Source organism: Spinacia oleracea, chromosome 1 (assembly GCF_020520425.1).
Source record: "Spinacia oleracea cultivar Varoflay chromosome 1, BTI_SOV_V1, whole genome shotgun sequence".
Classification (NCBI taxonomy): domain Eukaryota; kingdom Viridiplantae; phylum Streptophyta; class Magnoliopsida; order Caryophyllales; family Amaranthaceae; genus Spinacia; species Spinacia oleracea.
The window spans coordinates 8,446,008-8,590,186 of NC_079487.1; the positions used below are offsets into that span (position 1 = coordinate 8,446,008).

Sequence of the window (144,179 nt, forward strand, 5' to 3'; positions counted from 1 at the left end):
ATTACATTAATAAGAACTGTACAACAATATTTGCAAGAGCATATGTCTCTCACTTATCTCTCTGGTAGAACCCTTGTTTCTACCCCTCATATTTTGTGGGAGCTCTCTTGTGGCTCCTCTCTCAACTCATGCACATACAACATATTTATAGTGGTTGTATCCTAGTTTCTAGATATCTCTACACTTGTCTATTACATATTTCCACATCACATGTCTAAGATATTTCAAGATACATAATACTTGATTTTTCATTACACATCTAGATTTTTCTATACACTTTACTACTAGATTTTTGTATAGTACATTCTAGCTTTAGATTTTTCTAGATTAACATTTTAACAGTTTGTTCTTGCATTCACTATAAGGCGATTTCCAACAGAGAATTTCTAACAAGCATATCCCAAAGGAATATATGTCAACCGCAGTAGTATATTTCCTTGCACAACTTCTGGTGCGATGAACTACAATAAATCACACATCTGTCCATCAGTCTCCTGTTCAATAATCATCTTTAGACCGAAATCTCCCAGTTTAACACCTCATGTTTTTCCATTGATATGGATGTTTGCGCACTTAACATCACCATGAATAATCGGAAGACTTCGATTGTGAAGATAATCAAGCGATTTCAGAATTTGTCTGCACCAATCTTTGATTGGTGTGATATCTTTAACGACATGTTTCTCAAAAAACTCGATCAAATTACCAGAAGAACATTCAATAATCAAGTTCATGCTTTGTTCTTCATGATTAATCCAAGAATGGTAATTTCGCACAATGTTATCATGCTTCAATAACTTCAACGCACCAGCTTCTCTACGCCAACTCTCAATGTAATCCTGGTTCTTCAACATATCCATTGGTAATAGACACTTAATCCAAGAAACTTCCAATCCATTAACCCTATCAACCCCTTGTAAAATATTTTTGTGTCGCTTTCCCGTATTATCTTATTGAATCGTAAATATTGCCGCTATTATTTCTCTCATATATTTTTTGAGGAGTGACATTCCGTGCATCAGAAGATGAAGCGCCCATAATTAACTAAAAGAAAGAACTCACAGAAGCATAAAAAGATTACAAGTGGTGTGTATTTGATGGAATGCAACAATAGGAAGGGAATTTTCCTTTGTATTTATAATAACTAGTCTTATATGAACGCGATGCGTGCGAGATAATATCAGAAATTTAAATTGTTTTATTGCAACTAATCACCAAAAATAATAATAGATTATCTATTTATGTTTAACAATCTCATTATGTATAGCATATATTATGTATATATGATATCTATGTATAGGATATCAATCAAGAATAATCAGCCATGATTGGCGCATAATTAGCGATACTATTGCTGTAAATTAGCAACATGATTGCTGATTATCATGGCAGAATATTGCCTTAATTTTACATTGTATATTTATACTCCTAATCTATGAATGCAAAGATACAGAGTTATCATATCTTACAAATAGTATGCCACAAAATTTGTGGCTTCACTTCTTGCACCGCAGTATTGAATGCTAGATGGTCTCCATAACTGGATGTGACTTCACTTCTTAGAACGCAACTCATTTTACTTTTAGCTTATGTTTGAGTAAGAAGTAGATCTGAATTTCTTGACTCCTCTCTTTGGTCGAACGTATTCAATGGTGTAAGCGAGTGGTGCTGACGTATAGCAATGATTTACTACTACTACTGGAACCGTCTTTACCACCTTTTGATTCCATTAGAACATTCACTCTTCACTAAAGAATGAAACCAGAAATCATATGTCAGCAAATATTGCAAAAATATGATATATTTAGGAGTACTTCGAATAAAAACATCAATCACGCTAAATCATACGTCACCTTGCAAACTCGAAAACAGGAATTTATGAACATCAATCGCATGCCCGTTGATGAGGGAGTTCAAGAAGCCCAACTGCACAGGGCCCAAAAATTTAAAAGGTGTAAGGTTTAAAAAAAGGGCCCAAAAAAATTTACTGCATCTATTATACCTTACATTGGGAAGCTGCATTCTCTTTTATCTTCCTAATGAGGAAAGCCAGCTTCCTCATTGTTTCTCACGCCATCATCATCAATCTTCCATCTTCTTTGATCTTCCATTTTCTCCAACAATTCTACTTCAAATTACTAAAATAAAGTATTCCAATTCCCATTAATCTCCCAATTGTCAACGGAAAAATACATATTTTTCTTAATGGCTATGAACATCTAAAAATCAATTCCCATTAAATGTTTCTCATCAAACGTTCTGATTTTTTCCAGTAATGTATAATCTTTTTTCCTACTCCTATATTTAATAGAATAACAGTACTCTAATTATACAAAAATGATGTACACATATAACTGGTGTATTTGAAGAGAACTCAAAAGTTGGAGCAGAGCCTTGGAGGAAGTTCTGAAAATAAATCACTTTGTTACTATATATGGCACTTCAATATTGTTAAATTGTTTAAATTTTATTGTGATTTCTAAATTATGAGCTAATTGATACTTAGAGAATGGCCCAATTTTAATTTTAGAACAGGCCCCTAGAATCTTTAAGAAGGCCCTGATCAATCGAAAACAGAAATCCAATCGAATTATAATATAAAACATCAATATCAAAGCCGATTTTATAGGGAAAGAGTAAACTGAAGACGGGCTTAACTTGTGAAATTAAAACTCAAATTCACAAAATAAAAACTGAGTTTCACATATATTTATTCAAATTACAACGGGCTTTCATAAAGTAGATCAAGGAAGACATTGTAAAAATTATAGCCTAATTTCACTAATAATTCAAATTCTTTGGCAGACCTAGTCGAATTGATTAGGTAACCAAAGAAAATAGCCCAAATATTAAACAAAAACACCACATTAAATTACTTGTCGTTAAAAATAATATAATTAATTTTCTCAAAACATACCTAATTCACTAGTAGAAAAAACCCCTGTTGCAACCCCCTTGTTGCAGCGTATATGTAATAATACGCTTCAACAACCAGTAGGTCAACGCGGGTCAAACTTTATAAAGGGTTGTTGCAGCGTACAAATTAATTGCCCGCAGCAAGAGAGTTTTTTGCAGCGTACAAAGTAAAAGCCCCCTGCAATAGCCCATTTATTTTGCAGCGTACAGATAAAAGCCCCCTGCAATAAAAAAAAATTCGCTGCAAAGCTAATTAAGAAAAACATTTCATCTCAAACCTAAGGACCAAATTCGAGAACCATATCCACGCTCAGTACTCCCTCTTCTTCCCTCAGCTTTCCCTGCGTGAAGCCATTTCTAACACTGCGTACTCTCTCACCTCCTCATTCTTCTTCTTCTTCATCTGCTCTCTTTCTCTCTCCTAAATCCCTTCTTTCTCCGCCATATTCCCCCAATTCTGAGGTCCTTTTCGTGAATTCTCCCCCGTTTTCTCGCCGCGGTTTCTTCCCCAGGTAACTCCCATTTCGACGCTTTTTTCTGAATCCCCCCTTTTTTGTTCTAAATTTTCTCTAATTCGTGGTTTTTTTGGGTTTTTTGCAAGTAATTGTTGAAATTGGGTGACAATTCGTCTTGGTTTTTGTGAAAATTTGCTCGACTCCTTCTCTCCAAGCATCTGGCCTTCGACCTCAGCCTTCGAACTCAGCCGCCGTCGAACTCAGCCGTCGAACTCAGGCGTTGCTCGGCCCTGCGTCGCTGTCTTCGCCGATGGGTCTGTGTTCTCGCCTCATCTCCCCCATCGCGTTCTGTTCTCGCCGTCTCAGTCCCAAGTATTTCGATCCCTTACTCTCTCCTGCGCGAATCTGTTTGAGGAGGTATAGTTTTCTAACTTTTTGTATTTGTTTTTCCCTAATTTCGTATTTTTAGGGTTTGATTATATAAATTATTCTTATTTTTTGTGTTAATTGATACATTTTTTCCGATTTTGATTGTTAGGGTTTGATTTTTTTCCGATTTTGATTGTTAATTTAACTTGGGGACATTTATATGACGGTTTATTAATATAATGGGGAATGCCTTCATTATTGCATTTTAGACTTCAGAGATTCATATTTTGGTAAATGTATCAGTTTACTTGACTCAAGCTTGGTATGAAATGTGTGTGGATTATGATTGTATTGGACCATTGGTGTTTAATGTTTATGCTTCATGGTAATACATTGGGTTATAATGGTTTATGTTATTCAAGATTATATTCATTGACTGAAATAGGTGTTGTTGTTTAGCCTTGTTTTTCATTAAGAGATAAGCATGCTCTGATTCGCTTTTCTGTTGTTGCTGCAAATTTCCCTACCTTTTTTCTTTAATAATCGACATGTGTTGGTTATGAAGCCTATTACAGATCTTAATTACTGTTTTATTTATTTATTTTTGTGCAATTTTGGCTAATTCTTTCAATTGGGTTGCTCTGGATTGATCTGCAGCAACACCTTGACTTCAATGTTGATCTGGATTGATCTGCAGCAACACCTGAACTTCAATGTTGTTTATGGTAGAGTGAGCAGGCGCAAGGTCCCAATCTCAAAGTTGTGGCAGCTAAGCTGGCTACTGATCTGCACGTACTAATCTGCACATCAGTTACTTGCATTTTCCATAATGAGATACAACTAGGATAGCCAACAATTTGGGCTGCTGTCTGACCGGTTTTCCTCCTCACGCGAACATCGAATACTGGTGAGCATGTCCATCAGTCTCTAAATATTTTCTCAGAGTATTACACTTATTACATGTTTAATATGAATAGTTTTAACTTTCTAACACTCATTCCAATCTACTTATGCAAATTTAAGGCTTGTTTGGTCGTTATAGGTCATATTAGGCTAAAATGAGGCTTTTTTGCTCCCAAATATGAAATAAAGAACCTAATGACTCATTTTAAACATATTAAATGTTTTATATGATTAGTTTTAACTTTACAAGACTTAATCCAATCTATTTATGCACATTCATGACTTCTTTGGCCGTTATAGGTCATATTTAGGCTAAAATGACATTTTCGCTCCCAACTTTGATCTAACGAACTTAAAAACTAATTTCAAACTTATTACATGATTCATATGATTATTTTTAACTTTTCAAGACTCAATCCTATCTATTATGCACATTTGAGACTTGTTTGGTCGTTATAGGTCATATTTAGGCTAAAATGAGACATTTTCGCTCCTAACCTTGAACTAAAGAACCTAAAGACTCATTTTAAACCCTTTACATGATTAATATGCTTAGTTTTAACTTTCTAAGACTCATTTCAATCTATTTATTCACATTTAAGGCTTATTGGGTCGTTATAGGTCATATTAAGGCTAAAATGAAGCATTTTCCCTCCCAACTTTGAACTAAAGAACCTAAGGACTCATTTTATACTTATTACATGTTTAATATGAATAGTTTTAACTTTCTAACACTCATTCCAATCTACTTATGCAAATTTAAGGCTTGTTTGGTCGTTATAGGTCATATTAGGCTAAAATGAGGCTTTTTTGCTCCCAAATATGAAATAAAGAACCTTAGGACTCATTTTAAACATATTAAATGATTTATATGATTAGTTTTAACTTTACAAGACTTAATCCAATCTATTTATGCACATTCATGACTTCTTTGGCCGTTATAGGTCATATTTAGGCTAAAATGACATTTTCGCTCCCAACTTTGATCTAACGAACTTAAAAACTAATTTCAAACTTATTACATGATTCATATGATTATTTTTAACTTTCTAGGACTCATTCCAATCCATTTATGCACATTTAAGGCTCATTGTGTCGTTATAGGTCATATTTAGGCTAAAATGACATTTTCGCTCCCAACTTTGAACTTAAGAACCTAATGACTCATTTTAAACTTATTATATGATAAATATGCTTAATTTTAAGTTTCTAAGACTTATTCTAATCTATTTATGCACATGTAATGCTTGTTTTATCGTTATAGGTCATATTTAGGATAAAATAAGGCATTTTCGATCCCAACTTTAAAATAAAGAACCTAAGGACTTATTTTAAACTTATTACATGTTTAATATGCTTAGTTTTAAGTTTCTAAGACTTATTCTAACTACTTATACACATTTAAGGCTTGTTTGGTCGTTATAGGACATATTTAGGCTAAAATGACATTTTCGCTCCCAACTATGAACCAAAGAACCTAAGGACTCATTTTAAACTTACTAAATGTTTTTTTTTTTTTAACGCAAACCGACGAAATATATATATATTAATTAATTAGGGATAAAAACCCTAATACTAACAAAAGCAAGCATGATCCAGAAAAAAATCAGATCAGCTGAGCAAATCATCCTTGTCCTGCTAACTATCTTCCTTAAGCCCGCAAAAGATAGGACTATCAAAATGAGGATGAAAATCGTTATCTATCCTAATACCATAATCGATATTACGAAAATACTTATGCTTTAAAACTAGGATTATATACATCCAAAAAGACGCCATATATAACCTTGTGAAGCCTGCGTCGCACCAAAAGAAAGGTCCAAATTAGTTGTTGGTGACAGAATTGATCTCCTCATCGTCTTCAACTTCAACAATTTCTATATCCTTTGGAATTGTTGAACTACCAACAACAAATGGAACAAAAGCCTTTCCTTTACCCTTATCAGTATTGCTTCCAACCTTTCCTGAATCTTTATCCTGCATCACCTGTTTGATAGTAGAGACTATGGAACCGAAGACAATTTCTGTAGCTGAAGAAGTCTGAGCTATATTGTTGTTTTTTGCTGCATTTTCTTTTCTTGCATTGCACATTGCCCGAACTTGATCCCGGGCATTTCTTCTCATCTCCTCTGCATATGCTGGATTTGCTTTTTCAAAATCCCCTTCATATTCCTCTTTTGCACAAGATGGAATGATGTAGTGAAGCTTATGTTGCACCACCATAATCAAAGAGTGAGCTGCCAAAGCATGAGCAACTCTATTATAGGTCTTTGGAATGTGAGAGAAACTAATGATCCAGTTTTCTCCCAAAAGCTGAGTAACCTCTCGAAGAACCGGACCCAATTCATGATGAGTATGATCTTTCACTTTATCAAGAAGGAGCTTAAGATTCAAAGCATCTGTTTCAACTTCTAACTTATCAATTAAGAAGTTCTTTGCAATTTTTAGGCCCTCTCTCAAAGCATAGAGTTCAGAAGCCAAAGGAGAATGAACCCTAAATTTAGTAGAGAACCCAACAAACCAGGAGCCAGTGTGCCTTCTGAATACACCTCCTCCTCCTGCCACATTTCCTGATTTCCAAGCACCATCAATATTTAGTTTCATATATCCTTCCAAAGGTGGCATCCACTGCTTCCTAATAGGGGGAAGATTCGTTTTGATATCTGTACTTTTACCCTGCAAAGCCAAGTTAGTAGAGTTCCAGTCTATAAAGAAAGAGTTATAAAGAGAGAAAGCACTTTTCATTTTGAGATCAAAAACAGCTTTGTTTCTAGAGATCCAAATATGCCAAATAGCAACAATAAAAATAACTTTCCAAGAAGCAGAATTATGGAGATTGAAATGAATCCAATCCTTCCAACTTGAATTATAAAAAGCACAGAACTGGAAATGTTCAGTGTTCCAAACCCTCTGAAAAATGAAGGACCACAGAACACTAGATTGGGGGCAATCCCTAAAAAGATGTAAGTGATCCTCTTTTTGCTGTTGGCACCTAGAGCAGATAGGGCTAATATTTGGAATTCTTTGATTTAAAATAGCAGCTACTGGTAATATTTCATGACAGCAATTCCAAAGAAGCATTTTGTATTTGTAAGGACATTTTATTTTCCAGATAGTTTTCCAAGGAAAGCTAGAAAAAGAAGTAGGAGAAGGATCATGCAATTGAATATGATAAGCAGATTTAATATCAAAATCACCATTTTTTGAGTATTTCCATCTTATAAAATCCTCTTCATCCATATTATTTGAAAGGAGGTAAGCTAGAATAAGATCCTTAATATGAGTAGGAAGAAGATGTTGAATCTCATCAAGATACCACTTTCCATTTCTAATGATTCTATTGACAAACCAATGGGCTTTCAACTCTGGAATTTTAATATCCTCAAGGGTATAAAGAGGTGCTTCCCCTACCCAATGATGATACCAAATAGAAGTGTTCCTACCATTACCAATTCCTATGATTAAACCCTTTTGAAGAATATGATTGCCCCTAAGGATATCTCTCCATAAGAGAGATTGATTGTAGTTAGGCATAGAGTTTAAAAGGTTTGAATTCTTTAGATACTTCTCCTTTAAAATTCTTACCCACAATTTATCTGGTTTATCAAGAATAGTCCATCCTAGTTTTGCCATAAACGCCAGATTCCAATCCTTCAATCTTCTAATTCCCAACCCTCCAACATTAGTAGGAAGAGTAACTTTATCCCAAGCTAATCTTGCCATATAATTACTTCTATCCACCTTGTTCCAAAGAAATTTTCTACAACATTTTTCAATAGCATAGGTAATGTTGGAAGGAATTAGAGAAGTTTGCATGGCATAAAGAGGAAAAGAGCTAAGAACTGATCTAATTAAAGTACAACGTCCAGCCATATTCAAAAGCTTAGCTTGCCAACCTCTTATTCTATCCATCGTTTTATCCAACAGACCTTTGTAATTATTAATTCTTAGCTTATGAGGTCTAATATCCACCCCCAAATATTTACCAAAAGAGGAAGAAATCTTAATGCCATAATTACCAGCTATGTCTCTTCTTATATTATGATTGAGGGATTTGGGAAAAATAAGAGTTGATTTGGTGAGACTTAATTTTAACCCTGACATATTCCCAAATTGTTCCAATAAAGACATTACTACATTCATATTATCCACCGAAGCATTACTAAAAAGAAAAACGTCATCCGCATAAAAAACATGAGAAATTTTAATATTTTTGGTCAAAGCTATAGGTTTCCAATGACCCTGATTAACCAAATCCTCAATCATAGTAGAAAGTCTATCCAAACAAAGGACAAAAATATAAGAAGAAAGAGGATCCCCTTGCCTAATTCCCCTGGAAGGAGTGAAAGGATCACAAATTTCTCCATTCCAAAGAACAGAAATAGAAGACGAGGTAATACAAGACATGATCAGATTAATGAGAAGGTTTGGGAAATCAAAAAAAAATAAAGTTTCTCTTATGAAATCCCATTCTAAGCTATCATAAGCTTTCGTAATATCCAATTTTAACGCCATAATTTTATTCCTCTTTTTTGCTTTATGAAAATGATGAGCCATTTCTTTGACCAAAATAACATTATCCTCTATTCCTCGTCCCTTGATAAAACTAGATTGCAACGGATTAATAATCCGATTTAAAATAGACTTGATTCTAGAAGAAATTATTTTTGTGATTAATTTATAAATAGTGTTACAAAGCCCTATGGGCCTAAATTCCGTAATAAGGGATGGATTAGCAATTTTCGGAATTAGGGCTATATAGGACTTATTGATCTCCTTAGGAACTGAACCACTCCTAAAACAGGAAACACAAAAATCATAAATGGTTGTTCCCAGATTGTTCCAGTGTTTTTGGAAGAAAATTGGTTGGATACCATCCGGGCCAGGGGTTTTAATAGGGTCCATAGAAAAGAGATTATGTCTAACTTCCTCTATTGAAATCATGATGGATAGATCTCTGATTTCCTCCTCAGTAAGTTTTAGATTGCTTTTGTTATTGAAAATAAAATTGCCCTGAATATGCTGAGAAGTAAAAAGACACTGAAAATAAGAAGAAGCCATATTTTTTAAAAGTAATTGATCAGAGACCCATTCATTTTGATCATTTTTTAGGGTTAAAATCTTTCCTTTTGATTTTTTAATTTTTGCTATAGTATGAAAATATTTCGTATTATAGTCAGCATATTTACGCCAATTAATACCCGCCTTTTGTGCCCAAATAATTCTCTCCTTTTTATAGATATCATTAAGATTAGTCAAAAGATCAGCTTCTAAATTAACAAGAAACCGAGAGTACTTTTTACTAAGAGCAATTTGTATTCCTTCAATTCTAGCCATAATGGATCTTTTTTGTTTATTAAGGTTCCCAAAGATATTATGATTCCAGTTACGAATAGTATTTAAAAAGCTATTCCTACCATTTAAAAAGTCATTGTTAGGAGGTTTCCAATTTTGAACAAAATAATCAGAAAATTTTGGATGAGATAACCACACCTCTTTGCATCTAAAAGGGAACGGGCCATTCACAGCACAATTATCCAAAGAAACTAAAATTGGAGAATGATCAGAATGAATTCGAGGGAGATGATGAACCTTAGTATGAGGAAAACTGTCCAGCCATGGAGAATTGGCTAAAGCTCGGTCCAGTCGCTCCTGAATTAGCTCCATTCCATCTCTAGCATTAGTCCAAGTGTACTTACAACCATTATAGCCAATATCCACCAGCCCCGCATCATCCATAAAGTTGATCAGATTACGGCCTTGCGTTCCTCGAACTGGTCTCCCTCCCATCTTTTCAGATTGAGAAATAACTTCATTCATATCCCCTACAACCAACCATGGGGAATTAGGGGGGGGCAAATCAGAGCGTAATTGATCCCAAAATTGGCCCCTTTTAGCTGGATTACTAGGTGCATGCATTGCAGTGACTAGGCCCTCCTTACCCAAATTCTTGAAATGGAATAATGCATGAAAATGATGGTATTCCGCGTCAAAGAGAACCAAATCAACTGTATTTCTCCAGAAAACCCAAATACCCCCCTTGTATTCACTGGACGCACAACCCTGTAGTCATGAAAATTTAACTCCATCATCACCTCTCTAGCCCTACTCCCATCTGCTTTAGTTTCCAGAAAGATAAAAATCTGCGGATGTTGATTTGCAATAATATCCTTTGCATTATCCATAAACACATTTTTATTTGCTCCACGAACATTCCAAATACACAATTTCATTTGGGGATTGGGTTTGGGAAGAGCTGTATTGATCAGAATCGGATGATTAGGATTCCAAGACTGGCGAATCAAGTAAATCTCCCAATCCTTCCAAAACTGCTGGACTCCCGTCCGATGAATTTCCTCCAATCTCACCGGAGTCATATAAGTGAATATCTGTCTTTGTTCTAGCGGTGGATTCCAATATTTTGCTTTCACTTGCAGCCCCACCACCTCCTCCGTCGTCTCGTACATGGCTATAAGGCGATCTTGATGCCCCATGTCTTGACCTCGTGTTTCTGAATGCAAGGGTGTGATGAGAACCCCTCTTGGTAGCTGCTGTAGTGTTTGTCTGCGAGTAATCTGAGTTCGATTTGGAGGGTTGAATTCCCAACTCTTTCGATTTGCATGGAGTCTTGGTCCCACCGAAATTGGAGAGTGAGGGTCCACTGAGATGCTGAGGTTGAGGGTCGTTGATGATTCTCCCTGATACTTCAGCGAATTGAGAGTTGTGATGCTGTTCCTCAGCTCCTCCCAGGTTGATTTCTGACCCTTGGTTATCTTGCATGCAGTGTCTGGATAAGCTGGAAAAAGATTGAGAGTTCGTGGTGGATTCATTTCCCACGGATCGTCCGGCAATTTCGGTGGGGTAGTGACCGGTGTTTGACCATAATCTTTCCTCTTCCGTTGATCGGTCGGCCGTCTCTGATAGGTGGTTATTGGTAGTTGGTTTAATTCCATGCATGTCGATTTGGGGGTTTGGTTTGGATCCATTGGGAGAACAGTAACTAGAAGGTGAAGGTGAAGAAGCAGAAGGGAAGGGAGGAATGGAAGAAGAAGACGAATTAAAAGATGGAAAAGGAGGAGAGAGATTGGAATTTCCTTGCCCACTTAGAACTGTATTTAATAGAGCAGCAGCTGAGGGAGTTGAAGGGTTTAAAATGTCGTCCTCCAATGGAGATGCTTCCATTTGCTTTGAGAATTGATCCACGTGTTGATTAATATCTTTACTCTGTTCAGCTACTTTCCTTGGGGAGGTGGGTAAAATATTTTGTTCATTATTATTAAGATGCTGTTGTTCTTCTGAATATTGAGTGGATTTTTTTGATTGGGCAGAAGGAACCAAGAGATTATCTTTCCCATGTTGGTGAACATTACCCGAAAAGTTTTTCGAGCCATTAAAATCACAGATTTATTTTTTCCATAGTCATTTATTCTAGTGTTATTAAAGGCTGCTCCTGGGTTTCTTCCTCTGGAATTATCCAGTTTATGCTTACTATGATAATTACTCCGTTTATTCGTAACTATTGTCCATGGGCCATAATCTTGATTATCCCCAAAATCCTCCCCCTTATTATTTATGGTTTCTATATTTGGATTAGCATTAGAATTTGGCTGAACCGTATTTTCCTTAATATGACTATTATTGTCGGTCTCATTATTCTTATCTGGAAAGCAAGTACTTCCGAGATTACAAAATTGCTTAACGTGACCTATTTTCCCGCATAAAAAACACAGCGTATCAATATTCTCGTAAGAAATTTTTTGCCAATCTCCTCCCACCCAAACTTTTGTAATTAATGGTTTTTCCAAGTGTATTTCAACGCACACCCTAGCATATTTGGCCCTAGTTAATTTATCCGTAGCATAGTCGACCCTTATAGGATTACCCACTAATTTAGCAATACTAAATAAAGCATCCTTATCATAATATTCTATGGGTAGTTCTGGAAATCTAGCCCAGATCATAATTTTATCAAAATTGTTAACAGATGAACGAAAATTAGGTTTCCACTTAGTTAACATTAAGTAATGGTCCAAAATAAACCATGGTCCTCCAAATAATGCTCTTTCATAGTCTTCTTCCAAGGTGAATCTGAAAAAGAAAACTCCCTTTCCTACATCAATGGTTTCCATAGATCCTTTGATTCTCCACATGGATCTAACCCTAGAATCCATGTAGGCCAATTTAACATTAATTCCTAAACATTTGCCCATCAAGGTTAATTTCCATGGTGATCTCAATTTGTCTAAAGTATTTCTATCAAAACTCACCACAAGATTACTATCTGGTGGTATGTTTTCCTCCTCATCGTTCCAATCCTTAGAAGATTGAATGATATTTTTAGCCTGATCAAACCATTGAGATGATTTTGATACTGCATCACGAAAGGAAATACGACTTACCTTGGTTGATAACGATTGCATAGGAAGCATGTGGATCTCCTGCTGTTTATTCGTATTGTCCATATGATTGGAATTCAAATCCTGCATGCATTCATCTTGAGGTGAGGAAGGAGACGGCGTCTCCTCCTCCATGGATTCTAGGTTTTTGTTGATAAAGGGTAATGGTCAAGGTTACTAAATGTTTTATATGCTTATTTTTAACTTTCTAGGACTCATTCCAATCCATTTATGCACATTTAAGGCTCATTGTGTCGTTATAGGTCATATTTAGGCTAAAATGACATTTTCGCTCCCAACTTTGAACTTAAGAACCTAATGACTCATTTTAAACTTATTATATCATAAATATGCTTATTTTTAAGTTTCTAAGACTTATTCTAATCTATTTATGCACATTTAATGCTTGTTTTATCGTTATAGGTCATATTTAGGATAAAATAAGGCATTTTCGATCCCAACTTTAAAATAAAGAACCTAAGGACTTATTTTAAACTTATTACATGTTTAATATGCTTAGTTTTAAGTTTCTAAGACTTATTCTAACTACTTATACACATTTAAGGCTTGTTTGGTCGTTATAGGACATATTTAGGCTAAAATGACATTTTCGCTCCCAACTATGAACCAAAGAACCTAAGGACTCATTTTAAACTTACTAAATGTTTTATATGCTTATTTTTAACTTTCTATGACTCATTCCAATCCATTTATGCACATTTAAGGCTCATTGTGTCGTTTTAGGTCATATTTAGGCTAAAATGACATTTTCGCTCCCAACTTTGAACTTAAGAACCTAAGGACTCATTTTTAAATTATTATATGATTAATAAGCTTAGTTTTGAGTTTCTAGGACTTATTCTAATCTACTTATACCCATTTAATGCTTGTTTGATCGTTATAGGTCATATCTAGGCTAAAATAAGGCATTTTCGATCCCAACTTTAAAATAAAGAACCTAAGGACTTATTTTAAACTTATTACATGTTTAATATGCTTAGTTTTAAGTTTCTAAGACTTATTCTAACTACTTATACACATTTAAGGCTTGTTTGGTCGTTATAGGACATATTTAGGCTAAAATGACATTTTCGCTCCCAACTATGAACCAAAAAACCTAAGGACTCATTTTAAACTTACTAAATGTTTTATATGCTTATTTTTAACTTTCTAGGACTCATTCCAATCCATTTATGCACATTTAAGGCTCATTGTGTCGTTTTAGGTCATATTTAGGCTAAAATGACATTTTCGCTCCCAACTTTGAACTTAAGAACCTAAGGACTCATTTTTAAATTATTATATGATTAATAAGCTTAGTTTTGAGTTTCTAGGACTTATTCTAATCTACTTATACCCATTTAATGCTTGTTTGATCGTTATAGGTCATATCTAGGCTAAAATAAGGCATTTTCGCTCCCAACTTTAAAATAAAGAACCTAAGGACTCATTTAAAACTTATTACATGTTTAATATGCATAATTTTAACGATCTAAGACTCGTTCCAATCTATTTATGCACCTATAGGCTCATTGGGTCGTTATAGGTCATATTTAGGCTAAAATGACATTTTCGCTCCCAAATTTGAACTAAAGAACCTAAGGACTCATTTTAGACTATTAGGACATTGTCATTAGTTTCTTGAATGTTAAAATGTGATATTTAATTTGTATTTAATCTAATGTTTAATTTAAATTTCTGTTTTTGTAAAGGTCTACACTCCGAGGATTGCGCCTTATGCGAGGAATTTGATGTGGTTCGTGAGCAATGGGCTAAGTTTTTTACCAGCAAGTATTTATTATTGGCTTTAGCGCGCTTGATCGAGTTGGTTTAGTTGTTATAGAATAAATTTTATATTAAAATGTATGTTTATGTTGAAATTGGAACATATATTTAAATGTAATATGTGCACTTTGGTTTTGGGATATATAGTATACAAAACTCCAGTTGTTGTTTTTATATTTGTTATACAGGTTGCGTTATTCTATTATTGTTTTGACAGGTTTCTATATTTGGTGCAAGGCACTCTAGGTAACCCTAAACAAAATTAGAATTTTCCCGCCAAAAGTGCTTTGTTGCAGCGTACATATATATTGTACGCTGCAACAAGGGAAAAAAATTTCGCAAAATTTCAGACTTGTTGCAGCGTACAAATAAATGTACGCTGCAAAAAGTTGAGTCTTTTGCAGCGTACATATATATGTACGCTGCAACAAGTCCGAATTTTTGCCAATTTTTTGGCACTTGTTGCAGCGTACATACATATGTACGCTGCAAAAAACCCCTTTTAGCAGCGAACATTGTACGCTGCAACAAGTTCAGACTTGTTGCAGGCCCCCCAGTTGCAGCATACGATGTACGCTGCAACAGGGGTCTAAAAGCCCGCTGCAATAAGGGTTTTTTCTACTAGTGATTGAAAAACGTAAACACAGTATTGACAATGTTTCAACAATTTCACAGATTCCGACTGCAATTAATAACAAAAAACTTAAATGGAACAAAAACAACAAAAGAAATCAGATCTATAGAATTAAAACTCAAACAACAGAAAATTACAGCCAAAATTATCAAATACATAAACAGATTGCATGCATAAAATCCTAGATGAAATATCCCTAAACAATTTGCATGATATCGAAAATACACAAACTCTAGATCCAAATCAAACAAAAACTATAAATAACAACGATTGAAACGGAACAGTTAAAATCAAATCTAAGATCGGAAACATAAAATAAATAGGATCGAAGAAACTTACAGATAAATGGAAAATCAAGGAATGAACCAAAACCAATATCTCCAACCAACAACTCAATCTTCCAGAAAAACAAAGACCCCAGAATAATTACGAAATAATTGAAATGCAAATCATAGGAGAGAGAAAATTGAGGCAAAAGATTGGAGGATATGATAGAGAAAATTGCGTGAGATTGTTGGTGGTGACGGTCAGGAGCAAGGAGGGCCGACCAGACTGATGGTGGCGATGGCGTTGATCGGCGACGGCTGAGCAGGAGGAGAGAAAGTATGAGAGAGAAAAGTATGTACGCTTAAATAGAGGAAATTCTCGGGTTTTGAATGAAAGGCTGGGGGGTTTAATTAGGGGTGGGGGTAATTTCGTCAATTTACAGGGGGACACGAAAAGTGGTTTTACCCTTATACCCTCAGCTGTTCCTTTATATAATAGAGATAGTTGGGATTGAGTCGGTAATCAAGAAACAGAATTACAATTACTTGATTTTCTCTTTAAAAAAAAGAACCTGTTAAATCTGTTACAGACTAACCACTCGGCTTATTGATAAGCTAAATTTAAAAATTTAATACAATTTTCGTTCAACGCGTCTCCTGTTTGACCAGTCACACCATCAACTTGATGGTGTGACGCGCGCGTGGAACTCTCTCGCTCGCTACTACTATGAAGAAGGTTATTGATCGTGTTACTTGACTTTCTATGTTGGTGTTACTTATACATTGTATTCGCAGCTACTTTTCTTGTTTTATTGAAGTTTCTTGAACTTCATGTTAGAGGTTCCTTGTATAGATTGGTGTTACCTGACTTTCTAGGCTAGTGTTACTTTAATTGTTTTATTGTAGTTTCTTCAATTTCATGTTAGATGTTCCTTGTATACCCTGGTATTACTTGACTTTATATGCTGGTGTTACTTATACATTGTATCCGCTATTACTTTTATTGTTTTATTGCAGTTTCTTGAATTTCATGTCAGAGGTTCTTTGTATAGACGAATGTTACTTGACTTTCTATGCCGATGTTATGTATACATTGTATTCACAATTACTTTTCTTGTTTTAATGCAGTTTTTTCAATTTCATGTTAGAGGTTCCTTTTATAGACTGATGTAACTTGACTTTCTATGTTGGTGTTACTTATAAAGGGTATTCGCTGTTACTTTTCTTGTTCTATTGCAGTTTCTTGAATTTAATGTTAGAGTTCCTTGTATAGATTGATGTTACTTGATTTTCTATGCTGGTGTTACTTATACATTGTATTCGTTGTTACTTTTATTGTTTTGTTGCAGTTTCTTCAGTTTCATGTTAGAGGTTAATTCCTTGTATAGACTGATCTTACTTGATTTTCTATGCTGGTGTTACTTATACATTGTATTCGTTGTTAATTTTCTTGTTTTATTGAAGTTTCTTGAATTTCATTAGAGGTTCCTTGTATAGCCCGATGTTACTTATTTTCCATGCTAGTGTTAGTTTTAGGTTTCATTAACCAACGCGTTGGGCTTATTTATAAGTGTGAACGCGCGTACACCATCAAGTACGTAGATGGTGTGGCTGGTCACATATAAGACTTTAGGATTTTCGTTTTGTCCACTACATTGTCAAGCAAATCAACAATAAATTAATAATCTCCTTCTCATTTTCAGAAGCAATTAAGTTCCAAATTATCTTTCAGTATATTAATAAAAGGAACTCAATTTTATTTTATTTGATTAAAAATAATTTAGTTCATTACTTGTATGAAATAATCAATAATTACACGTAGATTTGTACATATAGGTTTGTTATACTGAGGAGGAAGAAATATTCAGATAAGAATCCTTTAATTTTATCTTTATTATATGTTTGGAATTTGAATTTTAGCCTTTTAGGCCCTGCTCTATTCCCCTTATTTTCACTTATTTTAGAAAAAATAAAAGTACTATAAGTACAATTTATAATTAATATATCTTCTAAAACATTCAGTTAAGTTCAATAAATTTTGTTTGGAAAAATAAGTGAAATTCAGGTGAATAGAACACATCCTTACTCGTTTATTTAAATAGGTCAACACATTTAACCTTTTTAGTTAAATATATATTGTGATACAATTATGTTTTCAAACACAAATATACCACGTTCTAAATTTCTAATTTTCTTAACTTAATTTGTACTTAGTATATATATTCTAAATGTTTTAGGAAGATGGAGTTGGCAATTTTCTAACTTAATAACCCTGAAAAACGTTTAAAGTCAACTCTTAAGCACTTTGATGTACATGTAAAATATCAATAATAGTCTTACTAAAATTTCAATTGAAATGTTAAAATACATTTGTAGAGTGTTATAACTTTATATAAAATCCGATTTTCAAAATTACGCGTACATTGTGTGCACCGAATACTAGTGTGCAAAATAGCAACTTGCCTCCTATTAGATGGTGTATCTGATAAAATATATTGGTTATCGTACTTTTTTTTTGATGAGGTTATCGTACTTAACTTTTAACCAACTTCAAACTTATTTGTTGGGTAACTCATATGCCATTTGACGAATCATAGCGATTAGGCTATTTTTAGAAGAAAAAAAAACATTGCAACAAAATAATCAAGGTTTGGATAGACTTATTGTTATGTCTACTAGTTGGCTAAAATAAAACATTGCCACAAAATAATCAAGGTTTGGGTAGACTTATTATGTCTACTAGAGTACTAGTTGGCTAAATGCATGGTCTACTATTTATGTTAATACTGTAATGTATTAATCTAGTGGTTAAGATAGAAGGTTTGTGATTCAAACTTATTTTTATGGGTAACTTTATACAAAGTACGTAGATGCATGGTTTACCAATTAGGTTAGTAGATCGGGCCTATCTAGTTATGAAATGGCCCAACATATTAATGCACGACTACCTCCAACCCATAAGTCCACTTGCCAACTTACCAACTGCACAATCGGGTTACTCTTGAATTTAGAGGCCCAAATAATCACATGTATCATGTATGCATTAATGCATGACATAACATATGCCACATAAGAGACACACTCGCTCAATGTACGATACACAAATACGTAGGACCAAAGGAAGGTAATAAATTCAAGGAAAGTTTTGCTTCTTCCAAGAAAATCCATATTTTTAAAAAGTTGATTTTCTTGGAAAAAGTGAAATTCTTCCTTTAACTTATTACTCCGGCCGTTTTTTTGGTTTGTTGCATATTTCTTTTACGGTGTTTCACAATGTTTGTTACATGGAAAATCTTTCCTTTTTAAAAATTATTATACTCTTATTTTTTGTGCAAACTTTTAATTTTAATTGGTTCATTTTTTTCAATTCATTAAATTTTTTACAATTTCCCAAGTATGTTAAGTTAGCAATCTGTGTGTTTTTCCATTATTGGTTCATTTTGATAAATAAAACAATCTTATTAGTTGTTGTAATGATTAGTGGATTGAGGTTTTACTTGAGCTTATTTTTTTTAATAAAAAAAAGAATATTTATTATACGTTAATAAACGTGCAAAAGTCCAAACGTAACAAATAAAACGGGGGGAGTATTTGCCATAACAAATACATACATGTGATTACAAAGAGACGATGATGCTTTTACTTAATTATGCAGAATACACTACAAGAATTTGTATCTTTAACGACAACCTAATTACGACGGGTTAAAAATCCCGTCATAAAAGCCTTTTGTGACAGGGCTAACAACCAAACAACGACGGGAACAACCGTCGCAAATGTCTTTTACGACGGATTAACGACGAGATTTTCTATTAACGACGCCCCCCTTTTATGACGGGAAATCCCGTCATTAATCAATGATTATTGGCCTTTCGCGACGGGATTTCCCGTCGTAAATGGTACAATTTCTTATAGTGATATCTTTATATTTTATAAATTAAGTCAAAAAATGTTGAAAAGAATACTCCGTATAACCTAGCACCATCTCCTGGGTACAGTCCTATTTTTTAATTTTATTTTATTTTTAAGGCAAATTTGCCAAAATGGACCTTTTATAACTCAAAGTTTGCGAGAAAGGACCTTATATAATTTTTTTTTTGAAAACACACCTTAAAGTATTTTTTTGCGAGAAAGGACCTAAGGGAAGTTTCCGGCATTGACTGAGCTTTTCCGGCCATTAACTTGCACGTGAGCAGCACATGTGGCTTACGTTGGCTAAAGACACTGATTTTCCCGACTCTTGAATTTTCAAACTTGATTTTATTTCGGGTTTTTTTTTTCAACTTTAGGTTTAAAAGCTTAGAATTTTGGAGGAAAATTGGGTGTGATTAGCAAAATAAAGCCACACGTGCTTCTCACGTGTAAGTCAATAGCCAAAAAAACTCAGTCAATGCCGGAAATTTACTTTTGGTTGTCTTTCGCAAAAAGAAATTATATTAATGTGTGATTTGACAAAAAAAAAATTATATAAGGTCCTTTCTCGCAAAAATTTTTACATTAAGGTGTTTTTTGACAAAAAAAGTTATATAAGGTCCTTTCTCGCAAAATTTGAATTATAAAAGGTCCTTTTTAATAAATTTGCCTATTTTTAATAATGCTTTTACAATGTTAGTGCTACAATTTTAATAAAGAATATCAACTTTGATATGTCAAAATGTATGATAAGCTAAAGTTTTTATAGTCGCGTGTAAAATATATATCTCACGAATAACTTTGTTCCCTTGTTTAAAAGGAATCAACATGCACTACAAGGGCTAACAACCAAACAATGACGGGAATAACCGTTGCAAATGTCTTTTACGACGGGATTTCTATTAACGACGGCCCCCTTTTATGACGGGTTCGCGACAGGAAATCCCGTCGTTAATCAACGATTATTGGCCTTTCGCGACGGGATTTCCCGTCGTTAATAGTACAATTTCTTGTAGTGATGTAACAAATTCTATGTAAAAAAAAAACACAAATTCTTATTTACAAGTGGTGTACAATAAATATTGTACACCGGAATAAAAGTTGACTCAAAATGCTAAAAAGTTACTTTTATATACGTAAAAGTTATCTATTTTTAGTGACAATTATTTTTATTTTAATAACAATTATTTCTTCAATATCACTAGCTAATAATGTGTAAAACTAATCACTTAATCTTTTAAAATGTTTATCTATCAACTTTTTATTTTTATAATATAAAGTTACAAAAAATTAGGTTAAAATTATAACAAACTGCATAAAAGTTAATTTAATGTACAATAAATTTATTGTACACCTTATGCGCGCAAGACCTTTTTAAAAAAAAAACATGTAACAAATTTAAACAAAAAAACCAACATATATGAGTCACTTGTCAACTTTACGTTAATTGTGAGAATATACCAACTTTTTAAAGTCAAACAAGTTCCTTGTAATATGCTTGGTCTCTTGGATAAGCTCATCAGGCCAATTTAGTTTATGGGATTCTAAGAGTGAATTATGAAGCTTATGAGAAGTAGCAACATCATACAGAAACCGTTAGATTGTGTGACTCCGTGAATTAAAGTGATTCCGTTGATCAAATATATATAGCTGGTTATAATATTAGTCCTAATTGTATTAGGAAGTCTAATGCGACTAGAAGTTTATTGTACATCAAATATCCTAAGAGATTCTATCTCTATCACAACCCCGCAATCCTAGCGGGAGGAGGTTGTACGCTAAGACTGGATCTGAAATCCAAGAACAATTGTCGTGGAAGACCCTTTGTGAAAATGTCCGCAAACTGATACCTCAAACGAACATGCGAAACACGTACTTGGCGCAACGCAACCTTTTCCCGATCGAAGTGTATGTCCATCTCGACATGTTTGGTGCGTTGATGTTGTACCGGATTGTTGGAAAGATAAATAACACTCACATTATCACAATAAACAATGGTGGCCTGTCGAAGTGCGCAATATAACTCTAGAAGTAGATTACGAAGCCAACATGCTTCAAAATGACATTCGCGACATCTCGATATTCCGCCTCTGCACTTGACCTTGAAAGTGTAGGTTGACGCTTGGAAGACCAAGAAATAAGGTTCTCCCCTAAAAAACAACAATATCCCGAAGTCGAACGGCGAGTGTCAGGACTCCCACCCCAATCTGCATCAGTATAAGTGATCAAGCGCGTGGTGGTAGTAGGATATAAATGTAACCCATGATCAATGGTACCCTAAACATAACGCAGGATGCGTTTTAATGCATTGAAGAGAGGCTCCAATGGATCATGCATAAAAAGACACACCCGCTGGACCGCATAAGCAATATAGGGCGAGTGAAAGTGAGGTACTGAAGAGCACATGCGAAAATGCGGTTATGAGTAGGATCCTCTACTGAAGGACCCGAATCTGCACTAAGCTTGGAGTTAGTATCTACAGGAGTAACTGCAGGCTTACAAGTCCCCTGATGAATCACATTTGTATAGGGTATTTTAGGCGCATTTAGGTTGCATTTCTAGGCATTCGTCACGTTTTATTTGCATTTAAGGTCGTTTTTGCATAATTTGTCGCTATTGTACTCTATTACGCGTCGTTTGTGTTTTCCTTAATATTTCAGGTGATTCTATGGTCATTTGGTTGCATTCGAGTGTTTAGGGTTGGTTTGAACGATAAAAGAACGATATGTTGACTCGAAGATCATTACATGCCTCTTGGGATAAATTTCGAGTCAACAACGAAGCTAAACGCTACTTTTCTAAGCATCAAAACTGACAAGCGTTCACTCTTTTGATAATATATCAAGTTCTACTGATCGGAACAAGACGATTTTGATTGGGTTAGAAAGTAGACTGAAAGAGATTTCCAACGATGGGTCACACGGCCTTAGAGGACCTCTGGATCAAGAGTTATGGCGAAAACAAGTGTGACGATGCTGCTGCGGCAACGCTACGCCCACCATCTTCACGAGCACAACAGTTCCCAGCGAGGGATGGCTCGACACCAGCGAGGGATGGCTCGACGCCAGCGAGGGATGGTGCGCGAGATCCCTCGCTGCCTCATTGCTTCGTTGCTTTGCTTTGCTATACACTTCACCAGGCCAACGAGGGATGGTGCGCGAGATCCCTCGCTGCCTCTGCCTTGCTTATGCTTTTACATGCTTCATCGGGCCAGCGAGGGATGGCTCGCCAAGATCCCTCGCTGCCATATTTCGCCCCATATTATCCTCTTGTCCGTCCAACTTGGTCGTACTCGGGTTTTGTCGCCACGTCATCGTTCCATCGACCAATCATTGACGACTTCTTTTATTTATTTTTTATTTATTTATTTATTTATTTTAGAAAAGAGAAACTATAAATACTTAAGGGAATTTATTTATTTCCCTCATGCTTTTATTTTCCTAAGGTTTTAATTCTCCTAGAACTCCTCTTTCACGTTCTTTTTTCTCTCTTTTCTTTTTCGTGAACCATAGTTTTTCTACAAACTCCATTAATGTAATTCTTTGAGGTATTATTGATTTTCCTTTTTATTTTATTTATTGCTTTTAATTATGTTTTCATTCTTAGATTTGATTTTCATTGTTCGTTTCATGATTGAGTAGTTTCCTGTCTAGGGTTTGGGAATCCATGTTTATATTATGAATCCTTATTATTATTGTTGATGGTTTGATTATTCATTGATATTTCTAGTTGATTAGGTTTATATTGTTAATCTTTGCAATCTGATCAATTGTTTGATTAAATCATGCTAATAGAATTTAGAATCGAAAGATCGAATTTTAGAGGCTTACCTACAACTAGCAATTCTGATTATGTTAGCGATCGTACTGCATATGTTGAATTGAGAGTGTTAAGACCCGACTGTAGGATTAACTTGTGCTCTAGATAATTTGAATATTTGAGTTGTTGATGATGTTTTGATTGATTCTGGACTATGAACATGGTGAACCGTTGCCCTAGATCTTTTAGTTTATTTTTCTATTTATTTTAGTTTAAACATTCAATCCTAAATTTCGTGACATTGTTAGTTTCGCCATACCTTGAAAGCTAGATTTAAATAGCCATCTCTCTGTGGATTCGACCCTGCTTACCCTACTGCATTGTTAGGAGGTTTCGCTAGGATTTTATTTTTGACGGGTGTACGACAGCCTATCAAATTTTGGCGCCGTTGCCGGGGAGACGGTTTTATTTTTCTTTTTAGATTTTATTTTTGGTGAGACTACATTGTATATATTTTTTCGTTTGTGTATAAAATTTCCCTTTTTTTATAATATAAAATGGCATCTATTTGTTTTCCTCAATTTGAGAATGAAGTGTTTTGGAGATATTATTATAGGCTTGGAGATTTTCTTGGTCCAAATCATATTTTTGAACAATGGGAACTATGTATGGTGATTTATGAGGGATTGAATGAAGATACAAGATTGGTGTTGGATTTCATGAGTAGTTATGTATTTGTGGAGAAGACTCCAGAAGAGTGTTGGGACTTGATCGAGCAATTAGCTAGAGATACATATGAGTGGGAGATGACAATGTTTGTTGAACCTACTCTGCAAAAAATTTCTTTTCCTATTCCTCAAACTCACACCCCTCCTCCGTATTATTGTTCTTATTGTCATTGTCATGACCATGATACTTCTCTTTGTCCCTATAACGAGTCATATGTTAGTACTGTCAACCCTTTCCTTCGATTTGATATGCAAAGTTTCCAACTCGAACCATCTTATTGTGACATGAAAATCCTTTATAATGATGATGATGATGATGGTGAATTTGTTGAGAATGTTATTTCGTTGGAGGAAGGTTATCATTTGACTTTTGGCACTGATGAGGAAAACTTGGATATAACGGAGACTTTGGAGGATGAGGAATCACTAATGGTTGTAGAATCGATGGTTGAGAAACCGTTGGTTGCGAAACTTTTGGTTGACGATTTTAGTGATGAGTTTGTTCACGGGGGTGGAATTATAGGTAAAAGCATTAATGTTGAGCCTATATCTCCTCTCGCATATGTCCTGTTCTCGCGGAGGCTTGATCTTTTTCCTACATCCCCCATGTTAAGTCTTTCGCACTTTATCAATAGGTCTCCATTCCATGATACATTTGACCTTGCCGACCTTGATGCTCATTCTAAAACGTTTACATTGCCTGAGGAGCAATTAGAGGGAACTTGTATATATTCTCCTTTTTCTTTTTCTTTTTCTTTTTCTTCTTCTTCTGATTCTTTTTCTTTTGAGTTTGGTTTTTCTGCTTATTTAGCTAATACCCTATTTGAGAGGATGAATGTGGTTTTACTCAAGCCATATGTAGTGCTCAATGATATGTTTGCAGGGGCATTTGATAAACTACTCAAGGCGTTGGATTCTTCTGATTAACAATTTGAGTAGGGTCGTGCGGGACCTTAAAAATCAGCGCTTACCGGGAGGCAACCTGGTTTACTGTTTTAATTCCTTTTATTATGACTAACCACCTAATGTGTGCTTAAGTGATGAAATATCTCTCTAGGTACAAGCATTGTTAGGTTTCTTGGCTAGTTTCATTACCACATCGTGGCAGTGGTGTCAAAAGCCTTTGGTGCTAAGCTCCTTATTTGTGAGTTGTATTTCTCCCCTATTCTCATGTTGTTTTTTGCATCCTCTTTGTTCACATTGAGGACAATGTGTTGTTTAGCTTGGGGGAGGATATTTGTCATCATCAGTTTGCGCATGTTAGTTGCACTTTAGTCTAGTTTTATTGTTTAATAGGTGTTGTGCGCTTTGTACCACTCACTAGGGGTGGGAGTTTACGTACAACGAAAAAAATGTATTGCTTTCTTAATATTAATGTTTCATTCTAGTTGCATTTCATTTTCATTCGTGCGCCTTTGTATCCTGCATTCGACTTTCAAACCGTGTTCGGGCTTTATTTGACTCTCTTGAGCTTCTTTTGAACTTAGATATGATTTCGAAATTCAGTCGGTTGTGCTATACATTGATAACTGCTTAGCATTGTGTGAAACAATTGAATGGTACGCGGTAAGATGTTGGTCTCGCGTCAAGAATAGCTAGCCAATTACCTTGTAGGTCACCTTACTATGTGTTTGTGTGATTGATGTGACTTTTTATCGTATGATTTTGGCTTGAGATTCATTAGTAGTTTAGTTGCAACTCATGCAAGCCGCGTATGACAGAGGCCATTCTCTTAGGAAGCCTTCAGACGAATTTAGAAACATCAGTTCCTGCCTTTCATACCCATGTTGTAGCCTTGTCCTTTTATTCTTTTAACTCCACATAATTGAGCCCTATTAGCCCCGTTGGTTACTTGTCCCGAGTCTAGCTTGGGGGAGCTTCGGTGTTCGTAATGGTTTCATTGATGTTGATTGATTGGCATACTAAGCCAATAGTTCGTGGTTCGAGGCTATGGTTGGATATGTGGTTTGGAGATGGTGCATATTATTTTTGGCACCAAAGCTTGTAACAGTTATGTACTTTCGATTTCATTACTAAGTTTCATTTTTCATTAAAAAAAAATAGAAAAAAAAATAGAAAAAAAAAAGTAGAAAAAAAATAGAAAAAAAAAATAGAAAAAAAAAGAAGAGAAAAATCAAAGAAAAATAATAAAAAAAATATGTTTTTCGTTTTTGTATGTAGTTTGAAAGCAGGGAAAGGGAATGAAGAAAGATCATTGACATTATATTATGTTTTTCCCTTGGTTATAACTTGGTTGATTGTTCGGGTTTCATGGTTTGATGGAGTTGGATTTTCGGCATTATCACACCGACGCATATTGTTCACATTTGCTCCCCCAGTTGGACCTTACTCTCACTTTTTCCCAAATTATACCCTACCCTTTCTTTTTACCTAGCCCCATTACAAGCTTATTTTAAAGACCTCTTGATCGGCATGTTTGTTTTGTGATTGAATGAAAATCGTTTCTTGCTATTCTTATCTTACCCCATGTTGCATCATATATTCATATTCTACAAGGTATGCGGCGACGACTAGCTTGATTGAGAATAGTTTGTGGCTAAGATTGGTTGTTTCAATTGTGGATCATGATGCTTTGTGGTTCTATTTGTATCCGAGCTAGATTTCTGTCTCAATAACTTTGTTTGATTGTTTGCTCGAGAGTTGAATCGGTCTTGCCATGGTTTAATGAAAGTCACGTGCGTCTCATTTCTTTGTCTTTAGTTCAGTGTTGCTTGGGGACAAGCAACAGTCTAGCTTGGGGGAAATTTGTTGAGAATGTTATTTCGTTGGAGGAAGGTTATCATTTGGGATATTTGTCATCATCAGTTTGCGCATGTTAGTTGCACTTTAGTCTAGTTTTATTGTTTAATAGGTGTTATGCGCTTTGTACCACTCACTAGGGGTGGGAGTTTACGTACAACGAAAAAAATGTATTGCTTTCTTAATATTAATGTTTCATTCTAGTTGCATTTCATTTTCATTCGTGCGCCTTTGTGTCCTGCATTCGACTTTCAAACCGTGTTCGGGCTTTATTTGACTCTCTTGAGCTTCTTTTGAACTTAGATATGATTTCGAAATTCAGTCGGTTGTGCTATACATTGATAACTGCTTAGCATTGTGTGAAACAATTGAATGGTACGCGGTAAGATGTTGGTCTCGCGTCAAGAATAGCTAGCCAATTACCTTGTAGGTCACCTTACTATGTGTTTATGTGATTGATGTGACTTTTTATCGTATGATTTTGGCTTGAGATTCATTAGTAGTTTAGTTGCAACTCATGCAAGCCGCGTATGACAGAGGCCATTCTCTTAGGAAGCCTTCAGACGAATTTAGAAACATCAGTTCCTGCCTTTCATACCCATGTTGTAGCCTTGTCCTTTTATTCTTTTAACTCCACATAATTGAGCCCTATTAGCCCCGTTGGTTACTTGTCCCGAGTCTAGCTTGGGGGAGCTTCGGTGTTCGTAATGGTTTCATTGATGTTGATTGATTGGCATACTAAGCCAATAGTTCGTGGTTCGAGGCTATGGTTGGATATGTGGTTTGGAGATGGTGCATATTATTTTTGGCACCAAAGCTTGTAACAGTTATGTACTTTCGATTTCATTACTAAGTTTCATTTTTCATTAAAAAAAAATAGAAAAAAAAATAGAAAAAAAAAGTAGAAAAAAAAATAGAAAAAAAAATAGAAAAAAAAAGAAGAGAAAAATCAAAGAAAAATAATAAAAAAATATGTTTTTCGTTTTTGTATGTAGTTTGAAAGCAGGGAAAGGGAATGAAGAAAGATCATTGACATTATATTATGTTTTTCCCTTGGTTATAACTTGGTTGATTGTTCGGGTTTCATGGTTTGATGGAGTTGGATTTTCGGCATTATCACACCGACGCATATTGTTCACATTTGCTCCCCCAGTTGGACCTTACTCTCACTTTTTCCCAAATTATACCCTACCCTTTCTTTTTACCTAGCCCCATTACAAGCTTATTTTAAAGACCTCTTGATCGGCATGTTTGTTTTGTGATTGAATGAAAATCGTTTCTTGCTATTCTTATCTTACCCCATGTTGCATCATATATTCATATTCTACAAGGTATGCGGCGACGACTAGCTTGATTGAGAATAGTTTGTGGCTAAGATTGGTTGTTTCAATTGTGGATCATGATGCTTTGTGGTTCTATTTGTATCCGAGCTAGATTTCTGTCTCAATAACTTTGTTTGATTGTTTGCTCGAGAGTTGAATCGGTCTTGCCATGGTTTAATGAAAGTCACGTGCGTCTCATTTCTTTGTCTTTAGTTCAGTGTTGCTTGGGGACAAGCAACAGTCTAGCTTGGGGGAAATTGATGAATCACATTTGTATAGGGTATTTTAGGCGCATTTAGGTTGCATTTCTAGGCATTCGTCACGTTTTATTTGCATTTAAGGTCGTTTTTGCATAATTTGTCGCTATTGTACTCTATTACGCGTCGTTTGTGTTTTCCTTAATATTTCAGGTGATTCTATGGTCATTTGGTTGCATTCGAGTGTTTAGGGTTGGTTTGAACGATAAAAGAACGATATGTTGACTCGAAGATCATTACATGCCTCTTGGGATAAATTTCGAGTCAACAACGAAGCTAAACGCTACTTTTCTAAGCATCAAAACTGACAAGCGTTCACTCTTTTGATAATATATCAAGTTCTACTGATCGGAACAAGACGATTTTGATTGGCTTAGAAAGTAGACTGAAAGAGATTTCCAACGATGGGTCACACGGCCTTAGAGGACCTCTGGATCAAGAGTTATGGCGAAAACAAGTGTGACGATGCTGCTGCGGCAACGCTACGCCCACCATCTTCACGAGCACAACAGTTCCCAGCGAGGGATGGCTCGACACCAACGAGGGATGGCTCGACGCCAGCGAGGGATGGTGCGCGAGATCCCTCGCTGCCTCATTGCTTCGTTGCTTTGCTTTGCTATACACTTCACCAGGCCAACGAGGGATGGTGCGCGAGATCCCTCGCTGCCTCTGCCTTGCTTATGCTTTTACATGCTTCATCGGGCCAGCGAGGGATGGCTCGCCAAGATCCCTCGCTGCCATATTTCGCCCCATATTATCCTCTTGTCCGTCCAACTTGGTCGTACTCGGGTTTTGTCGCCACGTCATCGTTCCATCGACCAATCATTGACGACTTCTTTTATTTATTTTTTATTTATTTATTTATTTATTTTAGAAAAGAGAAACTATAAATACTTAAGGGAATTTATTTATTTCCCTCATGCTTTTATTTTCCTAAGGTTTTAATTCTCCTAGAACTCCTCTTTCACGTTCTTTTTTCTCTCTTTTCTTTTTCGTGAACCATAGTTTTTCTACAAACTCCATTAATGTAATTCTTTGAGGTATTATTGATTTTCCTTTTTATTTTATTTATTGCTTTTAATTATGTTTTCATTCTTAGATTTGATTTTCATTGTTCGTTTCATGATTGAGTAGTTTCCTGTCTAGGGTTTGGGAATCCATGTTTATATTATGAATCCTTATTATTATTGTTGATGGTTTGATTATTCATTGATATTTCTAGTTGATTAGGTTTATATTGTTAATCTTTGCAATCTGATCAATTGTTTGATTAAATCATGCTAATAGAATTTAGAATCGAAAGATCGAATTTTAGAGGCTTACCTACAACTAGCAATTCTGATTATGTTAGCGATCGTACTGCATATGTTGAATTGAGAGTGTTAAGACCCGACTGTAGGATTAACTTGTGCTCTAGATAATTTGAATATTTGAGTTGTTGATGATGTTTTGATTGATTCTGGACTATGAACATGGTGAACCGTTGCCCTAGATCTTTTAGTTTATTTTTCTATTTATTTTAGTTTAAACATTCAATCCTAAATTTCGTGACATTGTTAGTTTCGCCATACCTTGAAAGCTAGATTTAAATAGCCATCTCTCTGTGGATTCGACCCTGCTTACCCTACTGCATTGTTAGGAGGTTTCGCTAGGATTTTATTTTTGACGGGTGTACGACAGCCTATCATCCCCATGCATGCACGCTCTAGAATTTCCTGTGCATATTTCCGTTGAGATAAAAGCATAAAGGAAAACGACCTTTTATAACAAGGGTGGAAAACAAACACCAAATTTAGAATCTTATACGTTGTGAGATAAGACTTCTTTATCCCATTTTTCGATTGTTGACAAAATTTTCAATAATATTTTGGTCAAATCAACAATTTGTATATCAAATATTTTGGTCAAATTAGCGTATCAAGTATATAAAAGATGTAATACATAGTAGGACGAGGGTTTTCAGTGAAGGAAACACTTAAAGGGGTGTACTCTGTTGACGAGGTAAGTAATGTGACAGTGTATTCTATTAAGAAAACATATAAGAAATAAATTCAGTTGCAATGGCCAAAATTCCGATGGAGCAACCTTACTGTTCCGTAACGTAGATTTTTTTTATATAGTTGGCTTTTCAACAGAAACTTCCTATGGAAGAAAATTTGGTGAATATTGGTGTATGCACATATGATAAGTGCACACTATGTGATAATGATACATATGCTCATTTGAACCTGATTTTCAAATGTTGGTATAGTATGAGATGCCTTGATGTCGTAAAGATTTGGTGTGGAATCAGGTCAAATGGTCAGAATCTTTAGAGTGTTCTAAGGTGGATCGAAAGGAAAAGCCATGGCTCCAAATTCATAATTGATCAGTCTGGATTCTGTGTCTGACTTCGTTAACTGCATTTGTAGGACAAGGAGCGATGCTTTTTGGTCCCGTAAAGTACACACGGTTGAGCATATTGTAAAGCAAATACAGAGCATAGTGAAAGATAGAGTGAGAGAGTCTATAGCTTTTTTTTCCCCTAAGAAGGTAAGTATAAAAGATAGTGATTGGTTTAGAAATATGTAAATACTTGGGTTTTTTTCCCTTGAGTTGCTAGGCAGTGTAGTTGTATCCTTTCTTCTAATGGAGGAGTCCATCCTAGATGGTTTGCTCCCTAAAACTTGGGCTTAATTTGTATAGTTTTTTTATCAGTGTTTCAATATATCTTACTTATATAAAAAAAAATGCTAGCTGAACATTTGAGAGTAGGGGTAAATGCAAGGGAATTCCCACACTCAACAATCCAATGAAGCTTATCTATACTACATCTGCCAAAATCAAAAGTCAATTTGGTTCACCAGTCACGATATTGGGACTCATAACCTACTATTATTTTTAATTCACGTTTACAAGAACAAGTGAATCAAACTTCCGGTTAAACTATATATATAGAAGCACAATTTGATAAAAATATTTAGACTTCAATGACATCAATCAATACCTAAATAGCTTATCTCGGAAATAACTTATCTTTATCATAGTATTTTCCTTTGATCTAAGAACCGACTGTAGAATAAAATCGGAGGGGCTTTCTGAACACACTTTATCGCCTTTTTTAGGTCATGTTCTTCAATATATCAGCTACGTAATAAATTAAAATCATAATCATACACGGATACGACTTTTTGAGATCAAAGAAGCAAGAAATCATATCATACACAAATATGGGAGAAAATCAAAACATACTCCATTCCTATTACTACTAGGTATTTTTCTTTAAACTATTTATTTATTTTATTTTTGGCAAAATAGGTAGAAAGTGCACTAACAATTAAGAAGAGGGGTCCTTTTGCCGAGCTCACAATAGTTTTGTTCCTTCGCCACCAACAAAACCTTTTGTTTTTGCGGTCCTCAATCACACCACCACCTCCAACACCAACAACATAACCAAAACTTTGCTTACTTTCGCCCAATCTTCCCGTCTTCCAGCTGCGCGCTTTGATCTGGTACTGAAATTTAATTCTACCTTTTTCCTCCTTTTTCCTGTTTATCAATTGGGTTCGTTCAATTTTCTTGTTTTTTGATTGTTTTGATGTTTTTGTGTGGGGTTTTTAATCTGCAATCTTTGTGATTCCCCTTTTCTGTTCTTCTTTAATGTTAATTCGCTAATTAGCTCTTTAATAAGTGTGTTTTGAAATTTGAGCATCGCCAATCAGTTTGATTTTCCGGGGGAAAGATAAAGTTTGATTCTTGGTAATTATTTTGTTGAAATGTTATTAGACGATCGCCTAATTTAATCTGTTTGTTAGTGATTACTAATGGGTTGTTTGATCGATGATGTTTGATGATTGGAATTGAACTGATTCTATCATGGGTTGATTTTTTATTTTATTTTTTGGGAGAAAAATTAAATTGGTTGTGCAGTAATTAATTATGTAATTGTTTATTCAAGTGGGATTGTTGGATAAAGTTTATCAGTGTGAAATTGATTGTTAGGGATTGTTTTGGACCATTTGGGGATAAAAACTGTAAAATCTGATGAAATGTACTTGTGTGTGGTGTTTGGTTGTTGTGATATTGGACAGTTGAATGATGGCATCAATGGTAGCGAAAGCGAGTACTAGTCAATTATCACCTTTGTCTGTTCAAGATAAAGGAAGTAGGAATAAGCGGAAGTTTCGAGCTGATCCACCTACAACTGATCCTAAGGTGTTACCTTCAACCTTAACTGATGGTCCGAGTTATGAATTCTCAGCGGAGAAATTTGAGATGGTACCTAGTCATGCTCACCCGCATAGCCCTTGTGATGTCTGTGGCGTGTATCAGGACAATTCGGACAGTTTAAAACTTGACCTTGGATTGTCGAGTGCTTCTGTGGGGGGTTCATCTGAGGTGGGTTCTAGTCATCCTAGAGAAGAATTGGAAAATGACGAGTTTCAGGATGCGGATTGGAGTGATCTTACTGAAAGTCAGTTGGAGGAGCTTGTTTTAAGCAATCTTGATACCATATTTAAGAGTGCAATTAAGAAAATTGTTGCTTGTGGATACACAGAAGACGTTGCCACCAGGGCTGTATTGAGGTCTGGTCTTTGTTACGGGTCTAAGGATACTGTATCGAATATTGTGGATAATGCTTTGATATTTCTTAGGAATGGGCAAGATATGAATCCTTTAAGGGATCATTGTTTCGAGGATCTGCAGCAGCTACAAAAGTATGTTTTGGCAGAGTTAGTATGTGTACTCCGAGAAGTTAGGCCTTTCTTCAGCACTGGAGATGCAATGTGGTGTTTGCTGATTTGTGACATGAATGTGTCACATGCCTGTGCCATGGATAGTGACCCCTTTAGTACCTTGATTGGCGAAGGTTCTCCAAATGGAAGTTCATCTGTTCCCCCTCAGTCCCAACATAAAGCTGAGTCCAAAAGTACAGAGTTGAGCCTCCCTAGTCCAACTAAAGCAGTTCCATGCAAAGTAAATCAGAGTAACATGGATATGGTTGCTGGAGCTCCTAATCTCACCAAACCAAAGAATACCCTCGTCCCGAAAGGGTCAACTTCGGAGAAACAGGGCTCAGCAACCTCACCATCTAATTCCGTAGACAAGCCTTTCGGTGCAGTAGGTATATCACAAACTCTCTCCCCGGAAGAAAAGTTTGTGTCAAGCAGGAAGACGCATTCTAGCAATTCAAAGAGAGAATCTACTCTAAGGCAGAAGTCTCTTCATCTCGAAAAAAGCTACAGGTCATATGGGGCAAAAGGGTCTTTCAGAACGGCGAAGTTCAGTGGTTACATCGTGGATAAAAGAATCAGACCCACGTCTGATTCAGCTGGTCTTAACTTGAAGAATGCCTCCGTGAAGATAAGCAAAGCAATGGCAATGGGATTAGAACTGGCGCATGAAAATGGAAGCCTCAGTTTCTCTGCCTGCTCTACACTTTCTTCCTCATCACCTTCATTTAGTCTAGATGCCCGAAGCACCGTTTCCCCATCACCCAAGATGGAACATACTTCAGCGACACCAGTGGCCAAAACCAAGCCAGTAGTGTCAGCTGCTGATACTGAACTTTCTCTATCACTGCCAAAAAAAAGTAACCCTCCTCAAGTAAATCCAAGCTGTAACAATGATGCTTCTATTCCTAGCGCTGCTGGGATACCCTATGATAAGTCTCTGGCTCAGTGGGTGCCACAGGATAAAAAAAATGAGGTGATTATGAAGCTATTGCCTAGGATTCGAGACTTAGAACATCAACTTCAGGAATGGACAGAGTGGGCAAACCAAAAGGTAATGCAGGCTGCCCGGAGGCTGAGTAAGGACAAAGGTGAACTCAAGAATTTGAGGCAAGAGAAAGAGGAAGTGGAACGGCTTAAAAAGGAGAAGCAAAGTTTAGAAGAGAACACCATGAAGAAGCTTTCTGAGATGGAAAATGCACTAGGTAAGGCTAGTGGACAAGTTGACCGAGCCAATGCTGCCGTTCGAAGGCTCGAGGTAGAGAATACAGCGCTCAGGCAGGAGATGGAAGCTGCTAAATTACGTGCAGCAGAGTCTGCTGCAAGCTGTCAGGAGGTTTCAAAGCGAGAGAAGAAGACAATGACAAAGTTTCAGTCATGGGAGAAGCAGAAGAGCATTTTCCAGGAGGAGCTTGCAGCCGAGAAACGAAAGTTGTCCCAGCTACAGCAGGAACTTGAACAAGCTAAAGATCTCTATAATCAGCTCAAGGTATGTTCATTTACAGCTTAAGGTATGTTCATTTATAGATTCGATTTCTGCTTTTTGTTTTTCTTCTCTTTTGTAGTTGGTGTAAGCTATAGTGTGTGTGTGTTTGTGTTCAGTGCTTTAAATATAACTGTAAAAATAGTCAGAATGAGAGTATGTTGGTGGATTCTGGTTGTTCATGCTGATGCCACTCAATACAGAATCTATTACATGTTTAAATATACTTGCATAAATTTGGAAGGTTGACGTATTTGGACATCCTGGGTATCTGCTTGTTTTCTACACCTTGAAGGAGTTTGTCAATTTATATGCCCTGTTTTGTCTCTAAATTTCTTTACTTATTACCATTTCTAACTTGAGAGCCATACTGTTAAAATCATCAAGGGAAATCAAAAAAAGAAATAAAGCAAAATTTTGAAGCTGAAGTAAATCATCCTTCAGTATGATTAACAGTGGATAATCTGGAATTCTGGACATTTGGGTTGTGAAAGGCCAATTTTCCGAGCATCTCATGGTTGGATATGCTACCCTGAGTTGCCAAGGCTTTGAAAGTCCTCTGCCTTTATGACGCTTTCCTTATAAAGCCGTCCCTTAATACTCCCCCCTTTTCTATAAATGACATACTTTTACTAATAGTATCTCATTTTATCTCACTTAGTCAAGGACCCACTTATATTCCTACTTTCTAAAAATTAAAAAATCCACTCCTCACTCATCCCTCAATAAAGTTTGACACATTTCCCACTAACTATGTTAAAAAATACTCCACTATCAACTACCACCTAATAAATAAATAAGTAAATTAAATTGCCTAAAACTCTATGCTGGTCAAACCGGGGCGAGTATTAAGGGACGGAGGGAGTAAGTCATATAACATCTTTCCTTAATCCATTGCTCATCTGTCTTTTTCTGACGCAATGATCTTCTCCGTGAACAACATCCCTCAATAAAGTTTGACACATTTCCCACTAACTATATTAAAAAAAGGAAAAATTGATAAAGGCAGTCCCAACTATGGACGTTCATCTTTAAAAGGTCCCAAGTACGGATTATTACTGGCTGGTCCCAACTAAGAGGGGTGTTGACTTTGCGTGGGCCTTTTTACTGGTCACCGGTTGTGTAAGTCAAAGTTTTTCCTTTTTTTTAATTTATCTTTTTTTTTTCCCAAATTATTTCTCCAACTCACCCACCTTCTTTACCTACCTTCATTACTCACCCATCCAACCCTTCAGTTAATATAAGAGAGAAAAGAAAAAATTAAAAAAATTAAAAAAAAAAATTAAAAAGGAGAAAGGAAAATAAAAGAAAGATAAAATAAAAATAATTAACAAATAATAAAACGCCCTTCTCTTTGTCCTCCTTCGACCGTCTTCACTTTAATTCACCATGGGAGCAACTCCTGTGCTTCGAAGCTTCTCGTGCACATCCTCTCGTCTTCGGCTGCTCTCCTACTTCACATCCTTTAGTCTTCTGCTTCTCCTCTGCTTCGCCAATTCGCAGCCCACCAATGTTGCTCTCCTACTTCGTAGCTTCGCCCCTCATCATCAATTCATCATCATCAACAACAAATCAAACGAACCCAACAAATCAAAATTAAACGAACCCAACAAATCAAACGAACACAGCAAATCAAACAAATCAAACGAACCCAACAAATCAAACAAATCAAACGAACCCAACAAATCAAACGAACCCAACAAATCAAATAAATCAAACGAACCCAACAAATCAACAAATCAAAATTACAGACATAAAGTGAGTGAAAAGACGGAAAAAAATTAGAGAAAGGAAAGAACAGAGCAGCAGCAACAATGGTCGAAAATGAGTGAAAAGACGAAAAGAATTTAGAGAAGCTGGGGAAAAAGAAGAAAGAAAGAACAGAGCAGTTGGCAGCAGCAACAAGTCGAATTTGGAAGAAGAAGAAGAAGAAGTGGGGGTCTGGGTTCTAATTTGAAGGGTTGGGTGGGTATTTTAAGAGGGTGGATTTTATTAAATGGGCGGGTTTTTATTAAACGGGTCGATTTTTTAAGTGGCACCTGATTTTTTTAACAACCTGACACGTCATCATTATTTACTTACCAAACCGGTCATTTTTGGAAAAGGTCCACGCAAAGTCAATACCCCTCTTAGTTGGGACCAGCTAGTAATAATCCGTACTTGGGACCTTTTAAAAATGAACGTACATAGTTGAGACTGCCTTTATCAATTTTTCCTTAAAAAAATACTCTACTATTCACTACCACCTAATAAATAAATAAGTAAATTAAATTGCCTAAAACTTTATGCTGGTCAAACCGGTGCGATATAACATCTTTCCTTAATCCACTGCTCATCTGTCTTTTTCTGACGCAATGATCTTCTCTGTGAACAAAAATTTAGTTAAGACAAAACAACTTCTCCAATATCCAACAATAGCAACACCTCCATTTTGTGTGCTTTATTGTCCTTGCTTACTATATCAAAATACTAATGGGAACACATATCCATTCGGACGATCAATTTGCATTGCATTGCTCTCCTCTTGGTGATCAAAAAGATAAGTTTTGATACATTTAAGGCTCATTCTTGGATGACTTGATATGCGTGGGCTTAACCTGCTTTCTAGTTGCCCTCGCACTGGCTTAATCCACTGGGTCCACGATAGTTTTGTTGATATCCTAGGGTGCTTCATAGTGCTGTCTGTCTAGTAATACTCGATCAAGTCTCTGCCAGAATGAAAAAACTCCATAAATCACTGTTTCCCCATCTAAATAGATACGGAATATAAATTTTGATAGGATGAGTTACTCAAACTCTTCATTTCACCTCAAGTGCCTGACATGGGCTACGCTTCTTTTCTGACCAAAATCATGGAAATATTTCATAACATAGCCGAATTTGGACATGTACCAGTGCTCGAGTAAGTGAGTAGCATAGCTTTAAGTGGGTCTCTGAAGCACGCTGAACGTCATGGTCAGTTTGCCCCATAAAGATTAGAAAAAACTACATGCATGAATCAGCACAGTAAAAATCAGTTTTATATCCATGGCATTTTAAAGCATCCGTTCATTTTGAAAGCAATCTAGCCATTTGAAAATCATCCTTCCCGATTATAGAGCAGTATTTCATCTTAAAGACTTGTTATGAAGTAACCTTTAATTGGGCAGGCCTTTAATGTAAAATATTTTGAAACAGCAGTGTAAAACTATTCACTAGTCCTAATGTGTTTCTCGTGTAACTAGGTCCACCTCGTTTTGTCTTGGTTGGTTTTGCAATTCCTTCTTCCTTACCATGGCGTGACATATATCCCAATCTCCAGTATAAGACGGTGTAATTTATGCTCTCTAAATGCTTTCTTCGTATATATTTCATTCCTCAAATTCAATTATCAAACCCAAATGATCAAGAATGCTGTCTGAAAAGAAAGTTAGTGTTGTGGTAAGATAATCTAGATGAAATTTATAAATGACAATAGTGCCTGTGTTGTCTTTCTTCTTTCAATACAAGTTTCTATAGTGTCTTTTACTCTTTTGTCATCTATTAGTCGGCAGTGCACCTAAGAGATAGAAGGTGTCACTAACACTGAAGATTGCTGTAATGCCAGGTATATTACTGATATGTGATAGAATTTTATCCCAATGGCATAAAGTTTGTTTCTTTTCTTTCATCCTCCTCTTTCAAACAAAGAAAGACTAATGTATTCTGATAGGCTATTCACAGCAGCTCTCTGATTAGTATCTTGAATAAAGCCAAAAAAATTGTCAATAGAAAAACAGTTAACAGTTATCCTCAGTACAATGGTTGAACGGCTATAGATGGGATGTTCTCCCAATGTTGTTGTCTGAAGTGATTCTCCCAATGATTTGATCCATGTTTTATTGGTGAAAATAAGCCGTGTAAATTGGCAAATTACTAGGTATGCGCTTCTCTTAAATGGACTAACGAAAGGAATCCTTGAGTACTTTTCATCTCTATATTGTTGATAAGCCAATAATTACTGTATTCATCTATATGCTCTCTTTCATCTCTTGGTGTTTTTTCACCTATTGCGTTCTGAATTCTGATAGCCTAGGTGAAAAAACTCTACAGGCACGATGGAAGCAGGAGGCAAAGACCAAGGAAGAACTAGTTGCTCAAGCAAACTCATTAAGAAAAGAAAGAGAACAGCTCGAGGCATCTGCAAAATCAAAGGAAGATGCCATAAAGCTGAAATCAGAAGCTAATTTTCAAAAGTATAAAGCCGATATCAAAAAACTCGAGAAAGAAATATCTCAGTTGAGACTGAAGACTGACTCATCAAAGATAGCAGCTTTAAAGAGAGGCGTTGATGGAAGTTTTGCAAGTAGCAGGATCTCAGATACCCAAAGTCCACCTACTGCTAAAGAATTATCAAGAACAGCAAATGGGTTTCAAGAAATATCTGGTGGTGGTGGAGGGGTAAAACGGGAAAGGGAGTGCGTGATGTGCCTCTCAGAAGAGATGTCGGTAGTTTTTCTTCCGTGTGCACATCAGGTGGTTTGCAAAATGTGCAATGAGCTACATGAGAAGCAAGGCATGAACGATTGCCCTTCATGTAGGAGCCCTATATTTAGGCGTATCTGCGTACGTTTTGCTCATCCTTGATCTTAATACTATACTGCTCACTGAACATAGAGCTTCTTGAGTGTTGTCAATAACGGAGACGAAAATGTTTTGAAATAAATATACCAACATTTTGAACCATCGAGTTCAAAAAGTTTATAGCAGTATTCCATACAGCCTTTGAACTATGAAATGAAAAGAGTCCATTGATCATAAGGTTATACCGTGTTCATAACTGGTTTCGTTCTATATTGATGCTTGCTTCCTTTGGTTGAAGTAGCTTGTTTTTTCTACACTTGGATCACTTCATTTATTTATTATACAGGGTTTGTACTTTGAAGGCAATCATGCTCCATAATTTATTTAATTTTTGATTAGGAAAGAAAATCAGGCGGACAACATTTGATTTGCTGGTTTGCTTTGTGACAAATCAGTCTTTTATTGTCCACTTGAATCATCCTTTCAGATGGTGTACAATTAGGCTCTATTTGATTTGACGAAAATGTTTCGATGAGAAATGATTTTTTTTTTCCCATAAAAAATACAATTCCAAACTAGTTTTATTTTGTTTGCTTCGTTACCCAAAAAAAAAAAGTTAAAGCTGAAAAGAAGAATAGGAGTGGAGGGGTAAGGTGATGATTGATATATCATATATGAGGAGAGGAGAGAGGGAAAGAAGGTATGGAGAAGGGAGGAAGATGTTTTCCACCATTGAGAAAACTGTAACGGAAAAATAATTTTGTGTCCAACCAAACACCTCCCTTAGTGCATGCATACAACGGAGTATAGTTCAAAAGCTAAATTGATTCACATAAGCGAGTTTTGAGCAATAGTTTGTATGAAATTAGTTTATTGTAGAGAATTTAAAAGCTATTGGGAAGGAAAAAAAGAAATACATGGGAAAAAAAGTTACAGTTAAGATTATGATATACTACGTACGTAATACTACGTGGAATAACAGTAATTATCCATTTCACACAAACTAGCTTTAACTTCAAATAATTCCGTAGACATAAGAACAAAGGTACGTACGTGATTGGCATTATCAAGGTAGTACATTCTTATTAACAATGGCACATTGTAATAACGACGAGGTCACTAGCGTGCAACAACCAATATCATATGCTTAATTGGCTTAATCTACGTACGTACCTCATACGACACATATATTGCAAGAGGTCAACATATAAGTCCAACATATATGATGCATTTCTTATCATGCTTGCACCTACCTCGATCACATGCTTAAATTGCCATCTTTGTGATATTATTTAGGATTTTTTGGATAAAATCACCTTTTAAAGTTGACACTGCACTTTTGAAATAACCACCTTATAAGTTTTTTTTTAAAATAACCACCTTAAATTTACTCCGTTAAGGAAATCACCACCTAATTTGAACTTCCGTCAAAAATTTCGTTTTGTGGGACCCACATCCAACGACCAAATCAGATTTCCCTCCTCTTTTTCTTTCTTCTTCCTCATTATAATCTCTTTCTCCATTAACGCACCTTGATCGAAAAAAAATTCTCAAAAATCTGCAAATTAAATTCATTTCTCTTCCAATTTTTCAAGTACATTTCATCACCAAACAATTTTCGTCAATTTCCCCCAATTATCAGCATGGTGCAAGTAGTTAAACAAGTAATTTGTAAAATTCTGAAATTAGGGTTCTTCGTATGTGAATTTTGGGGGGTTTTTTAATTTGGGGTTTTTAACTCAATTGATTGTTGCAGGTTGATAGACCACGTGACTATTAATTATTGTGGAGCTCTTGGCAGTTTATCATTCCCCTTTATTTGCGTTAATGTTATGCAATGCTGACAAGGGGAAGAGCTTGCATGATACTTCTTAATAGTCCCAATTCAAGGGGAAGAGTTGTTTGTTGACCGTGGTTCATCAACCCTTAACAATTAATTGAGTTATAAACCCCAAATTTTACAGACGAAGAACCGTAATTTCAGAATTTCACAAATAATCCGCTTCACAACGTGCACCATGCTGATAAATGGAGGAAATTGTCGAATTTTGTTAGCTAATTAAAATTAGCTAGAAAATTCAAAGAGAAATTGCTTAAAATGGGGAAATTTGAGGAAAAAAAAATTGAGCAAGCTTGCTAATGGAAGACTGTGTTAATTGGAGGAAGAAGGAAGGAAAAAAGGAGGGAAAGTTCAAAGAATAGCTGGGAGTGGTCCCCACAAAACGGAATTTTTGACGGAAGTCCAAATTAGGTGGCGATTTTCTTAACGGAGCAAATTTAAGGTGGTTATTTAAAATAAAAAAAAAAACTTATAAGGTGGTTATTTCAAAAGTGGCAACTTTAAAAGGTGGTTTTATCCAAAAAATCCTATTATTTATGGAGCATATACTTATAGCATGTGATAACGACTTCCACTCCTTTGAAGCAGCATCCCTTGCCTAATTTAAGTACGTTTAGCAATATAAAAATATAATGACCGACGTATGTTTGGAAACAAGTGATAGAAATAGTTACTTGGAACACAATTAAGTACGTTTAGCAATATAAGTATGTAACGATCAACTAAGTTTTTTCTGTATATCTTTGACAAGCTCTTGAGCCGGAAATCTAATAAGTGAAGAAACATGCACTATCTGCCTTTGTTTTAGTTGTCACGTACTCACATTGTTAGTTTAAAATATATTTTATAAAAGTCTATTTTCTTAATTTTATTCTTATTGCTTATTAAATTATATCAAATAAATAAATAAATAATATTCATAGAAAACATTCAAAAAAGACTAAATCAGATCATACCGGATTAGATCAGACCAAACCATATAAAAAGAACAAAGGCTACGTGAACATGATATGATAGTGTTGCTAAAGTCTCCTGAATATTATTTGAGTTACTAATCTGTTGGTCTTCTAATGTTGCTCCCCTTTTTGTCTGCTTAGAAAAGCTAGAAATGGAAAAAGAAACATAAGTACGTGGACTAAGCCCAAGCCCACATGTACCACGCCCATCCCAACCTTTATCACACAATTCAGTCATCAAAAAGATTACAAAATGCAAACACTGTCTATATACAACAACAAAGTATGTATATGTACCAATTGAGGTTGGCATTAGTGGTTAAGGGCCTCTTGCTCCTTAACCAAGGTCTCGGGTTCGAGCATTGGGAATGGAAAAAATCTCAACTGAGAGGGATGCTGCCCATCGAGGTACCCATGCAAACTCCCACGGGAGATTACCTCGCCGAAGGCGGTGAGAACTCCTCGTAGTAGAACCAAAAAAAAAAACAAAGTATGTATATGTCCCAATATAATTTGGGATTGACCAACATGAAACGTTATAAGACATATTCGCAAAAACTGAACTAAGAAAACTGAGTGCAAACACAACCAAAACAATGAGAGGAATTAAATTTATTTACTTAAACCCATTAAGTACAAAAATCTAAACATTAATTGCAAGAAATTAAACAACATTAATTAATTTCCAAACTATATAAAACATTTTTCACATCATCTTGCATTCAACAGGAACACCACGAGGAAACCTTTGTGCATCAGCACAATAATTATAGATCATGAAATACTTTTGAACCCATCTTAGTCTCCTTCTACTCCATGCATTCAACTCTTGGTTTTGCCACTTTGAATCGGTGAACGCCGCCGTTGCAGCCGCGTGGTTAGGGTTTACGTTAAAGTTCCGGTAGTAAGCCGTGAACGGAGCCTTAGCCCAATCCGTCTTAACTCGACCTCCTTGAGTAGCCCATTGGTCCGCATTCCACAAGCTCGAGTATATCCTCATGGGTTGGGTCTTTGGGAACCCCACCCCTCTAGCTTCATGGTTCTTGAATACCCTAATTGGTGTATTATCAACCAAGAATCTGCATTTATTCATTTATTTAATTAATTAATCAATCGCGCTAATATTCAATTAATTTGCAAATTTTAGTTAATTTCTTACTCCGTATTTTATAACACATAAATTTACCAATTTGCCATTCATGAAACCAAAATGAACCACTTACATGATTATACAATTAATTTCTTATTCTGTATTTTATAACACGTAAATTTACCATTTTGCCATTAACGGAACCACTTACATGATCATACAATATAATTAATTTATTATTCCGAATCTATAACGTGCAAGTTTACGAATTTGCCAAATTGTACTACTTACTTGATCAATTGATCATACAGTTAATTTCTTATTCTGTATTTTATAACGTATAAAAAATTACCAAATTGCCATTAATAGAGCCAAAATGTAGTGCTTACATGATCATACGGGGCGTCCACGCAACAGAATAGGTGTGGAATTTTAAGGTTGGGTCGAACCAAAGATGGAATTGTTGCTCCCTATCACCTTTCCCTTTGGTAAACACATTAGTGTGAAGTGTGTAAGGCTGCCCACTTACGTTACCTAAGAACTCGAAATCTATCTCGTCATGTGTCTTCCCTTCTGAAGATAACTGCATATACAACGTAACACAAAATGTCACAATTATTTTCAGGATATCTTAAAATGGAATGAGTGCTTTATTATGCTTTGGGTTTATTCTTTTAAAAAAGAATGCTTAATTTACTATGTAGAATAAAAAATAGTGATATGAGTTGACAAAAAAAGCAATTATTATTTATTGGTACTACTACTACTACTAATAAATAAGTCCAAAACCAAAGTAGATAACATATTCTATTTCTCGTGCAATTGTGCTAAAGTTATAAGCCTAACCACCACCCTTCAATTCGTAAAAGAAAAAATAAGAGATGATTCCAGACATAAATTTCACATGGTCGATCCATCATCACTCCACTTCGGTGATCCGACCACTATATATCACTCTCTAATTCCTTTGTATTACAACACTTTTGCACTATTTATATATTTATCTTTAATCAAATTTTATTACAAATATATCAAAATTAAATATTATCGTGTAAATTTGTTGTTCAATTCGTCTGTTAAATTTTTCAAATATCATTTTTTTTGGTTTTTATTAATATATTTTTGCATATAATTCTAGTCAAACTAATATTTTAACAAGTATAATACTAAATATTTAGAAACAAAGAAAGTAAATGTAAACTAATACTACTTGTAATACGAGTATGGGACAAATTTTTAAGAACGGATAATATTCGACGTGGACTACAGGACTAGTATGCTAGATTTTGTAATTAATTTACTCCGTAAGTCCGTATATATGATCTACATTATTTAAAGTCATTACTTTGACATGGAGTTGATGTTTGTTTAGTCTAGTCCTTTTAAAAAAAATAGTATTATTTGGATAAAAGGTGGTCATTTATTTTATATAATGAAGAATATAAATTATAAAGCCATATTTTAAAGAAAAGAATAAAAAACATTATGTTTAAAACAAAATTACTACTTGTTTGAAAAAATAATCTTTTCTCAGAATATACAAGAGATGTTTAATAATTCATATAGTTTTTGGCACTCCTCATAAAATTCCATCTTTTTTTATTTTTATTGCACAAGTTCAAATTACCCCACTAACACGACTATATAGAACAGAGGAATTGAAGTGTCTCTTAAACTACGAAGTAGTCCAATCCAATTAAACTTAGTTGTTATAGTGAGTTAGTGACATTAGTAAAAAAATAAAGGTTAATGCTCGAAAAGAAGGGGCTTACATAATAAGCAGTGACAGTGCCAGCAGAATTACCCGCAACGAGTTTAAGTTGCATATCAATCCTTCCAAACAAATACTCCCTCTTAGACCGAAAACCCGAACCCGAAACCTTATCAAGAGAAAGGGTTAGAAGTTGTCCTCTCCAAAACTTTTTAACCCTACCATCACCAAATGTAACCTCAAAATCTTGTTCAAAATTACCACCACCATTAACACTAGTAATGGTGCTCAATGCTAGTGCAACCACCATTACTATGATCACTAAAACCCCATTTGAAGAAACACCCATTTTTTTATATTTTAATTTCCTTTTTCAAAATTATTTGTTATTTTTATAAATTTATTTTTTGAATTGTTATGATAAATTTGAGTTGTAATGGGGGGTATATAAAGGGTAAAGGAATCCTTGGAAGAGCGTGTAAGGTATGGTGTAATGAAGTGGGGAGCTTAAGGGCACCAGCTGTAGCCATTTCTGGTGCCAGCTATGGTGAGTAAATATACTACAATACCCTTTTAAATGGGGTATTATTTATTTATTTTTTATTTTTATTTATTCATTTTGAGTGAGTTTGTGTTGTTTAGTAGAGTGGAGTGGAGTGTAATGAAGTGGTACATGAATCTATTTTTAGTAATTTTGTTTGTTTTAGGTGTGGTGATGGATTGATGATGGGTACTATATTTGCATCAAGACTATTGGTTCCTTGAATCATTATAAATTCAAATTTAGGGGTGCCCTACTTATTTATGTTGTGATCTTTGTAACACCTTAAATATCGATGTTATTAGGTATGAATTATATACTTATTTGTTTGTATGATAGTGTTTAGGAAGGATTTCCGAAATTTTAACCAGTTATGTGAAAAAGGTTTTGTTCGTGTATGCCTGAAACCTATATAAATTCACTTCAGATAATTCATATCAGGTTGTTTGCGGAAGATTATTATATATTATTCGGAGACGATTATTATATCTTGATGTCGTAGTAATCATCTAATACTAGATATTAAGATAAGTGTGTTGCAAATAATACCAAGGTGGAATGAAATTGAACAAAGAGTCACTTTCTATATAATTTGATTGTCAATTAGAGTAAGAAAGACTGGATGAGTAAGATTAATCAAAGAAGTAAAATAAAATGCTCTTTTATACATCTAATTGACAAGTTTTAAATGTATGAAAATAAAATAGATTTTGTACAGAGAAAAATGGGCGGCACATAGAGAATACACAAAATTGTCCAACCCTTAGAACAAAAAAACATCTAGTAGACTCAATTGATATTTTAGCTTGTACTCATTAATTATATAATTGACTCATCTATATAATAAATTACTCCACCTAATTCATTATGTAATTGTTTTTTTAGACCAAAAATGGATCCAATTAGAGCTGGGGTGGGGCCATTTTTAACCAAAAAAAACTTAGATAGCACCAACTTTCATGGGTAATGGGGCCCATAAACCAAAAGCCCAAACCCCCAAAAACAAAGTCTCAGAAGATGATGTTTTGAGTATTATCACTTCTGCATTTTTCATTGGATTTTGGATGAGGTGAGTGAGCCCTTGCCTCTTGAATGGGGTGGTGCTTAGTTGGATGCCAGAACAAATTTTAATTATTTAGTTAATTTATTACAGTAATTTCAGAACATGCTTGATTTAATTGGTTCATACTAAACCCATCAGAGGTGTATTTTATACTTAAATCCTTTAATCTATGCCGCGTGTTATTTATTTTATCCATAGTTGGGCGTAGAGCTGTCAAAATAAGTCAATGGGTCAGGTTCGGATCTGGTCATTTCGGGTCTCAGGTCATCATCAGGTTGGGTCGTATCGGGTTACTTTAGTCACTCGGGTGCAGGTCGTGTTCGGTCGGGTTGGTTTTCGGTCGGGTCATGTCAGGTTTTATCCCATTTCGGGGACAAGTCAGGTTAGGGTCGAGTCATGTTCGGATCGGGCTCAATTTCAGGTTTGGATCTTATATAGTCGGGTTTGAATCGGTTAATCGGGTTTGGGGTCAAGTTTGGATCGGATATAATTTTTGGGTCGGTTAAAATTCAGGCCGAATTCACTCTCGGACACGGGTTAAGATAGAGTCAATATCTGATTTCGTCATCTTAAAATATTCAAGCGTTCAGGTCAGATTTTCAGATCGGGTCAGTTTTTGACAGCTCTAGTCGGGTGTATGCCACGAAATGTGTTTGGAAGGGGTAGGTAAAATCGTGATGTATAAGATTCTTCTTTTACTACAAATGAGGCTCATGCACGACAGGTGATGCTTGCTAATTTTATTATCTTTTGTTAATTGATAAAAATAAATGTGTCCTCATATGAGATGATCCATTAGACTCTAAATTGATGCTGCTTCGACTTATCGACATACCTCTTACTTTCTCTGTTCATATATATTTGCAATTTTTGATATTTTTACACTTTTCACATATTCTACTTTGACTGTTGTTGGTGATTTATATGTCAAATAAAACATAGTCATGTGGGATCTTGTTAGATTAGTTTCAATAAGTATTTTCAAAATATTAATTTTTTATAATTTTTAGTTGGAGAGAATTTAAGATATTAACGATCTAAATTGTTCATTGACATGCATAAAAGTGACAAACGTTGCGTATATTTAAGAACGGAGGAAGTGTAATTTACATGACCAATTTTATGTCCGGCTCGGATAACTTGCGCTAGCCCCGCCATGTCAAGTTCTAAGCTTATCCATCTTATTGTTGCCCATGCTGTCTTTATTGTACGGTCAAATAGCTCAAATTATGTGTAATGGCATTTTTCTATAAAGTCAAAATCTTCATTCTTATCTACTCACCTGTTAGGCTGTTACTACTCACTCTCCGGTCTCATGGATTCACACCTAAGCTTATGTTTTAGTTACACTTATTTTATCTGATTTTATTTCTTATTAAAAAGTTTTTGAAGTTATTTTATTTATACTTATTTTTTATCCTTCTAAACTTATTTTGTTTGTATTCAGGTAAAGTTTAGATAAGACGGGTTCAAAAAAAGTAAAATAAAGGGACATGAAATTTAATTTACAACTAAATAAAATTTGATAAATTAATTCATTGAAAATAAATCATGACAAGGTTGTTTGCACACGCAACAAAACGAAGGATACAAATAGCTCAACTTTTGAATATAGTTTCATTGACATTATATAAGGGTGAGTTTATCCCTAGTCTTGAAGGGAGTTTTAAGGTGAGTCTTTAGTCTAAGTCTTGCGATAATGTGGTAAAAGACTACACCAAGTATTGAAGTGAGTTTGAAAATCCAAGACTAACTCAACACTCACTTAAGACTCCACTTTTTTCTCCCCCCAATCAAATCATGCCAAATCATCAAACTTAATTTATCTTATTTCACCCAAAGATAAAAACTAATTATATTTTTATTAACTTTTGCTTCAAACTTAATTTATCTTATTTACCCAAAAAAAAACTAATTATATTTTTATTCAAAAAAAAAAAATATACATAAAGTATTATTTTAGGAGTTAGGTGAATCTGAGGTGAGTCTAGGGATAATGTGTAAAATAGGGAGAGTCTTATGTGAGTCTAAATAATAAAAAAGTTAGTGAAAAGCTGATATGGCAGAGTCTGAAAATTAAAAGTGAGTTTGAGGATAAACTCACCCTAAGTTGTTTAGTCGATTGTTATTATGGCTTTTCAACTTTTAAACCACACCTTATATTTCATGTACATTTTAGTTTCTCTTCACTTCATTTAAACCCTTTTTAGTTGGATTAAAAATTCCATTTTCTCGCTAATATGTTAGATGAGAAATACTTCTCCATGTTGACTGCGTTAAACATTTGACTCGACTCAGACATAAAATATATGGGGTAAATTTTTAAATGGACATAAATCACACTAAATTTATTGTAAGTTATACCTAAAACAAGGTCAATAACTTGTTTCAAATTTATTTTGGCATTTTTATTACGATTATTATGAAAAAAATATATCAAATTGTTGTTGTTGATACATGTTGTGCTTGAATAATGTCATTTCAAGTGACAATTCACTTTTAAAACAGGGTTATTATGATTCAAAAATGATTATTATATCTAAGAAACTTGGTGTATAGTCACTATATGAACAATAAATCTGCCTATGTACGTAAAAAGAGTCAGAGAAAATTAATGGTTTCAGATCCACACAAGAATAATCCTATATGCGGATGTATGTATATATATATATATATATATATATATATATATATATATATATATATATATATATATATATATATATATATATATTTTGAAATACTTTGATAAGAATATCTTTTTTAACTTTTCCTAATAAAGAATTGTTGATCCAACTTTTGACCTAAATCTAATAATGGAAGAATAGTATGCTTACATCAAACCGTTTGGTCTTATTATTAGTAAATACTTCTAGGCCTCACATTGGCCCTACTACAATTGTGGGCCCGACCCGAGTAAAGGGCCCACTTCACGGATAACCAGTGACATGATTATATGGAAACATTCTTAGCCATTACCAACTCAAAAGGGGAATTTACAGCTGCAAATCATATTTTTATGAGGAGTTTGCACTTTGGAAAGAGAACCTGTGAAGATGCCAAAAGATGTAAATTCAAACAAGAAAGAGCACAAATTTGATGATATATCCAATATCCCTTGACCAAAAGTGAATCAAATGGTATGTATATTATGCTAAAGTAGAAACTATCCGTGACACCTTTTGTGTAAAGGGCGACCTGGGAATTTAGTCACATGTTACCGAAATTCATGAATTATCGAAGTATTTCGAAATCTGGTCACCTGCTATAGAGTTCGTTCATTCTACCAGTTATCTGAAATACGGGTACTTGAGGTAAAACAAAAAGTCTAAATAACATAGTGCATGACTACAGTTACAAGATCTATTTTTCGGCAAAATGTTGGTTATAAAGCTAGATCTGAGTAGAGCATAAAATACCCTTGAAACAGTTTTTAGAGCATCAGATAACATCGTCACAAAGACCAAAGAGAAGAGAATGTTTTAAGCTAAGTCCAGGATAATCACAGTTTGTTTAATCACTACTTAGCTGAAGATGGACGATCCTCTGAGGGATCAGTTGATACATCAAAACCAGGTGGTATGAAAACGACATCGTCCCATTTCCCTGAGGAATCATCCTGCAATATTATTCTCTCATGTTAATTTTGGCATTACAATAATAATGTTCCATGCCAAAGAAAGCAGATACTACACTAGGTCATCTTGGGATGAGCTTAGGACCCTGAGATAAGGACCGGGTCTTATCGGGTTTTTTTAACCCTTTTTCTAAAGCCATAAAACGCAGAATTAGATACAGTATACAAAGCTTTCACAGCAATGTATAATGGCTCCATTTTATATTTTTTTACGTGTCCGAAAAGTTGTGCTGAACATAAGGTTCATGAATCTCTTGAAAAATGCAGTGGTCTCAAGTACAAATCTAAACATTTATGACTCTCATGTATGGAGAAATTATAACGGTGAAGACTTCACATACCTTCATTCCCTTAATTATGTCTTCAAGAACAGCTACCTGTGAAATTTAAGAGGTGATGAAAAATATTATGAGTATCAAATACAGCTAGACAGACTGCAAAGTTGTGGTCCAGGAATAACACATACTTCAATATCCCCTTTTCTATAAGCAGGATTCAACCTTCCTTGCTGCGTAGAAGCTCTATGTAATGATGTTTCCAAGTCCTCCTATGAAGACAAAGATCAAATAAAAGGAATGCGAGTTAGAGCTTGAAATACAAAGATGTACGAGATTTACAAGAATGCTTTACAACCCACTGAATCTATCTTCTACTAATGGACATAGTCAGGTAGCAAACCTTTCTGAAGAAAACAGGACGGTATTTCCTCTTGTCGCTGCTCAAAATCAAACTCCGAGACTGACATGTAAAAGAGAAAAGGCATTACACGGATGATTCATGATGAACTAGCAAGCCGTATGGACCAAAGAAAACCTAAAAGGTACAAATAACTGAATAAGCATCCTGTCCAACTGCAACCAATGTTTAGATGCAGATTAAATATTTATAATATATTATCTGACGGATACTAGTGAAACTAACAGAAACCTGTCGAACTCAATTTTAGATTACCGAGTTGCCAGAAGTAACTAAGTTCTTTAGCTGGAAAATTTTAAACTGGACACACTGATTTAAAGTCTAAAGTCTCTAAACTGTGGACTGCAATAAAAATAGATGGGAATTGAGAGTGAACTCAAACAATCTAATGTACTCCATACATGAACTTGGTCAATAATTACATCAGAAAGAAACCTGAGTTAACTGTGGTGGATGAAATCTAAGAATCATAGTGATCCTTAACAATTTACTACGGAGTATTAGTTAACAAAATATTATATATCCACAAGGATAAGCAATCCCTGTTCCCAACTATTCCATGTAAGCAATCCCTGTTGCCAACTATTCCATGTACCAGTACTAAAAGTATGTCGCAAAGAAAAGGAAAATTCGGTAGCATTTGGGATCATTGCAAACTGAATCAATAAAAGCATAGGAACGTAAATAACACTAATGGAATAGCTCAAAAAATAACACTAACAGAAACTAGCAGATTGTGGGGCATCATAATTCAAAGAAATAACCAAGATACTCCTTTCCCAGTTTTCGCTCACTGTCGCTCAAACCGTATATTCTGGAATGAAAAGGCAGCCTATCTACATTCATACAGTTAATCTCCAAAAATGTGTTGCGATGTGGAGATCTTCATGAATGCTAGAATGATTAGATACCTCAGGATGTGCCTTGGAGTGAACTCGTCTCATTTCGTCACCAAAATAAAGAGAAGACAGGATATCAATTCCTCTTCCATCCCCATATGAAGTACTGAAAGCTTCAATATATTCACATATGTTGCAGTTTCATTAAGACTACTGATCCAATTCGCCCACATCAAATAAAACTACTGTGGTGCTACGACTTCCTACATAAAATGTGTGCTTGCTGACAATCGTAACCTCAAAGTAACAGCACATATAGATTTGACCCACACAGTTCACATAAATAACTCACCAGATTATCCCACAAAGTGATTAAACGAACTTAGTAACAGACTGAGTCAAAAGAGCGGGAATATGCAAAGGAAAATTCAGATTTTCATTCACGTTGACAACTTTTGAAGCCAAAATTTTACAAAATCTAACTAGAGAGAAGGGGGAAAAAAAGACAACTAAAGAGAAGAGGTCAGATCCACAAATCCTGGAATAAGACAATATAAATAGACAAAATCTATGGATAGAACTTTGAACAGAAGTTTGTTTGCACGTCAGGTCCCCAGAGAGTAGCATGGCTGGAGTAGCTATTTAAATGAGACAAAACGAAGGTAGTAGTACCTCACTGTCCTACTGATTGCTGCATTTCCTAAACAGTGAATAAAGCAACTTCACCCAGAAAAAAAGTAAAGAGATTCATCGTGATGAAGGGCCAAAAATCTCAAACCCCCTAAACTAACAGCTTCATGACCTGTAGGGTATCAGGGTATGGTATAGTTTTCACTTAATTATCCTCTGTGACTCTACCAGAAAATAAGATGCCTCTTGCAGAAATCCCTTGTACAACGAGACTTTAGAAGTTTAGATGTCCCTAAATCCACAAATACTGTTTCATGGCATTTAGTACATGTATAAATGTACAATATACTATAAAGTATGTCCACTAAGCCAAAGATTCTTTTGTTCTTTTGGCTGTGAGATGTAATGGACTAGATCAAAATGGCTCTCAATATCTCTTCGCTTCCTTTCCATGAAGTAGAAGATGGTCGTCCCATTATCGCTTTTGGGTCAATTGGAAACAACCTCTCTGAAATTGCAGGGATAAGGTTGCATACGTCCGACCCCCCCTTACCCTGCTTCTTGCGGGAGCCTCTTTGAGGCAATGGGGTAATGATAATGAAAACAATATAATATAAATTTTTACAAAGACATTCAATTTCATTTTGACACATGAACTCACAGGCAAGTCTTCCAAGCATTTTAAGAATAAAGCCACTCAGGGTAAAATCAACATTTAGTCAAAACACCCCAATCCCTTTATCTCCAAACCCTACCCAGTGAACAAAATTATAGAGAAGTAAGTAGAACAAAAAAAGTCATTTACTGGTACTACCGAACTAAATAGAAGAAAACCTGAAAAACAGGAACTCCTGAGAAATTTTTCTCTGACTGTCCAGCGTTTTCCGTTTCCTGCAAATTACAACAAGGAAAGACTAAGCTGGAAATATAGAAATCACGCAGAAAACTAACATGCAACAAACGTTTAGTGTTCTTGTATGGCTGCATCCACACGTAAAATTATCAGATTTCCAAAATGTTGTACGTAGTACATATGACCACGTATTTAGGGTTGAAAAGATAATGTACCTTGATGTTTGAATTTCATCAAATACCAGTACATTGAAGCAGTATGTTACAAATTAAACGACTAACACAGTAACACGACAATGAAGCACATGTCACTCACAACTAATCGCACTTAAATTTAACTAGGTTGGTACACTGAATCCAATATGGCATAGACGCATAGCCTACGAATATCAAAAACTAATTGCTACTTAGAAAGTGGACAAGTTCAGCCTGCTATCAAAATTCTTAAGTAAAATGAACATGAATCTTAAACCACCAGCAATTTTCAATCATTCATCAACTTTTGAATTCCCATACCACTCACATGGTGTCACATCCAATCCCACTTCTCACATTGAAAATCACAATTAGCAATGACACAAACATAAATGACATTGTAGCTTAGTTACTCTCTGGCAAATCTTCTCTTTATTGATGATGTGTTGAATAGAGATATCATTTGAATACAGTCGCACTGACAAGTGACAACAAAGTTAAAAAAAAAAAAACAGAAAGCAAAGTTCCAATTATTAGCCAATATATTTCCTCCGGTTTTTTTTTCACTTACACCATTTTCCTTTTCTGGAAGTTGCATATTACTTGTACCGTTTCTTTTTATGGTATGCATTCACATGCTTTTTAGTGTGCTCACACACCAAGTACCCATTTTACTCTTACACATATTTTATATTTACTATTAATACTCAACAATTTTCTACCTAATTTGTTTATTATCACATGGGCATTCTTGATATTTACTTCCTTTCTTAATATTTGTGCCCAACCCAAATGGTGCAATAAAAAAAAAAGGAGGAAGTATACTGTTTGTACAGGAATTCTATTTCATGAACCAGGCATTGAAATTGAAGATCCAATATCAGATTTAAATATTTAATATTATACGTTTTTCTCCTAATAATTATTCTTGTCTTTCAAAAATCCGATAATTAAAATTAAATGATTCCTTAACCATCGTCATAAATCTTGTAGCAGCTTTAGCACAAACAAGTAAAATTGGTGATCCGAAAGGATACAAAACCATTCATATTAGCAATAGACGAAGCAGCTGAAGATACAATATGCCATTGAGGTGCATGAAAAATAAAGTGCTAATGTTCCCAACACAAATACTCGAGCCAACATCAAACCACAAGACTGATAAGTGAAAACAAACAAAGCATTGCCGCTGTGGCTATTTTAACAACAACCAATTTAACTATTACCACCATGCTTCATCGACACTAAACACTTACCTTCAATGCATTTTTAACCTGTGATGCCTCCGGAATCAATCTGAAAGCAACTCCATTCACCTTAAGCTGGAAAACCTGCCAGTTCACATCACAGTTTACTCACCATAAGTTACAAGTAACATTGTCATTAAAACCCGTAATATAAGTAGCTCATACTCACCAATCTACATCCAAATGATCAATCCTTAACAAAGCAATCAAATAAAGACACCGACAAACTTATTAACCATCAGTCAACTGCAACGAGAATCCACTATACTAGTCAAAAAACAGCTGACGTATCAGTATCATATGATTATTACAATCCCTCAAATGTTTCATTATCCTCCTTAGAACCTTCAACCTTGTCCAACTTAACAATACTACCTTTAATTTCGGACATTTTGCACCAACCCAACTCATATATCCAAAGTACTCACATCCCATGTTCTCATCAACTAATTGCACCAAAGTGGATGAATTAAATATATGATTGTTGCAATTGCGATGATTAGTCACTTCACTAGTAAACAATTGTTGAGAATGATTACAAACAAGACGAATATTATTCCCGCTGCAAAATTATTTGTAATCTTTCCCAAATAGAAGATTCATTGGTAAGCCTATTAGGGATTATTAAATTGACGTCATCCAACTATTACATGTAGAAGTCTCGAATGGAGGATATCCTTTATTGCACGGACTTGTATAAGCCCATCGAGGAAGAAACTAAACTAGAAAATAAAACCGAAGATGCATGGAAATTGGAGAATCGTAAGGAGGTCTAGTTGATAACACAATATATTGATCAAAGCATTTTTCAACATGTTGCTAATGACATCGATGCGTACAAGATTTGGAAAAAGCTTGAGTCAATGTATGAAAGGAAAACCGCTTATAATAAAACTACATTGGTGAGAAGGCGGGTTCGTCTTTTAAACAAAGAAGGTATAAATATGGCAAAACATATGAATGAATTTCAAGGCATCTTTAATACGTTAACAAATGCTAGCATGGAAATTGAAGATGAAGTCCAAGCCTTATTTCTCAGGAAACCCTTGTTATCTCGTTAAGCAATTCTTCTCCAAGTGGTAAACTCATCTTTGATATGGTGAAAGACAGCGTATTCAATGAAGAAGCGAGAAGGAAAGAATTTGCCTTGACAAATTAGACCGAAGCACGCATTGCTGAAAACCGGGGGGGGGGGGGGGGGCAATATTGAGGTTCAGGGGTTCACAAAGTCAAGAAAAATCAAGAGGCACATCAAAATCCAAAATGAGGTTCACTTGCTATTATTGTCAAAAGTCAGGATATAAGCAAAGTGAATGTAGAATATGGAAGCGGGCATGAGGTTTAAGAAAGACGGTAGTGATAATGAAGATAAGAAAAATGTGACGGCTACTACAATAGGTGATGATATTTATTTTGTAGCCGATGACGCGGGTTATAACCTAACAAGTGAAGATTGTAGTTGGGTAATTGATACAAGTACTTCGTATCATCTAACTGCAGATAGAAATTATTTCACAACTTACACTAGCAACGATCTTGGTTTTTTAAGGATGGGAAATAAGGGATCCTCCAAAATTATTGGTATTGGACTTGGAAACCAATATAGGGTGCAAGCTATCACTAGACACTAGACAGACACGTTCTACACTTGATGATAAAAGGTATGCAAATCACTTTTAAAATGAAACTTAAAGGCTCAATGATGGTTGCTCATGGAAAGAAGCAACAAACCCTTTATATGTCAGAAATGGGAAGCTCGGCTCACGCCTAAATGTAGCTGAATAATGTTTGACCGAGCTATGGCATAAGCGACTCGGGCATATGAATGAGACTAGATTACAAATCCTCATTCGAAAGAAGCTCCTTCCTTTGAAGGATGCTAATTTGAAATTATGTGTTGATTGTTTGGCGGGACATAGAGTTTCATTTCAAAGAAGATCTCAAGTTCTAGATGTGGTTCATACAGACATTTGTTCTATGACACATAAATCTCTTGGTGGTGCATCATATTTTGTCACATTTATTGATGATCATTCCAGGAAAGTGTGGGTCTTTCTTTTATAAGGTAAAGACAAAGTTCTTGACGCGTTCAAGCAGTTTCATGCAAAAGTAGAAGGAGAAATTGGCATTATATTAAAATGTGTGATCCGATAATGGTGGTGAGTATAGAGGTCCATTTGAAGAATATTGTAAAAAGTATGGGATAAAACTCGAGAAAACTGTACCAATAAAACGGGTATATCATTTCTCTCACTCACCACCAAGAATATTGTAGAATATTGTAGTATTCTCAAGCTTTATCCCATATTTACTATAATATTCTTCAAATTGACCTCTATACTCACCACCATTATCGGATCGCACACATTTTAATTTCATGCCAAATTTTCATTCTACTTTTGCATGAAACTTCTTAAACGCGTCAAGAACTTGGTCTTTACTTATTAAAAGAAAGACCCACACTTTTCTGGAATGGTTATCAATAAATGTAACAAAATATGATGCACCACCAAGAGATTTCTCAATAAACGTCTCTATGAACCAAATCTAGAAACCAAGATCTTCTAGATGGTGGATTTCTTCGAAATAAAACTCTGCGTTGTTTACCTGCCAAACAATCCACACATGATTTCAATTAACATCCTACCAAGGAAGGACTTGCTTTCGAGTAAGGCTTCGTAATCCCTTCTAACCCATATGTCTGAATTGCTTATGCCATAGCTTGGTCGTTGCATTTAGTTGTGAGCTGAGCTTCTCATTTGTGACATAAAGGGTTTGTTGCTCTTATCCGTGAGCATCAATTATCGAGCCTTTAGACAATTTCTATTTTTGAAAAGTGATCTGCAAGCCCTTCATCATCAAGTTTACCGGCTGAGATCAAATTCAGTCGAATATTTGGAACATGTCTTGACATCGTAAAGTGTTAGCTTACACCATGCTGGTTTCCAAGCAAACAGCTCCATTACCAATAATTTTGTGGGATCCATTATTTCCCATTCTTACAAAATCAAGATCTCCGCTAGTGTAACATGTGAAATAATTTCTATTTGCAGTTAGATGATACGAAACACCTATATCAATTGCCCAACTACAATTTTCACTAGTTAGGTTATAACAGCGTATAAAAAAGCGCAAAGCGCACTAAAACGACATGAGTCCTAGAGGCTAAGCGCAAGCGCAAGGCGCACGCTTCATCAAAGTGAAGCGCAATGTTTAAGAATTAAAGGGTTTTTTTTCGCTATTATACATACATATCTTACTAAAATAATCACAAAAATATATAAACATCAGATTTGCTTCCAAAAATATAATACTCTTTGTTTTAACAAAAATAAAGAATATAACATAGTGTTTATAAAAAAAGCTTTCAACGTAAAGTAATAAAAAATAAAAAATAAAGTAAGATTTTCAATGAAGCGCCAAAAAGCGCGCTTCGTGGGCTTCATGCACTTAAGCGCACTTTGGCTCGCTTAATCCCAAACGCTTCGCTCATACCTAATTAAGCGTTTTGCCCTAGAGCTTCGCGATTCAGCGCCTAAACGCGCTTTTTTAAACAATGGGTTATAACACGCATAATCAGCTACAAAATAATTATCATCACCTACTGTTGTAGCCGTGACATTTTTCTTATATTCATTATCACTACTCCTGTCATTCTTAGATCTAACGTCCCGCTTTTTCCATATTCTATATTCACTTTGTTTATGTCTTCTCTTTTGTCAATAAAATCAAGTGAACCGCATTTTGGACTTTAATCTGCCTCTAGATTTTCTTGACACATCTAAACATTGGTCTCCCTCGGTTTTTAACAATGTGTGCTTCACTCTGATTTGTCGAGGGAAATTCGTTCCTTCTCGCTTCTTCATTGAATAAGTTGTCTTTCACCATATCAAGGGTGAGTTTACCACTCGGAGCCGAATTGCTCAACAAGACAACAAGAGTTTCCCGAATAATAAGGTTTGGACTTCATCTTCAATTTCCATGTTGACATTTGTTAACTGATTAACGATTCTTTCCAGTTCATTATATGTTATGCCATATTTTTATTTTCTTTATATAGAGGACGAACCAACCTTCTAAGCAATGTAGCTTTATTTAAAAAGTTGTTTTCCCCTCATACATTGACTAAAAACTTTTCCAAAGTTTGTAGGCATCAGTGTCATTGGCAACACGTTGAAAAATGTTTTGATCAATATGTTGTCGTATCAACACGACCGCCATACGATTTTGCATCTACGACTTTATTTTCCGGTTTAGTTCCTTCCTTGATGGGCTTATACAAATCATTACAATAAAAGATATCCTTCATTCGAGACTTCTAGAGTTCTAGATGGAATAGTTGGATGACGTCAACTTAATCATTCCTGGTAGCTTACTATCTAATCTTCCAATTTGTTATATACGATGACGCGCCTAACTAACTCTCATACTCAGGTCGACCCGCGCGACAAGGATCCCGGTATGGAATCCGCACCAGATCCTTATACGTTCAATCGGACACATCAGGCTAAAAGGAAAAGAGATCGCGAAGACGGAGAAGCAATTTAATTTATTTTTTTCAAATTTCAAACCTTAGATCTGTTAATTGGGGTTGATAATTACATGATTTCTTGTTGAAGTAGTGTGGCTTTTGTTAGAATGGTCGTCTAATGTATTTGTATATAGTTGTGATACCATACTCTGGCTGTTAGGGAAATATTGCAAATAATCTTGCAGCGGAAATAATATTCGTTTTCCCTTCGTGCATAACCAAATTTGTTAACAATTATATCTATATAATATAGTAAAATAACTCACAAAGTGTTTATGAAATATAAATTAATATTAGATGGTATACTCTCAAAAATGTACTCCGTAATGTGTTTCTCTATATATCTTAATTATGTTACACTGTTACAATTTATGAATAGTATTAACTATCAATCTGATAACATATTCATAATCAACCTATTATTAAGAAACTGATGATGCAAATAAATGCTGAATATTTTGCCAAAATTATTTCTTACTTTCTTATTTCTCTCCTTAGTGAAAATGTAAATACTCCAATCTCATCAGCCAATTGCACCAAGGTGGGGGAAATGAATATATGAACCATCCCATGTTGGTAGGTAAAGGATTCATTCATACCTTGCCAATTTCACCAATTAAAATAACCACAAACTAAGTTTTGTGTGTGTAATCAATAGAACTAATCACATGAACATTGCAAACAAGCAATAAAATAAGACTGCATAATCTATTTAACATGATGAATCAACATATAACATAAACCCAAAACTTTCAGAAATAAAAATTCAAACCTTATTCAAAGCAACAGGGACAACACTAGAGCCACGGCGCATGCCAGGATCCATCGATCTCAACTGCTCAAGAAGAATATCAGCATCTTCTTCTTTAAAACAAAACAACGCAAGTGAATTCTTCGATTTCTTCCCAGTAATCAACACAAATTCCTCATTAGAATTGCTCAATGCAAAAACAGCCACCCCAGCTAATCTCTCCTCAATCTCTTTGTTCGACATGCCGTAATGTTGTTTTTGCTGTTGTTGTTGAAGCTCGGCTTTAATGGGGTTTCCTGTTAATGGCGGAATTCGGGCGAAAGCTGGGGATTTACAGGAAAAAGAAGAGGTAGAAGCGAAATTAGAGAGATGGGTATTGAGGTGATTAGTGAATGAAGAGGAGAAATTGTGGAGGAATGAAGAACAGGTTGTTGTGAAAGCTTGTTGAAATTGCAAAACTGGTAAAAATGGAGATGATGATAATGGCGGTTGTTCGTGGTTGGATGATGATGTTGGGAAATTCATTGTTCAATTGGGTTTTAAATGGCGGGAAAATTGAGGGATTTTAGAGAAAGAGTTTTAGGGTAGAGGAGAGAGGAGAGAGAAATAGACTGGAGAAGAGTTTTACAAGTTGAAGTGTTTCTGGAAATGGGGTGTTCCCGAATCCCGACTGGAGAAGATGAGAAACTGAAACTGGAAGTGGCTGAGCCTGAAATTGGTTGTTGGGCCTTGGGAGTCTATACTCTATATAAATTTATTTGGATTTTTTTTATATACCCACCTTAAAAAGTTGTAACTTTTAAAATAATCACCCTATAAATTTTTTTAAAATAATCACCTTAAATTTATCAATGTTAATGAAATCACTACCTATTTATAACGTTCGTCAAAAATTCTGATTAAGGAGCCCACTTCCAACAGCTCTTTGAGCTTTCTCTCCTTTCTTCCTTCCTACTTCCTCCATTAAACCGGTTCTTCTATTAACACACCTTGTAAAAAAAAAATCCAAATTCCCCAAGCTAGTGCTTGGATACATCATTTCATTTGAAATGATTCATTTCAAATGTGGAAATTCAAATACTGGAATTCAATTCCAAATTCTTTGTTTGTTAAAAGCTAAGAATTTCAAATAATTGTTTCAAATTCACCCCTCTCTGTCTCTCACACAAACCAGTTACTAACAACAAAAATTAATCAACATATTCTAATTATACAATTAATTTCCCTTATTTTTACTAATCGATATTGCGAATTTCACTCTAAATTTCATCTCTTCCGATTCTTAAAGGAAACCTCCATCCCTATAAGTCCTCTTCTTTCTAAATCATTGATATTTCATGTAATTCTTTTTACAAAGATTATTTCATGTCAATAACTAGAGCAACTGGAAGGTTGCAACCATATCCTCTGGTCTGGATCTTCCAGTTTCTCTAATTATTTCATGTGATTAATTAGAGAAACAATCCAGACCAGAGGATATGGATTGTAACCTTTGACATATACGCTCCACACCGCAATTGAAGGGATAAACAACCATCAACGCAGCGACGAACAAGACGGTTACAGGGGCGGATAGATGGTTATGGAGGTGGTAGTCGTGACCCGTGAAGACGGCGGTGGAGGTGGTCGTTATGAAAGCGGCGGTGGAGTAGTTATAGAGGAGAGACTCTGGTTGCAAGCTAAGAGGGTGAGTGGTGGAAAACCAGGGGTTGGGGTATGGTGAGTGGTGGAAAATTATTAATTAATATTAAATAATAATCCGACTTTTCAACTAATTTCAAACGACCCAAAATAATTGATATTTGACCTTTAAAATATTGAGTACTCAAAATAATAAGTTTTGACTTTAGGAAAATAATTTCCGAAAATCCTAAAGTTCCGCAAACGTAGTTTTAGGATTTACCACTTTGCACTATTAGTTAATGCAAAGCAGCTCTCAAACTAGAGCTCTGCAAATACCACTTTGTAACACCCTAATAATTCCTTGCTTTTATAAAACCATTTTCCAACTTAAAATAAAGGAATTACTAAAGCATTACCGCCAGCGTGATAACGGTTAAGGCTATTACCAGAATTACGCAGCGATAATAAATGTCAACTAACTTTTAAAACATAATTAATGTAAAATTGAGGCCTCCTACAATTTGGAACCATAATGGCCCAAAACCCAAAGTATAAATAATTCAAACGTTTCAAACATAATTAAAGTATAATTAAATAGTTCAAATACGAAAACATGCAACTCTCTCGATCATCCCAAGCCACATGATTCCGATCTACCAACCTGCTATTTTATTCTACTCCCCATCAATGCAAGTGCAAATGATAGATCATCATAGGGTCATTAAGGCAAAAGCCATGACCAAAACACACAAAGCACGTACTCAGCAAAAGCTGAGTACTTACAAGCACAGAGTGAATGAATCTAAAACATGCATCACTCTCTAAGTACTAATCAAAATGCAAAAGCCATATAATAATTAACAACCAATCATGAATACAAGACTCGACGCTTGACTCGACTCTTGACTCACAATTTAATTAGAATAAGCTTTGAACGGGCCAAAAGAATATCCACAAAGGGAAAGAGGTGATGGGAGCCAACCATACACCAAATATATAATAATAAAATCGGGCCATACCGAGTGTCGGGCCATACCGACGGAATTCCTACGCGTAATATAAATGAAACAACGTCTTGTATCATAAGTAGGAGTATGAGATTTCCGGCAAGACTCCCCCCATTGTTCATACTCAACGTATATACGTTCCAAGAGTTTTGAAGCTTGTTCTGGTTGCACTTTACGTTTATTAATATTTTATTAAAAAGGCGAACTCAAGACTCACCAACATGCACACATACAATTAATAAACGACAACCAAAACAATCTTATTTTAAATGCTTTAGGACTTGTGATCAACAAGGCAAGACACTTGTGATATTACTACCATGTTCCTCCTCACCAAAGTGAGACTCTACATCATGCACATTAACATGAGGGTTGTGCCCTTGCACGACAAATCCTAATTCATTTCATACATAATATTCCCAACTGAACCCTACGTACATGTGCGGTGGCTTACGTGAGCTAACCCTTCACATGTGGTAAAATAAATAGTACAACGAAGTACAAATAATTGGCTCAAAGTATGCTAGACATCCCGTAGAATAGCATACAAATAAATAATCCATCCCTTGCATGTGAAATAAACCATACATGCATAAATATTGAACAACATGATTGACAATGAAATCCATACTCATAATAATGCCAACATGCTTGTTCAAGAATTAATCCAATAAATCCAACATCACAAATTACATGCTCGTTCACCAAAATAAACATGATTCCACATAATGTAATTCACATCATCAACAATCATGTAATGTCATTGACAAAAAGGTGTGGTCGCCCTAGACTTGTACGTACCTTGAATACCTAAGCGTAGGGGCCACTTTGCAATAACGAGCACTCAACTAGAAATCACCTCCTATCATCAAAATAATGAAACTTAAATTATTTCCATGTTAATTAAATTTCCAGCAACTTTATAAAATTTAAAACCTCCTTTAGACTTTAGAATTCAATCGTTTTTCAATAATAAAAACGTCTCAATTTGCAAAATCAATCCCTAGTACGAAAACATACTTTTTCCGCCTTTAAAATCAATAAAATTCGACACTTTAAAACTTTATTCAAATCTGAAAATATAATTGATCATCATAATTAAAATCATCACCTAATTATGCTAATCAATTGACTTATTAGGTCTAGGTTAAAACCCTAACTTGAAAATCCCAATAACACTAGTTTATTATCATAAAAATCAATGCTTTATTCAATAATCAAATCCGAAAATTCATCCTTCAATAATTAAAACAAGCCTAATGAATCACAACACGCAAATCCTCAAACCACGGTATTCATAACCGGTTCCCAGCATTTTAATTACTCAAAACAATACTAATATAATAATTTAAAATACGAAATTCAAATAGAATAGGTAAGGAAGAAGAGAATTATACCAATCCGGCCTATAGCACGGAACAACCACGAAATAATGTGATTGGGCGAAAAGAGATTGGAAAAACGAACACGAACAACACACACACACACGTCCGTGTGTGTGCGCGCAGCAAGGGGCGACGAGCAGCGACAGGCGCGAGCGAGAGGGGGCGCGTGAAGGAAATAATGCCCTTGGTCCAAGTATGCATTCTATGTTAAGTCTAATAAATGCGGTTCAGTATTAATTAACAAGTTAATAATTCAGTGAGATCAAGTGAGCTGAATGCCTAGCTAGAGGCCGCTTCAGTTCAAGTGGAATTAATGATATTAATCCACAGCTTACTCTTGACTGAACCCGTAGGGTCACACAAATAGTACGTAAACGGATCAAGTATTTAATGGCATTAAATACTCCATCTATGAATATTCGGAACCGACGGATCTTGGTTTCAGTGGGAGCTAAGATCGTCACAGGCAAGAAATGAATACTCCGGAAACGATGATATTGCCGGAAACGGAAATATGGATCGTATCGGAAATATGAATATTATCCAAGTCGTAGATGTTGCCGGAAACGGAAACATGGTACGTATCGGAAAATATTATTGGAAATGGAAATATTACCAGAATTGGAAATATTGCCGGAAACGGAAATATTGTCAGAATCGGAAATATTACCGGAATCGGAAAATAATTCCGGAAACGGAAATATTAAATATTTGTTCGAAACGGAAATTAATTCCGGAATCGGAAATATTAAATATTGTTCGTATCGGAAATAAATTCCGGAACTGGAAATTTAATCGGAAGCGTATCGTACGAATTAGCATCGGACGAGGCCTGCCGGACGAAGGCCCAGCACGAAGCCGGGCCATCGCCCAGCAAGCACGCGCGCGCCACAAGCCCAGCCAAGGCAGGCCCAGCGCGCGCCAAGGCCACGGATGCGTGGGCCGCGCTGCGTGGGCTGCTGCTCGCACGCGCATGGGCAGCCCTTGTGGCTGCCGTGTGTGTGTGAGTTTGTGCTCATGCGTGATTCCTAAATCTACAAGTGTTAGTGTATGATTAAATTTCTATTCCTAATTGGATAAATTAATTAAATAGAATTCATGTAGGATTCTAATTTCAATTAATTCGTATCCTACTAGGATTACGATTCCTTTTCCATAACTCTATAAATAAAGGCCTAGGGGTCATAATTTATACACAAGTTTTAAGTATTCAAAACTAAGATTTTTAAGCAGAAAAATCAGCCAATATTCTTGCCTACCTAACCGAAAATATTAGAACCTTAAGGGCGATTCTAGTTGGTCAATCTTAAGGCGGATCCGGACGTGCTGTGGACTATCTACGGAGGGACGACACTTGGAGTCCTAAAGACTTGTTCTTGTTCGGTTCGGGCGCAGCTAGGGAAGGCACGCAACAAAGAGTATGCATCTAAATTATGCTATATGATTATGTGTAAATAATATGTTGTCCTGGGTTAATGGTTGTTTCCGCATGATCTATGTAATGTCATATGTATCATAACCTAACAGTGGTATCACGAGCCCCTTATTATTTTCATAATCTAAATTGCATGAACATGGTTAAATATTACAAATTTGCAAGAATTAAAAGGGGTGATTAATTTTCGTAATTGTTAATTAATTGCAAATTGCGTTTATTTAATTATACGTACGCAGTTTTTCGGCAGTTTCTTCGTTACTCATCCGAATTGAGTGATTTTTGTGTCAATTCCGCATGTAAAAGGCATTCTAAAATTTTGACAAAAATAGTATTTTTCTGCCGAACCCAGAATTCTCAAATTCGAAGCCTAACTATGACTTTTCGAAGGTTTTAGTTTTTCGAATGCAAAATTTCGTAAATTTAAGATGTTAAATTAAATATTTGCGATTCTTGTTGATAAATCTTGAATTTTTGATTGACCTACTGCATATGTTTAACAAGTTTGAATGCCTAGTCTTGTTAATTATGCAATCTAATTTGTAATTATGATTAATTTGTTGAAAATTAGAATAATTTAGAATTAATTTGATTTTCATAATTAATTGTAATTTAATTAGAAACCTATGATTAAAAACCACCATAAAAATTGTAAATTTACGATAAATTTTAAATTTTTATGACCTAGACTTGAATCCATAACAATCGGAAATCAATTGGATAATAAATTTTCGATTTTTCGCCCTAAAATTATGAAATTAATAATATTTATTAATTTGTCATTAATTTTAAATATAAATTTTAAATTTTTATGCGATTCGTTCATATAACTTGCACGCACGAAGCAATGGACGCTTCGTGTTACCCTTAAGGGGTGTTGTATAATGCGGGCATGCGACGACGAGCAAGGGAGCTCGTCGCCCGTGCGGCACGAATGCAATGAGCAAGGGCGTAGTGCACGAGCACAAGGCAGCAGCCCTGCCTTGTGTCGTGTGCCACGAGCAATGAACGAATGGGCATGGGCGAAGGGCGAGCCAAGGCAGTCGCGTGTGGGCAGCAAGCGAGCTGCGCCACAGCGCGCGCTGCCTCGCACAAGAGCGCGCAGCCTCGCGCGCAGCGAGCGCAAGCTCGCGTGCCACGAGCGCTGCGCCCAGCATCACTCGCGCGCACAGCGCGCGATGTCGCGCGCCCAGCGAGCGATGGCTCGCGCCAGCGAGCGATGGCTCGCGCGCACAGCGAGCGATGTCGCGCGCCCAGCGAGCGATGGCTCGCGCGCCCAGCGAGCGATGTCGCGCGCGCGCACTGCGAGCGATAGCTCGCGTGCGATGAGCGCTGGCGCGCGCAGCGAGCACGATGTGTGCGGAGGCTTACGATAGGGAAGCAGCAGCTATGCGACGAGCGCATGGGCTGCGCGCACATGGCCAGCAATGGCTGTGTGCGTACGGTCCATGGGCGTGCAACGCGTAGGGTGTTTGCGTTACGATTAGATCGTTTTGAATGTTTAATTTGAAAATTTCAGTTCACGTAATTTTAATTGATTTTAAAATTAATAATTTGAATTATTTTCTTGGATTTTAATTTTGAATATTATAATTATAATAAATGTTATTTATTCTAATTATTTTACTAAAATTAAAATCATGAATTAATTTAAATACGACTGAAATTAAATTAAATTTTTGGATTCAATTATAAGTTGATATGAGCTTTAAATTTTAATTAAATTTGTATGTTTCCGGTTGGACTAGAAATACATTTTTATGTTTAAAATTGGTAAAGCATATGAATTTATTGGTTTAAGTGGGAGCGCTTTTTAGTCATAAACTCTTGATTAGGTCTACAAATCCTTAAGGTTAAAACAACTTGATTAGAATTAATAAGGACTGAATAATTGGTAGATTATTGGTGCCCTTGATTAATTGCTGCAAATGTTTACGTGATGCATAATGTGTTTTACTAACCAGCTATGTGGGCCATTCATGATAATGAATGGGTGAATGGTATATATTGTATATGTACTGTTTTGCAGGTTATGAAGTGACTAGTATGGCCCAAATAGGATAGAAAATATGGTATGCGTGCCATTAATTTGAATGTAATTGGTCTAAAGTACCAAAGTTATTTTTCAATTCAAATATGGTCTGCGAACCATCAAATAGTTGTAATTAGTTATAGCTTATCCTATTTGAAGAAAATGGTGCCTCCCACGGAGATTTTCAAGACGGACTTTGAAGTCAAAGCTTCAAGATGAAGTCGGGCCATACTAGATCACAAATATCTTATGCATGTTTTAAGTTATTTATTGTTTTAAATATGTCTTAAAATGCATGAGATCAAAAGCTTGATTATGTTGCATGATTAAGGATTTTAGTTCACTTAAAATCTAACCAACATAGTAAGAGCCTTAAGTTCCAAACTTAAAAATTGAGTTAAAAGGTGCCATGCCAAAATATACACTTGCTTGGATATCCTTTACATCAATCTAGTAATAGTTTTCGCTCAGCGAGGTGTTACTTATTGGTCCTAAAGGGGCAAGGTACACAAATAATTGTGAGTACATGTTAGTTTTGGTGAAACTCAACGATATAAGTAAGGAGTCCTTTTATGTCGTGGCAAATTCGATAGGTTTACCTAATAAGTTCTTAGACGTACCTATCAACCAAGAATAGTTTCTAGACTATTAGCAAAAGGCTTTTGCTTACCTAAGATGTTCTAGGATTAAGTCGACAAACTGTGCTTAGTTCTTCAATGATTTTAGGATCTTGGAATCATTTTATTCACACCTGCCGGAACAATAAAATCGAATAAAATGCTAATAACTTGTTTGAATTGCATGGTTGCTTTAATTTCAAGTTATTATTCATGATAAATGTTTAGACTTTGCATGCTTCAATGTATGTTTTAATTATTGTTTATAATTAAATATCTTGCACTGCAATAAATCCTTTTAGAAAGGTAACAGTAAATTTCCTCGATTGGTAGTGAATCCAAGAACGATTCACGGAAAAGAGAGAAAGTGAGCAATTTAAAATGTACGTTTCTTATATCGACTTTTATGGTTGTTTTCGAATATCAAAATCGAATGGCAAACCAATTGGTGCTTGTGAATTCAAAATACAATGTAGTTTTGAGATCGTAAAGCATTGAGTTTAAACGCTCAGCCTTACCAATGGTTAACAACCTAATATCTTTGTCCATTTAATTCTCGAATGAGTCTAGTCCCTAGACATTCGAATAGATCGATGCTTAGAGAACTTTAGAAGCTTCTGGTAAGATCATCTAGTTGAAACAAAATATTCAACATAAATTAAAATGGTAAAGAACCTTGTTGGTGACATTGGACATGTCTAACAAAGTATAAAAGTCAACACTAAAGAATTCAATTCTTAAGACTATAAGAAAGGGTACAAGAAATAGGAAAACGAGGAACAAATGAAAGGAATTTACGATTCCGTTTCTACCTATAAGTTTATGTTTAAAGAGAAGTGACCTAGCAATCAAACTTCCTTGGTATCATATACCGCTTGAGGTTCTTACTTCGGTAATAACTCAAACAATGGAAGCTAGGATACACTAATGACCTACAAGTGGGAAATGAAGCATGGCAATGCTACATTAGTTGTAGGGTCATCTAGTTTGTTTTAAGTCCTTTCAAGGCTGGAACTTAATGGCTATTTTGTTCCATAATCAGCATACCTAAATTTCTGCTTCAAACACAGAAAGACTCACATTCAGAAGAACAAAAACAATGCTTGTTTGTTTGTTTATTTGAATGAAATGGTCAATTACTGGTTGAGTCAATATGCTTGATTAAAACAAACAACTCTTTAAAGAACTTTACTAGGTTCAAATCAAACCCTTGATTTGAGTTCCATTAAATCTTTGGCATTGTTGCTTAGACCATATCAACAAGTTAACATTCATAAGCTCTATTTTGATGGACTTTTGAAAGTTGGTTGATTTCTAGATCAACTTAAGACAAGCTAGTATTACTTGTTGAAAGTAACAAAAGATATGAACTATTGTTAGAACGCCTAGACAATGGAGTTCAAAGCTAAAGAAAGATTTTATGACTTTATTATTTCACATGGATTTGAGTGAATATAGGTTTATTTACTCAAATGTGATATAAGTTGAATCTGTTTGGCTAGTTCAAAGATTCAGAAGTATAAAATCCACTTGGTAAGAAATCATAAAGATCTAGGTTAGATCATGTTAATGATTACTTGAGACCAAATATGATCATCAATGATTGTGTGTTGTAATTTCATAATCTAGCTCCATAAGATATGGCATATCTACGTTGGAATGATCGAAGTCAATTAGTACTTGATTCGATCAATGATGAATCATAAAGACTTTTCCTATAATTTCTAAAACAAAATGCTCAACTACCACCAAACTAAACCAAATTCGTCAAAGCTATTGAAAAGTAATTTCAGGATATCTTTTCAATTATATATATCTAAAGAGTTGCTAAACTCAGTGGGAGCTTAGTGTTTGTTATTCAACAAACTAAGGCCCAAGTCTAGATATATGTTTCATTGTGATTTATTCAAATGAGACACAAGGGTATTGTTTCTACCACGAATTTTTGAGAACATAATGTTTGTTTGCTCGAAATAATGTCCTTTTGGAGATTCGTTTCCAAAATGACAAGTGGGAGAAAATAGACCTCGAAAGTTTTCGAGGCGAACAACAAACATAAACGGACATTCCGGAGGCTTTTCGAAATGCTTCAGAAAATCCGAACTAATTCTTTAAGGACTTTAGAAGTGGCTTTAAAGAATAGACTTCTCTTAGAAGACTTTACAAGTGCTTCAAAGAGAACAGAATATTCAAAGGACTTTCAAGTGGCTATTAATATTCTGTTGTTTGATGTTCTATACCCAAGTAGGCATAGAGTTCAACTCACTGAAACTATGCAATTCTTCTATTAGATAGTGAAGAAACCTACAACTTACAGTCAAACTATTATCATGTAGATTAATGAGTTTGTGACTTGTAAGAAAGCTATGACGAAACCCAGATTCCCTAAAATGGTTAGAGGCCATATATAGACTCAAATGTTTTAAATGGTTAGAGGCCATAAAACATACTCAATGTTTTGATGACAAAATTGAAATTTTGTTGATTTGCAAGAATGGGTTCACACCTATTGGTTGCAAGTTTGTTTTAAGGATAAAAACCATCAAACAAGAATTGTGTTCACACACAAAGCTAGATTAGTTGCTAAAGGTTACAAGCAAATTCATGGCATGGATTGTGTTGAAACCTCATGCATAATCATAATGCTCAAGTCTATAATTCAAGCAATGATTGCATATTGGTACATATGACAATTGGATGACAAAACGTATTCCTCAATCAAATGATGGAAGAAACTATGTACATGGAATGTCATAGGATTTGTGGATCCAAATAAATGCTTGAAAAGAAAGCTAGCTTACGAAATCTAAGTACAGATTTAAGCAAGCAATTGGGAGTTGGAACTGTATTTTAGTGAAGCTAATAAGTATTTTAGTTTCATAAAATGTACATGATTCTTATAGATGTATAAGAAGTTTAGTGGGAGTACATAAAAACTTATTTGGTCCTATGTGTATCACACACATATCTCTTTATTGTGAAATAACATTCAAATGCTAATGACTTAGATTTGAAATTATTCATCAATGATGGACCATGGCGAAACTTAGTACATATTGGGTATTAAGATCTATTTACAAAGATCTTATAATATTGTTTTAGATTAAGTAATGGCATTTACTAAATCAAACACGAAAGTCTCCATTGGAGATATTCGACCCATGTGAATAAATCTAAGTAAAGAATGTTTGTACTATGTATAAGCATTTACTAAGTTAAACATCAAAGAGTCTAAATGAGATTCTTAACCTATATTATATGTCAAAGAATTTAGCTGGATTCAGTATCTACTAAAATTGAATGAGCTAAAGTTACATGAATAGAATTCAATTGGGAATTATTCTGCAAAAGAATTTATCATGTATGATATAATATAAGGATCGCCAAAAACGTATCGTATGACTTTAGGCATGACGAACATATACCAATCTCTATTGATCTAAGTGAAGATCAACTAGATTGAGATCAAGAATACTTATGGTACTTGAAAAGGTACATAGGAATAGTTCTTGATTCAAGGAAATAAAGATACGCTAAATATTGATGCTACACGCATAAACACTGGCAAAGGATCAAGCAAGACCCTTTGGAGTTAACCATTGATAAAGACGAGCTATAGAGCATCGTGTTTTGAAATGGCAACATGGATTGGAGACCATGAGTTGTTGCGTGGGAAATTAAAATATTAATTTCTATGTTCTAAGATATAGTTGGAGAGTCTTCCACATATCTATGAACTGCTTGGATAGGTAAATCCAAACAAAGCATCACTAGCAACCTATGCAGTTGAAGTAAAAGTAATTATTGCCTAAGAAGCAATAAAACAGGGTTGTTTAAAGTTCTTCACTGAACTTGGGTAGATCACCTATCTGCTGGCTTGATGGTTCTTCATTGAAAAATGCGTGGAACCACTCTTGAAGCAAGAAAAACGTCTGCTAACTTAATGGTTCTTCATTGCAAAATGCGTAGAACCACTAATGTAGTAAGAAAGACTAGATCACATAATAAACAAACTCGAAAAGATCTTATCATCATATCTCAAAGAACATTCGATGAAAAGGATGTTAAGATTGGCAAAGCATGATAACTAAACCTATGCAACAAGTGAGAAGCAACACTCACATTGTCGCACTGGAAATCAAGTATAGCTTTGAATTCCATGAATTGTTTTAGAAAATGGGTTTGAGGCCCATGGTTGTAAAACATTGGGGTTGAACATTTATCATATATGAAATGTATTTTCATATTCCATTTAATCTTGGTTTAGTATTAAATGATGAGTCCCTTCAAATTTGACGATATATTCAAGATAGACTGTCAGGACCAGTCCTGTGACTAAGAAATGTCTATGAAGTGAACTTGAATGTCAAAGGTTGAAAATGGTCCCTAATCGGAGTTTTCTATAAAATTGGACGCATAGAAAACGTTAGACGATTAGAATGCAAGATGACTAGTAGTTCTGTTTCTTGAACTATGTGGACATGGCAATGTCATAATCATTTGCATAGATACTTACTTTGGGAAGACTAGTATCGGACAAGACCTATGAAACTTTACTGTAAGAGATGAAAGTCTGTCATAAGTAAATTTCATTAAATTATTAGACACTAAATCCTCAATACCTGAGTGATTTGAGATTACTTGTTTGAGAACTGGTTGCTTTGACGTTGACCAACCGTCGCACCGTAAAAGGAGGCTATAAAGGCAACGCTCAGGTAATCACCTATCAAACGAAGTCTAATCTCAAGATCGCAAGATTGGGATTGTCCTCCCATAAATCGGGAAGAGATGCTTAAAAGTTGTACAAGGCCACTCGGAGAGCTAGAAACTGTGAAATGCATGGCCGTGCTCGGATGAATCATAGGCTATGATTATCTGTTTATTTGATCAGTTGAACTCTGAAACCGAGGAACACCTCTGGACATAATAAGGATGACAACTCTTACCTTATGTTCAAGAGCAAGCATCGAGCGACAAAGGAATTAGGAAATGCACACTTGTCCCTAAGGACAAGTGGGAGACTGAAGGAAATAATGCCCTTGGTCCAAGTATGCATTCTATGTTAAGTCTAATAAATGCGGTTCAGTATTAATTAACAAGTTAATAATTCAGTGAGATCAAGTGAGCTGAATGCCTAGCTAGAGGCCGCTTCAGTTCAAGTGGAATTAATGATATTAATCCACAGCTTACTCTTGACTGAACCCGTAGGGTCACACAAATAGTACGTAAACGGATCAAGTATTTAATGGCATTAAATACTCCATCTATGAATATTCGGAACCGACGGATCTTGGTTTCAGTGGGAGCTAAGATCGTCACAGGCAAGAAATGAATACTCCGGAAACGATGATATTGCCGGAAACGGAAATATGGATCGTATCGGAAATATGAATATTATCCAAGTCGTAGATGTTGCCGGAAACGGAAACATGGTACGTATCGGAAAATATTATTGGAAATGGAAATATTACCAGAATCGGAAATATTGCCGGAAACGGAAATATTGTCAGAATCGGAAATATTACCGGAATCGGAAAATAATTCCGGAAACGGAAATATTAAATATTTGTTCGAAACGGAAATTAATTCCGGAATCGGAAATATTAAATATTGTTCGTATCGGAAATAAATTCCGGAACTGGAAATTTAATCGGAAGCGTATCGTACGAATTAGCATCGGACGAGGCCTGCCGGACGAAGGCCCAGCACGAAGCCGGGCCATCGCCCAGCAAGCACGCGCGCGCCACAAGCCCAGCCAAGGCAGGCCCAGCGCGCGCCAAGGCCACGGATGCGTGGGCCGCGCTGCGTGGGCTGCTGCTCGCACGCGCATGGGCAGCCCTTGTGGCTGCCGTGTGTGTGTGAGTTTGTGCTCATGCGTGATTCCTAAATCTACAAGTGTTAGTGTATGATTAAATTTCTATTCCTAATTGGATAAATTAATTAAATAGAATTCATGTAGGATTCTAATTTCAATTAATTCGTATCCTACTAGGATTACGATTCCTTTTCCATAACTCTATAAATAAAGGCCTAGGGGTCATAATTTATACACAAGTTTTAAGTATTCAAAACTAAGATTTTTAAGCAGAAAAATCAGCCAATATTCTTGCCTACCTAACCGAAAATATTAGAACCTTAAGGGCGATTCTAGTTGGTCAATCTTAAGGCGGATCCGGACGTGCTGTGGACTATCTACGGAGGGACGACACTTGGAGTCCTAAAGACTTGTTCTTGTTCGGTTCGGGCGCAGCTAGGGAAGGCACGCAACAAAGAGTATGCATCTAAATTATGCTATATGATTATGTGTAAATAATATGTTGTCCTGGGTTAATGGTTGTTTCCGCATGATCTATGTAATGTCATATGTATCATAACCTAACAGCGCGCGCGTGCTGGGCGCGAAGGAGAGAGCGAGAGGGCGAGCGAGGGTGTGGGTGTGCGATGCACACAAAGCAACAACATAGCAGCGCAGCACCAGCAGCTATGCGCGCTGGCTGGGCGGGCTGCGAGAGAAGAAGGGGCGAGAGTGTGTGTGGGCGAGAGGCGGGCACGAGGGCACGAGACCGTGCGGGCGTGCGGGTGCAGCACGAGGCCTTGAGGGCGTGCGGGTGCCGAGCAAAGAGAGAGGAGGGGAGAGATGGAGTGAGGGGCAAGAAAAACAAAAGAGGGTTTATGAATTTTAGGGGCTCATTTAATGATGGTGGAGTCCTATTTATAGGCTCCCTAATCCCTTGATGGGCTAGGCTTAGGATAGTTGAGTTGGGCTTAGGAATTAAATGAATTGGGCGAGCTTAGGATTTAAATTAAATACTATTGATTGGGCTCGTTTAGTAAAACGAATTGGACTTTTTATTTAAAACCCGAAGCTTTAAAAATCATTTGCAACTCATTTAATTTCCCGACTCAAGAGTTAAATTCGTTTCGTAATTAATTAAAATAATAAATATTCTAATTAATTAAAATACATTAAATAAAATGCATTTAAATATTATTTAAATGTTAATAAATCGTAAAATGCTTTATAAATATAATAAAATATACTTATAAATATTATAAAAATATGAGGTATTACAGTCTACCCTCCTTAAAAGAAGTTTCGTCCCGAAACTTGGGTTCGGAAATCCAAATTCAACTCAACACTTGAGACTTTCTGAGACTTTCAATATGTTCATTTACAAAAGTTTTAAGTTGTTGTACTCTTTACATGATTAAACAGGACAATAATAAGCGCAAATTCAATAGAAAGCACTAAATTGAGCATAAAATAGGGGAAAACAAGGTAAAAAGCGCGAAATTCTACCGCACTCTACCCCCTTAAAAGACACGAGTTACGACCCCGTAACTCAACTAACCTCGGGAAAAAGCTCGGGATATTTCTTTCTCATTTCGTCTTCCGCTTCCCAAGTGGCTTCCTCAGATTCTTGATTAGACCACAACACTTTGACAATTTTCACATCTTTAGTACGCATACTACGCACTTTGCTATCAAGGATTTTGACAGGTCTTTCCTCAAAGGTTAGACTTTGGTCTAATTCTATGGTGTCCGGTTGCAACACATGCGATTTATCCGGGATATATTTCCTTAACTGAGATATGTGGAACACATTATGCACTCTATGCAAGTCCATAGGCAAGGCTAGTCTATAGGCTACCTTTTCGATTCTTTCTAAGATCTCATATGGGCCTATGTACTTAGGGCTTAACTTCCCTTTCTTTCCAAATCTCATGACACCTTTCATTGGTGACACTTTGAGCAACACTTTATCACCTATGTTGAACTCTTCATCCCTACGTTTGAAGTCTGCATAACTCTTTTGGCGATCCTGCGCCGCTTGAATCTTTGATTGGATGGTTCAGATTTGGTTCATGGTGTCCTCTATCATTTGAGGTCCCAACACTATGGTTACACTAATATCGTTCCAACAAAGTGGACTTCTACACTTTCGTCCATACAAAGCCTCAAATGGTGCCATTCCAATGCTAGCATGATAGCTATTGTTATAGGAAAACTCAATCAAATCTAGGCTATCTTCCCAACTTCCTTGGAAATTAATAACGCATGCCCGAAGCATGTCTTCTAGGGTTTGGATAGTCCTTTCAGTTTGTCCATCTGTGGCTGGGTGGAAGGCTGTACTCATTTTCAATGTCGTACCAAAGCTCTTCTGCACACTTTTCCAGAAATTCGAAAGAAACCTTGAATCCCTATCTGATACGATATCCTTAGGAACTCCATGTAACCTCACAACATTCTTAATGTAGGCTTTAGCAAGTTGTTCCATTTTCCAGGTTTCCTTCATTGGTATAAACACTGCTGACTTAGTCAACCTATCTACCACAACCCAAATTGTATCATTCCTAGTCTTTGACTTAGGTAAACAAGTGACGAAGTCCATAGAAATACAGTCCCATTTCCAGCTTGGAATCTCTAAAGGTTGGACCTTCCCTTGAGGTCTCCTATGCTCAATCTTAACTTTCTGACAAGTCAGACATCTAGCCACAAATTCAGCCACTTCGTTCTTTATCCTTGGCCACCAATAGACCTTTTTCAAGTCCTTATACAACTTGTCACCACCTGGGTGCACAGAATATGGCGTATTATACCCTTCTTTCATCAATTTCTCCTTCAATTCTCCACACTTTTGAGGCACGCACCACCTGCCTTTGTACCTCAAACTTCCATCATCATGGATTCGGAAATCTAACTCCTTACCTTGCGAAATCTTTTCCTTGATTCGCTCCAACTTTACATCACCTGCCTGATTCTCCCTAATCTCATCAAATATCGACGGCTGGATGGTTAAGGCATTCATCATTCCCACAAGGCTTTCACCACTCACTATTTCAAGGTTCAAACGCTGCATGTCCTTACACAGCTCGTTAGCAACGACTAACGCATTAACACTATGACTTGATTTCCTACTCAGGGCATCCGCGACTACATTGGCTTTTCCCTCATGGTACTGGATACCCAAATCATAGTCCTTAATTAACTCCAACCACCTTCGTTGGCGCATATTCAAATCCTTCTGTGTGAAGATGTACTTCACACTCTTGTGGTCTGTAAATATCCTACACTTCACACCATACAGATAGTGTCTCCATATCTTCAATGCAAACACTATAGCAGCCAACTCTAAATCATGGGTAGGGTAATTGGATTCATATGGCTTCAATTGCCTTGACGCATACACAATAACCTTCCCGTTCTGCATCAATACACACCCTAAACCATTCTTAGAGGCATCACTATACACATCGTATGCACCACTCTCATCTGGTAAGGTTAATATAGGTGCGGTTGTCAATCGCGTCTTTAAGGATTGGAATGCTTCCTCACACTGGTCACTCCATTCAAACTTGGTTTCCTTCTTCATCAAGGTAGTCATGGGCTTGGCTATCCTAGAGAAGTCTTGCACAAAGAGCCTATAGTAGCCAGCTAATCCCAGAAAACTACGAATGTCCGTCACACTCTTGGGTGTAGGCCATTCACTAACAGCTTTGATCTTAGCAGGGTCAACTTCCACACCTTCTTTTGACACAAAATGTCCCAAAGATGCAACTCTTTCCAACCAAAACTCACACTTTGAGAACTTGGCATACAACTGGTTATCTCTCAAGGTACTCAACACCGATCTCAAGTGTTCCGCGTGATCCTCTTCACTCTTCGAATACACTAGGATGTCATCTATGAAAACCACTACAAACTTGTCCAAATAGGCATGGAATACACGGTTCATTAAGTCCATAAATATTGCAGGGGCATTGGTTAACCCAAAAGGCATAACAGTGAACTCATAATGTCCGTATCTAGTCCTGAGTGCGGTCTTTGGTATGTCATGGTCAGCGATTCTCAATTGATGATAACCCGAACGCAAATCGATCTTTGAAAAGATTCCAGCTCCTTTTAGTTGGTCAAATAGGTCTTCTATCCTAGGTAATGGATATTTGTTCTTGATTGTGACCTTATTGAGCTCCCTGTAGTCTATACAGAGCCTCATACTTCCATCCTTTTTCTTCACAAACAACACTGGTGCTCCCCAAGGCGATGCACTTGGCCTAATATAACCTTTCTTCAATAGATCCTCTAGTTGGCCTTTTAACTCATTCATTTCTGCTGGAGCCATTAGATAAGGTGCTTTTGAAATAGGGGCGGTTCCAGGCACTAAATCTATGGTAAAGTCGATAGGTCGATTGGGAGGCATCCCCGGGATCTCTTCTGGAAATACATCAAGGAATTCATTGACTACTGCAATATCCTCAGGCTGATCCTTGATCACATGCTCTAGGTTTCTCACATTACATAAGAAGGCTGGGTTCCCTTTACTGACTAGCTTCACGAGTTCCATTGCCGTGATGATTCCTATGTTCTTAGGCTTACCAAAACGACGATATGACACTACCTTGCCTAGGCTAGACCTCAAGTGAACCTTCTGCTTCTCACAATCTATTTTGGCTTTGAACTTGGCCAACCAATCCATCCCTAGAATTACATCTAGCTCTCCTAACTCAAATTCGATTAGGTTAGATAAGAACACGGTCTTGGCTATGGTCAAAGGCACATCTCTATGAATTTTGGTACACTTCACTATACTACCAGTAGGTATGACTATAGGTACCTCAATTGGTTCAGGCTCTTTCAACCCTAGTTTCCCCAAAGCATCTACTGATATAAAAGAATAAGTCGCACCAGAATCAAATAGAACTTTAACTAAAACGGAATTAATAGAAAAAGTACCCGCTATGACGTCAGAGGAAGTCTCCGCTTCTTGCCTAGATATCACATTCAACTTTCCTTGGGCAACTCCTTTGTTATAGCCACCTCCATTGGTGTTCCCATTGTTGTTTCGGTTCCCATTCTGCTGTTGGTTCCCTCCAGGCTTTCCATGGTTCTGGTGATTGCCATTGCTATTGCCATTGTTATTGCCATTGTTACCACCTTGGTAGTTTCTTTGGTTTCCACCTCCATTTCCCCCATTCCGGTTCTGATTGTTCTGGTTATTGCCTTGGTGGTTACCTTGGTTAGGCTTTCCATTCTTAGAATAACATTCATACTCCCTATGGCCTAACTTTTGACAGAATCTACAAGTCACCAAATTTCCATCACAATCCTTTCCAGGGTGGTTCATGTTACAGCGCTTACATTCGTAGGTCCGTACTCCATTCCTTCCAGACTGATTTCCACCACCTTGGTTGTTGCGATTACCACCATTGTTAGCCCTAAACTGGAAATTCCCATTTCCTTTGTGCTTCTTAAAATTCCCCTGATTCTGATGGTTATTCCCTTGATTCGAGCTTCCACCATCCTTTCTCTTTTCAGCACTACCATTCTTCCTTTGCTGTAACCCATACAGGTGAGCAGCCTTTCCGTACAGGGTGTCTAATGAGGTAAAGGTCTCTCCAGACAACAACAGCTGTAAGTCCATGGTCAAACCATTCTCAAATCTTTGAGCCCTGAGCTCTTCCGTTGCCACCACTTTAGGTGCAAACCTAGACAGCTCTATAAACTTAGAATAGTATTCCGTCACTAACAGACCTCCCATTTTGAGTTCAATGAACTCTTGCGCCTTTTGCTTTTTCAGATAAGGTGGGTAAAACTTGTTCCTTAGTGCAGTTTTGAATGCTTCCCATCCAAAGTTAGGTGTGGCTCTAAGGGAATTTTCACATCGTTGCCACCATAAATCAGCTTTACCTCTTAGGTAGTACACAGCACTATTCACCCTAAGGTTTTCGGGGCAATTCACAGCTACAATGAGTTTATGAAACTCTCTCAACCAGTTCTCAAGCACACTGGGTTCAATCTCTCCGCTATAGAGTGGAGGCTTGCTTTGAGCTATTTTCTTAAACATTTCCCCAGCCGGATCATGCATTGGGTTGGCTCTGGTTTGAGCTAGGTCTCGAACTACCTCAGCTAGTTGTCTAACCACTTCAGAAATCTCTTGGTTAGGCATATCCCTTCTCCTGAATAAATAAAAAGGCTAACTTTAATATTGGTTGGACATGACATTACTAAGGCACTAGTTCAACAACGAACCTACTCACAACAAGAACACATTTAGGCGCAACCTAGGGGAAGAGTTGGCGCCATTCTTGGGCCTTCTCACCCCACTATTCGATGCAAGTAAATTTAGATGGTTGCTACTAAACCACCTTGCACATAAAGTTTCATTGAAGAAATAACAAGTAATCCCTTTGCGATACCCACAAGACTTAGAATTGAAAATTGAACTTAAAGGATAACGAAAAAGGAAATTCTATTCTTTTATTAAAACTCCAATGAATAAGTCTTACATCCACTAATGCATAGCATTTATTCTCCAACTATGATAAAACTAAAACCATAAATAGTAGCTTTGCCACTTTATTAATCAACGAAAAATAAAACTAAGGATTACATTTCTCTAGATACTAACGTCATCACGACGATCATTTCTTTCCTTGTATTGCTCTGGAGTAAAGTCTTGATCATTAGGATCATCCAAGTCTTCTTTCGGATCCGAGTCTTCATCCATAGCCTCATCATTTTGTTGTGGCTCACTATCAACCACATTATTCTCTTCAAACTCATCTTCTGATCCACTGGATATCTCAATGGTGGGTTCAGGAACTATAGGGTTAGGATTTTCAATCTCTACCACATCATCATCACTATCCTCCTCGACCTCACTAGTTTGCTCATCATGTATCATGCCATCCTCACCATCGCTTTCTATTCCTCCATAGCCCATACCTAGACCCGCAGAGTACTTCCCATCCTCATAGCAATTTTCCGCAACCTCTAAGATAGTAGCAAGAACCTCAGAATTATACTTCCACCTACCATCACTAGTCCCATATTTGTACCAATTAGGGGTACCATATATCACCAAAATGCATGTCACTGAACTTGTTCTTGAGGTCTATGTAAGGGTTCTTATGGGGTAAACAATGTATAACCATACTAGCCATCATATCTTTGTGCCTAAGGTGGGGCATATTCTTGGTCGAAGCCAAATAGTCACAAGCAAACACGATCTTCTGAACATACGTGCGAGGAGTCTCATTATCCATCTTCTCTAAGTATCCTAGACTGCTGAACTTAGAAGGTAGCACCCTTAATTCCTGAAAATTCACAACTCAAAAGTCTTACTAACGCGTTCCCATAGAAATTCCAACCCCAAAAGGATACAATAAATAGTTCGTGGAGCCATACAATTTCAATGCACAAATATATGCTCAACATGAAATATGATGCAATTAATCACATAAAGCAAGATAAAACATGGTTAGAACATATACATGGCACTTAATAAATCACATTGTCACATAATATGCATTCTTAGACTAATATGCCCTTTCTTAATCTACTCATTTCTCACTTGAAAATAATATTAATTTTCGAAATTAATTAAGAAATAACTCCTAACTTTGTTGAAATTATTTAAATTAAAATAAAAAATTAATAAGAATTATTGATTAATTAAATAAATAAATAAATAAATTTCGGATAAATTAAAAAAAAAGAAATCCGAAAAATTTAAACATAAATTCGAAATAATATTTGAATAAAAATAAATAAATAAATAAATAAATAATTAAAATAATTCGGATAATTAAATATAATAATTTCCGAAATTATTAAAATAAATTTGAATTTAATTCGAAAATTTCGAATAAAATAAAAAAAATTTCGAAAATTATTAATTAATATTAAATAATAATCCGACTTTTCAACTAATTTCAAACGACCCAAAATAATTGATATTTGACCTTTAAAATATTGAGTACTCAAAATAATACGTTTTGACTATAGGAAAATAATTTTCGAAAATCCTAAAGTTCCGCAATCGTAGTTTAAGGATTTACCACTTTGCACTATTAGTTAATGCAAAGCAGCTCTCAAACTAGAGCTCTGCAAATACAACTTTGTAACACCCTAATAATTCCTTGCTTTTATAAAACCATTTTCCAACTTAAAATAAAGGAATTACTAAAGCATTACCGCCACCGTGATAACGGTTAAGGCTATTACCAGAATTACGCAGCGGAAATAAATGTCAACTAACTTTTAAAACATAATTAATGTAAAATTGAGGCCTCCTACAATTTGGAACCATAATGGCCCAAAACCCAAAGTATAAATAATTCAAACGTTTCAAACATAATTAAAGTATAATTAAATAGTTCAAATACGAAAACATGCAACTCTCTCGATCATCCCAAGCCACATGATTCCGATCTACCAACCTGCTATTTTATTCTACTCCCCATCAATGCAAGTGCAAATGATAGATCATCATAGGGTCATTAAGGCAAAGGCCATGACCAAAACAAACAAAGCACGTAGTCAGCAAAAGCTGAGTACTTACAAGCATAGAGTGAATGAATCTAAAACATGCATCACTCACTAAGTACTAATCAACATGCAAAAGCCATATAATAATTAACAACCAATCATGAATACAAGACTCGACGCTTGACTCGACTCTTGACTCACAATTTAATTAGAATAAGCTTCGAACGGGCCAAAAGCATATCCACAAAGGGAAAGAGGTGATGGGAGCCAACCATACACCAAATATATAATAATAAAATCGGGCCATACCGAGTGTCGGGCCATACCGACGGAATTCCTGCGCATAATATAAATGAAACAACGTCTTGTATCATTAGTAGGAGTATGAGCTTTCCGGCAAGACTCCCCCCATTGTTCATACTCAACGTATATACGTTCCAAGAGTTTTGAAGCTTGTTCTGGTTGCACTTTACGTTTATTAATATTTTATTAAAAAGGCGAACTCAAGACTCACCAACATGCACACATACAATTAATAAACGACAACCAAAACAATCTTATTTTAAATGCTTTAGGACTTGTGATCAACAAGGCAAGACACTTGTGATATTACTACCATGTTCCTCCTCACCAAAGTGAGACTCCACATCATGCACATTAACATGAGGGTTGTGCCCTTGCACAACAAATCCTAATTCATTTCATACATAATATTCCCAACTGAACCCTACATGTGCGGTGGCTTACGTGAGCTAACCCTTCACATGTGGTAAAATAAATAGTACAACGAAGTACAAATAATTGGCTCAAAGTATGCTAGACATCCCGTACAATAGCATACAAATAAATAATCCATCCCTTGCATGTGAAATAAACCATACATGCATAAATATTGAACAACATGATTGACAATGAAATCCATACTCATAATAATTCCAACATGCTTGTTCAAGAATTAATCCAATAAATCCAACATCACAAATCACATGCTCGTTCACCAAAATAAACATGATTCCACATAATGTAATTCACATCATCAACAATCATGTAATGTCATTGACAAAAAGGTGTGGTCGCCCTAGGCTTGTACGTACCTTGAATACCTAAGCGTAGGGGCCACTTTGCAATAACGAGCACTCAACTAGAAATCACCTCCTATCATCAAAATAATGAAACTTAAATTATTTCCATGTTAATTAAATTTCCAGCAACTTTATAAAATTTAAAACCTCCTTTAGACTTTAGAATTCAATCGTTTTTCAATAATAAAAACGTCTCAATTTGCAAAATCAATCCCTAGTACGAAAACATACTTTTTCCGCCTTTAAAATCAATAAAAATAGACACTTTAAACCTTTATTTAAATCTGAAAATATAATTGATCATCATAATTAAAATAATCACCTAATTATGCTAATCAATTGACTCATTAGGTCTAGGTTAAAACCCTAACTTGAAAATCCCAATAACACTAGTTTATTATCATAAAAATCAATGCTTTATTCAATAATCAAATCTGAAAATTCATCCTTTAATAATTAAAACAAGCCTAATGAATCACTACATGCAAATCCTCAAACCACGGTATTCATAACAGGTTTCCAACATTTTAATTACTCAAAACAATACTAATATAATAATTTAAAATACGGAATTGAAATAGAATAGGTAAGGAAGAAGAGAATCATACCAATCCGGCCTATAGCACGGAACAACCACGAATTAATGTGATTGGGCGAAAAGAGAATGGAAAAACGAACACGAACAACACACACACACACACGTCCGTGTGTGTGCGCGCAGCAAGGGGCGACGAGCAGCGACTGACGCGAGCGAGAGGGGGCGCGCGCGCTGGGCGCGAAGGAGAGAGCGAGAGGGCGAGCGAGGGTGTGGGTGTGCGATGCACACGAAGCAACAACACATCAGCACAACACCAGCAGCTATGCACGCTGGCTGGGCAGGCCGCGAGAGAAGAAGGGGCGAGAGTGTGTGTAATACCCCGGAATTTTAAATTCGATTTATTAAAATTAAATATATTTATTAACTTGATTTCGTTTTTAATTAAATTACGAATAATCGAATTTCGTTATTTTAATCGTTTTTACGATTTATTTTAAACGATAAATTTATAAACTGAAATTATTTATTTTCGTTAACGATAATTTATTTATTTTAAGTAATTATTTTAATTAAACATTTTTTTTTCTGAAAATTAATTACAATTCTGAATTTTGCCAAATATGGTGAATTTATTAAATTAAAAAAAAAAAAAAAGGGGAAAATTTCTGCTTGCTCTCCACGCATAAACTAGGAAGTTTTGACTTCCTCTCCTTCCTCTCAATTCAGTCCAAATTCAATCCTTGGACCCCAAGTATACCTACTTACAAATTCAGAAATTTAAAGTGAAATTTCAACAACAAAAACAAAACACAATTTCAGTTTCAATCTCAAAAACCAAATTCAATTTCAAATTTTCTCCTCTTTTTGTTCCCTAATTCGGACCAACCACCACCACCACCTCCGACAGCCACCGCGCACCACCATCCTCACCACCACTCCACCACCCCGCATCTCCCGACCACCCAGAACCACCACGCCACCACCACAACTCCCTCCCCTGCTCTCTCCTCCTCTCGCATCCCCTGCCTCCTTCTTTCTTCCTCCTCTTTCGCCCCACGCCACCACCACAACCACCGCACCACCATCACCACCTTATCCCTCCGATAACCACCAGCAACCGCGCCAAACCACCGAGCCACCGAGCCACCTCCCTCCTCTTACTCCTCCTCCTCGTTCGTTCCCTTCCCCCTCCCCTGTTTCGCAAATCACCACCCCCATCCCCTTAACTGCTCCGCCGCGAACCACCGCCCACCATCACCGTCGCGTCAGACCGCGTCGCCCAGCCAGCCACCTCCCTCTCCTTCCCTGTGCCGTGCTCCCCTGTGTCGTGCATCCCCTCCCCTCCTCCCCTGCTTCCTTCGTTTCCCTTCCCCTGTTCGTGCCCCATTCAAAAAAAAAGGGAATCAGTATCCTTTTTGAAACCTGATTTAATCCTCCCTCAAACCTAAATTCAGATTGGGCCATTTTATAATTTGGGCTTTTTGGGTGAGTTAAGCCTGGTTTATAATTTCAGAATCTAATTTATCAATTCTTAGGATTTAATAATTTTTGTAAAATGTATATTTACTAATAAAATTGTTTAGTATTTTTCAGGTTTTATTATCGATTCTATGAGAATAGGATTCTAGTGTTATTTATCCCAAAATGAAATTTAAACAATACTTTCATAAAAATTGATTTAAAAACTTATATGTATTTCGATTAAAAATCCGAGTAACAATAATAATATTTCGTTAAATTTCGAAATTTATATTTTTATTATAACTCGTTATTTATAAAATTCATTACTTATAAAATTTATGATTTTATAAAATATTGATTTTAAATTATATTATCGATTTAACTAATATAAGTTACTAAATGGATTTATCAAGGACAAAATTTAAATAAGATTTTCGTGTAAATTAATTAAGGAATATATATATATATATATTTCGATTGAAATTTCAATTAATTCTTCAGGCGTTTAATTATATTTTCATTAAAACTATGAAATTATATATTATTTTTAACATTATTATTAGAAAACTTGGTTAATTATAAAGTTTCGAAATTATTAAGTTAAATTATTTATCAATTTGGTACTAATTCAATTATTTAATATTTTTAAAGAAATTGGAATCGGAGCTCAGGACGAATGAACCAACGAAAGACTTAGCGAATCGCGGAATTGAGGTAACGGCTATTGCTAGTACCCGCAATTCCCTTATAAATGCGTTTATGAAATTACAATGTTATGATTTATTTATGAATTGAATGTTTTGACATGTTTTATGAATTGCGGGAAATGAAATGTGATTTGACTGGATTATTTATTATATTATGATTGAATGAAATTCTTATAAAACGATCTTTATAAGAAACCATGAAAGAAATGATGTTTCTATGATGCCAGGAAAGAAATGATATTTTATTGATCCCAGGATCTAAATGATATTTTATCATGATCTCATGATCTAAAGGAATTATGTTACTTCTACTGAAGTAAAAAGGCTAAAATGTAAAATTAAACGAAACATGATAAATGAAAGTGAAATTCCTAGTCCGTTTGGCAGTATATGTTCACAGGTTACGATTCTCGGTCATGCATGTACCCATGGGGCATCCGCCCATTGAGCCAAGGCTCTCATGTTTTCGGGCCAAGGCCCCATGTTTATGGACAGCGGTCCATCGTGGAAGACGTTCCACCATGTCATACTTGCCACGACTAGCATGTGCACCCTAAAGTTGAAAATGAATTAAATAAAGGACTTTATAAAATGTTTTACATTATTCTATTCTCCCTGTGTTATTAAATAAAATGAATTGAAATGAATTTACGTTGCTAGAATAGTTCGTTACTGAGTCTTCGGCTCACCGTTATTTTGTTTTCTGTTTTAGGTACCGCTGGGAACGATGGGAACGAGTAGTGGCGAGGATTTCACTTTAATATTATTCACTTAGTTTATGCTTAATGTTTTAATAGTTTAATTAAAGACTTTTAGTGAGTTATGTACTTTTATTTTGATAATATAAAGGATTATTATATTAATTTTTGGGATTTAATATCTTATGATTGAAGGTTGCCTTGTAATTCCCAAGAGGGAGTTACGGCAGGTAATGCCCCGACCGAATTAGGTTAATTCCGCTGCTAATTATGCTTTAATAATGTAATTAGAGGTCGGGGTGTTACAGTTTGGTATCAAGAGCAAAGGTTCTGGACCATAAGTGCTAAACCTTACGGGTTTTCGCACGAATAGAATTCATTAGGCTTTAAGTAAAGAATTTTAAGGAATGAGTTAAAAAGAATGTTCTAAAATCTTGCTAAATTAAAATGAATATGAGTGTGAGTGTAGGAACGAGATCAAAGGGTTTATTTTATATTATTATTTCGCTTCAACCTGATAAGATATGTTATGCAGAATGTCGACCATCGATGCTATCAACGATGTTACCAACGGAGCTCGCAACGAGCATCATGTTCACGATGATAACGACATCACTCATGAAGAGTATGTCCATGTTAATGGCCACGAGGAAAGGATGGAACGATTGGAAAATGTGAGTTCAATGTTGGCCGAATTAGTCCATGATTCTCGGAAAAAGAAAGATGTTAGTGGAAACGAGAGCGCAACGATGTTCAAGAACTTTTCGTCACTCAACCCACCATCCTATGATGGCAAGCCTGATCCAGTTGAGTTCGAGGATTGGATAAGTCGCATTGATCAGTTGTTTGAAACCCTGCAGTGCCCTGAGAAATGGAGAGTTGATTTCGCAGTGTTCTACTTGTCAGGCCAAGCAGGATTATGGTGGAAAGTTAACAAGGAACGAAAGAATGGGCCTGGATTTGGTTGGAACGAACTCCAGAAGTTAATGAGAGACAAGTTTTATCCACCATCCTTAAGGAAACAAAAGGAAGATGAATTTCTCCACCTGCAACAAGGAACAATGAGCGTGTTGGAATACGCAAATAAGTTTATGGAGTTGTCAAGGTTTGCACCAGACTTGGTGTCGACAGAGCAGTCCAGGATGAACCGTTTCGAACGAGGTCTGCACCTTAAGTACCAGGATAGGTTGTCCACTCAGAGGTTTACTTCATACCAGGATATGGTTGATATTGCAGCTAATGTGGAGCGAGTGGTACTACTTCGAGAAGCGAAGAATGTTGGGTATAAAAGGCAAAATGATAACCAAAGCCAAGGAGGAGCAAAGAAGCCCAACCAAAGTTACCAGGGAAATCAAAGGAGGAATGATGGTAATCAAGGAAATAATAGGGGACAAGGATTTCAAGGAAGGAACAATCGGTCGCAAGGATGTGCCAAATGTGGAAAAAGGAGTCATGTTGAGAGTGAATGTCGTGTTGGCACGAATGTTTGCTATCGATGTGGAAGCCATGATCATTACGTCAGAGATTGCCCAAATCAAGTGACGCCAACCATGAGAGGACCAGTTCCAACTAACAACGATCGTAGTCGGAACAACAATGCAGGAGGTTCGAACCGCAACCCACCTCGACCACCGCCAACTGGAAGAGTTTTTGTGATGAGACAAGATGGAGCAGATGAGGATGATAATGTTATCACCGGTACCTTTTCTATCCATTCGTTACCTGCCCATGTTCTTTTTGATTCTGGAGCTTCACATTCCTTTATTTCACCATTGTTTGCTAAATGTTTAAGTTTGAAACCATGTTGTGACTTTCATGCTATGAGTGTTTCCCTTCCTAGTGGATAAATAGTGAAATGTAGAACCATGTATAGAGACTGTCCCATTGTAATAGAAAAAGTAGAGTTTCTAGCAGACTTAGTAGCTTTTGACCTATCTGAATTTGATGTAATTTTGGGAATGAATTGGTTGACTAAGTATGAAGCTAACCTTAATTGTTCAAGGCAAAGTGTGACCCTTAGAACGCCAGATGGAGATAGAGTTTCATTCCATAAGTTAGTAAGAAAACCAACGATTCAAATTGTCCATGCTTTGAGAGCACGTAAAATGATTGAGAGTGGTTTATCTGGTTATCTGTGTAGTGTTATTGACTTAAATACCTCTGGACCTTCCATTACCGACATACCTGTTGTTTGTGAGTACCCACATGTTTTTCCAGAAGAAATACCTAGTATTCCCCCACCAAGAGAATTAGATTTCAGCATTGAATTAATTCCAGGATCCACCCCTATTTCTAAGGCACCATATAGAATGGCACCAGCTGAGTCACAAGAATTAAAGAAACAATTAGATGAGTTACTTGAAAAAGGATATATTCGACCTAGTGTTTCACCTTGGGGAGCCCCTGTCTTGTTTGTGAAGAAAAAGGACGGAACTATGAGGTTATGCATAGATTATCGAGAGTTAAACAAGATCGCCATTAAGAATAAGTATCCTTTACCCCGTATTGATGATTTGTTTGACCAACTTCGAGGTGCAAAAGTGTTTTCTAAGATTGATTTGAGGTCAGGTTACCATCAACTTCGAATTAAACCTGAGGATATTCCAAAGACGGCCTTTAGAACTAGATATGGTCACTATGAGTTTGTTGTGATGCCTTTTGGATTAACCAATGCGCCAGCTGTATTTATGGATTTGATGAACCGTATTTTTAAACCATACCTGGATAAGTTTGTAGTTGTTTTCATTGATGATATTTTGATATATTCTAAGAGTAATGAGGAACACGAGGAGCATCTGAGAAAAGTGTTAGATATGTTGATTGAAAACCAGTTATATGCTAAGTTGTCGAAATGTGAATTCTGGCATAAGGAAATATCATTTTTAGGTCATATTATCTCTGAGAAAGGTGTATCTGTTGATCCTGAGAAAATAAAAGCAATTGTGGAATGGCCTACACCAACTAATGTACCTGAAGTAAGGAGTTTTATGGGTTTAGCTGGATACTATCAAAGATTCGTTCAAGATTTTTCTAAGGTTGCCTTACCCATAACCCGATTAGTTAGAAAAAATACTAAATTTGTGTGGAATGATGATTGTGAATGTGCATTTCAAGAACTTAAGAAACGTCTCACCACTGCCCCTATTCTTACCCTTCCATCTGGAACTGACGGATTTGTAATCTATAGTAATGCTTCTAAGAATGGGTTAGGATGTGTCTTAATGCAAAACGGAAAAGTTATAGCTTATGCTTCACGCCAACTCAAAGTCCATGAACAAAATTACCCTACCCATGACCTCGAACTTGCAGCTGTTGTTTTCGCCCTTAAGATTTGGAGACATTATTTGTATGGAGTTTCGTGTCAAATTTTCACCGACCATAAGAGTCTTAAGGATATTTTCACCCAAAAAGAACTCAACATGAGACAACGTAGGTGGTTAGAACTTCTTAAAGATTATGACCTTGATATTCAATACCATCCCGGAAAGGCTAACGTTGTTGCGGATGCATTAAGTCGGAAGTCTCACCTAAATTCTATCCTAACTTTCTCCCGAGTCAACCGAGATAATCTACAAAAGATGGAAATTGAGTTTATCAAAGGAAATGCTTGCTTGAATGTGTTAGTAATGAAGCCAACTTTGATTGATGAGATTAAGGAAGCGCAATGTAAGGACTTGCAATTAGAAAGAATAAGGAGTGAAGTGGAAAATGGGAAGTCACCTGGTTTTGTCATTCAAGAGGATGGCACGTTAAGGTTTCAGGGAAGATTATGTGTGCCTAATGATGAGAAGTTGAAAAAGAGAATCTTAGAAGAAGCTCATAGTTCACCATACTCGATTCACCCTGGAGGAAATAAGATGTATAAGGATTTAAGGCAAGTGTATTGGTGGAGCAACATGAAGCAAGAAGTGGCAGAGTATGTGGCTAAATGTTTGACATGTCAGAGAATCAAGATCGAGCATCAAAGACCAGCAGGTTTGTTGCAACCTCTGGATGTGCCAGAATGGAAATGGGATTCAGTTTCAATGGATTTTATCATAGGTTTACCAAGATCAACCAAGGGAATGAATGCTATTTGGGTTATTGTTGATCGATTAACGAAGTCAGCGCATTTCTTGGCAATGAAGAGCAATTCGAGTTTAGATCAACTGGCTGAGCTATATGTGAACACTATTGTGCGATTGCATGGAGTGCCTAGTTCGATTGTTTCTGATCGTGATACGAGGTATCAATCAACCTATTGGAAATAATTGTAGAAAGCTCTTGGGACGAAACTTAACTTCAGTACTGCATTTCATCCAACGACTGATGGACAAACAGAACGCACTAATCAAATTGTTGAGGATATGTTGAGAGCATGTATTTTGGATTTTCAAGGAACCTGGGAGAATTTTCTACCTATGGTTGAATTTTCGTACAACAACAGTTATCAGGCCACCATTGGTATGGCACCTTACGAAGCACTTTATGGAAGGAAATGTCGAACACCATTATGTTGGAGTGATATCGATGAGGCACGTGTTATAGGACCAGAATTGATTCAAGAAACTACTGACAAGATTCGTTTAATCCAATCAAGAATGATGGCAGCGCAAAGTAGGCAAAAGAGTTATGCCGACCAACGAAGAAGACCACTAGAGTTTGAGGTTGGAGATCACGTGTTCTTGAAAATTTCGCCAACAAAAGGAACAATGAGATTTGGTCAAACGGGAAAGTTGAGCCCAAGATACATCGGGCCATATGAGATACTAGAAAGAGTAGGTGCAGTAGCATATCGACTAGCTTTACCAACCGACTTGGAGAAGGTGCATAATGTGTTCCACGTGTCGATGTTAAGAAAATATGTTCCTGATCCTAGCCATGTGATTACGCACGAACCCTTGATGTTGCGAAACGATTTGACTTGCGAGAAGAAACCAATTGAAATTCTAGAACGAAGAGAGAAACGACTTAGAAGCAAAGTAATTCCAATGGTTAAAGTCTTGTGGGCCAATCACTTGACATCAGAAGCTACATGGGAAGTCGAAGCGCAAATGAGAGCGAAATATCCCCAGTTATTCGTTTAGAAACGATAAGATGTATGAATTTTAATATGTTATTTGAATGATTAGTTATAATGTTATTCTGCCATGTTTGTATAGTTAATAGAACGAATAAGTATGAATTGTATGATTTCTATGAATGGCTAGTTCTACTGAGCTCCCGTTTCGAGGACGAAACTTTTTCTAAGGGGGTAAGAATGTAATACCCCGGAATTTTAAATTCGATTTATTAAAATTAAATATATTTATTAACTTGATTTCGTTTTTAATTAAATTACGAATAATCGAATTTCGTTATTTTAATCGTTTTTACGATTTATTTTAAACGATAAATTTATAAACTGAAATTATTTATTTTCGTTAACGATAATTTATTTATTTTAAGGAATTATTTTAATTAAACATTTTTTTTTCTGAAAATTAATTACAATTCTGAATTTTGCCAAATATGGTGAATTTATTAAATTAAAAAAAAAAAAAAAAAGAAAAAGGGGAAAATTTCTGCTTGCTCTCCACGCATAAACCAGGAAGTTTTGACTTCCTCTCCTTCCTCTCAATTCAGTCCAAATTCAATCCTTGGACCCCAAGTATACCTACTTACAAATTCAGAAATTTAAAGTGAAATTTCAACAACAAAAACAAAACACAATTTCAGTTTCAATCTCAAAAACCAAATTCAATTTCAATTTTTCTCCTCTTTTTGTTCCCTGATTCGGACCAACCACCACCACCACCTCCGGCAGCCACCGCGCACCACCATCCTCACCACCACTCCACCACCCCGCATCTCCCGACCACCCAGAACCACCACGCCACCACCACAACTACCTCCCCTGCTCTCTCCTCCTCTCGCGTCCCCTGCCTCCTTCTTTCTTCCTCCTCTTTCGCCCCACGCCACCACCACAACCACCGCACCACCATCACCACCTTATCCCTCCGATAACCACCAGCAACCGCGCCAAACCACCGAGCCACCCAGCCACCTCCCTCCTCCTTCTCCTCCTTCTCGTTCGTTCCCTTCCCCCTCCCCTGTTTCGCAAATCACCACCCCCATCCCCTTAACTGCTCCGCCGCGAACCACCGCTCACCATCACCGTCGCGTCAGACCGCGTCGCCCAGCCAGCCACCTCCCTCTCCTTCCCTGTGTCTTGCTCCCCTGTTTCGTGCATCCCCTCCCCTCCTCCCCTGCTTCCTTCGTTTCCCTTCCCCTGTTCGTGCCCCATTCAAAAAAAAGGGGAATCAGTTTCCTTTTTGAAACCTGATTTAATCCTCCCTCAAACCTAAATTCAGATTGGGCCATTTTATAATTTGGGCTTTTTGGGTGAGTTAAGCCTGGTTTATAATTTCAGAATCTAATTTATCAATTCTTAGGATTTAATAATTTTTGTAAAATGTATATTTACTAATAAAATTGTTTAGTATTTTTCAGGTTTTATTATCGATTCTATGAGAATAGGATTCTAGTGTTATTTATCCCAAAATGAAATTTAAACAATACTTTCATAAAAATTGATTTAAAAACTTATATGTATTTCGATTAAAAATCCGAGTAACAATAATAATATTTCGTTAAATTTCGAAATTTATATTTTTATTAAAACTCGTTATTTATAAAATTCATTACTTATAAAATTTATGATTTTATAAAATATTGATTTTAAATTATATTATCGATTTAACTAATATAAGTTACTAAATGGATTTATCAAGTACAAAATTTAAATAAGATTTTCGTGTAAATTAATTAAGGAAAATATATATATATATATATATATATTTCGATTGAAATTTCAATTAATTCTTCAGGCGTTTAATTATATTTTCATTAAAACTATGAAATTATATATTATTTTTAACATTATTATTAGAAAATTTGGTTAATTATAAAGTTTCGAAATTATTAAGTTAAATTATTTATCAATTTGGTACTAATTCAATTATTTAATATTTTTAAAGAAATTGGACTCGGAGCTCAGGACGAACGAACCAACGAAAGACTTAGCGAATCGCGGAATTGAGGTAACGGCTATTGCTTGTACCCGCAATTCCCTTATAAATGCGTTTATGAAATTACAATGTTATGATTTATTTATGAATTGAATGTTTTGACACGTTTTATGAATTGCGGGAAATGAAATGTGATTTGACTGGATTATTTATTATATTATGATTGAATGAAATTCTTATAAAACGATCTTTATAAGAAACCATGAAAGAAATGATGTTTCTATGATGCCAGGAAAGAAATGATATTTTATTGATCCCAGGATCTAAATGATATTTTATCATGATCTCATGATCTAAAGGAATTATGTTACTTCTACTGAAGTAAAAAGGCTAAAATGTAAAATTAAACGAAACATGATAAATGAAAGTGAAATTCCTAGTCCGTTTGGCAGTATATGTTCACAGGTTACGATTCTCGGTCATGCATGTACCCATGGGGAATCCGCCCATTGAGCCAAGGCTCTCATGTTTTCGGGCCAAGGCCCCATGTTTATGGACAGCGGTCCATCGTGGAAGACGTTCCACCATGTCATACTTGCCACGACTAGCATGTGCACCCTAAAGTTGAAAATGAATTAAATAAAGGAGTTTATAAATTGTTTTACATTATTCTATTCTCCCTGTGTTATTAAATAAAATGAATTGAAATGAATTTATGTTGCTAGAATAGTTCGTTACTGAGTCTTCGGCTCACCGTTATTTTGTTTTCTGTTTTAGGTACCGCTGGGAACGATGGGAACGAGTAGTGGCGAGGATTTCACTTTAATATTATTCACTTAGTTTATGCTTAATGTTTTAATAGTTTAATTAAAGACTTTTAGTGAGTTATGTACTTTTATTTTGATAATATAAAGGATTATTATATTAATTTTTGGGATTTAATATCTTATGATTGAAGGTTGCCTTGTAATTCCCAAGAGGGAGTTACGGCAGGTAATGCCCCGACCGAATTAGGTTAATTCCGCTGCTAATTATGCTTTAATAATGTAATTAGAGGTCGGGGTGTTACAGTTTGGTATCAAGAGCAAAGGTTCTGGACCATAAGTGCTAAACCTTACGGGTTTTCGCACGAATAGAATTCATTAGGCTTTAAGTAAAGAATTTTAAGGAATGAGTTAAAAAGAATGTTCTAAAATCTTGCTAAATTAAAATGAATATGAGTGTGAGTGTAGGAACGGGATCAAAGGGTTTATTTTATATTATTATTTCGCTTCAACCTGATAAGATATGTTATGCAGAATGTCGACCATCGATGCTATCAACGATGTTACCAACGGAGCTCGCAACGAGCATCATGTTCACGATGATAACGACATCACTCATGAAGAGTATGTCCATGTTAATGGCCACGAGGAAAGGATGGAACGATTGGAAAATGTGAGTTCAATGTTGGCCGAATTAGTCCATGATTCTCGGAAAAAGAAAGATGTTAGTGGAAACGAGAGCGCAACGATGTTCAAGAACTTTTCGTCACTCAACCCACCATCCTATGATGGCAAGCCTGATCCAGTTGAGTTCGAGGATTGGATAAGTCGCATTGATCAGTTGTTTGAAACCCTGCAGTGCCCTGAGAAATGGAGAGTTGATTTCGCAGTGTTCTACTTGTCAGGCCAAGCAGGATTATGGTGGAAAGTTAACAAGGAACGAAAGAATGGGCCTGGATTTGGTTGGAACGAACTCCAGAAGTTAATGAGAGACAAGTTTTATCCACCATCCTTAAGGAAACAAAAGGAAGATGAATTTCTCCACCTGCAACAAGGAACAATGAGCGTGTTGGAATACGCAAATAAGTTTATGGAGTTGACAATGCTTATAAATTAGAGCTTCCATGAGAGTATGGCGTTAGTGTAACGTTTAATGTGGGGGATTTGGCTCGTTATGTGCCGGATGAAGAGCTTGGAGATTTGAGGGCAAACTCTTTCAAAGAAGGAGAGGATGATGCGGACATCGACTTGGATGGAATGATAAATCTGTTGGCATTATACCAAGCAAACGACAGCTTGGAATTGAAGAGCTTGGATAATACCCATAGGCAGTGGCTAGGAACAGGAAGCAAGGCATCAGGGGTTTGTTTGGTTTCCTACTCTCACGCAAAGACTTAGAGGCGTAAAAGTCTTTGGATTGTTTTATTTAATTGTCTGTAGTATTTTGCTTCCGGGTTTTTGGACTTCACTTGAAGTCGGTTTTGCCGGTTTAAGCTTAGAATTTACTTTCCGTAATTTAGTTGGTTTAGAGTTAGTCTCCTAGTCAAACTCTTTTATGGTTTCTAGTACTATAAAAAGAGGACCTGGTATTGTTTTTATGATGAAGTTTAATTAAAAAGTGTGAGTGTTTTGATTTAAAACATACAGTGTGTGCTTGTGAGGTTTACTATTAACTTGAGGGTGATTTTCTTTAATCAAGTTATATAAATCGTTTTGTCTAGTATTTGTTCTTGGTGGCTTAGCCTTTAGGGAATTAATCTAGAGTTTATCTTTGTGTGTATTAGGGCACTAATATTCACATCAACTTTGGTATCAGAGCAAGGTCAGGAAATCCTACTTAATCCCCATGAGTGACGAAGAGATGTCTGGGCTAACTATGGAGCAGGTTAGAGAAAATAAGAGAGACAAGCAGATTAAGGAACTTGCGAGCAGATTGGATGAGGTGATGGCAAGACTCGACAAAATTCACAAAACTCCAAGGTCTGGTAGAATTAATCGCAGTGACAGCTCATCTAGCGGCAGCGACACCTCGAGATCAAGAACACGGCGTCAAAGGCCTGAATATTCTAGTGATGAAAACTACAAACACAGATCGCAGGAGAGATAAGTACAAGGATGACGACAAAAGTTTACGACTGGACATACCAGAATTCATTGGTAGTTCAGATCCAGAAAAGTTCTTGGATTGGGTTCGAAGAGTAGAACGGGTGTTTGAGTACAAGGAGTATGATGACAGGAAGTCCTTCAAAATCGTTGAGATGAAGCTAACCGGCTACGCGAGTCTATGGTTGGACAACTTGAAAAAAAGGAGACGTAGGGATGAACGGTCAAAAATCGTCACTTGGACACAGCTAAAAAAACACATGCGACAGAAGTTTGTACCTGAGGATTTTGCACAAGATATCTTCCTAAAGATGCAGAATTTAAAGCAAGAATCAATGAGCATCGATGAATATATCGCGGAATTTGAGAAATTAAGCATGCTCTGCGACTTAGAGGAGAAGGTCGAGCACAAGATTGCTAGGTTCCTTACGGGACTGAACGAACAAGTAGCCGAGAAAGTCAAACTACAACCTTATTGGTCTTTTGAGGAGTTATGTAGGGTAGCAGCAAGGGTCGAGAAACAGAACAAGGCCAAGAAATCAAAAACCTATGTCAAAACATATGACAGAAGCAGGTTTGAGAAGGAAAAGGTAGGTTCAAGTGCCACCCCTACCTCTCGCTTTGAGCGGTTCAACCAAACCCCTGACAAGTACACTAAACCTTTGGAACCAGAAGAAAAAAGGATGTGCTTTAAATGTAAGGGTTATGGCCACATACAAAGCAATTGCCCAAGCCGTAGGATCATGACACTGCAAGATATCCAAGAGATTAAAGACTCTTACAATCAAGAAGGGAAGCGGGGGCTCGAGGACAGATTTGATGAGACTGTTGATCATGGAAGGAAAACAATCCTCGAAGACGGATATGTGAGTGAGATCGAGGCAGAGACCAAAGGTCAGGCATTAGTATTGCGCAGAGCACTACACTCAGCTCCAACACCCCCAGAAGTATCACAACGAGAAAAGATCTTTCTAACCCGCTGCAAGGTAGAAGATCGCTTGTGTGAGATGATTATAGACACAGGGAGCTGTACCAACGTGGTCTCTACTACCCTAGTCGACAAATTGAAGTGGCCTACGACGGAGCATCCCCAACCTTACAAACTGCATTGGTTGAACAATTTGAGCGACGTGAAGGTAAACCAACAAGCATTAATTTCTTTCTCAATAGGAAATTTTCATGATAAAGTTTTATGCGATGTTTGCCCCATGGATGCATGTCACATTCTGTTAGGAAGACCCTGGCAGTATGATCGATTTGTGAAGTTCGATGGACGGACTAATGTGTACATAGTAAAGAAGGGGGAAGGGGAGAGACAAGTAGCTTTGAAGCCATTAGTAGCTGTCAGACCTACTACTTCTGTAACAAATGAAAAGGGATCATATTTTATCTGTGGGAAGGAGGTGAAGAAGGAGATATTCAGGCAGGAAACAGTGTACCTAATGGTGGCCAGGGAGATTAACTACGATAAGGCTAAGAGCATGACTAGGTCCCTTGCACTGGAGGTACTACTACAGGAATTCAAAGATGTTTTCCCGGACGACTTACCACCTGGGTTGCCTCCCTTGCGTGGAATAGAACATCAAATTGACTTGGTTCCTGGTGCCCCACTACCGAATAAGGCTGCATATCGAAGCAATCCAGAGGAAACCAAGGAGATGCAACGTCAAATAGAAGAACTTATGGGAAGAGGGTACGTAAGAGAGAGCATGATGAAGGAAATAATGCCCTTGGTCCAAGTATGCATTCAATGTTAAGTCTAATAAATGTGGTTTAGTATTAATTAACCAGTTAATAATTCAGTGAGATCAAGTGAGCTGAATGCCTAGCTAGAGGCCGCTTCAGTTCAAGTGGAATTAATGATATTAATCCACAGCTTACTCTTGACTGAACCCGTAGGGTCACACAAATAGTACGTAAACGGATCAAGTATTTAATGGCATTAAATACTCCATCTATGGATATTCGGAATCGACGGATCTTGGTTTCAGTGGGAGCTGAGATCGTCACAGGCAAGAAATGAATACTCCGGAAACGATGATATTGCCGGAAACGAAAATATGGATCGTATCGGAAATATAAATAGTATCCAAGTCGTAGATGTTGCCGGAAACGGAAACATGGTACGTATCGGAAAATATTATCGGAAATGGAAATATTGCCGGAATCGGAAATATTGCCGGAAACGGAAATATTGTCAGAATCGGAAATATTATCGGAATCGGAAAATAATTCCGGAAACGGAAATATTAAATATTTGTTCGAAACGGAAATTAATTCCGGAATCGGAAATATTAAATATTGTTCGTATCGGAAATAAATTCCGGAATCGGGAATTTAATCGGAAGCGCCTCGTACGAATTAGCATCGGACGAGACTTGCTAGACGAAGGCCTAGCACGAAGCCAGGCCTACGCTCAGCAAGCCCAAGCGCCCAAAAACACGCTGCAAAGCCACGCCCGGTCCAGCGCAAGGCCAGGCCCAGCAATGGCCTTAGCGCGCGCGCGGGGCTGCGACGAGTGGGTTGGCGCTGTGCGTGGGCCGCAAGGCCTGCGTGCGGTGCTAGCGTATCACTCGAAGTGTGTTACTCGAATCCTAAGGCTACCGGGATTTGTCATATGATTAAATCTAATCCTAAAAGATTTAGTTTATTTAATTAGAGTCCTAGTAGGATTATAATTAAATAAATTAGTATCCTAATAGGATTCCAAATCCTTTTCCATAACTCTATAAATAGGTGCCTAGGGTCACATATTTATAGAGAGTATTCAAGTATTCAAAGTGATTTTTTAGAGCAAAAATTCAGTCATACAATAGCCTATAAGTGCCGAAAATTCTAAGTACCTTAAGGGCGATCCTAGTTGGTCAAGCTTAAGGCGGATCCGGACGTGCTGTGGACTATTTACGGAGGGACGACACTTGGAGTCCTAAAGACTTGTTCTTGTTCGGTTCGGGCGCAGCTAGGGAAGGCACGCAACAAAGAGTATACATCTAAACTATGCTAAATGATTATGTGTAAATAATATGCTTTCCTGGCTTCATGGTTTTTCCGCATGATTTATGAATTATCATATGTATCATAACCTAACAGTGGTATCACGAGCCTCTTATTATTTTCATAATCTAAATTGCATGAACATGGTTAAATATTACAAATTTGCAAGAATTAAAAGGGGTGATTAATTTTCGTAATTGTTAATTAATTGCAAATTGCGTTTATTTAATTATACGTACGCAGTTTTTCGGCAGTTTCTTCGTTACTCATCCAAATCGAGTGATTTTTGTGTCAATTCCGCATGTAAAAGGCATTCTAAAATTTTGACAAAATAAGTATTTTTCGGCCGAACCCAGAATTCTCAAATTCGAAGCCTAACTATGACTTTTCGACGGTTTTAGTTTTTCGAATGCAAAATTTCGTAAATTTAAGATGTTAAATTAAATATTTGCGATTCTTGTTGATAAATCTTGAATTTTTGATTGACCTACTGTATATGTTTAACAAGTTTGAATGCCTAGCCTTGTTAATTATACAATCTAATTTGTAATTATGATTAATTTGTTGAAAATTGGAATAATTTAAAATTAATTTGATTTTCATAATTAGTTATAATTTAATTAGATACCTATGATTAAAAACCACCATAAAAAATTGTAAATTTATGTTAAATTTAAAATTTTATTACCTAGACTTGAATCCATGTTAATCGGAAATCAATTGAATAATAAATTTTCGATTTTTCGCCCTAAAATTATGAAATTAATATTAATTATTAATTTGTCATTAATTTTGAATATAAATTTTAAATTTTTATGCGATTCGCTCATATAACTTGCACGCACAAAGCAATGGACGCTACGTGTTACCCTTAAGGGGTGTTGTATAGTGCGGGCATGTGACGACGAGCAAGGGAGCTCGTCGCCCATGCGGTACGAATGCAATGAGCAAGGCCATGGTGCACGAGCACAAGGCAGCAGCCCTGCCTTGTGTCGTGGGCTGTGTGCAATGGGCGAATGGGCGAGGGCGAGAGCAAGGCACGAGCAGTCGCGTGTGGGCAGCAAGCGAGCTGCGCCACAGCGTGCACTGCCTCGCGCAAGCGTGCGGAGCCTCGCGCGCAGCGAGCGTAAGCTCGCGTGCCACGAGTGCTGCGCCAAGCATCGTTCGCTCGCGCTATTGTGCGTGCGACGAGCGCTGCACCCAGCGATGGCGTGCGAGTGCTTGTTGTGCGTGCGACGAGCGCTGCGCCCAGCGATGGCGTGCGAGTGCTTGTTGTGCATGCGACGAGCGCTGCGCCCAGCGATGGGCTGCGGCAGCATGCTCGTGCGTCGAGCGCTGGCGCGCGCAGCGAGCACCAGCTCGCGTGATGCCTTGCGATGGTGAGCAGCAGCGATGCGAGGCAGCGCATGGGCTGCGCGCACATGGCCAGCATGGCTGTGTGCGTGTGGCCCATGGGCGTGCGATGCGTGGAGTTGTTGCGTTGCGATTAGATCGTTTTGAAATTTTAATTTGAAATTTTCAGTTTACGTAATTTTAATTAATTTTAAAATTAATAATTTAAATTATTTTCTTGGATTTTAATTTTGAATATTGTAATTATAATAAATTTTTATTTATTCTAATTATTTTACTAAAATTAAAATCATGAATTAATTTAAATACGACCGAAATTAAATTAAACTTTTTGGATTCAATTATAAATTTATATGAGCTTTAAATTTTAATTAAATTTGTATGTTTCCGGTTAGACTAGAAATACATTTTTATGTTTAAAATTAGTAAAGCATATGAATTTATTGGTTTAAGTGGGAGCACTTTTAGTCATAAACTCTTGATTAGGTCTACAAATCCTTAAGGTTAAAACAACTTGATTAGAATTAATAAGGACTGAATAATTTGTAGATTATTGGTGCCCTTGATTAATTGCTGCAAATGTTTATGTGATGCATAATGTGTTTTACTAACCAGCTATGTGGGCCATTCATGATAATGAATGGGTGAATGGTATATATTGTATATGTACTGTTTTGCAGGTTATGAAGTGACTAGTATGGCCCAAATAGAATAGAAAATATGGTCTGCGTACCATTAATTTGAATGTAATTGGTCTAAAGTACCAAATTTGTTTTTCAATTCAAATATGGTCTGCGTACCATCAAATAGTTGTAATTAGTTTTAATTATAGCTTATTCTATTTGAAGAAAATGGTGCCTCCCACGGAGATTTTCAAGACGGACTTTGAAGTTAAAGCTTCAAGATGAAGTCGGGCCATACTAGATCACATTTATCTTATGCATGTTTTAAGTTATTTATTGCTTTTAAATATGTCTTAAAATGCATGAGATCAAAAGCTTGATTATGTTGCATGATTAAGGATTTTAGTTCACTTAAAATCTAACCAACATAGTAAGAGCCTTAAGTTCCAAACTTTAAAATTGAGTTAAAAGGTGCCATGCCAAAATATACACTTGCTTGGATATCCTTTACATCAATCTAGTAATAGTTTTCGCTCAGCGAGGTGTTACTTATTGGTCCTAAAGGGGCAAGGTACACAAATAATTGTGAGTACATGTTAGTTTTGGTGAAACTCAACGATATAAGTAAGGAGTCCTTTTATGTCGTGGCAAAATCGATAGGTTTACCTAATAAGTTCTTAGACGTACCTATCAACCAAGAATAGTTTCTAGACTATTAGCAAAAGGCTTTTGCTTACCTAAGATGTTTTAGGATTAAGTCGACAAACTGTGCTTAGTTCTTCAATGATTTTAGGATCTTGGAATCATTTTATTCACACCTGCCGGAACACATAACTTGAATAAAATGCTTAATGAACATTGAATTATGCATGTATGCTAGAATTTAAGTTTATTAAGAGAAACTGTTAATGGTTATTTATTTGTTTATTCTTTTCAATTGTAGTTTTAAATATGGCAAACAACAATTCATTCAACATTTGATCAATTCTCGAAAAGGAGAAGTTGAACGGGAAAAACTTCCTTGACTAGCAAAGGAACTTGCAAATAGTTCTTATGCAGGAAGGAAAGGAGTATGTCCTAAAAGAGGCGATTCCCGAAGCCACAGGCGACGGGGTCACTCAGGCAGCCCTCAATCGTTGGATTGATGCCAACAAGGATGTGAAATGTCTAATGCTCGCCACCATGAGTGCAGATCTGCAGAAAACGTTCATCAACTCAGATGCTTTCACAATCATCAGTGAGTTGAAGAACATGTTCCAAGATCTGGCTCGAGTCGAAAGATTCGAGACTCATAGGGAAATTCTTGAGACCAAGCTTAAGAAAGGCGAGCCCGTAAGTCCACATGTTCTCAAAATGATTGGACTCATTGAGAATATGAGTCGGCTGGATCAGCAATTTTCTCAGGAAATGGCTATAGACACCATCCTCCATTCTCTTCATAGCGGGTATGATCAGTTCAAACTGAACTACAGTATGAATAGTCTGGACAAAACGCTCACTGAGCTTCACGGTATGCTGAAGACCGCTGAAAAGACGCTCAAAAGTGATAAGCAGGATGTGCTTATGGTGCGTGGGGGCAAGTTCAAGAAATCTGGAAAGAAGAGGAATGCTAAGAAAGGTGGCAACAAGGCCAGCCCAACTAAGCAAACTGGCGCCAAATCTGTAAAGAGAAAGGTCAGTCAACCCACTTCTGAATCCGAATGCTTCTACTGCAAGAAGAAGGGGCATTGGAAGAGAGATTGCTTGAAGCTAAAGGAAGATCAGAAGAACGGAACAGTCGTTCCATCTTCAGGTATTTTCGTTATAGACTGTATACTTGCTAATTCAACTTCTTGGGTATTAGATACAGGTTGTGGCTCACACTTATGTTCCAATCCACAGGGACTAAGAAGAAGTAGAAAGTTAAGCAAGGGTGAAGTCGACCTACGAGTGGGAAATGGAGCACGGATTGCTGCATTAGCTGCAGGAACTTATTATTTGTCGTTGCCCTCCAGGCTAGTTTTGGAATTGGAAGAGTGTTTCCATGTTCCAAGTCTTACTAAAAACATCATTTCAGTTTCTTGCTTAGATGCTAAGGGATTTTCCTTTTTAATAAAAGACAATAGTTGTTCGTTTTATTTTTAAAGAGATGTTTTATGGATCTGCTAGATTAGTCAATGGACTTTATTTATTAGATCACGACAAACAAGTATATAACATAAATACCAAAAAGGCCAAAAAGGATGATTCAGATCTCACCTATCTGTGGCATTGTCGATTAGGCCATATAAACTTGAAACCTTAGAAAGACTTCAAAAGGAAGGAATTCTAGAACCATTTGACTTAGAGGATTATGGTAAATGCGAATCATGTTTACTTGGCAAAATGACAAAGCAACCTTTCTCTAAAGTTGGAGAAAGAGCAAATGAACTATTGGGTTTAATCCATACAGATGTATGTGGACCAATAAGTACAAATGCTAGAGGTGGTTTCAGCTACTTTATCACTTTCACTGATGACTTCAGTAGATATGGTTATGTCTACCTAATGAAGCATAAGTCTGAATCCTTTGACAAATTCAAGGAATTTCAGAGTGAAGTAGAGAATCAATTAGGCAAGAAGATTAAGGCACTGCGGTCTGATAGAGGCGGTGAATATCTGAGCTATGAATTTGATGACCATCTGAAAGAATGTGGAATTCTATCAGAATTGACTCCTCCTGGAACACCACAATGGAACGGTGTGTCGGAACGGAGCTCCGTCTAAAGCTGTCGAAAAGACTCCATATGAATTATGGTTTGGAAAGCCTCCAAATGTGTCTTTTCTTAAGATTTGGGGATGTGAAGTATACGTCAAACGATTAATTTCAGACAAACTTCATCCAAAATCTGACAAATGTATCCTTGTGGGCTATCCAAAGGAAACAAAGGGGTATTACTTCTACAATACATCTGAGAACAAGGTGTTTGTTGCTCGAGATGGTGTCTTTTTGGAGAAAGATCACATTTCCAAAATGACAAGTGGGAGAAAAGTAGACCTCGAAGAAATTCGAGTCGAACAACAAACTCTAGAGAATGCTCAAGATGACATTCAGGATGAAACTCAGAGATCTTTAGAAGAATCTGGTGAGAATCCTGGTCAATCTAGAAATGTTACCCCGCGTAGATCGCAAAGATATAGATCTCAGCCGGAAAGGTACTTAGGTATTTTGACGAACGAGAGCTATGACGTTCTATTACTTGAAAGTGATGAACCTGCGACTTACAAACAAGCTATGACGAGCCCTAGCTCCAAGCAATGGCAAGAAGCCATGCAATCTGAATTAGACTCCATGTCTGAAAACCATGGGATTTGGTCGATTTGCCAGATGGCTACCAAGCCATTGGAAGCAAATGGGTTTTCAAACTGAAAAAGGACAAGGATGGGAAACTTGAAGTTTTCAAAGCTAGATTGGTTGCAAAAGGTTACAGGCAAGTCCACGGTGTGGAATACGATGAAACCTTTTCACCAGTTGCAATGCTAAAGTCTATTCGGATAATGTTAGCAATCGCTGCATATTACGATTACGAAATATGGCAGATGGATGTCAAAACTGCTTTCTTAAACGGCGTTTTAACAGAAACTGTGTTTATGACACAGCCTGAAGGTTTTGAGGATCCAAAGAATGCTAAAAAGGTATGCAAGCTAAAGAAGTCAATCTACGGATTGAAGCAGGCATCCAGGAGCTGGAATATACGTTTTGATGAAGCAGTAAGTGACTTTGGTTTCATCAAGAACGCAGACGAATCTTGTGTATACAAGAAGGTCAGTGGGAGCAAAATTGCTTTCCTAGTATTATATGTCGACGACATATTACTTATCGGAAATGACATTCCTATGTTGAACTCTGTCAAGATTTGGCTTGGGAAATGTTTTTCGATGAAAGATCTAGGAGAAGCACAGTACATATTGGGCATCAAGATTTACAGAGATAGATCTAAAAAGATGATTGGACTTAGTCAAAGCACTTATGTCAATAAGGTGCTTGATAGGTTCAAGATGGCGGACTCCAAGCGAGGCTACCTACCCTTGTCTCATGGAATAACTCTAAGCAAGACTCAGTGCCCAAAAACACTTGATGAGCGTAGACGAATGAATGGGATTCCATATGCATCATTGATTTGTTCAATAATGTATGCTATGATATGTACACGCCCGGATGTTGCGTACGCACTCAGTGCTACGAGCAGATACCAGTCAGACCCAGGAGAGGCGCATTGGACTGCTGCCAAGAATATTCTGAAGTAACTGAAAAGGCACAAAGATGACTTCCTGGTCTATGGTGGAGATGATGAATTAATTGTTAAAGGCTATACGGACGCAAGTTTCCAAACCGACAAAGATGATTTCAGATCACAGTCTGGGTTTGTCTTCTGCCTCAACGGGGGTGCAATAAGCTGGAAAAGTGCTAAGCAAAGCACCATTGCGGATTCTACAACTGAAGCGGAGTACATTGCTGCACATGAAGCAGCAAAGGAAGCTATATGGCTAAGGAATTTCATAAGTGAACTTGGTGTAGTCCCCTCCATTAAAGGACCAATAGCCCTGTATTGTGATAATAACGGAGCTATTGCACAGGCAAAGGAGCCTAGACACCACCGGAGAGTCAAGCATGTACTTCGTAGATTTCACCTTCTACGAGAGTTCGTTGAAAGAAAAGAAGTCGAGATAAACAAGATTGGAACTGATGACAACATATCAGATCCATTAACTAAACCTCTGCCGCAGGCGAAGCACAACTCGCACACTGCAGCTATGGGAATCAAGCATATTGGAGAATGGCTTTGATATCCCCGTTTAATGTTTTAAAGTTTTAGAGTTTAAATCTTTGTAAAACATTATTGGTTAATCATTCACAATAAATGAAAAGAATTCATTTTTCCATTTAATTTGTGGTTTATTAAATGATGAGTCCCTTCAATTTGACGATATATTCAAGATAGACTGTCAGGACCAGTCCTGTGACTAAGAAATGTCTATCAAGTGAACTTGAATGTCAAAGGTTGAAAATGGTCCCTAGTCGGAGTTTTCTATAAAATTGGACGCATAGAAAACGTTAGACGATTAGAATGCAAGATGACTAGTAGTTCTGTTTCTTGAACTATGTGGACATGGCAATGTCATAATCATTTGCATAGATACTTAATTTGGGAAGACTAGTATCGAACAAGACCTATGAAACTTTACTGTAAGAGATGAAAATCTGTCATAAGTAAATTTCATTAAAATTATTAGACACTAAATCCTCAATACCTGAGTGATTTGAGATTACTTGTTTGAGAACTGGTTTCTTTGACGTTGACCAACCGTCGCACCGTAAAAGGAGGCTATAAAGGCAACGCTCAAGTAATCACCTATCAAACGAAGTCTAATCTCAAGATCGCAAGATTGGGATTGTCCTCCCATAAATCGGGATGAGATGCTTAAAAGTTGTACAAGGCCACTCGGAGAGCTAGAAACTGTGAAATGCATGGCCGTGCTCGGATGAATCATAGGCTATGATTATCTGTTTATTTGATCAGTTGAACTCTGAAACCGAGGAACACCTCTGGACATAATAAGGATGACAACTCTTACCTTATGTTCAAGAGCAAGCATCGAGCGACAAAGGTATTAGGAAATGCACACTTGTCCCTAAGGACAAGTGGGAGACTGAAGGAAATAATGCCCTTGGTCCAAGTATGCATTCAATGTTAAGTCTAATAAATGCGGTTCAGTATTAATTAACAAGTTAATAATTCAGTGAGATCAAGTGAGCTGAATGCCTAGCTAGAGGCCGCTTCAGTTCAAGTGGAATTAATGATATTAATCCACAGCTTACTCTTGACTGAACCCGTAGGGTCACACAAATAGTACGTAAGCGGATCAAGTATTTAATGGCATTAAATACTCCATCTATAGATATTCGGAATCGGCGGATCTTGGTTTCAGTGGGAGCTGAGATCGTCACAGGCAAGAAATGAATACTCCGGAAACGATGATATTGCCGGAAACGGAAATATGGATCGTATCGGAAATATAAATAGTATCCAAGTCGTAGATGTTGCCGGAAACGGAAACATGGTACGTATCGGAAAATATTATCGGAAATGGAAATATTGCCGGAATCGGAAATATTGCCGGAAACGGAAATATTGTCAGAATCGGAAATATTATCGGAATCGGAAAATAATTCCGGAAACGGAAATATTAAATATTTGTTCGAAACGGAAATTTATTCCGGAATCGGAAATATTAAATATTGTTCGTATCGGAAATAAATTCCGGAATCGGGAATTTAATCGGAAGCGCCTCGTACGAATTAGCATCGGACGAGACTTGCTAGACGAAGGCCCAGCACGAAGCCAGGCCTACGCTCAGCAAGCCCAAGCGCCCAAAAACACGCTGCAAAGCCACGCCCGGTCCAGCGCAAGGCCAGGCCCAGCAATGGCCTTGGCGCGCGCGCGGGGCTGCGACGAGTGGGCTGGCGCTGTGCGTGGGCCGCAAGGCCTGCGTGCGGTGCTAGCGTATCACTCGAAGTGTGTTACTCGAATCCTAAGGCTACCGGGATTTGTCATATGATTAAATTTAATCCTAAAAGATTTAGTTTATTTAATTAGAGTCCTAGTAGGATTATAATTAAATAAATTAGTATCCTAATAGGATTCCAAATCCTTTTCCATAACTCTATAAATAGGTGCCTAGGGTCACATATTTACAGAGAGTATTCAAGTATTCAAAGTGATTTTTGAGAGCAAAAATTCAGTCATACAATAGCCTATAAGTGCCGAAAATTCTAAGTACCTTAAGGGCGATCCTAGTTGGTCAAGCTTAAGGCGGATCCGGACGTGCTGTGGACAATCTACGGAGGGACGACACTTGGAGTCCTAAAGACTTGTTCTTGTTCGGTTCGGGCGCAGCTAGGGAAGGCACGCAACAAAGAGTATGCATCTAAACTATGCTAAATGATTATGTGTAAATAATATGCTTTCCTGGCTTTATGGTTTTTCCGCATGATTTATGAATTATCATATGTATCATAACCTAACACATGAGCCCGTGTGCCGTACCTACTTTACTAGTTCCCAAGAAAGATGGCCGTTGGAGAATGTGTATCGATAGTAGGTTCGTGAATAACATCACAATCAAGAACCGTTTTCCCATCCCGAGATTGGATGATTTACTAGACGAGTTATATGGTTCCAAATTATTCACAAAAATCGACCTTAGGAGCGGTTATCACCAAATCCGGATGCGTGAAGGGGACGAGTGGAAGACTGCTTTCAAAACTAAGTTAGGATTATACGAGTGGTTAGTGATGCCATTTGGCCTTACCAACGCACCAAGTACTTTCATGAGGCTAATGCACGAAGTTTTGAAGCCGTTTCTGGGTAAATTTGTTGTGGTGTATCTAGATGACATATTAATCTATAGCAGGAGCATGGAGGAGCATTTAAGACACCTAAGAGACGTTTTTACAATGCTAAGGAAACAAAGATTATACGCCAATCTAGAAAAGTGTTACTTTCTGGTTACTAGTGTTACTTTCCTTGGTTATGTGGTGTCTGAGAAAGGAGTGTCTGTGGACCCCTCCAAGGTGGAAGCCATTAACACTTGGCCAGTACCTATCACTGCATCGGAGGTACATTCGTTTCTTGGGTTAGCTTCCTTTTACAGGAGGTTTGTGAAGAATTTCTCTAGTGTTGCTGCACCTATGACAGAGTGTTTAAAGAAAGAAAAGGGGAGGTTTGAATGGAGTATTGAGGCACAAGTAGCTTTTGAATTAATAAAACAGAAGTTATGCGAGGCTCCGATACTAGCACTACCAGATTTTGCAAACCCCTTTGAAGTAGAAACAGATGCGAGTGGAGTAGGAATTGGCGCAGTATTAGTGCAGGGAAAACGACCTATAGCCTATTTTAGTGAAAAATTGGGGACAATGCTTATAAATTAGAGCTTCCATGAGAGTATGGCGTTAGTGCAACGTTTAATGTGGGGGATTTGGCTCGTTATGTTCCGGATGAAGAGCTTGGAGATTTGAGGGCAAACTCTTTCAAAGAAGGAGAGGATGATGCGGACATCGACTTGGATGGAATGATAAATCTGTTGGCATTATACCAAGCAAACGACAGCTTGGAATTGAAGAGCTTGGATAATACCCATAGGCAGTGGCTAGGAACAGGAAGCAAGGCATCAGGGGTTTGTTTGGTTTCCTATTCTCACGCAAAGACTTAGAGGCGTAAAAGTCTTTGGATTGTTTTATTTAATTGTCTGTAGTATTTTGCTTCCGGGTTTTTGGACTTCACTTGAAGTCGGTTTTGCCGGTTTAAGCTTAGAATTTACTTTCCGTAATTTAGTTGGTTTAGAGTTAGTCTCCTAGTCAAACTCTTTTATGGTTTCTAGTACTATAAAAAGAGGACCTGGTATTGTTTTTATGATGAAGTTTAATTAAAAAGTGTGAGTGTTTTGATTTAAAATATACAGTGTGTGCTTGTCAGGTTTACTATTAACTTGAGGGTGATTTTCTTTAATCAAGTTATATAAATCGTTTTGTCTAGTATTTGTTCTTGGTGGCTTAGCCTTTAGGGAATTAATCTAGAGTTTATCTTTGTGTGTATTAGGGCACTAATATTCACATCATTAAGCCTGGTTTATAATTTCAGAATCTAATTTATCAATTCTTAGGATTTAATAATTTTTGTAAAATGTATATTTACTAATAAAATTGTTTAGTATTTTTCAGGTTTTATTATCGATTCTATGAGAATAGGATTCTAGTGTTATTTATCCCAAAATGAAATTTAAACAATACTTGCATAAAAATTGATTTAAAAACTTATATGTATTTTGATTAAAAATCCGAGTAACAATAATAATATTTCGTTAAATTTCGAAATTTATATTTTTATTAAAACTCGTTATTTATAAAATTCATTACTTATAAAATTTATGATTTTATAAAATATTGATTTTAAATTATATTATCAATTTAACTAATATAAGTTACTAAATGGATTTATCAAGGACAAAATTTAAATAAGATTTTCGTGTAAATTAATTAAGGAAAATATATATATATTTCGATTGAAATTTCAATTAATTCTTCAGGCGTTTAGTTATATTTTCATTAAAACTATGAAATTATATATTATTTTTAACATTATTATTAGAAAAATTGGTTAATTATAAAGTTTCGAAATTATTAAGTTAAATTATTTATCAATTTGGTACTAATTCAATTATTTAATATTTTTAAAGAAATTGGACTCGGAGCTCAGGACGAACGAACCAACGAAAGACTTAGCGAATCGCGGAATTGAGGTAACGGCTATTGCTAGTACCCGCAATTCCCTTATAAATGCGTTTATGAAATTACAATGTTATGATTTATTTATGAATTGAATGTTTTGACATGTTTTATGAATTGCGGGAAATGAAATGTGATTTGACTGGATTATTTATTATATTATGATTGAATGAAATTCTTATAAAACAATCTTTATAAGAAACCATGAAAGAAATGATGTTTCTATGATGCCAGGAAAGAAATGATATTTTATTGATCCCAGGATCTAAATGATATTTTATCATGATCTCATGATCTAAAGGAATTATGTTACTTCTACTGAAGTAAAGAGGCTAAAATGTAAAATTAAACGAAACATGATAAATGAAAGTGAAATTCCTAGTCCGTTTGGCAGTATATGTTCACAGGTTACGATTCTCGGTCATGCATGTACCCATGGGGCATCCGCCCATTGAGCCAAGGCTCTCATGTTTTCGGGCCAAGGCCCCATGTTTATGGACAGCGGTCCATCGTGGAAGACGTTCCACCATGTCATACTTGCCACGACTAGCATGTGCACCCTAAAGTTGAAAATGAATTAAATAAAGGACTTTATAAAATGTTTTACATTATTCTATTCTCCCTGTGTTATTAAATAAAATGAATTGAAATGAATTTACGTTGCTAGAATAGTTTGTTACTGAGTCTTCGGCTCACCGTTATTTTGTTTTCTGTTTTAGGTACCGCTGGGAACGATGGGAACGAGTAGTGGCGAGGATTTCACTTTAATATTATTCACTTAGTTTATGCTTAATGTTTTAATAGTTTAATTAAAGACTTTTAGTGAGTTATGTACTTTTATTTTGATAATATAAAGGATTATTATATTAATTTTTGGGATTTAATATCTTATGATTGAAGGTTGCCTTGTAATTCCCAAGAGGCCGGGAGTTACGGCAGGTAATGCCCCGACCGAATTAGGTTAATTCCGCTGCTAATTATGCTTTAATAATGTAATTAGAGGTCGGGGTGTTACAGTGTGTGTGGGAAAGAGGCGGGCACGAGGGCACGAGGCCGTGCGGGCGTGCGGGTGCAGCACGAGGGCACGAGGCCTTGAGGGCGTGCGGGTGCCGAGCAAAGAGAGAGGAGGGGAGAGATGGAGTGAGGGGCAAGAAAAATAAAAGAGGGTTTATGAATTTTAGGGGTTCATTTAATGATGGGGGAGTCCTATTTATAGGCACCCTAATCCCTTGATGGGCCAGGCTTAGAATATTTGAGTTGGGCTTAGGAATTAAATGAATTGGGTTAGCTTAGGATTTAAATTAAATACTATTGATTTGGCTCGTTTAGTAAAACGAATTGGACTTTTTATTTAAAACCCGAAGCTTTAAAAATCATTTGCAACTCATTTAATTTCCCGACTCAAGAGTTAAATTCGTTTCGTAATTAATTAAAATAATAAATATTCTAATTAATTAAAATACATTAAATAAAATGCATTTAAATATTATTTAAATGTTAATAAGTTGTAAAATGCTTTATAAATATAATAGAATATACTTATAAATATTATAAAAATACGAGGTATTACAGAAACGAATCCAATGATATCCCACAAGTTAATATTTTTACTCTTAATTATACTATTAATTACGGTCACAGTTTTAAAACTTTGACCATATGAATTACGTATTAATTAGTTACTGATATATACAACTCTAATAAATTAAGAATAAATCTAAATAAAATAATAAAACTCTACCCACAAGAGGCTTCCATCCAAAATCAAACACGCTAATAATTAAAGAATAAATCTAAAACAAAAATCAATCCAAAATCGAACACTCTAATAATTAAATTATAAATCTAAAATAAAACCTAATCCAAAATCAAATAATTTAATAATTAAAGAATAAATCCAAACTGAAGTCCGAATTTGACCATCGTTAATTACGTATTAATTAAATTAATATAATAATCAAACACTCTATTCATTATGTATTAATCTAAACATTCAAAAAAAAAAAATTGCGTACTATTACCTCTGTTTTAAAATTAACTGGTCTATGGCAACATTTAATCTTTTGTTACATGTCAATATCGATGCCGTTGTTTTCAGGACAATTAATATTGGTTGTAGCAAATGATATTACCTTCGGCGTTGGAATTTTTTTTTTTAAAGGAAAATTAATTCACTAATAAGGAAAATTAGTTTCCTTCCTTAAAACTACGGTTGTTGAATGAATCTTGCACTGTAGAACGTATAACGCGAGGATGATTTCCACTTCAGGGTTGGATCTTTCGTATGTAGAGAAGATGCTTTCTTCCTCTAATTGATTATTCAGGGGCTCGACTTGGTGTTACAATCCTACTTTAAAGTTGGTTGGTCCGATGAGTCAAACCTCTGTTCCAGTATGTCTACTTAATGAATTGAAACTCACAAGTTCTTATTTACAAGGGGTGTATAATAAATATTGTACACTGAAGTAAAAGTTGACTCAAAGTACATAAAAGTTACCCTTATATACGTAAAAGTTATCTATTTTTTATTGATAATTGTTTTTTCATTTTAATAAAAAAAATTATTTAAAATCATTAATAATGTATAAAAAATTAATCATTTAACCTTTTACAATGTTAATCCATCAATTTTTTTTCGTAATATAAAAGTTAACCAACACATAGTAAAAGTTACAAAAAAATTAGGTAAAAGTTACTGGAAGGCTTTTGAATGGCTACAATAAAAATGTAGCCATTGTAGTTGCTTTCAATCTCAACCCTTTAATTCTTTGAGACTAATCTTATCCATCCGATTGTTTGACTATAATTCTTTTTAAAATTACAATTAAATAAAATGTATTTTAGTATTTTAAATGAGGAATTAACTGTTTCTCATTAGGGGAAAAAAAAAAGGGAAAAACCGCTGAGGAAACTACTGGTCTATTACTATACTCCTGCAGTCCTGCATAATTTTTGCAATCTCCATTGATATGCCTCCAAATTGAATCTATGATATTGTTATATATTATTTCAATTTTTATTTTATGTTGCAGTGAGACATTATCATTATCAGCATATAATAATCTCCATTAATCTCCATCCAAATTGAACAACATAAAGCTTAATGGATCCGAAAATAATTGCGGGATGTATCACCATTGATATATGAAGACATGAAGTTATGAACAACTACTTTTTTTTTTCTCTTCTAAATTCTATACTATCTGTGAAATTGGTTTTTCACTTCTTCCAATAATTTCAAAATAGGCAAATCTAGCTACTCCGTTTAAAATCCGAATTTTAAATCGCACTAGTATGACAAATCAATTCGAAGCAGATATATAACAAGGATGCATGGAAGAAACCAAATTTTCGCATATTAATTTTATTTTTATAACTGTTTTGTTGTAAAGATATTTTAATTGTCAAAGTCAATCTAATGGATGGTCCTGATTTAATATAGAAATTTAACGATTCTGATCAAAAAGTTACAATGGCTACAAAATCATTGTAGCCATTGTAAAACTATCCAAAGTTACTTTAGTGTACGATAAATTTATTGTACACCTTGTGCGCGCAAGACCTTTTGATTAAAACTCGAAGATGACGGGTTATTGTCTATATTGATCATTTGCTTCAAATAATGCCTAATACTTTTTATAAACAGTTGAAATAAATACTAATTACAATAGGTACTCTAAAAAATGTAACACAAATAATTGTTATAACCATAAAACTTGCTTGCAATATTAATCATACTGGTAACAAGGGCGTCGGCCATGAGGGAGGAACATATATGAACAATGTCGATGAAAACATGTGGCCTGCTTTGAAAGTGAAGATAGTTTGCAGACTTTTAGTTGTAAGATTGAGAGCCACATAACGGTCAGAAAAGAGAAGATAGACAACATCTCCATCAAAAGGATTGAATTACCCATGATTCTTATCACTTGTCGATTACTACGTACCACTGATCATGATAGGAGGCAAATCTACACCATCAAGATCAACATAATATTAATGTTTTACGCTCCAAATACGATTTTTAGTGTTGTAGTCCTTTAAATCCCACACAGTTAATGTTGAAGTTGAAAACATCCTCCATCTATAAAGCCGAATGTAGCCTTGAACATTCGTTATGCATACGCAATCCTTTATCGATGTTTTATCAGGCTAATTGATAAAGTCACAATGGTTAGGGTTGTTAAAGGGATCATGTCCAACAATCATGTTATTGTTACACCAAAATAACATTCCGTTGCAAATTGTACAACATTTATTTCTTCCATCCCAGTATACGTTTCCGAAAACAAAGTTAGGAGGGGCAGTTATTGAAAATGTACTCCAATCACCGCTAGTGGAAGAAAATATGAATAAGTTAAAGGCCCTGCGGTCAAAGTAGCAGGTAACTGATATGAGTGTTGGGTAAAAGTAGCGGTTGATATTATAAAATAAAAGCTGAAATATTATTTAAAACTTTACAGGTAGCGATCACCGCCGAATACGCCCAAAGTCTGTAGTCAGACCATGGTATTGAGGTTGAACCGTTGAACAAGCACCACTTTATATTGCATTGGATCATCCTTGCTACGTAAACAACCCACTGAAATTATTCATCCTTTCATAGCTGTAAGGGGTTGGTGCCGGAGGTAGTCTCAATGATTGCTTAGTTAAAACATTACATGTTTGGGCTCCCAATTGATATTCAATTGGGCCACTAAGTCCAAAGCCCAATGGCTCTAACCAACAGCATCAAACCTACCACTATGGCTATTCAACCATCCATTAAGGCCCAAGGCCCAATAGTAATAAATGACCTATGGGCATTTATTATGCAAACACTATAAATAGGCCACCAAAGCTCACACCTCAAGGTACGTCCAATTTATCGCCTTAAGACTACTCTTCTAGAGAACTTCTCTCTAGAATCCGAGCATCGTTCTAACTTAGGCATCGGATGGGCTTTCCTCGGAAACACCCCCGAAGCTAGTGACTTTGCTCTTGTGCAGGTGAATTCGGACTCGACTCATTCAAGCAAGCAAGATCTTCAACACATACGAAAGGGCCTTCATTCGAAGCTCATTGTTTCCATCTTTACAACACCGGAACAATTTGGCGCCGTCTGTGGGGAAGAACACTTCAAAGCCTTTGAAAGACATTGCAAAATGGTTAATGATGTTATCAACAACAATGATGACGATATGATAGTGCGGTCAGATTCGGAATCTGACGAAGAGGAGCACCCTCAATCGGTGGCGAGGTCACAGCCAAGCAGAGCTACGACCGCCACAAACGCAGGACCTCCGATTCCAACTAGGGAAGAGCTCACTGCGGCCATGACCATCATGCAAAACTTCCTCTTCAATGAGAAGCAGCAAGGATTGGCAAAAGACCGCAGAGAAGAGAGGAGGACCAGGCGAAGGCTGAACGAGCCGCCCAGTGTAGAGGTGTCCAGACCCGAACGAGAGCTCCTTCCCTTGACAGGAACACACCTGACGTCGAGATGGATGGAAAGCACGTGGGACACCCAAAAAAGGGCACAACTGAAGGAAATAATGCCCTTGGTCCAAGTATGCATTCTATGTTAAGTCTAATAAATGCGGTTCAGTATTAATTAACAAGTTAATAATTCAGTGAGATCAAGTGAGCTGAATGCCTAGCTAGAGGCCGCTTCAGTTCAAGTGGAATTAATGATATTAATCCACAGCTTACTCTTGACTGAACCCGTAGGGTCACACAAATAGTACGTAAACGGATCAAGTATTTAATGGCATTAAATACTCCATCTATGAATATTCGGAACCGACGGATCTTGGTTTCAGTGGGAGCTAAGATCGTCACAGGCAAGAAATGAATACTCCGGAAACGATGATATTGCCGGAAACGGAAATATGGATCGTATCGGAAATATAAATATTATCCAAGTCGTAGATGTTGCCAGAAACGGAAACATGGTACGTATCGGAAAATATTATCGGAAATGGAAATATTGCCAGAATCGGAAATATTGCCGGAAACGGAAATATTGTCAGAATCGGAAATATTACCGGAATCGGAAAATAATTCCGGAAACGGAAATATTAAATAATTGTTCGAAACAGAAATTAATTCCGGAATCGGAAATATTAAATATTGTTCGTATCGGAAATGAATTCCGGAATCGGAAAATTTAATCGGAAGCGCATCGTACGAATAAGCATCGGACGAGGCCTGCCGGACGAGGCCCAGCACGAAGCCAGGCCATCGCCCAGCAAGCCAAGCGCGCCGCACAAACAGCCACGCCAGGCCCAGCAGGCTGCGCAGCGCGCACAGCGCGCACAGCGCGCAGCGCGCGCGGGCGCTGCGTGGGCTGCTGCTCGCGCGCACGCATGGGGGCCCATCGTGGCTGCCGTGCGTGTGTGTGCAAGTGTTTGTGTTCGTGCACGTTTCCTAAAACATGCAGAGTTCGGTTAATGATTAAATTCCTAATTCTATTTGATAAATTAATTAAATTAGAGTTCTTGTAGGATTCTAGGTTTAATTAATTTGTATCTGAATAGGATTTCGATTCCCTTTCCATACCCCTATAAATGGCTAGGGCTCACAATTTATAAAAAGTTTCAAAGTATTCAAAAGTGAGTTTTTTGAGAGAAAATTAAAACACACATCTTGCTCATAAAAGTGCCGAAATTTTCTAGTACCTTAAGGGCGATTCTAGTTGGTCAATCTTAAGGCGGATCCGGACGTGCTGTGGACTATCTACGGAGGGACGACACTTGGAGTCCTAAAGACTTGTTCTTGTTCGGTTCGGGCGCAGCTAGGGAGGGCACGCAACAAAGAGTATGCATCTAAATTATGCTATATGATTATGTGTAAATAATATGTTGTCCTGGGTTAATGGTTGTTTCCGCATGATCTATGTAATGTCATATGTATCATAACCTAACAGTGGTATCACGAGCCCCTTATTATTTTCATAATCTAAATTGCATGAACATGGTTAAATATTACAAATTTGCAAGAATTAAAAGGGGTGATTAATTTTCGTAATTGTTAATTAATTGCAAATTGCGTTTATTTAATTATACGTACGCAGTTTTTCGGCAGTTTCTTCGTTACTCATCCGAATTGAGTGATTTTTGTGTCAATTCCGCATGTAAAAGGCATTCTAAAATTTTGACAAAATGAGTATTTTTCTGCCGAACCCAGAATTCTCAAATTCGAAGCCTAACTATGACTTTTCGAAGGTTTTAGTTTTTCGAATGCAAAATTTCGTAAATTTAAGATGTTAAATTAAATATTTGCGATTCTTGTTGATAAATCTTGAATTTTTGATTGACCTACTGCATATGTTTAACAAGTTTGAATGCCTAGTCTTGTTAATTATGCAATCTAATTTGTAATCATGATTAATTTGTTGAAAATTAGAATAATTTAGAATTAATTTGATTTTCATAATTAATTGTAATTTAATTAGAAACCTATGATTAAAAACCACCATAAAAAAATTGTAAATTTATGATAAATTTTAAATTTTTATGACCTAGACTTGAATCCATAACAATCGGAAATCAAATGGATAATAAATTTTCGATTTTTCGCCCTAAAATTATGAAATTAATATTATTTATTAATTTGTCATTAATTTTAAATATAAATTTTAAATTTTTATGCGATTCGTTCATAAAACTTGCACGCACGAAACAATGGACGCTTCGTGTTACCCTTAAGGGGTGTTGTATAATGCGGGCATGCGACGACGAGCAAGGGAGCCCGTCGCCCGTGCGGCACGAATGCAATGAGCAAGGGCGTAGTGCACGAGCACAAGGCAGCAGCCCTGCCTTGTGTCGTGTGCCACGAGCAATGGACGAATGGGCATGGGCGAAGGGCGAGCCAAGGCAGTCGCGTGTGGGCAGCAAGCGAGCTGCGCCACAACGCGCGCTGCCTCGCACAAGAGCGCGCAGCCTCGCGCACAACGAGCGCAAGCTCGCGTGCCACGAGCGCTGCGCCCAGCATTGCTCGCGCGCACAACGAGCGAGGACTCGCGCGCACAGCCACCATTGCTCGCGCGCACAGCGAGCGATGTCGCCCGCCCAGCGAGCGATGTCGCGCGCCCAGCGAGCAATGGCTCGCGCGCCCTGCGAGCGATGTCGCGCGCCCAGCGAGCGATGTCGCGCGCGCACTGCGAGCGATAGCTCGCGTGCGATGAGCGCTGGCGCGCGCAGCGAGCACCAATGCGTGCGGAGGCTTGCGATGGGGATGCAGCAGCTATGCGACGAGCGCATGGGCTGCGCGCACATGGCCAGCAATGGCTGTGTGCGTGCGGCCCATGGGCGTGCAACGCGTAGGGTGTTTGCGTTACGATTAAAGATCGTTTTTAATGTTTAATTTGAAAATTTCAGTTCACGTAATTTTAATTAATTTTAAAATTAATAATTTAAATTATTTTCTTGGATTTTAATTTTGAATATTGTAATTATAATAAATGTTATTTATTCTAATTATTTTACTAAAATTAAAATCATGAATTAATTTAAATACGACTGAAATTAAATTAAATTTTTGGATTCAATTATAAGTTGATATGAGCTTTAAATTTTAATTAAATTTGTATGTTTCCGGTTGGACTAGAAATACATTTTTATGTTTAAAATTGGTAAAGCATATGAATTTATTGGTTTAAGTGGGAGCGCTTTTTAGTCATAAACTCTTGATTAGGTCTACAAATCCTTAAGGTTAAAACAACTTGATTAGAATTAATAAGGACTGAATAATTGGTAGATTATTGGTGCCCTTGATTAATTGCTGCAAATGTTTACGTGATGTATAATGTGTTTTACTAACCAGCTATGTGGGCCATTCATGATAATGAATGGGTGAATGGTATATATTGTATATGTACTGTTTTGCAGGTTATGAAGTGACTAGTATGGCCCAAATAGGATAGAAAATATGGTCTGCGTACCATTAATTTGAATGTAATTGGTCTAAAGTACCAAAGTTGTTTTTCAATTCAAATATGGTCTGCGAACCATCAAATAGTTGTAATTAGTTATAACTTATCCTATTTGAAGAAAATGGTGCCTCCCACGGAGATTTTCAAGACGGACTTTGAAGTCAAAGCTTCAAGATGAAGTCGGGCCATACTAGATCACATTTATCTTATGCATGTTTTAAGTTATTTATTGTTTTAAATATGTCTTAAAATGCATGAGATCAAAAGCTTGATTATGTTGCATGATTAAGGATTTTAGTTCACTTAAAATCTAACCAACATAGTAAGAGCCTTAAGTTCCAAACTTAAAAATTGAGTTAAAAGGTGCCATGCCAAAATATACACTTGCTTGGATATCCTTTACATCAATCTAGTGATAGTTTTCGCTCAGCGAGGTGTTACTTATTGGTCCTAAAGGGGCAAGGTACACAAATAATTGTGAGTACATGTTAGTTTTGGTGAAACTCAACGATATAAGTAAGGAGTCCTTTTATGTCGTGGCAAATTCGATAGGTTTACCTAATAAGTTCTTAGACGTGCCTATCAACCAAGAATAGTTTCTAGACTATTAGCAAAAGGCTTTTGCTTACCTAAGATGTTCTAGGATTAAGTCGACAAACTGTGCTTAGTTCTTCAATGATTTTAGGATCTTGGAATCATTTTATTCACACCTGCCGGAACACATAATTTGAATAAAATGCTTAATAAACATTGAATTATGCATGTATGCTAGAATTTAAGTTTATTAAGAGAAACTGTGAATGGTTATTTATTTGTTTATTCTTTTCAATTGTAGTATTAATATGGCAAACAACAATCAAAACATCATCATGGGTTCTGAGCTTATGGTCAAGCTGAACCTGACAAATTTTCTTGAATGGGAAGCTAAGCTAGTTGAAATAGTCAAACTCAATGGACTTGAGTATGTACTGTCACATCCCATGCCAAGCTACTATGCCAGAGACATGACCCCTGAGAGATTTTACGCCTGGGATGCGGATCTCAAAAAGGTTATGAGTCTCATGCTGAACAATATCCCTGATGATTGGGCTAAAAGGTTTGTAGCCTATGAACCTTTTACGCTCATCAAGAATCTGAGGGATATCTGTCGTGGAAGTACGGAGGACAGGGACCTGAACGTCCATGAGTTGATTGAATCAATGTCTGGTCTAAAGGTTAGTTCTCCCAACAGGTGTTATAGGATGGAGGTCCAAGAAACACATGTTCAGCTCCTTCGCACTAAACAGAGGGTAGGCGTCCCACTGAGGTTCCATGTGGATCTTATGTGTTCATATTTTGATCGCCTAAGTCTACTAGGAACACCAATAAGCGAAAGGATGGCAGTCTCTGTCTTGCTCAATTCACTACACAGTGGGTTTGGTCGCTTCAAGCAACTATACCTAAGTGAACCAAGAGAAGAAACAGTTGCAGAATTTATTCACCTTGTCAGAAAGGCTGAAATAGTACTGGACTGTGAAGCCAAAGATTTACTCAAGGCTAGAAAGAGACCATTCAAGAAAGGTGGAAAGTCCAAGGGCAATGCTAAATCAAAGCAGGACAAGTCCACATCAGGCTGTCTTTATTGTGATGGAATAGGCCATTACAAAAGAGAATGTCCAAAGCTAAAGGAAGATCAGAAGAACGGAACAGTCGTTCCATCTTCAGGTATTTTCGTTATAGACTGTATACTTGCTAATTCAACTTCTTGGGTATTAGATACAGGTTGTGGCTCACACTTATGTTCCAATCCACAGGGACTAAGAAGAAGTAGAAAGTTAAGCAAGGGTGAAGTCGACCTACGAGTGGGAAATGGAGCACGGATTGCTGCATTAGCTGTAGGAACTTACTATTTGTCGTTGCCCTCCGGGCTAGTTTTGGAACTGGAAGAATGTTTCCATGTTCCAAGTCTTACTAAAAACATCATTTCAGTTTCTTGCTTAGATGCTAAGGGATTTTCCTTTTTAATAAAAGACAATAGTTGTTCGTTTTATTTTAAAGAGATGTTTTATGGATCTGCTAGATTAGTCAATGGACTTTATTTATTAGATCACGACAAACAAGTATATAACATAAATACCAAAAAGGCCAAAAGGATGATTCAGATCTCACCTATCTGTGGCATTGTCGATTAGGCCATATAAACTTGAAACGCTTAGAAAGACTTCAAAGGGAAGGAATTCTAGAACCATTTGACTTAGAGGATTATGGTAAATGCGAATCATGTTTACTTGGCAAAATGACAAAGCAACCTTTCTCTAAAGTTGGAGAAAGAGCAAATGAACTATTGGGTTTAATCCATACAGATGTATGTGGACCAATGAGTACAAATGCTAGAGGTGGTTTCAGCTACTTTATCACTTTCACTGATGACTTCAGTAGGTATGGTTATGTCTACCTAATGAAGCATAAGTCTGAATCCTTTGACAAATTCAAGGAATTTCAGAGTGAAGTAGAGAATCAATTAGGCAAGAAGATTAAGGCACTGCGGTCTGATAGAGGCGGTGAATATCTGAGCTATGAATTTGATGACCATCTGAAAGAATGTGGAATTCTATCAGAATTGACTCCTCCTGGAACACCACAATGGAACGGTGTGTCAGAACGGAGGAACAGAACCTTGCTAGACATGGTCAGGTCAATGATGGGTCAGGCCGAACTTCCATTAGAATTTTGGGGACATGCACTAAATACAGCTGCACTCACTATAAATAGAGCTCCGTCTAAAGCTGTCGAAAAGACTCCATACGAATTATGGTTTGGAAAGCCTCCAAATGTGTCTTTTCTTAAGATTTGGGGATGTGAAGTATACGTCAAACGATTAATTTCAGACAAACTTCATCCAAAATCTGACAAATGTATCCTTGTGGGCTATCCAAAGGAAACAAAGGGGTATTACTTCTACAATACATCTGAGAACAAAGTGTTTGTTGCTCGAGATGGTGTCTTTTTGGAGAAGGATCACATTTCCAAAATGACAAGTGGGAGAAAAGTAGACCTCGAAGAAATTCGAGTCGAACAACAAACTCTAGAGAATGCTCAAGATGACATTCAGGATGAAACTCAGAGATCTTTAGAAGAATCTGGTGAGAATCATGGTCAATCTAGAAATATTACCCCGCGTAGATCGCAAAGATATAGATCTCAACCGGAAAGATACTTAGGTATTTTGACGAACGAGAGCTATGACGTTCTATTACTTGAAAGTGATGAACCTGCGACTTACAAGCAAGCTATGACGAGCCCTAGCTCCAAGCAGTGGCAAGAAGCCATGCAATCTGAATTAGACTCCATGTCTGAAAACCAAGTATGGGATTTGGTCGATTTGCCAGATGGCTACCAAGCCATTGGAAGCAAATGGGTTTTCAAACTGAAAAAGGACAAGGATGGGAAACTTGAAGTTTTCAAAGCTAGATTGGTCGCAAAAGGTTACAGGCAAGTCCACGGTGTGGATTACGATGAAACCTTTTCACCAGTTGCAATGCTAAAGTCTATTCGAATAATGTTAGCAATCGCTGCATATTACGATTACGAAATATGGCAGATGGATGTCAAAACTGCTTTCTTAAACGGCGTTTTAACAGAAACTGTGTTTATGACACAGCCTGAAGGTTTTGAGGATCCAAAGAATGCTAAAAAGGTATGCAAGCTAAAGAAGTCAATCTACGGATTGAAGCAGGCATCCAGGAGCTGGAATAGACGTTTTGATGAAGCAGTCAGTGACTTTGGTTTCATCAAGAACGCAGACGAATCTTGTGTATACAAGAAGGTCAGTGGGAGCAAAATTGCTTTCCTAGTATTATATGTCGACGACATATTACTTATCAGAAATGACATTCCTATGTTGAACTCTGTCAAGATTTGGCTTGGGAAATGTTTTTCGATGAAGGATCTAGGAGAAGCACAGTACATATTGGGCATCAAGATTTACAGAGATAGATCTAAAAAGATGATTGGACTTAGTCAAAGCACTTATATCAATAAGGTGCTTTATAGGTTCAAGATGGCGGACTCCAAGCGAGGCTACCTACCCATGTCTCATGGAATGACTCTAAGCAAGACTCAGTGCCCAAAAACACTTGATGAGCGTAGACGAATGAATGGGATTCCATATGCATCATTGATTGGTTCAATAATGTATGCTATGATATGTACACGCCCGGATGTTGCGTACGCACTCAGTGCTACGAGAAGATACCAGTCAGACCCAGGAGAGGCGCATTGGACTGCTGCCAAGAATATTCTGAAGTACCTGAAAAGGCACAAAGATGACTTCCTGGTCTATGGTGGAGATGATGAATTAATTGTTAAAGGCTATACGGACGCAAGTTTCCAAACCGACAAAGATGATTTTAGATCACAGTCTGGGTTTGTCTTCTGCCTTAACGGAGGAGCAGTAAGCCGGAAAAGTGCTAAGCAAAGCACCATTGCGGATTCTACAACTGAAGCGGAGTACATTGCTGCACATGAAGCAGCAAAGGAAGCTATATGGCTAAGGAAGTTCATAGGAGAACTTGGTGTAGTCCCCTCCATTAAAGGACCAATAGCCCTGTATTGTGATAATAACGGAGCTATTGCACAGGCAAAAGAGCCTAGACACCACCAGAGAGTCAAGCATGTACTTCGTAGATTTCACCTTCTACGAGAGTTCGTTGAAAGAAAAGAAGTCGAGATAGCAAAATTGGAACTGATGACAACATATCAGATCCATTAACTAAACCTCTGCCGCAGGCGAAGCACAACTCGCACACTGCAGCTATGGGAATCAAGCATATTGGAGAATGGCTTTGATGTCTCTGTTTAATGTTTTAAAGTTTTAGAGTTTAAATCTTTGTAAAACATTATTGGTTAATCATTCACAATAAATGAAATGAATTCATTTTTCCATTTAATTTGTGGTTTATTAAATGATGAGTCCCTTCAATTTGACGATATATTCAAGATAGACTGTCAGGACCAGTCCTGTGACTAAGAAATGTCTATCAAGTGAACTTGAATGTCAAAGGTTGAAAATGGTCCCTAATCGGAGTTTTCTATAAAATTGGACGCATAGAAAACGTTAGACGATTAGAATGCAAGATGACTAGTAGTTCTGTTTCTTGAACTGTGTGGACATGGCAATGTCATAATCATTTGCATAGATACTTACTTTGGGAAGACTAGTATCGGACAAGACCTATGAAACTTTACTGTAAGAGATGAAAGTCTGTCATAAGTAAATTTCATTAAATTATTAGACACTAAATCCTCAATACCTGAGTGATTTGAGATTACTTGTTTGAGAACTGGTTGCTTTGACGTTGACCAACCGTCGCACCGTAAAAGGAGGCTATAAAGGCAACGCTCAGGTAATCACCTATCAAACGAAGTCTAATCTCAAGATCGCAAGATTGGGATTGTCCTCCCATAAATCGGGATGAGATGCTTAAAAGTTGTACAAGGCCACTCGGAGAGCTAGAAACTGTGAAATGCATGGCCGTGCTCGGATGAATCATAGGCTATGATTATCTGTTTATTTGATCAGTTGAACTCTGAAACCGAGGAACACCTCTGGACGTAATAAGGATGACAACTCTTACCTTATGTTCAAGAGCAAGCATCGAGAGACAAAGGAATTAGGAAATGCACACTTGTCCCTAAGGACAAGTGGGAGACTGAAGGAAATAATGCCCTTGGTCCAAGTATGCATTCTATGTTAAGTCTAATAAATGCGGTTCAGTATTAATTAACAAGTTAATAATTCAGTGAGATCAAGTGAGCTGAATGCCTAGCTAGAGGCCGCTTCAGTTCAAGTGGAATTAATGATATTAATCCACAGCTTACTCTTGACTGAACCCGTAGGGTCACACAAATAGTACGTAAACGGATCAAGTATTTAATGGCATTAAATACTCCATCTATGAATATTCGGAACCGACGGATCTTGGTTTCAGTGGGAGCTAAGATCGTCACAGGCAAGAAATGAATACTCCGGAAACGATGATATTGCCGGAAACGGAAATATGGATCGTATCGGAAATATAAATATTATCCAAGTCGTAGATGTTGCCAGAAACGGAAACATGGTACGTATCGGAAAATATTATCGGAAATGGAAATATTGCCAGAATCGGAAATATTGCCGGAAACGGAAATATTGTCAGAATCGGAAATATTACCGGAATCGGAAAATAATTCCGGAAACGGAAATATTAAATATTTGTTCGAAACGGAAATTAATTCCGGAATCGGAAATATTAAATATTGTTCGTATCGGAAATGAATTCCGGAATCGGAAAATTTAATCGGAAGCGCATCGTACGAATAAGCATCGGACGAGGCCTGCCGGACGAGGCCCAGCACGAAGCCAGGCCATCGCCCAGCAAGCCAAGCGCGCCGCACAAACAGCCACGCCAGGCCCAGCGCAAGGCCAGGCCCAGCAGGCTGCGCAGCGCGCACAGCGCGCACAGCACGCGCAGCGCGCAGCGCGCGCGGGCGCTGCGTGGGCTGCTGCTCGCGCGCACGCATGGGGGCCCATCGTGGCTGCCGTGCGTGTGTGTGCAAGTGTTTGTGTTCGTGCACGTTTCCTAAAACATGCAGAGTTCGGTTAATGATTAAATTCCTAATTCTATTTGATAAATTAATTAAATTAGAGTTCTTGTAGGATTCTAGGTTTAATTAATTTGTATCTGAATAGGATTTCGATTCCCTTTCCATACCCCTATAAATATGAGGCTAGGGCTCACAATTTATAAAAAGTTTCAAAGTATTCAAAAGTGAGTTTTTTGAGAGAAAATTAAAACACACATCTTGCTCATAAAAGTGCCGAAATTTTTTAGTACCTTAAGGGCGATTCTAGTTGGTCAATCTTAAGGCGGATCCGGACGTGCTGTGGACTATCTACGGAGGGACGACACTTGGAGTCCTAAAGACTTGTTCTTGTTCGGTTCGGGCGCAGCTAGGGAGGGCACGCAACAAAGAGTATGCATCTAAATTATGCTATATGATTATGTGTAAATAATATGTTGTCCTGGGTTAATGGTTGTTTCCGCATGATCTATGTAATGTCATATGTATCATAACCTAACAACAACAACAACCAGATTGGTTTGCAAGACCATCGCCTACTCCAACAGCTCTCCAAAGCGAATCGACTACTCATAACACTCGGATCCGAAGCTCGGTGCTCAGCAGGTTGAGGCCCTCGGTCCACTCAAGGTTAAGACCCTCGATCCATATGAGACTCGGGGTAGGCGAATCAAGCAGATCTGGCGAACGACCCGAGGTCAGTAGCCGAGAAAGAAGAAGAGACAGGAGGCATGATCGAACCCCTAGCCCCCATCGTACGCCCGAACGTTCTAATCACAGAACCTCGGCGAACGAAGGCATCAGGGCTAGACTCGGGAAAAGAATCATGACTCCCACGTCATCCCCTTTCTCGGACGAGCTGATCATGGAAGAAATACCGAAGGTGAGGCTGCCAGCACACCTGACATATAGCGGAATCACAGATCCGATGGATCATGTCATCTCCTACGAACAGCAAATGTTCTTGAGCCCCTACTCCGAAGCATGTTGGTGTAAATATTTCCCAACCACGCTAACCGGAGTGGCGGGAGAGTGGTTTAGATCGCTGCCGAAGGGATCGATCAAAAGCTGGAAGAAGCTGAAAAAGAGATTCTGCACACAGTTCGTGAGCAACAATCGCCCCGAGCGAACCACAGCAGAACTGACCTCAATCCAACAAGAAAGAGACGAAAGTCTAAGAGAGTTCATGGCCAGATTCATGAAGGAATCAACAAACATACCAAACTTGCAGCCAGACGTGGCCATCTTCGCCTTGAAGCACGCGCTCCAGGAAGGGAAATTCCGTGACAAGCTCTCGATGAAAAACCCCTCCAGAATAGCCGACGTGCTCCAAATGGCTGATGCGTTCATCAGAACCGAAGAGTTCAACAAAGCTGCTGCAAGGTTGAAAGGATCGTCGGATCCGAGAGACACAAAAAATGCCCAGAGCAAGCCTGGGGGCAGCTCAAGGAAAGGGAAGGAGAAAGTAGGAGTTAGAGAAATGAGCCCGAAGAAAGACGGGAGAAGGGGTGAACTTTAACCCAAATACGCTAACTACACTCCACTGACTCTGCCCCGAAAAGAAATCTTTAGCCTCAACAGAAATGATGAAAAGTGGAAACTACCTGGGAAGCTCAAGTCCAACCCAGCTCGGAGAAACAAGAACAAATGGTGCGAGTTTCATGATGACTTCGGTCACCACACCGAAGAATGCAACTCGCTGAAAGACAACATTGAGGACCTCGTTCGCCGAGGTTACCTGAAACAATACTTGTTAGACCGAAGGGAGGAAAAAGAAAAGGCCGCAAGTGGCAAACAACACGAGCAACCCCAGAAAAGGGTCTACGAAGCAACAGGGCACAAGAAGAATGACATCCTAGTGGTGTTCGGGGGACAGAAGTCTGGCCAGGCCAGCAAGAAACACCTAAGAGCTCTCACCCATCGAGTCAACTTCAGCGCAGTGGGAGACAACCAACCACACCCCCCGAACATGACCTTCACTGCCGATGATTGCTTCGGAGTCCAGTACAAACATGACGATCCTCTAGTCATCTCCATGGACCTCAATAACCATAACGTACACCGAGTGCTGGTCGACGGAGGAAGTGCCGTCAACATCATCTTCAGAAACTGCTTCGAGCAACTGATCTTCGAAGAGTCAGAGGAAGCATTGACGAAAGTCAGTTACCCCCTGATCGGATTCAACGGATCCGCAGCTATCCCTCGAGGAAAGATCACCCTGCCAGTCACAGTGGGCGAAGGCCAAGCAGCAAAAACCCTTCGGGACGAATTTTTGGTAATGGACTGCGACTCCGTATACAACGTAATCATGGGAAGAACCATGATTCACAAGATGCAAGCAGTCCCCTCCACATACCATCAGCTGATGATATACGTCTCGGACGCAGGATTCGCCGAAAGAATTAGAGGTGATCAAGAGGTTGCAAGAAGAACCTGCCACACCGCCGTCCGAAAGCCCAAATTAGGAGACGGTTCCGAGGCGGAGAAAGATGCTCCAGGAGAGGAGAGCGAGGCAAAAAGGAGAAAAGCAAGCACGAGCAGCTTATCTCCCGCAGAGGTCGATGCCCGCCCCGAAACCCTATCTCCCGAACCAGATTAGGAAATGGAGGATATCTTCCTCGAAGAAGGTTCAGACAGGAGCGTCCGAATAGGCAAGGGCCTAAGCTCGGGGCTCCGAATCGATTTGATCCAACTGCTCAGGGATCACAAAGACATTTTTGCATGGTCAGCAGCAGATATGCCAGGGATAAATCCGAAGCTGATTTGTCACAAGCTGGACGTCAACGCTGAAGCTCGACCGATCAAACAAAAGAAGAGGAATTACTCCTCGGAGAAAAACAGAGCCATCGCCGAAGAGGTGAAAAAGTTGCAGGAAGCCGGATTCATCGAGCCATGCATGTACCCCAAAATGGTTGGCCAACGTGGTGATGGTCAAGAAAGCGAACGGCTCTTGGCGAATGTGCGTGGATTTCACAGATCTGAACCGAGCCTGCCCCAAGGACTGCTATCCCCTGCCGAGGATAGATCAATTTGTTAGGTTATGATACATATGACAATTCATAAATCATGCGGAAAAACCATAAATCCAGGAAAAACATATTATTTACACATAATCATTTAGCATAGTTTAGATGCATACTCTTTGTTGCGTGCCTTCCCTAGCTGCGCCCGAACCGAACAAGAACAAGTCTTTAGGACTCCAAGTGTCGTCCCTCCGTAGATAGTCCACAGCACGTCCGGATCCGCCTTAAGATTGACCAACTAGAATCGCCCTTAAGGTACTACTTATTTTCGGCTAAATGGGCAAGAGTTATGGCTGATTTTTGTGCTTAAAAATCCTAGTTTTGAATACTTGAAAACTTGTGTATAAATTTATGACCCTAGGCATATATTTATAGAACCTTGGAAAGGATTTCAAATCCTGTTAGAATACTAATTAATTAATTAGAATCCTATTAGAACTCTAAGTAATTAATTTAATCTTTTAGAATTAGGATTTAATCTATGCACGAATTCCGATAGCTTTAGGATTCGTATAGCACGTACACACGCACCGCACGAGCATCGCACGCCCATGCGCAAGCCTTGCGGCCCACGCTGTGCGCACGGCGCACAGGCCCACTGCCCGCAGCCCATTTGTGCGCGCGCGCCAGCCTTGGCTGGGACTGGCCTTGCGCTGGGCCTGGTCGAGGCATTGGCGTGTTGTTGGATGCGTGTGGCTTGCTGGGCGATGGCCTGGCTTCGTGCTGGGCCCTCGTCCGGCAGGCCTCGTCCGATGCTTATTCGTACGATACGCTTCCGATTAAATTCCCGGTTCCGGAATTCATTTCCGATACGAACAATATTTAACATTTCCGATTCCGGAATCAATTTCCGTTTCGAACAAATATTTAATATTTCCGTTTCCGGAATTATTTTCCGATTCCGATAATATTTCCGATTCTGACAATATTTCCGTTTCCGGCAATATTTCCGATTCCGGCAATATTTCCATTTCCGATAATATTTTCCGATACGTACCATGTTTCCGTTTCCGGCAACATCTACGACTTGGATAATATTTATATTTCCGATACGATCCATATTTCCGTTTCCGGCAATATCATCGTTTCCGGAGTATTCATTTCTTGCCTGTGACGATCTCAGCTCCCACTGAAACCAAGATCCGTCGATTCCGAATATCCATAGATGGAGTATTTAATGCCATTAAATACTTGATCCGTTTACGTACTATTTGTGTGACCTTACGGGTTCAGTCAAGAGTAAGCTGTGGATTAATATCATTAATTCCACTTGAACTGAAGCGGCCTCTAGCTAGGCATTCAGCTCACTTGATCTCACTGAATTATTAACTTGTTAATTAATACTGAACCGCATTTATTAGACTTAACATTGAATGCATACTTGGACCAAGGGCATTATTTCCTTCAGTCTCCCACTTGTCCTCAGGGACAAGTGTGCATTTCCTAATTCCTTTGTCGCTCGATGCTTGCTCTTGAACATAAGGTAAGAGTTGTCATCCTTATTATGTCCCGAGGTGTTCCTCGGTTTCAGAGTTCAACTGATCAAATAAACAGATAATCATAGCCTATGATTCATCCGAGCACGGCCATGCATTTCACAGTTTCTAGCTCTCCGAGTGGCCTTGTTCAACTTTTAAGCATCTCATCCCGATTTATGGGAGGACAATCCCAATCTTGCGATCTTGAGATTAGACTTCGTTTGATAAGTGATTACCTGAGCGTTGCCTTTATAGCCTCCTTTTACGGTGCGACGGTTGGTCAACGTCAAAGTAACCAGTTCTCAAACAAGTAATCTCAAATCACTCATGTATTGAGGATTTAGTGTCTAATAATTTTAATGAAATTTACTTATGACAGATTTTCATCTCTTACAGTAAAGTTTCATAGGTCTTGTCCGATACTAGTCTTCCCAAAGTAAGTATCTATGCAAATGATTATGACATTGCCATGTCCACATAGTTCAAGAAACAGAACTACTAGTCATCTTGCATTCTAATCGTCTAACGTTTTCTATGCGTCCAATTTTATAGAAAACTCCGACTAGGGACCATTCTCAACCTTTGACATTCAAGTTCACTTGATAGACATTTCTTAGTCACATGACTGGTCCTGACAGTCTATCTTGAATATATTGTCAAATTGAAGGGACTCATCATTTAATAAACCACAAATTAAATGGAAAAATGAATTCTTTTCATTTATTGTGAATGATTAACCAATAATGTTTTACAAAGATTTAAACTCTAAAACTTTAAAACATTAAACAGGGATATCAAAGCCATTCTCCAATATGCTTGATTCCCATAGCTGCAGTGTGCGAGTTGTGCTTCGCCTGCGGCAGAGGTTTAGTCAATGGATCTGATATGTTATCATCAGTTCCAATCTTGTATATCTCGACTTCTTTTCTTTCAACGAACTCTCGTAGAAGGTGAAATCTACGAAGTACATGCTTGACTCTCTGGTGGTGTCTAGGCTCCTTTGCCTGTGCAATAGCTCCGTTATTATCACAATACAGGGCTATTGATCCTTTAATGGAGGGGACTACACCAAGTTCACCTATGAACTTCCTTAGCCACATAGCTTCCTTTGCTGCTTCATGTGCAGCAATGTACTCCGCTTCAGTTGTAGAATCCGCAATGGTGCTTTGCTTAGCACTTTTCCAGCTTACTGCACCCCCGTTGAGGTAGAAGACAAACCCAGACTGTGATCTGAAATCATCTTTGTCGGTTTGGAAACTTGCGTCCGTATAGCCTTTAACAATTAATTCATCATCTCCACCATAGACCAGGAAGTCATCTTTGTGCCTTTTCAGGTACTTCAGAATATTCTTGGCAGCAGTCCAATGCGCCTCTCCTGGGTCTGACTAGTATCTGCTCGTAGCACTGAGTGCGTACGCAACATCCGGGCGTGTACATATCATAGCATACATTATTGAACCAATCAATGATGCATATGGAATCCCATTCATTCGTCTACGCTCATCAAGTGTTTTTGGGCACTGAGTCTTGCTTAGAGTTATTCCATGAGACATGGGTAGGTAGCCTCGCTTGGAGTCCGCCATCTTGAACCTATCAAGCACCTTATTGATATAAGTGCTTTGACTAAGTCCAATCATCTTTTCAGATCTATCTCTGTAAATCTTGATGCCCAATATGTACTGTGCTTCTCCTAGATCTTTCATCGAAAAACATTTCCCAAGCCAAATCTTGACAGAGTTCAACATAGGAATGTCATTTCCGATAAGTAATATGTCGTCGACATATAATACTAGGAAAGCAATTTTGCTCCCACTGACCTTCTTGTATACACAAGATTCGTCTGCGTTCTTGATGAAACCAAAGTCACTGACTGCTTCATCAAAACGTATATTCCAGCTCCTGGATGCCTGCTTCAATCCGTAGATTGACTTCTTTAGCTTGCATACCTTTTTAGCATTCTTTGGATCCTCAAAACCTTCAGGTTGTGTCATAAACACAGTTTCTGTTAAAACGCCGTTTAAGAAGGCAGTTTTGACATCCATCTGCCATATTTCGTAATCGTAATATGCAGCGATTGCTAACATTATTCGAATAGACTTTAGCATTGCAACTGGTGAAAAGGTTTCATCGTAATCCACACCGTGGACTTGCCTGTAACCTTTTGCAACCAATCTAGCTTTGAAAACTTCAAGTTTCCCATCCTTGTCCTTTTTCAGTTTGAAAACCCATTTGCTTCCAATGGCTTGGTAGCCATCTGGCAAATCGACCAAATCCCATACTTGGTTTTTAGACATGGAGTCTAATTCAGATTGCATGGCTTCCTGCCATTGCTTGGAGCTAGGGCTCGTCATAGCTTGTTTGTAAGTCGCAGGTTCATCACTTTCAAGTAATAGAACGTCATAGCTCTCGTTCGTCAAAATACCTAAGTACCTTTCCGGTTGAGATCTATATCTTTGCGATCTACGCGGGGTAACATTTCTAGATTGACCATGATTCTCACCAGATTCTTCTAAAGATCTCTGAGTTTCATCCTGAATGTCATCTTGAGCATTCTCTAGAGTTTGTTGTTCGACTCGAATTTCTTCGAGGTCTACTTTTCTCCCACTTGTCATTTTGGAAATGTGATCTTTCTCCAAAAAGACACCATCTCGAGCAACAAACACCTTGTTCTCAGATGTATTGTAGAAGTAATACCCCTTTGTTTCCTTTGGATAGCCCACAAGGATACATTTGTCAGATTTTGGATGAAGTTTGTCTGAAATTAATCGTTTGACGTATACTTCACATCCCCAAATCTTAAGAAAAGACACATTTGGAGGCTTTCCAAACCATAATTCATATGGAGTCTTTTCGACAGCTTTAGACGGAGCTCTATTTATAGTGAGTGCAGTTGTATTTAGTGCATGTCCCCAAAATTCTAATGGAAGTTTGTCCTGACCCATCATTGACCTGACCATGTCTAGCAAGGTTCTGTTCCTCCGTTCCGACACACCGTTCCATTGTGGTGTTCCAGGAGGAGTCAATTCTGATAGAATTCCACATTCTTTCAGATGGTCATCAAATTCATAGTTCAGATATTCACCGCCTCTATCAGACCGCAGTGCCTTAATCTTCTTGCCTAATTGATTCTCTACTTCACTATGAAATTCCTTGAATTTGTCAAAGGATTCAGACTTATGCTTCATTAGGTAGACATAACCATATCTACTGAAGTCATCAGTGAAAGTGATAAAGTAGCTGAAACCACCTCTAGCATTTGTACTCATTGGTCCACATACATCTGTATGGATTAAACCCAATAGTTCATTTTCTCTTTCTCCAACTTTAGAGAAAGGTTGCTTTGTCATTTTGCCAAGTAAACATGATTCGCATTTACCATAATCCTCTAAGTCAAATGGTTCTAGAATTCCTTCCTTTTGAAGTCTTTCTAAGCGTTTCAAGTTTATATGGCCTAATCGACAATGCCACTGATAGGTGAGATCTGAATCATCCTTTTTGGCCTTTTTGGTATTTATGTTATATACTTGTTTGTCGTGATCTAATAAATAAAGTCCATTGACTAATCTAGCAGATCCATAAAACATCTCTTTAAAAATAAAACGAACAACTATTGTCTTTTATTAAAAAGGAAAATCCCTTAGCATCTAAGCAAGAAACTGAAATGATGTTTTTAGTAAGACTTGGAACATGGAAACACTCTTCCAGTTCCAAAACTAGCCTGGAGGGCAACGACAAATAGTAAGTTCCTACAGCTAATGCAGCAATCCGTGCTCCATTTCCCACTCGTAGGTCGACTTCACCCTTGCTTAACTTTCTACTTCTTCTTAGTCCCTGTGGATTGGAACATAAGTGTGAGCCACAACCTGTATCTAATATCCAAGAAGTTGAATTAGCAAGTATACAATCTATAACGAAAATACCTGAAGATGGAACGACTGTTCCGTTCTTCTGATCTTCCTTTAGCTTCAAGCAATCTCTCTTCCAATGCCCCTTCTTCTTGCAGTAGAAGCATTCGGATTCAGAAGTGGGTTGACTGACCTTCCTCTTTACAGATTTGGCGCCAGTTTGCTTAGTTGGGCTGGCCTTGTTGCCACCTTTCTTAGCATTCCTCTTCTTTCCAGATTTCTTGAACTTGCCCCCACGCACCATAAGCACATCCTGCTTATCACTTTTGAGCGTCTTTTCAGCGGTCTTCAGCATGCCGTGAAGCTCAGTGAGCGTTTTTTCCAGACTATTCATACTGTAGTTCAGCTTGAACTGATCATACCCGCTATGAAGAGAATGGAGGATGGTGTCTATAGCCATTTCCTGAGAAAATTGCTGATCCAGCCGACTCATATTCTCAATGAGTCCAATCATTTTGAGAACATGTGGACTTACGGGCTCGCCTTTCTTAAGCTTGGTCTCAAGAATTTTCCTATGAGTCTCGAATCTTTCGACTCGAGCCAGATCTTGGAACATGTTCTTCAACTCACTGATGATTGTGAAAGCATCTGAGTTGATGAACGTTTTCTGCAGATCTGCACTCATGGTGGCGAGCATTAGACATTTCACATCCTTGTTGGCATCAACCCAACGATTGAGGGCTTCCTGAGTGACCCCGTCGCCTGTGGCTTCGGGCATCGCCTCTTCTAGGACATACTCCTTTCCTTCCTGCATAAGAACTATTTGCAAGTTCCTTTGCCAGTCAAGGAAGTTTTTCCCGTTCAACTTCTCCTTTTCGAGAATTGATCGAATGTTGAATGAATTGTTGTTTGCCATATTTAAAACTACAATTGAAAAGAATAAACAAATAAATAACCATTCACAGTTTCTCTTAATAAACTTAAATTCTAGCATTCATGCATAATTCAATGTTCATTAAGCATTTTATTCAAGTTATGTGTTCCGGCAGGTGTGAATAAAATGATTCCAAGATCCTAAAATCATTGAAGAACTAAGCACAGTTTGTCGAATTAATCCTAAAACATCTTAGGTAAGCAAAAGCCTTTTGCTAATAGTCTAGAAACTATTCTTGGTTGATAGGTACGTCTAAGAACTTATTAGGTAAACCTATCGATTTTGCCACGACATAAAAGGACTCCTTACTTATATCGTTGAGTTTCACCAAAACTAACATGTACTCACAATTATTTGTGTACCTTGCCCCTTTAGGACCAATAAGTAACACCTCACTGAGCGAAAACTATTACTAGATTGATGTAAAGGATATCCAAGCAAGTGTATATTTTGGCATGGCACCTTTTAACTCAATTTTTTAAGTTTGGAACTTAAGGCTCTTACTATGTTGGTTAGATTTTAAGTGAACTAAAATTCTTAATCATGCAACATAATCAAGCTTTTGATCTCATGCATTTTAAGACATATTTAAAAGCAATAAATAACTTAAAACATGCATAAGATAAATGTGATCTAGTATGGCCCGACTTCATCTTGAAGCTTTAACTTCAAAGTCCGTCTTGAAAATCTCCGTGGGAGGCATCATTTTCTTCAAAAAGAATAAGCTATAATTAAAACTAATTACAACTATTTGATGGTACGCAGACCATATTTGAATTGAAAAACGACTTTGGTCCTTTAGACCAATTACATTCAAATTAATGGTACGCAGACCATATTTTCTATCCTATTTGGGTCATACTAGTCACTTCATAACCTGAAAAACAGTACATATACAATATATACCATCCACCCATTCATTATCATGAATGGCCCACATACCTGGTTAGTAAAACATATCATGCATCACGTAAACATTTGCAGCAATTAATCAAGGGCACCAATAATCTACAAATTATTCAGTCCTTATTAATTCTAATCAAGTTGTTTTAACCTTAAGGATTTGTAGACCTAATCAAGAGTATATGACTAAAAAGGGCTCCCACTTAAACCAATAAATTCATATGCTTTACTAATTTTAAACATAAAATTGTATTTCTAGTCTAACCGGAAACATACAAATTTAATTAAAATTTAAAGCTCATATAAATTTATAATTGAATCCAAAAGTTTAATTTAATTTCAGTCGTATTTAAATTAATTCATGATTTTAATTTTAGTAAAATAATTAGAATAAATAAAATTTATTATAATTACAATATTCAAAATTAAAATCCAAGAAAATAATTTAAATTATTAATTTTAAAATTAATTAAAATTACGTAAACTGAAAATTTCAAATTAAAATTTCAAAACGATCTAATCGTAACGCAACAACCCCACGCAACGCACGCCCATGGGCCACACGCACACAGCCATCGCTGGCCATGTGCGCGCAGCCCATGCGCTGCGTCGCATTGCTGCTTCTCACCATCGCAAGGCATCACGCGAGCTGGTGCTCGCTGCGCGCGCCAGCGCTCGACGCACGAGCATGCTGCCGCAGCCCATCGCTGGGCGCAGCGCTCGTCGCACGTCGCAATAGCGAGCTGCTTGCCATCGCTGGGCGCAGCGCTCGTCGCACGTCGCAACAAGCACTCGCACACCATCGCTGGGCGCAGCGCTCAACGCACGCACAACAGCGCTCGCTGCGCGCGAGCGATCGATGCTGGGCGTAGCACTCGTGGCACGCGAGCTTGTTCTCGCTGCGCGCGAGGCTCCGCACGCTTGCGCGAGGCAGTGCGCGCTGTGGCGCAGCTCGCTTGCTGCCCACACGCGACTGCTCGTCCCTTGCTCTCGCCCTCGCCCATTCGCCCATTGCACACAGCCCACGACACAAGGCAGGGCTGCTGCCTTGTGCTCGTGCACCATGGCCTTGCTCATTGCTTTCGTACCGCATGGGCGACGAGCTCCCTTGCTCGTCGTCACATGCCCGCACTATACAACACCCCTTAAGGGTAACACGTAGCGTCCATTGCTTTGTGCGTGCAAGTTATATGAGCGAATCGCATAAAAATTTAAAATTTATATTCAAAATTAATGACAAATTAATAAATAATATTAATTTCATAATTTTAGGGCGAAAAAATCGAAAATTTATTATTCAATTGATTTCCGATTAACATGGATTCAAGTCTAGGTCATAAAAATTTAAAATTTAACATAAATTTACAATTTTTATGGTGGTTTTTAATCATAGGTATCTAATTAAATTATACCTAATTATGAAAATCAAATTAATTCTAAATTATTTCAATTTTCAACAAATTAATCATAATTACAAATTAGATTGCATAATTAACAAGGTTAGGCATTCAAACTTGTTAAACATATACAGTAGGTCAATCAAAAATTCAAGATTTATCAACAAGAATCGCAAATATTTAATTTAACATCTTAAATTTACGAAATTTTGCATTCGAAAAACTAAAACCTCCGAAAAGTCATAGTTAGGCTTCGAATTTGAGAATTATGGGTTCGGCCGAAAACCACTATTTTTGTCAAAATTTTAGAATGCCTTTTACATGCGGAATTGACACAAAAATCACTCGATTTGGATGAGTAACGAAGAAACTGCCGAAAAACTGCGTACGTATAACTAAATAAACGAAATTTGCAATTAATTAACAATTACGAAAATTAATCACCCCTTTTAATTCTTGCAAATTTGTAATATTTAACCATGTTCATGCAATTTAGATTATGAAAATAATAAGAGGCTCGTGATACCACTGTTAGGTTCTGATACATATGACAATTCATAAATCATGCGGAAAAACCATAAAGCCAGGAAAACATATTATTTACACATAATCATTTAGCATAGTTTAGATGCATACTCTTTGTTGCGTGCCTTCCCTAGCTGCGCCCGAACCGAACAAGAACAAGTCTTTAGGACTCCAAGTGTCGTCCCTCGGTAGATAGTCCACAGCACGTCCGGATCCGCCTTAAGATTGACCAACTAGAATCGCCCTTAAGGTACTACTTATTTTCGGCTAAATGGGCAAGAGTTATGGCTGATTTTTGTGCTTAAAAATCCTAGTTTTGAATACTTGAAAACTTGTGTATAAATTTATGACCCTAGGCATATATTTATAGAACCTTGGAAAGGATTTCAAATCCTGTTAGAATACTAATTAATTAATTAGAATCCTATTAGAACTCTAAGCAATTAATTTAATCTTTTAGGATTAGGATTTAATCTATGCACGAATTCCGATAGCTTTAGGATTCGTATAGCACGTACACACGCACCGCACGAGCATCGCACGCCCATGCGCAAGCCTTGCGGCCCACGCTGTGCGCACGGCGCACAGGCCCACTGCCCGCAGCCCATTTGTGCGCGCGCGCCAGCCTTGGCTGGGACTGGCCTTGCGCTGGGCCTGGTCGAGGCATTGGCGTGTTGTTGGATGCGTGTGGCTTGCTGGGCGATGGCCTGGCTTCGTGCTGGGCCCTCGTCCGGCAGGCCTCGTCCGATGCTTATTCGTACGATACGCTTCCGATTAAATTCCCGGTTCCGGAATTCATTTCCGATACGAACAATATTTAACATTTCCGATTCCGGAATCAATTTCCGTTTCGAACAAATATTTAATATTTCCGTTTCCGGAATTATTTTCCGATTCCGATAATATTTCCGATTCTGACAATATTTCCGTTTCCGGCAATATTTCCGATTCCGGCAATATTTCCATTTCCGATAATATTTTCCGATACGTACCATGTTTTCGTTTCCGGCAACATCTACGACTTGGATAATATTTATATATCCGATACGATCCATATTTCCGTTTCCGGCAATATCATCATTTCCGGAGTATTCATTTCTTGCCTGTGACGATCTCAGCTCCCACTGAAACCAAGATCCGTACTATTTGTGTGACCTTACGGGTTCAGTCAAGAGTAAGCTGTGGATTAATATCATTAATTCCACTTGAACTGAAGCGGCCTCTAGCTAGGCATTCAGCTCACTTGATCTCACTGAATTATTAACTTGTTAATTAATACTGAACCGCATTTATTAGACTTAACATTGAATGCATACTTGGACCAAGGGCATTATTTCCTTCACAATTGGTTGACTCCACCAGCGGCCATGCACTGCTCAGCTTCATGGATGCCTTTTCAGGCTACCATCAAGTGTTCATGCACCCCGACGACAGGGCGAAGACAGCATTCATCACGAGCGCAGGAGTGTTCAACTACAAAATGATGCCCTTCGGCTTGAAAAATGCCGGCGCTACATACCAGAGGCTAGTTGATCACGTCTTCGCTGACCAGAAAGGGAGGAACGTCGAGGTCTATGTGGATGACTCCATCGTAAAAAGCATTAAGGAGGAAGACCATGTCAAGGACTTGGCAGAGACCTTCGGAAACCTGAGGAAATACAGCATGAAGCTGAACCCAAAAAAATGTGTCTTCGGGGTGAAGTCGGGGAAATTCCTCGGATTCATGGTGAGTGAAAGAGGAATCGATGCAAACCCGGACAAAGTCCAAGCAGCGTTGGATTTACCTGAGCCAAGGACCAAGAGAGACGTGCAGAGGCTAACCGGCAGGTTAGCCGCACTAACAAGGTTCATATCAAAATCCTCGGACAAGGGAGCCCCTTTCTTCAAAGCACTAAAACCAAAGAGCCTCCCCGGGGAAGAAGCAGAACCAGTCAAGAAAAAGGGGGTCCGGAGGAAGGTGGACCCCGAGCTGATATGGGAGCAGGAGCAAAAAGAGGCTTTTCAGCAACTCAGAGCCCACCTAGCTCAACTGCCGACACTGGCCAGACCAAAGGAGGGGGAAACCCTGTACCTATATGTCTCAGTCAGCCCTGGAACCGTCAGCGCAGTGCTTCTTCGGGAAGAAGAGAAGAAACAACAGCCAATCTACTTCACCAGCCGAACACTCACAGGGGCCGAAACTCGGTACCCGCTCATCGAGAAAGTTGCATATGCGGTGGTGGTAGCTGCACGAAAACTGAGGCCGTACTTCGACTCCCACCAGATCACAGTACTAACCGACCAACCACTCGAGAAAGTACTCGACAAAATAGAGAGGTCAGGAAGATTGGCTGCCTGGGCCTTCGAACTATCAGAGTTCGGCATCAAATATCAGCCGAGGACCGCCATCAAAGCACAGGCGTTGGCAGACTTCTTGGCCGAGTGCTCATACCAGGAAATGTTGGATGATACGAAAAGCACTTGGGAGGTCTTCACTGACGGATCTTCCACAGTAAACGGCTCAGGAGCAGGAGTTGTACTAATCCCCCCAACGGGGAAAAGCATAGAGTATGCATTGAAGTTCGGATTCAAAGCAACTAACAACAAGGCCGAATATGAGGCCGCAATCGCAGGGATAGAGCTTTGCTTATCCCTGGAGGCCGAGCATGTTTGCCTCAAAACTGATTCCCAGCTTGTAGCCAACCAGATCCGAGGGGAGTATGAGGCCAAGTGGCCCAGCATGACAGCTTACTTAGCGAAAATTAAATCCTTAACGTCAAAGTTAGAGATCCTTTGAAGTCATTCTCATCCCCCGAGGACAAAACACGCAAGCAGACGCACTGTCAAAACTCGCAAGCTCAACACTCATCGACCTAAACAGGTCGGTCCACGTGGAAGTTCACCAAGAAAGAAGCATTGATTTGCTACCCCCCACAGTATGCAGTTTACGTACCGAACCCAGCTGGATGGACGCAGTAATTGCATACAAAGAAAGGGGAGAACTTCCCGAAGATAAGCTACAGGCGAGAAAGCTGAAAAGATTCAATAAGTGGTTCATCATCAACGCCGAAGGAGAGCTCATGAGGAAATCATTCTCCGCTCCACTGCTAAAATGTGTGGGTCCAACAGACGCTGACTATATCCTAAGAGAAATCCACCTCGGGATATGCGGAAACCACATCGGAGGCAGGACATTGGCACACAAAGCCCTTCGGGTCGGATACTGGTGGCCCACTATGGTTTCCGAGGCAAAGCAGATGGCAAGGAAATGCGAGAAATGCCAAAAGTTCGCACCAGCTATCCATCAACCAGCTCAAACCTTACAATCAACACTGTATCCCTTACCATTCGCACAGTGGGGGTTAGACATCATTGGTCCCTTCCCCTCAGCTACGAACCAGAAGAAGTGGTTGATTGTAGGAGTCGACTATTTTAGCAAATGGATCGAAGCTGAAGCTGTCTCCTCCATCACCGAACCTCAGGTCCGCAAGTTCATATGGCAGAACATCATCACAAGGTTCGGCATACCAAGACTGATGGTCTTCGACCACGGGAAACAGTTCGACAACACCCCGCTACAAAAGTGGTGCAAACAGTTCGGCATACACCTAGCTTACTCGGCATTTTGCCACCCACAAAGCAACGGGCAAGCCGAAGCTGCAAAAAAACTCATCCTCAACGCACTCAAGAAAAGAGTCGAGGATGACAAAAACAAGTGGTTAGAAGAGCTACCCGGAACGCTATGGTCCCTTCGGACCACCGAGAAAGAAGCTACTGGGCAAACACCGTTCCACCTTGTATATGGATCCGAAGTTGTCATCCCTGTGGAAATCGGAACAGAAAGCTTGAGGATCCAGGCATACAACAGGTATGATGGACTCCAAGGAGAAAGCAACAACCAACTTCTGTCTGAAGCTCTCGACCTACTAGACGAAGCTCGGAACGATGCGAGGACACTCAACGCAGCTTATTTGCAGAGGGTCAACAAGCATTACAATCGATGAGTCAACGCCAGACCCCTAAAAATCGGTGATCTAGTACTCAGAAACGCCGCCTCGGTTCAGAAAGGACGGATCCATGGCAAACTCTCAGCCACCTGGGAAGGACCATACATCATCCATTCCGAAAAAAGGCCAGGCACGTTTATGCTGAAACAGTTAGATAGAACAATCTTGAAGAACCATTGGAATACCGATGTTCTCAAGAAATATTTTGTATGATCTCTGTCTGTAAACCAAGTAAGTTGTTTAATGAGAAGAGGAAAGCCGTTTGGCACCATGTGTTTCATTAAACCTATCTCTATATTTCAAATTCATTGTCCCTTTATATATACATGCAGCCTCGGATCTGATCAATCCGAGACTAAAAGCAGGTTGACTTTGCCCATTCCTTGATAAAATGCAAGAAATGACCAAATCATACACTTCGGGGAATCGTCCAGAATCCTCGGATTCGCGATACCCAGATAAACCTTGTTCGCAACAAACAGTCGCTCGAATCAAGTTATAAAACTTCGGCTCAGATCCACGGATCGCCAAAGTCATAACTAAGAGGCAGACTAGCGATCTCTTGCCCAGGTTTCCGAACCACAAGAGATCGGAAGAATAATTCAGACCTCTGAGCAGATCGATGGATTTGAAGAGTCTGGAAATTAAAGAGTCTCTTAGCAGATCTACGGATTTGAAGAACTCGCAAAATTAAAGAGTCTCTTAGCAGATCTACGGATTTGAAGAATTCGCAAAATTAAAGAGTCTCTTAGCAGATCTACGGATTTGAAGAACTCGCAAAATTAAAGAGTCTCTTAGCAGATCTACGGATTTGAAGAACTCGCAAAATTAAAGAGTCTCTTAGCAGATCTACGGATTTGAAGAACTCGCAAAATTAAAGAGTCTCTTAGCAGATCTACGGATTTGAAGAACTCGCAAAATTAAAGAGTCTCTTAGCAGATCTACGGATTTGAAGAACTCGCAAAACCAAAGGGTTTCTTAGCAAGTCTGCGAAAAAGAAGAGCTCGAAAATTTACGGATTCAAAGGCAAAGACTTAAAACTTCGGAAGTGCAAAAAAATTGAAAAGAGGCAGCCAAGTAATAAACATTCATTTTTCATTCAATATTCGGGGAAAGTACAAATACATCAAACAGCTCGGTGCATACCCGAGGACCCTCAAAAATTGAAAACAAAATGAAACAGTTAAAATCGGCAGCCATCAACAGACAATACCGGCCTACCGAAGTACTAAAAAGCAAAAAGAAACAAGTACAACGCAGCGCCGAGGCAAAAGGGGGAAAGGCAAGCACACATTCGGAAGTCCTCAACTGGAACCGATCGACTCTGAAGAAGACGACTGCCCGAATCCCTAACTCTTGCGAGTCTCAGGAGCAGCCCCTAGGGGAGCATCCTTCGAAGAACCCCCAGCAGTAGTGTCACCTTCGGAATTCGCCTTCTGGGCCCGAGCCTCTGCAAGAGCAGCTTGGCGTTCAGCTTCAGCTTCGTTTCGATCAGCCTGGCACTCCACCAAGTGATCCTGGGCCCGCATCCAGAGAGGAACTTTCTCATTCCAAGGGAAATGAGGCATGTGCTTCGCAAACATGCGCCGAGCACCCAGGATACCATTCCAATACTGCTCTCTACACTGATCAGCAGTATAGAGGTCAACTCGCTCTTGCTCCAACTTCCGAATGGCCTCATCCTTCTCTCGGATCTTCAGCTGGAGAACAGGCACCTTGTCAGCTTGGTTCTGAATCATCTCCCGATTCTTGACAAACTGACAAAGCCTCGCCTCCGCATCCTTGCTCTGCTTATCAACCGCCTCA

At 37.5% G+C, this 144,179-nt stretch overlaps 3 protein-coding genes and 1 long non-coding RNA gene across 6 annotated transcripts; 1 reads left to right on the forward strand and 3 right to left on the reverse strand.

Moving 5' to 3' along the window:
- Positions 1-1,257: 1,257 nt before the first annotated feature.
- On the reverse strand, positions 1,258-2,350 carry LOC130466253 (uncharacterized). Its single transcript, XR_008926289.1, has 3 exons — positions 2,008-2,350; positions 1,854-1,926; positions 1,258-1,748 (listed from the first exon to the last, which is right to left on the reverse strand). It is a non-coding gene; the product is annotated as an uncharacterized lncRNA (long non-coding RNA).
- A 29,413-nt stretch (positions 2,351-31,763) lies between these two features.
- Positions 31,764-39,436, forward strand: LOC110794190 (putative E3 ubiquitin-protein ligase RF298). 3 transcript variants are annotated; one of them, XM_021999135.2, is made up of 3 exons: positions 31,764-31,953; positions 32,533-34,685; positions 38,729-38,867. In XM_021999135.2, the coding sequence occupies exon 2, from the start codon at positions 32,537-32,539 to the stop codon at positions 34,682-34,684; it is 2,148 nt and encodes a 715-aa protein (XP_021854827.1). In that variant the 5' UTR covers positions 31,764-31,953; positions 32,533-32,536; the 3' UTR covers position 34,685; positions 38,729-38,867. The 3 variants fall into 3 exon arrangements, with proteins under 3 accessions (XP_021854827.1, XP_056690973.1, XP_021854826.1); XM_056834995.1 differs by having other exon boundaries at positions 32,533-34,663; positions 38,707-38,840; XM_021999134.2 differs by having other exon boundaries at positions 31,767-31,953; positions 32,533-34,663; positions 38,729-39,436.
- A 3,156-nt stretch (positions 39,437-42,592) lies between these two features.
- Positions 42,593-45,337, reverse strand: LOC110794191 (xyloglucan endotransglucosylase protein 1). Its single transcript, XM_021999136.2, has 3 exons — positions 44,858-45,337; positions 43,475-43,668; positions 42,593-43,074 (listed from the first exon to the last, which is right to left on the reverse strand). Exons 1-3 carry the CDS (start codon positions 45,143-45,145, stop codon positions 42,702-42,704), a joined length of 855 nt encoding a protein of 284 aa, XP_021854828.2. The 5' UTR covers positions 45,146-45,337; the 3' UTR covers positions 42,593-42,701.
- Positions 45,338-49,709: 4,372 nt separating this feature from the next.
- On the reverse strand, positions 49,710-60,491 carry LOC110794193 (protein TIC 22-like, chloroplastic). Its single transcript, XM_021999137.2, has 7 exons — positions 59,800-60,491; positions 54,506-54,580; positions 53,037-53,093; positions 50,716-50,775; positions 50,504-50,584; positions 50,379-50,414; positions 49,710-50,019 (listed from the first exon to the last, which is right to left on the reverse strand). The coding sequence occupies exons 1-7, from the start codon at positions 60,301-60,303 to the stop codon at positions 49,921-49,923; spliced, it is 912 nt and encodes a 303-aa protein (XP_021854829.1). The 5' UTR covers positions 60,304-60,491; the 3' UTR covers positions 49,710-49,920.
- Between the last annotated feature and the right edge of the window lie 83,688 nt (positions 60,492-144,179).

What these genes read in the sequence shown, in the direction of transcription:
- LOC110794190 (XM_021999134.2), top strand. Translation starts at nt 32,537, where the DNA reads ATGATGGCATCAATGGTAGCGAAAGCGAGTACTAGTCAATTATCACCT. An exon ending in ATCTCTATAATCAGCTCAAG is followed by an intron (nt 34,664 to 38,728) that starts GTATGTTCATTT and finishes AAAACTCTACAG; the next exon opens with GCACGATGGAAGCAGGAGGC.
- LOC110794191 (XM_021999136.2), bottom strand. Translation starts at nt 45,145, where the DNA reads ATGGGTGTTTCTTCAAATGGGGTTTTAGTGATCATAGTAATGGTGGTT. An exon ending in GCACTGTCACTGCTTATTAT is followed by an intron (nt 43,669 to 44,857) that starts GTAAGCCCCTTC and finishes TTGTATATGCAG; the next exon opens with TTATCTTCAGAAGGGAAGAC. An exon ending in TGGACGCCCCGTATGATCAT is followed by an intron (nt 43,075 to 43,474) that starts GTAAGCACTACA and finishes GAATAAATGCAG; the next exon opens with ATTCTTGGTTGATAATACAC.
- LOC110794193 (XM_021999137.2), bottom strand. Translation starts at nt 60,303, where the DNA reads ATGAATTTCCCAACATCATCATCCAACCACGAACAACCGCCATTATCA. An exon ending in TCCCTGTTGCTTTGAATAAG is followed by an intron (nt 54,581 to 59,799) that starts GTTTGAATTTTT and finishes GTGAACTGGCAG; the next exon opens with GTTTTCCAGCTTAAGGTGAA. An exon ending in ATAGAAAAGGGGATATTGAA is followed by an intron (nt 50,415 to 50,503) that starts GTATGTGTTATT and finishes TAAATTTCACAG; the next exon opens with GTAGCTGTTCTTGAAGACAT.